This window comes from Mustelus asterias, chromosome 1 (assembly GCF_964213995.1).
Source record: "Mustelus asterias chromosome 1, sMusAst1.hap1.1, whole genome shotgun sequence".
NCBI lineage: Eukaryota > Metazoa > Chordata > Chondrichthyes > Carcharhiniformes > Triakidae > Mustelus > Mustelus asterias.
In genome coordinates this window covers 67,865,690-68,009,868 of record NC_135801.1, presented here as the reverse complement: position 1 = coordinate 68,009,868, position 144,179 = coordinate 67,865,690, and the positions used below count along the sequence as shown (strand labels likewise).

General features: G+C 43.8%; 1 protein-coding gene across 1 annotated transcript; it reads right to left on the bottom strand.

Moving 5' to 3' along the window:
* Positions 1 to 31,491: 31,491 nt before the first annotated feature.
* Positions 31,492 to 136,772, bottom strand: egf (epidermal growth factor). Its single transcript, XM_078234800.1, has 24 exons — positions 136,760 to 136,772; positions 132,942 to 133,073; positions 122,791 to 122,990; positions 117,756 to 117,937; positions 114,221 to 114,451; positions 109,163 to 109,365; positions 99,713 to 99,835; positions 95,822 to 95,944; positions 93,135 to 93,260; positions 91,086 to 91,222; positions 89,496 to 89,644; positions 85,915 to 86,019; positions 83,552 to 83,775; positions 83,277 to 83,444; positions 79,350 to 79,496; positions 71,578 to 71,739; positions 68,319 to 68,435; positions 67,197 to 67,322; positions 66,766 to 66,888; positions 62,385 to 62,568; positions 55,626 to 55,790; positions 49,760 to 49,865; positions 34,699 to 34,792; positions 31,492 to 33,349 (listed from the first exon to the last, which is right to left on the bottom strand). Exons 1-24 carry the CDS (start codon positions 136,770 to 136,772, stop codon positions 33,168 to 33,170), a joined length of 3,522 nt encoding a protein of 1,173 aa, XP_078090926.1. The 3' UTR covers positions 31,492 to 33,167.
* Positions 136,773 to 144,179: the final 7,407 nt, after the last annotated feature.

Genomic DNA, 144,179 nt, shown 5'->3' with positions numbered 1-144,179 from the left:
ATACATCTAGAGGTAGTGGGAGGGTCAGGAAGATTAAGAAACCAAAGGCACTTGGCGGGCACGGGTGAATATAGGCATTAGTGCCGATAGCTTACCATTGTATTAAATGTTTAGCAGTAAATGTCACTTTATTCACCCACAGAGCCTCCACCCTGTGTGTTCATCCACCAAGCTTGGGGAACCACAGCACTCACCCAGTACTTCATTCCTGTGGAGAGTGAGAATGGCAGTGCGATGCTCCTCTCACCCTCTGGCCAGCCCCTGCTATGGAAGGGCACTCCCTCAGTTGCGATATGGACAGGAACCTAGGAAGGAGGATGCGGGAAGCACCGCCTGCATACCAACCTTCACAACCCCTTTAAAACAAGGGACGTCCTGACTTGAAAAGAAGGTAAGGCCTGTAAGTGACCCCTTCCGATCCGTCTCCCCAAAATGGTGATTCTGGGACCCCCCCACTCCCGGCCCTGAGTTGAACCATCTGTTTCCCCGGAGAGCCCTGAACAATGTACATAATGGAGGATGCTGACTGCCTGAGCGCTCACCTCCGAATCCCCCCCTCAGAGGTGAAGGTTCCAGGTTCACGCTTCTGTAAAGCTGCTGTAAATGGTGGCAATGAGACGTCACGCCAACGCCCGCTGAATATCCGGTGAGGGTTCAATATCCGGAGAGAGGGCTTGCTAATGACATGTATTAAAATGAGCTTTCTGCAGTCCCACGGCATGTTTCACGCCATTCCACTGGCGAGGGGTTGGAAAGATCGGAACTCGGAAATTTGCCGGCGCGAATCACATCCTCCGGATTTTGAGCAAGCGCCGCCATTCCCACAGACGGAGAGTGTGGGTTCAAAATCACCCCCATTGTCTTTTCTGAATATGCTGTTCAAAGCATTTAGCAAGAAAATCAAGAGCTGAATAAATTGTCTTAATTCTACCCATCCAAAATTAAAGTTTAGTTTAAAGATGATGGGGGCGATTCTCCCGGCAGCACAGTGGGTTGGGAGACATAAGCGGAAACCGCTTCACAACCTCTGCACCTCTCCGGGCCCTGGCTTATTGGAAATCGGCACAGAGATGATTAACATATTTAAATGAGTATTTGAATCCTATTAGTGGGCCCAGGACTGAAATCTCCGGGCCTGCGAGCCTTTTCTCCCCTCCTGCCAGGAATAGTTCACTCCAGCGGGGTTTACAGTAGCTCCCCACTTGCAGGAGGCCATGGAGGCCACCAAGGAAGTCGGTGGTAAGGGAGTGCCCCCTGGACATTGCCAGCCTGGCCTCCAGGCACTGCCCAAGGGGCACCTTGGCACTGCCCACCTTGCATTGGGCAGTCTGAAGGGGGTGGAGCCAAAGGAGGCATGGCTTAAAGGGGTGGAGCCAAAGGGGGGAGATCAGTGGGGCTGGGGGACCCTGCTGCCATTCTGCTCAGTGAGAGAGGGAAGGTGGACAGCGATCAGGGCTGGCCATCGGGGTGGCGGGGCGGGAGGGGGGGGGGGGGGGAGGCCGTCCTGCAGGGGCAGTTGGCGCTGCGGGGGTGGGTTAGGGCTGATGGTGGGCGAAAGAGGAGGGCAGATTGGGAGGTCAGGACTGCTGGGGTGGGGGGGGAGGGGTGGAGATCGAGGCGGGCCAGGGTGGCGGGGTGCATTTGGGGCTGGCCCGGAGATATCGGGAGACCAGTGATCAGGGCTGGGGGGGGGCAGGGTTGGAGGGGCAGCGATGGGGGGGGGGTCGCGGGGCTCGCCAGCGATCGGGAGGCCAGCAGTGCAGGGCTACTGCACATGCGCAGATGTCGATGCTGACAGATCGTCGCATGCGCAGTGACCCGCTCAGCGCTATGCTGCCGGCCTCTCCAGTGGGAATAGGCCCGTCTCCTGAGTTTTAGAGTGATTCACATGAGGGCACTCTGTGCATCGCAGAGTGTGGGAGATTCATTTTGAAAATCCTGCTGAAAAAGCCAGCGGGATTTACTCCAGTTTTTACACAAATTCGACACTTAGTATTTTTTTGGGAGAATCCAGCCGACTTCACTGACAAAGTTATTTAAAAAAACATTTGTTACAAGATTTGTTTTACAACACAAAAACACAAAACATTAATTATTTCAGTTCTGTGTTTGCATTTCTTGTTACAATTTTTATTCTGTGGAAATGTATCATTTTTCCATGAGATTAATATTAAACTTACTTTCTGAATTTAATTTATAAAAATTGACACATAGATGCGGGGAAAGAAAAACCTGTTAAACCACACAATAATTCAGAGTTAGGTCTGGTTTGATTTTAATTTTTGCATAAATTCAGCAAATGAGTTTTACTAACATGATATGCGTCCTATGATAGAGAGAGAGACGATTTGTCCCGTATTTAGAAATGCTAAAGGTCATCTTGGGGGGTCTCCAATAGATTTTATTTTTGGTATTTGATTTTAAATGCTCTTCAGGTAAGTTGCTGACTCAGCCTGAGGTGATGATTTTACATATGTCAAAAAATTCCGACAATCACAAGGATTATTTTTTCCCTTTGTAAATGCATTGAAAAGAAATGTTCGCAGTACAAAACCTACTTACCACAGCAAGGTATGAATCACTCAGTCATAGTACCTGGGATAGAAGGTTACATCTATCTTTCCTATTTCTTTACATAATGAACTTTGCTGCGTTAATTTCTATGGCAAGGATAAGTTTTATAAATGCTCAGAGACTCGCCTGCTGTTGCCTCCTTTGAGAGATCTGTAGTGTTTGCCTAGGGAACTTTCTGGGATGTTCATTCCCCCTGTAGATAGCTACAGGTTTGTAGCATCGCTCTAAGCTGTCGCGTGTATTTTTGGGTGTAATTCAATTAGTTAGATTGAGTTTGCATATCAATCAAAACATATTCAGCGTTATTAAGTGTGCAGAACAAAGCAACGTGAATGATAATCAATGGTGGACAAGTGGGAGAATGATAATTGAAAACTGACACTGCAGATCATGACCTTAAAACCAAGTCACCGGTTTTCAATTTTAACTTGGCAACTCCTGTGTAATCAATATTTCAATTTGATTAGAATATTTTAAATGCAGATTATTTTTGAGCAATTCCTTCGTGTCCATCAGCACCAGCAGCAGTTGAAACATGCAATAGGAATATGTTCATTTTATTCATGCTGCCCCGAACTCTGCTAAACTCATTTAATATGTCGTAGATTGCAGCATACAAGCTCATCTTTGAAGCCTCAAAAACAGGGGGGAGGCGATTCACCCAGCGTTAGCAGCACAGCGGGCTGGAAGCAGAGACCCGTGTAGCAGGCTCCCCGCTGGGCGTCACGGCCTCCACGTGTCTCCAGCCGTTGGAATTCCAATGACGTCAGCTCTGTGGCAGAAATCAGCGCGGAGCTGAATAAATGATTTAAGTGAAGATTTCCATGTCATTAGCGGTCCCGGGACTGAAGTCTCCGGGCGTGCTAGTGTACCGCCAACCGCAGCCACCCCCCCACCCCCCCCCCCCCCACTCCCACCCAGCCAGGAGGATTTCATCCAGGGGGATTTACTATAGCTCGCCACTTGCGGGGAGCTGGCAGCCCAGCCCCGCTGGAGAGAAGGGAGGCCATCGAGGTCCCCAAGGAGGTCGGGGGTTTGGGAGGGTGCCCCCTGGATTGCCAGCCTGGCCTTCTGGCACTGCCCAAGGGGCACATTGGCACTGCCCACTGGACATTGGGCAGTGCCAAGGGGGCAGGGCCAAAGGACAGGGCCTATTGGTGGCAAGGCCTTGGGGGCTCGGTGGGGGTGTGGGGGGGTCTCGCTGCTACTCTGTACTTGGGATCAGTGACAGAGGGAGGGAGGATTGCGATCGGTGCTGGTTATCGTGATGTGGGGGGAGAGGGGTCAGGGCGACAGGTGGGCTGGGAGAGGGGTGGATTGGGAGGTTGGGACTGCTGGGGGGGATCGGGAATCCAGGGCGGGGGATAGGGGAGATCGTGGCGGGCTGCGGGGGGTGAGGGAGGTTAAAGCAGTCCCAGAGGAAGGCCAGTGATTGGGAGGTGGGGGAATAGGAGAAGCAGAGTTGAGGGGTCACAGGACTGGGCAACAATCGAGCTGGCCAGCTATCAGGAAGCCGGCAGTGCAGGGCTACTGCTGCGCATGCGCCGCTCACTGCAATGATGCCGGCCTCTCCAGTGGGAATAGGCCCCGCCCACTTATTTTTAATGATATTCATGCTAGCGCACTCTGCAGTGCATGGAGTGTGGGAGATTCATTTTGAAACTCCCGCTGAAAAAACCAGCATGATTTACGTCAGATTTTACATGAATTCGACACTTAGAATTTTTTTGGGAGAATCCCACCCACTGGTCGACTTGAAGATGAATTTTACCACAGTCAAAACTTTTAAAAAACTTTTAGATTAGTTGTCTTCAGCATCTGAAGCAGAGTTCACTGAATTCATTCTGCGTCACTTTGGTAACAGCATCATCTTAAGGATCCCACCCTGGATTAGACATGCGCCGGAATTCTACCACCCCGCCTGCCACAGAATCGGAGTGGGCGAGGGGCAGATAACGGAAATGTCCATTGATCTCGGGCGGGAATTTCCAGTCCCGCTCGAGCGAGGTCGTAAAATCCCGCCCATGGTGTTTTATTCATTCAGAATCATCCTTCCACAACCACTCATCTCTCTCTCCCTCCATTGAATTGGATAGTCTGCATTTTTGGAATGATGTGAAGGGTATGCTTGTTTTTGCCACCTCTAATGATGAATCACTGAAACTGGTCATTTTAGCAGCAAGGTCTTGTGGTAGTCTCTGAGTGATCTTGGTCTTCTGCCGTATCTTTTTGTTCCATAAAGTGGCCACACCAACTAGCTGTGGCTCTGAAACCTTTGCTGTCTCAGGGTTTGACTTGGCCCACTAACGTGCATTTTCACATTGCATTTCTGGTGCCGATGGAACCATTCTGATGATTCTCGAGGGCCCATTCCAAGGTCAGGCCAGCCGCTAATCCCTGTTCTCCTGGTCCATTCATATTGTCTCATCTTCAGGGCTGATTCCTTCATCTTCCATTCTCACACCAGCTTTTCACTACCACCAAATTCCCTCATTTTGAGCAGTTATTTGAGAAGTTGACAAATGTTATGACATTTAGCACAAAACCAGCCTCATATTTCATTCTTTTTGCTCGAGGATCCATTTCTATCCAGCATTCGCCATGCGCGGTGTGCTCTGTGTGCGCATGTCTTAAATTCTCACACATCTTCTTGACAACAAGGCCCATATCACTGGCTTGATCCCATGTACCAACTTATGGGGAGTAAAATTGGCATTTCTGAAGTGAGAAAGTGAGGCCAACAAATGTGAGTATGGCATTTTTTAGCAGAAAAGGGAGCTGGGTGTGTGTGTGGGGGTGGGGTGTTGACATATACGCCAATGGCAGGCCTAAACATAAATTTTGGTGCCCAAAAAAAGGGTCTTCTTAATTTATATGTTGAATCGACAGTAATTGGTTATGAGCATGCAACAAAGCATATTTCCCACACGCAGTTTCACATTTCTACCTTCAACATTAATGAAACCCCATAAATATTCTGCAATCCATAGTTGAGCTGGAATGTCCAATTATTATTCCTATATTGAAGATGAACAATATCCAAGCAGCTAATGAAGGGAGTGGATGGTTTTCTTTACCATCAGTTATGAATGATCAATGATATTTGTTTAACTGGAGTGAGACTGGGGGAGAGAGTCTTAGCAGGAGTGCTGAGAGTAAGCTAAGAAGTGATTTAAATATTCATTTATTCATTTAAGGATATTCCTAGTATATTTCGCGGGCTTTTTTCAGGGTTTTGAATTGAGGAAGTGAGGTCAGCTGAAGGGGATTCTGGGAGGTTGAGTCTTAGTATAAAAGGCAGTTACTTGGGGGGTTCGCCGGGAGCATAAAAAGCCGTCTGCACTATACAGCGGGCAGCGTCGGGAGCGGGCAGTGTAGTGAGTGGGTAGCAGAGTGTGAACTATAAGGGCTTTGGCTCACAGGGCTTGGGCTGAAAGGGCGAGGCAAGGCTAGTTATTTTTTACCCAACCCTATAAAGGATAAGGGCAGGTATGAGTGATCGGCCAGTTCAGTGCTTCCGATGTGGGATGTGGGAGTTCCTGCAAACACCTAGCTTCCCAGAGGTTCACATATGTGCCAGGTGCGTGGAACTGCAGCTCTTGAGGGACCGTGTTAGGGAACTGGAGCTGCAGATCTCTGACCTTAGCCTAGTCAGGGAAAATGGGAGAAAAATTGACAGCAGTTATAGGCAACTAGTTACACCGGGGCATCGGGAGAATGACACGTGGGTCACAGTTAGGAGGAGTAAAGGGCAGAAGGGTAAAGTACAAGGGAGGACTCCAGTGGTGGTCTCTCAAAATAGGAAGGGCTTGGTGACAGATGTGAGAGGGGAGGGGAGTGGACAGTTAGAAGAGGGGTCATCTGTGGTTGTCCCACTCCAAAACAGGTATATTGTTTTAGATAGTGTGGAGGAGTGTGCCTCTCCAGGGGTAAGACACAGTGACCAGGTCACTGGCACACAGTCAGGCTCTGTGGCCCGGAAAGGGAAGAGAGGGGTTAGGAGAGCGATAGTGGTGGGGGATACATCAGTTAGAGGCACAGACAGGCGATTCTGTGGGGGCGAACGGGACTCCAGGATGGTAGTCTGCCTACCTGGTGCTGGGGTCACGGATGTCTCCGAGCGGATAGGAGGCATATTAAAAGGGGAAGATAAAGAAACGGATGTCATTATACACATTGGTGGAAATGACGTAGATAGGAAGAGTAGGGGGGTCCTAAGAGAGCAATTCAGGGAGTTGGGAAATAGGTTAAAAAGTAGAGTCACTAGGGTGGCCATCTTTGGGCTGCTCCCAATGCCTCGTGCCAGTGAGGCTAAGAATAGGGAGTTGGTTCAAATGAATGCCTGGCTAAAGGACTGGTCCAGGAGGGAGGGCTTTATTTTCCTAGATCAATGGGAAGTTTTCAGGAGAGGATGGCAGCTGTACAAGAGGGAGGGGTCACAACTAAGTTGGAAGGGCACAAATATCCTGGCTGGGAGCTTTGCTAGTGCAGTTCGGGGGGGTTTAAACTAGTATGGCAGGGGGGTGGGGATCAAACTATTAGGTCTATAAGTGTGGTGGCTGGGGACGAGCTTGGGGCTGGGACAAGGCTGGCAAAGAAGAAGAGCACTCTGGGGGAGGACGACCTCACTGAGCCTGGGGGTCTGGAGTGCTTATACTTCAATGCAAGGAGCGTAGCAGGTAAAACAGACGAACTTGGGGCCTTAATGCGCACGAGGAATTTGGATGTGGTTGCGGTGACAGAGACTTGGTTGAAAGAGGGACAGGACTGGCAGCTGAATATTCCAGGGTACAAGTGTTTTAGGCGAGACAGAGGAGGGGCCAAAAGAGGTGGGGGAGTAGCGGTATTGGTTGGAGAGCATATTACAGCGGTGCAGAGGGAGGACAATTCGGAGGAGTCGTGTAGCGAGTCACTCTGGGTGGAGCTTAGAAACAGGAAAGGCGCAGTCACTATGTTGGGGGTGTACTACAGGCCCCCCAACAGCCCAAGGGAAGTGGAAGAATGGATATGTCAGGAGATACTGGATAGGTGCAGGAAATATAGGGTTGTTGTAGTGGGAGACTTCAATTTCCCTGGTATAGACTGGAAATCGCTGAGGGCAGGGACTCTGGATGGGGAGGAATTTGTAAAATGTGTACAGGAGGGTTCGTTGGAACAATATGTGGACAGCCCGACTAGAGAGGGGGCTATACTGGACCTGGTACTGGGGAATGAGCCCGGTCAGGTCTTCAAGGTTTTGGTTGGGGAACATGTGGCAAATAGTGACCACAATTCTGTTAGCTTTAGGATAGTGATGGAAAAGGATGAGTGGTGTCCCAAGGGTAAGGTGTTGGATTGGGGGAAGGCTAACTTTATTGGGATCAGGCAGAAATTGGCAGCTCTTGATTGGGAGAGGCTGTTTGAGGGTAAATCCACATCTGGTATGTGGCAGTCTTTTAAGGAACGGCTGTTAGGGCTACAGGACAAGCATGTGCCTGTAAAAAAGAAGGATAGGAAGGGTAGGATTAGAGAACCGTGGATAACCAGGGAAATTGAGGGACTGGTCAAAAGGAAAAGAGAGGCGTATGTTAGGTCCAAGCAGCTAAAAACGGAGGGAGCTCTGGAGGAGTACAATGAAAGTAGGAAAATACTCAAACGCGGAATTAGAAGAGCAAAAAGGGGTCACGAAATGTTCTTGGCAGACAGGATTAAGGAGAATCCCAAGGCATTTTATTCATACGTTAGGAACAAAAGGGTTGTTAGGGAAAAAATCGGACCTCTCAGGGACAAAAGTGGGGACTTATGCTTGGAGCCCAAAGAAGTAGGGGAGATTCTAAATGAATACTTTGCGTCGGTATTCACAAAGGAGAGGGATGTGTTGACTGGGAGTGTCTCGGAGGGGAGTGTTGAACCGTTGGAGAAAATCTCCATTACAAAGGAGGAAGTGTTAGGTTTGTTAGAGAATATAAAGACTGACAAATCCCCAGGGCCTGATGGAATCTATCCAAGGCTGCTCAGGGAGACGAGAGGGGAAATCGTTGGGCCTCTGACGCAAATCTTTGTCTCGTCACTGGACACAGGTGAGGTCCCAGAGGATTGGAGGATAGCCAATGTGGTCCCGTTATTTAAGAAGGGTAGGAAGGATAACCCGGGTAATTATAGGCCGGTGAGCTTGACGTCCGTGGTGGGGAAGTTGTTGGAGAAGATTCTTAGAGATAGGATGTATGCGCATTTAGAAAGGAATAAACTCATTAACGATAGTCAACATGGTTTTGTGAGAGGGAGGTCATGCCTCACTAACCTGGTGGTGTTTTTTGAAGAAGTGACCAAAATGGTTGACGAAGGAAGGGCCGTGGATGTTGTCTATATGGACTTTAGTAAAGCGTTTGACAAAGTCCCTCATGGTAGGCTAGTGAAAAAGGTTGGATCCCATGGGATAAAGGGGGAGGTGGCTAGATGGGTGGAGAACTGGCTTGGTCATAGAAGACAGAGGGTGGTAGTGGAAGGGTCTTTTTCCGGCTGGAGGCCTGTGACTAGTGGTGTACCGCAGGGCTCTGTATTGGGACCTCTGCTGTTTGTGATTTATATAAACGATCTGGAAGAAGGAGTAACTGGGGTGATCAGTAAGTTTGCGGACGACACAAAACTGGCAGGACTTGCAGATAGTGAGGAACATTGTCAGAGGCTACAGAAGGATATAGATAGGCTGGAAATTTGGGCATGGAAATGGCAGATGGAGTTCAATCCTGATAAATGCGAAGTGATGCATTTTGGTGGGAATAATGTAGGGAGGAGCTACACGATAAATGGAAGAACCATAAAGGGTATAGAGACGCAGAGGGACCTGGGTGTGCAAGTCCACAGATCTTTGAAGGTGTCGTCACAGGTGGAGAAGGTGGTGAAGAAGGCATATGGCATGCTTGCCTTTATAGGACGGGGCATAGAGTATAAGAGTTGGGGTCTGATGTTGCAGATGTATAGAACGTTGGTTCGGCCGCATTTGGAATACTGCGTCCAGTTCTGGTCGCCACACTACCAGAAGGACGTGGAGGCTTTGGAGAGAGTACAGAGGAGGTTTACCAGGATGTTGCCTGGTATGGAGGGGCTTGGTTATGAGGAGAGATTGGGGAAACTGGGGTTGTTCTCCTTGGAAAGACGGAGGATGAGGGGAGACTTAATAGAGGTGTATAAAATTATGAAAGGCATAGATAGGGTGAACGGTGGGAAGCTTTTCCCCGGGTCGGTGGTGACGTTCACGAGGGGTCATAGGTTCAAGGTGAAGGGGGGGAGGTTTAACACAGATATCAGAAGGACATATTTCACACAGAGGGTCGTGGGGGCCTGGAATGTGTTGCCGGGCAAGGTGGTGGAGGCGGACACACTGGGAACGTTTAAGACTTATCTAGACAGCTATATGAACGGAGTGGGAATGGAGGGATACAAAAGAGTGGTCTAGTTTGGACCAGGGAGCGGCGCGGGCTAATTGTTCCTTGTTTCTCGTTTCAAGGCTTCATTCTATGATCATCTTGCTGGTGCCAGTACAGAGCGAGACTGCGAATAGTTGGGAACCTGTCTCGGGGGCAGGGAATTCATATGGTGTTCGTGGAAGTGGAAATGACTAGGGTTGGGAAGCATTTTCCGATCAGGGCCATTGTGATCTCCTGGACTCGTTTCGATCGCCTCAGGGGGTCGGAGAGGAATTTCCCAGATTTTTTTTCCCCATATTGGCCCTGGGGTTTTTCACTCTGGGTTTTCGCCTCTCCCTGGAGATCACATGGTCTGGAATGGGGGGGTGGGGGTGAGTTAATAGGTTGTAATGAACAAAGCATCGTAGCTGTGAGGGACAGCTCGGTGGATAGGATATTAGGATGTAGATAGGCTGGAAAATTGGGCGGGGATCCTGGATTCAGGATTCAATCCTGGACCGGGGAGCGGCGCGGGCTTGGAGGGCCAAAGGGCCTGTTCCTGTGCTGGATTGTTCTTTGTTCTTGATATTGAAAATTGAAATTTGTTGAAGAATATTTTTGCACATGGTTATAAATTAGTTGAGGTGTTTTGATTACATCATAGACCAAGAGGGAGGCTAATGTGTTTTCTGAATGTTGACTGCGCAGGATGGGAAATTCCACCCTTTATCTTTGTTCTTAGCAGCCTCTTTCCTGTGTACATGTTGGCACAAATAATTGTGTTCCAGTCCCCAAATTTACTGAGGGAGAGATAATGGATGGGATTCGCCGGCTGTTCCCGCTAGCGAGATCTTCTGGTCCTGCCGAAGGTGATTCCCTCCCCCGACCCTTCCCCACCTCTCCCACCCCCCTCCCTGGGGCGGGTTCCCTGGCAGCGGGATGGGTGAGCCATGCAAAACTCCATAGACACCAGTGGGATTGGAAGATTGGGGAGGGGGGGAGAATCCCAGCCTTGTAAAAGATGAAGAAAAAAGTAATTTGGGATTTATATTAAATGATTGACGTTGGCATTTTTCAATTTTAAAAATGTTTGTTTTCCAGTCATAACCAACTAATAAAGCAAAATACATATTGAAATACATTTTATTTCAGCTGTTCTTTCTAATCACTTAATGGTAAAAAAGGGATCTCAACTTTCACACCAAGATCATGAGCTAGTGGACAGGTACAAAATTGTTGTAAAGTGAAAGGTGGGTAAATGTACCCTGACTACCCTTGGCCAGTTTGCAGTAACCCTTTTTAACTAGGGCGCATTACGCTGTGAGTTAGACAAAGAGGACAAGAGTCAGGTGAAGGTTCAACACAACTTTATTGAATATTCTATCAAGGAAAGAAGATATTCAGCTGCTTCACAGGATTCTTCAGTAAACAGTCTTTAATCTCTAAGTAAACAGTCTCAAATCTAAGCGAGCTATCTACTTATAACACATGCTTCTGAGGATTCTCGACACCCTATCCACACCCTGTCACTATATTTGAACTGTTTGTCTGAAAAGACTGGTAAAAATTGTCCAATCAGGCTGGGACAGGTTGTCCCTCGGTCTTTAAGCATTGGCTGATGTTTCATGGTCTGCAGTTGTCAATTTGGCCTTCCCCTCTCATCTCGGGCCGGTCCTGGTCTTCGGGTCATCTCACTGGGGTGGTCTTCGAGGTCTGGCCAGAGAGAGAGAGAGAGACAGAGTGATTTGGGGCTCCAGGTTGCCCCCCTTCACGCCCTTCTCGGAGATCCCGTGTCCTGTGTCCAATCCTCGTCACATTATACCTTTCACCTCCTACTGAGCTGGGTGCCACCAAGTCTGCGTAGCGTTCTTCCAACAAAGCAGCTTCACTGGAGCTGTAAACAGCGGTTCGTTGTGAAACATGTGGCTGTTAGCACCTGGCCAGGCAACTCCAGGAATGTCTGGTTTCGATGGGAAGTTGATTGTCTAAAGCCTGGCTGCATGAACACTGTCTGTTCCACCTCGGCAGTTTGCAAATTGCAGAGCTCGGATAGGTTTAAACTTGGCTTCCACATTTTGAGTTTTTATCTATGCTAATGAAAAAAATATCAATATTTCTGTAACAATCCTGGAGGTCATGGGTCACCTGGCAATAAAATACAATCAAAAAAGCTAATGGCATGTTGATCTTTATCTGAAGGGATCTGAAATGCAAAGGGGAGAAAGTTATGCTTCAGTTGTACAGAACTTTTGGTTTAATTGCTTCTGGATTTCTTTTCTTTTATGGAATACAAGCATCGCTGACAAGGTCAGTATTTGTCATCCACCCCTAACTGAGAGGCTTGCTGGGCCATTTCAAAGGGCATTTTGAGAGTTAATCACATTATTGTGGGTCTGGAGTCAGGTACAGGCCAGACTAGGCAAGAATGGCAGATTTCTTTCCCTAAAGGACTTAGGAGCAGGAGTAGGCCACCCCGTCCCTCAAGCCTGCTCCATCATTTAATAAGATCATGGCTGACCTAATTTTAACCTCAACTCCACATTCATGCCTATCTGTGGTTTTTTTTGCAGCAATTGATGATAGTTTCATGATTGCCGTTACTGAGATTAGCTTTTATAATTCCAGATTTATGAACTCAATTCAAATTTCACCAGCTGCAATAATGGGATTTGAACCTGTGTCCCCAGAATATCAACCAGAGTCTCTGGATATTAGTCCAGTGATGTTACACACTATGCCACTATCTCCCCATTTTTAAGGCAGGTAGGTAACTCGTCATAGTCCACAAAGGACTGTAGAGTTGGTTTTAAAGCTTGAGGGGCACCAGGCCATGACATGCATGTGGCATGGAGCCAGGTGCCATATCTACCTCAGGCAAAGCAGGAAATCGAAACAGTGCATCTTAGAAAGGACTTGAAATCAGATTTACTAAAATTATAAGGTTCAGTTATGAGGACAGGTTGCATAAACCTGTCCTGTATTCCTTTGAGTATTGAATATTGAGGTATGATCTGACTGAAATGTTTTAAACAATTGAAGGATTCGAAAGGGTAGATACATAGGCCGGGATTTTCCAGTGCTGCCTGCCGTGGAACTGGAAACTCTCACCCAGCATCAACAGACCTGTCAAATTTTCCATCCGACCAGTGAGGATTCCTGCTGTGGATAAGAGCGGAAAATCCCGACCGGAGAAATGATTTCCTTTGATGAGAGAATCCAGAATAAGGTGGCAAGTTGGAGCCGTTTAGAAGTGAAATGAAGAGGCATTTCCTCAGGCACGGGGCAGTGGAAATCTGGAACTCCTTCCATGAAAAAGATACTGGCTCAAATGACTGAACATCTGCACCCCGGCCTGGAGCAGCAGCTGCTTCATCTGGTTAGGCCTCAGTCAGCACATGGTGCACTCCTCCCCCATCCCGGAACACCAGCACTCAGTCAAGTCCCTGACCACACCCCGCGGCAAGACAGTGCCACTGCAAATTGTCCTGGAGGGGAAGGGTGAGCAGGACTCCTTGAGGGTGCCTCCCACACTGAGCTACAGCGCTGCCCTGGAGGGGAGGGCTGAGCAGGACTCCTTCATGGAACCTCACCCAGAGAGCTCTGAGAAAATAGAAGCCCCCCATCCCCCCACCCCAGATATCACTGGTCCATGGGCCAGCACCTGAAGACAGCAGGAGGAAGCCCATCAGGCATCTCCAGGGCCTGCAATATCCCACGCGCAGCACTTACCTCCTCACGCCAGTTCAAGGCTGCCACACCAGGTTGAGACTTTTATGTACCTACTCTGATTCGTCCCAAAGTGACATCATGCCAAAGATGTCGGACACCCAAACATGGGCAGAGATTGCCGTGTCGATCCTGATAATGGCATGCTCAGGTATGGAAGGTAATGCAAATCAGCGGCACGCTGGTTTTCTGTGCGGTCCCGGAAGTACTATTTTTTTCCGGTTGGGAGATGCGCGTGGATCGTAAACACTCATGGGAAACCCGTGAAATGGCCGACACGTTCATCTCCTGACCCAAAGCGCCAGAAAATTTGCGGGTCGCGATGGGAGAATCGCCCCCTTCATTGCAGTATTAATGTAAGCCTACTTGTGACACTGATTTTAAAAACTTTAATAGTAACAATGCGGCAGGAACACAGTACACTTTGTTTTAACTCAAAGGGTCGTCTTTGACAAAGGGTCGTCTGGACTCGAAACGTCAGCTCTTTTCTCTCATTACAGATGCTGCCAAACCTGCTGAGATTTTCCAGCATTTTCTCTCTTTGGGTTGTTGTAACTCGCCTTTGATGAAAATAGTACTGCTGCGAGAAAATGTTTAATTTGCCTAAACCGAGCTAACATTTTTTTCAACATCCATTCAAATCGATAGCATTTTTTCCCCCAGAATTGGTTGAATTCTGAGTAATTTATTTCATATTTCTAAGTGACTGTATTTTTTGATTACACGGTGTTCAATCAAATTTTCGACCAACTCAGTCTTTGATTCCATTGTGATCGGAGTGCATTACGCCCCTGTGTGTTTTCACCCTATTGACTAAAGTGTCCTTTGCCCTCACAATCTGAAGTGTCTGATTCAGATACCAACCTCATATAAATTGATCCAATTTTTTTTACAAGATTAAAAACCTATCAACTGTGAAGTGAAGATATTCTACAATGAACTGGACTGCTCTCTTATTAATATAAAATGCAAACTTACACCTAAGCTCCTCTTCCAATGTGTGTGGCAGCACTCAGTTAGGGAAACAGCATTTGGAAGCAGTGTGTATAATCTATCATGTTCTCATTTCTACTGATCAGTATGTGAAGTCAATCTGTCACAACTTGCATCCAGATAGACTGGAGGGGAAGGAGATTTTTAAATGTAAGGTAACGTTTAAAGAAAACAAATGCAAAATAAAAACAAAATAGTTTTGTAAGTATTGGATTTTCATTCTTGAAGGAGCTTCTTAATTGGCAAACTTCCTTCACAGCACCAACAAATAATTATTGCACAAGATGAAATGTAACTGTAAAGTTAAAAAAATAGTATTTCTCAGCAATTAGTTCTCTGTGGGAAGCATATTCCACATAGTCCCTAGCTACCAATTCCATCTCTTCTCCCCGGCAACAGTCTGAGATTAAGACAGGGGGTGGGATTTTCCAGCTGCGCTCGCCCCAAAGCCGGAAAATCTTGCCTGAGGTCAATGGACCTTTGCATGGTCTATATCCCGCCCGCTACAATTCCCGTGGCAGGTGGGACAGCAAAATTGCGCCCAATGTGTTTGCAACCTTGATGTCACATTTGATCCCGAGATGAGCTTCCAACTTCATATTTGGGTCATCACAATGATTTCCACATCTGTAACTCACTTGACTTCTTCCTTTTCTCAACTGGTCTGCTACTAAAGACCCTCACTCATGCCTTTGTCAATTCTACACTTAACCATTCCAACACACTCGGAGCTACACTCTATAAACCTTTTCTGCCTATGTCTTAATTTGCACTAGTTCCATTCCCCATTACCCACGACCTACATTGGCTTCTCATCAAGCAACATCTTAATCTTAAGATTTTCATCCTTGTTTTCAAATCCCAACATGGCCTCACTCCTCCCTATCTCTGTAATCTATTTCAGCCCCACAACCCTCCAAAATAACTGCACTCATCTAATTCTGGCCTCTTCGATATCCCCAATTTTAATGGCTCCACTGTCATTGGCCATGCCTCCCATTGCCTAGGTCTTAAGCTCTGAAATTCCTTCCTTACGCCTCTCTGCCTCTCGATCTCACTTTTCTCCTTTAAAACCCTTCTTAAAACCTATAGACCTCTGACCAAGATTTTGCTTATATTTTATGTGGCTTGGTGTTACACTTTGCTTTTCTAATGCTCATGTGAAGCACCTTAGGACAGCGTAGAGGGATTCCCAAGATGTGTTTTATTCCAGTAGGAATTCCGATTGTGAATGTCCCCATCCCCTACCAATGACGCAACAAGTATACTGACATTTTTAAAATTTATTTATTATTGTCGTAAGTAGGCTTACATTAACACTGCAATGAATTTACTTTGAAAAGCCCCTAGTCACCACACTCCGGCGCCTGTTCGGTTTTCACTGAGGGAGAATTTAGCATGGCCAATGCACGTCTTTCGGACTGTGGGAGAAAACCGGAGCACCCAGAGGAAATCCATGCAGACACGGGGAGAATGTGCAGACTCCACACAGACAGTGACCCAAGCCAGGAAATAAACCAGGGTCCTTGGGGCTGTGAGGCAGCAGTGCTAACCACTGTGCCATCGTGCTGAATGTGAGGATCCCAATAAAAATATGTTTAAATATTATTATCAGGCCTTTTTGCTGACATGAATCCCAACAGGTCCCCCATGATGAACAGAATCTGCCTGATAAGAACATAAGAACTAGAAGCAGGAGTAAGCCATCTAGCCCTTCGAGCCTGCTCTGCCATTCAATAAGATTATGGCTGATCTTTTCATGGACTCAGCTCCACTTACCTGCCTGCTCATCATAACCCTTAATTCCTTTACTGTTCAAAAGTGCTTTATTTGCTATCAGTTGAGGAGATTAGATGAAGACCAACAGGCCATTTGTCAATATACACAGCAGTATTACCAGCTTAGCATCTGACTGTGCTCCAAGTACTTCAATTTCAATTATCTCACTGTTAATATCACCATCAGATCAATTTGTTTAGTGTTTTTTTCAAACAGTACGTCTTCCAAAGAATTCCATCCACAATTCCATTTAGTTTCTTTTTCCCCAATTGTACCACAGTAGGTGTAAAGCATTTCATGGTTGTCTGCACAATGCAATCTGAGAAATGGTTCATTTGCACACAAATGCAGTTACTCAATTAAAAACCCCTTGAGTAAAAATTATTACTCATCCATTAACAATGCATGTTCTGTGAAATATCTGTGTATGTCAACAGCATGGGTATTAAACCATACAATCCAATCCAACACTTCTGTACGGTACTGAGATATTGCTGCTGTGTCAGAGGCACATGAGGGTGATGCAACTAATGGACTTCTCAAAAGAGTTTGATAAAGTGTCACAGAATAGACTGGCAAGCAACTTCCAATGACTGAAAACAGAGAGCAGTGGTAAATGGTTGTATTTCAGCATGTAGGAAGACATACTGTGGGGTTCTCCAGGGGTCAGTACTAGGACTACTGTCATTCTTGTGTCCAGGGCAAAATGTGGAAGTATTCATAACTGTGAGGAGGGCAGTGATAGACTTTAAGAGGACAGAGAGGCTGATGGAATGGGTGAACACGTGGCAGATGAAATTTAATGTGGGAATGTGTAAAAGTGATACATTTTGGTAGGAGGAATTAGGAAAGACAATATAAAGTAAAGAGTACAACTCAAAAAGGGTTGCAGGAACAGAGAAAAGCAAGCATGAACGTTTTTAATAAAATCATTTGTTCAACCTTAAGATTAAGAGCTAGTGGACAGATACAAAAAAGTAAGCGACATTATGGTCTTTACCTCAAGGGACCTGAAATACAAGAGGGAGAAAGTTATGCTTCAGTTGGAAGAACATTTGGTTCAATTCTTTCTGGATTTTTTTATTCTTTCGTGGGATTTGAGGCTGATTCTGGGCACCGCACTTTGGGGTGTGAAGATTAGTTGAGAAGGTGCAGAGAAGGTTTACAAGAATGGTTCCAGGGATCAGGGACTTCAGTTATCCGGATAAATTGGAGAAGCCGGGGTTGTTTGCTTGAGAGAAGAGAAGATTGAGAAGAGATTTAATAGAGACATACAAAATCAGAAGAGTAGTTACAAAGAAAATATTTCCATTAGTGGAAGGTACGATAATAAAAGATCACTGATATAAGGCGAACGACAGAGGAACTCACAACGGCATGAGGAAGAACATTATTACATAGCAAGTGGTTCAGATCTATAATGCACCGACTGATAGGGTGGCGGGAACACAATGAATCGTGCCTTTCAAATGGGAATTGAATAAGCACCTGAAAAGGAAATATCTGCAGGGCTATGGGGGAAGGGTGGAGGAGTTGACCAGTTAGTAGCTCTTACAAAGAGGTGCAAGCATGATGGGTTGAAAGGCCTCCTTCTGTGCTTTATCTATTCTATGGCTATATGCCCACCCATCTCTCTCTCTCTCTCTTTCTCTAACACAGAGAGATGTCTATGGTCCCCCGTGGACTATGGCTAATTACCTTACCTCAATTAAACATCACAATTAAATCTCCCGTTAGGCTCCTCCAATCCAAAGAAAACAAGCCCAGTCTCTCCAGTCTGGATTGTTCGAACATAGAACATAGAACAGTACAGCACAGAACAGGCCCTTCGGCCCACAATGTTGTGCCGAGCTTTATCTGAAACCAAGATCAAGCTATCCCACTCCCTATCATCCTGGTGTGCTCCATGAGCCTATCCAATAACCACTTAAATGTTCCTAAAGTGTCTGACTCCACTATCACTGCAGGCAGTCCATTCCACACCCCAACCACTCTCTGCGTAAAGAACCTACCTCTGATATCCTTCCAATATCTCCCACCATGAACCCTATAGTCATGCCCCCTTGTAATAGCTCCATCCACCCGAGGAAATAGTCTTTGAACGTTCACTCTATCTATCCCCTTCAGCATTTTATAAACCTCTATTAAGTCTCCCCTCAGCCTCCTCCGCTCCAGAGAGAACTTCCCTAGCTCCCTCAACCTTTCCTCATAAGACCTACCCTCCAAACCAGGCAGCATCCTGGTAAATCTCCTCTGCACTCTTTCCAGCGCTTCCACATCCTTCTTATAGTGAGGTGACCAGAACTGCACACAATATTCCAAATGTGGTCTCACCAAGGTCCTGTACATTTGCAGCATAACCCCACGGCTCTTAAACTCCAACCCCCTGTTAATAAAAGCTAACACACTATAGGCCTTCTTCACAGCTCTATCCACTTGAGTGGCAACCTTTAGAGATCTGTGGATATGGACCCCAAGATCTCTCTGTTCCTCCACAGTCTTCAGAACCCTACCTTTGACCCTGTAATCCACATTTAAATTAGTCCTACCAAAATGAATCCCCTCACATTTATCAGGATTAAAATCCATTTGCCATTTTTCAGCCCAGCTTTGCATCCTATCTATGTCTCTTTGCAGCCTACAACAGCCCTCCACCTCATCCACTACTCCACCAATCTTGGTGTCATCAGCAAATTTACTGATCCACCCTTCAGCCCCCTCCTCTAAGTCATTAATAAAAATCACAAAGAGCAGAGGACCAAGCACTGATCCCTGTGGCACTCCGCTAGCAACCTGCCTCCAAGCCGAAAATTTTCCATCCACCACCACCCTCTGTCTTCGATCAGATAGCCAGTTACCTATCCAATCGGCCAACTTTCCCTCTATCCCACGCCTCCTCACTTTCATCATAAGCCGACCATGGGGGACCTTATCAAACGCCTTACTAAAATCCATGTATATGACATCAACTGCTCTACCTTCATCAACACACTTAGTTACCTCCTCAAAAAATTCAATCAAATTTGTGAGGCACGACTTGCCCTTCACGAATCCGTGCTGACTATCCCGGATTAATCCGCATCTTCCTAAATGGTTGTAAATCCCATCCCTAAGGACCTTTTCCATCAATTGTTAGCACAGGTAATAAATATGAAATTGAAACAGAAAATTGTTTTCGTTCCAAAGAAGAATCATATTGGTCTCGAAACATTAATTCTGTTTCTCTCTTCACAGATGCTGTCAGACATGCTGAGTTTTTCCAGCATTTTCTGTTTTTAATTTCAGATTTACAACATCTGCAGTATTTTGCTTTTCTTTAATAGAAATATGTATGTATGACCTGACAGCTATTAAATAGACATGGTGACAAGGCTTCAATCTGAACATTGAAAATGATTTGACATTTCCAAAAGAGAGAATGATAGGAAAAAGTGGCGGGCTAGCACTCTTAATTAAAGATGATGTTAGTACAGCAGTAAGTGATGACCTTAGCTCAAAAGAACAAGATATAGAATTAGTTTGGGTAGAGATAAGAAACAGAACAGGTAAGAGATCATTTATGAGAGTAGTTTATGGGCCCCCTAACAATGGTTACTTACACTGTAGGATAGAGTATGCAGAAAGAAATAAATGGAGTTTGTAAGAAAGATCTTGCAATAATCGTGGATAAATTTAATGCACATTTGTCAAATCAGATTGGCAAATCTAGCCTGGGGAATGAGCTCATATAGCATTCAGGACAATTTCTTAGAGCAGTACATTGTCGATCCAACTAGGGAGCAGGCTATTGTGGACCTGCAGACATGCATTGGCAAATTTTTAAAATGATACAGTAAAGATTTATCCCAGTGAGAAAGACTGAGAAGGATGCATTATTTGTGGCTAAACAAGGAAGTTAAGTATAGTACCGAATTGAAGAAAACACTACAAAACTCCAAAAATTAATGGTAAGTTGTAAGATTGGTCAGTTTTCAAGAACCCACAAAGAATTGCGAAAAAAAATAGAGAGAGACAGATGAGTATGAGAGAAAGCTAGCTAATAAAATAAAAAAACAGATTGTAAGAGTTTCGACATGAAGTTACATAGAAAAAGAATAACTAAAGCTCTAGAAGTGCATCTGGGGAATTGATAATGGAAAACCAGCAAATAGCAGAGACGTTAAATGGGTCTTTTGTCTTCACTGTAAAAGATTAAGGCCATGAATTTCTCCGATATCGGCCAAAGCCCATGTTGGGCAGGCAAAGTGGTGTTGAAGTCACCGACGGCAATGGTGGCTTTCACTGTCATATAGTTCGAGACTTTTAATAAAATAGTTGAAGTCACAGGTTACACGATGTATCACTGGCGGAGCAGCCTCTGGGTTGCTCACTGCACCAGTAACTCAGGCATTTGAGCTCCATTTTCAAAGGCTGCCCAGCACCCAGCGAGCAAACCAGTCCACCCAAGTGCACTACCCTGGAATAAATATAGGGGAGGTGATGGCCTAGTGGTATCATCGCTAGACTATTAATCCAGAAACTCAGCTAATGTTCTGGGGACCTGGGTTCGAATCCCGCCACGGCAGCTGGAGGAATTTGAATTCAAGAAGAAATATCTGGAATTAAGAATCTACTGATGACCATGAAACCATTGGTGATTGTCGGAAAAACCCATCTGGTTCACTAATGTCCTTTAGGGAAGGAAATCTGCCATCCTTATCTGGTCTGGCTGATGTGTGACTCCAGAGACACAGCAAAGTGGTTGACTTTCAATTGCCCTTCTGGGGCAACTAGGGATGGGCAATAAATGCTGGCCCAGCCAGCGACACCCAAGTCCCATGAATGGATAAAAAAAAATTAAAGCTGGCAATACCCTGGCACGACCTGGGCTATGCGGGCATTATCCTGTCACTGCCCTGGCAATACCCAGACCTGGGCACTACCTGGGCATGACCCTCTCTCGCTTGAATGCTGCACTCACCTGAGCTCCCCTGCAAGTACTGCTCACCAGGTGCATGCCCTCAGAGACAAGTCATGCTTCGCGCTGTACTGACTGCATGCCGCCATGGCTGGCTTTTTAAGGTGAGTGGTTAATTCTGATGTATGGAGCTGATAATTTATTATTATGAATTCTTGATGTTGAACAGCAAGAAAGTGGCACGTCACTGAAGGGGGAAGGGGGCGATCACGTCATGCTTTCACATTTCCGTGAAATGCACCTTTGGCCTTTGTCGTGATATCTTCCACTCCGGTTACCGAAACTGCCCAATGCAAACAGGAGCGGAAAATCCCAACATTAGAAAACTTTCCAAATATACTTGAAAATCAAGAAGTGACAAAGAGGAAGGAACGTAAAACACTCACCATCACTTGTGAAAAGGTGCTGGGAAAACTATTATACCCAAAGGCTGACAAGACTCCTGGAATTTACACCCTAGGGTCTTAAAATAAGTGGTTGCAGAAATAATAGATGTGTTGGTTAAAATCTATCAAAGTTCCTATGATTCTGGAAGTGCCCAGCAGATTGGAGAATGGCAATTGTAGCACCATTATTCAAGGAATGAGGGAGATACAGAGCAGGAAACTATAGGCCAGTTAGTCCAACATCCCTCACTGGAAAATTGTTAGAATTATTACTAGGGAGGTTACAGCAGGATATTTAGAGAATTGCAGAACATGATGGAAGAGAAATTGCGTGTAATTAATTTATTAGAGATTTTGCGGAAGTACAAACATATAAAGGGATGGATAAAGAGGAAACCTTGGATGCGGTTTACCTGGATTTCTAAAATGCATTTGATAACACATTACATCAAAGGTCACTACATAAGATAAGATCTCATAATGTAAGGGGTAACATATTAGCATGGATAAAGGATTGATCAGCTAACAGCAGAGTGTAGAAATAAAGGGGTCTTTTTCAGGTAGGCAAATTGTAACCACTGGAGTGTCACAGGGGTCACTGTTGGCCTTCAATGTTTTACAATCCATATCAATGACTTGGATGAAAGGATCAAATGTATAGTAGCTAAATTTGCCAATTACACAAAGATAAGGAGGAAAGTTTGTTGTTAAGAGTGGGCAACATGGTGGCACAGTGGTTAGCACTGCTGCCCCACAGCACCAGGGACCCAGGTTCAATTCCAGCCATGGGTGACTGTGTGGAGTCTACACATTCTCCCCTGTCTGCTTGTGTTCCCTCCAGTTGCTTCAGTTTCCTCCCACAGTCCAAAGATGTGTACGCTAGATGGATTAGCCATGGTAAATGTGCTGGGTTATAGGGTTAGGGCGGAGGGGAGGGACTGGGTGGGATGCTCTTTTGGAGAGTTGGTGCAGACTCGATGGGCTGAATGGCCTTCCCCTGCACTGGAAGGATTCTATGGTTCTAAAAGGAGGTCATGAGTCTGGGCAAAAATTTGGCAATGTGGGACAATGTGAACTTGTCCACTTTGACAAGAAGAATAGGAAAGCAGCATATTATTTAAATTGTGAGAGATTGCAGAGGGGTCTGGATGTTCTGGTATGTAAATCACAAAAAGATAGTATGCAGGTACAGCAAGTGATTCAGAAGGCGAAATGAATGTTGGCACTTATTGAAAGGGGAATGAAATATTAAAGTAGAGACGTTTTACTGCAGCTGTACAGGGCCTTGGTGAGACCGCATCCGGAGTACTGTGTATAGTTTTGGTCTCCTTATTTAAAAAGGATGTAATTACATTCAAAGCGGTTCAGAGAAGATTCACTCAATCATTCCAGGAACAAAGGGCTTACCTTATGAAGAAATGTTGAAGAGATTGGGCCTTTACCCACAGGAGTTTAGAAGAATAAGAGGTGATTTTTATTGACCTGATGGAGTGAATACTGGAAAGATGTTTCCTCTTGGGGGGGAGACTGGAACTAGGCGGCACAGTTTAAGGATAAGAGGCCTCCCATTTATGAAGGGGATAAGGAGATTTTTTATTTCTTCCAGAGGTTTGTTAATATGTGGAACTCTATTCTCCAAGGAGCAGTGGAAGTTGGCTTATTGAATTTATTCAAGGTAAAGTTAGATAGGTTTTTGATAGACAAGGAAGTCAAAAGTTATGAGGAAGACAGCAGGTGGAATTGGAGACTACAACCAAATCAGTCATGATCTTATTCAATGGTTGAACAGGCTCGAAGGACCGAATAGTCTAATCCTGCTCCTAGGTCCAATGATCCTATGTTACAATCTCTCCTCATAGCTAAAATTCCCCATCCTTGACAACATCTTCATAAGTCTCCTCCAAACCCTCTCTAGCGAGGTCACATCCTTCCTTTAATGTGGTAACCAGAACTGTTTGCTGTACTGAACTGTGACCAAATCACTGTTTGATGTAATTCTAGCATAACCTCCCTGCTCTTATACTCAAGGCTTTGGCTAAGTAAGGAATGCATCCCATGTAGAGACCAAAAGAGAAAATGCTGGAAAATCTCAGCAGGTCTGGCAGCATCTGTAAGGAGAGAAAAGAGCTTGACGTTTTGAGTCCAGATGACCTTTTGTCAAAGCTAAAAGGCATAGAAAGTGGGAGATGTTTATAATATAGGGTGAGGGAATGAAAGATGAGTCATAGCCACAAAAACAAGGGGAATGGCTGCTAATGGCAGTCCATAGAGAGAATAAAGGGTGTGAATGGCCAAACGGCAGAGAAGCTGAAATCAGAGGGTAAGCTGTGTCATATGAAGATGTGGGGGGAGGGGGGAGATGGGTGGGAGAGAGATAAAATTGAGAAAAAGGAGGAAAGGGCAAGCAAAGGGGGAGAAAAGGTAAGTAAAGGGGGGATAAAATAGGGGGAAAGAAAAATAAAGAAAAACAATAAAGAAATAAAAGGTAGAGAACAGTTAAAAATAAATAAAATGAAAACAAAGGAGTTGAGCTGGGTTGGAGTTAATCATCTGAAGTTGTTGAATTTGATGTTGAGACTGGAAGGTTGTAAAGTGCCTCGCCGGAAGATGAGATGCTGTTCCTCCAGTTTGCGTTGAGCTTCACTGGAACATTGCAGCAGGCCAAGGACAGACATGTGGGCATGGGAGCAGGATTGTGTGTTAAAATAGCAACCGGAAGGTCAGAGTCCTGATTGTGCACAGACCGAAGGTGCTCAGCAAAGCGATCACCCAGTCTACACTTGGTCTCTCCGATATAGAGGAGACCACATTGGGAGCAGCGAATGAAGTAGACCAAATTGAAAGAGGTGCAAGTGAAACGCTGCTTAACCTGGACTGAGTGTTTTGGGCCTTGGATGGTGAGCATGGAAGAGGTAAAGGGGCAGGTGTTACACCTTCTGCGATTGCATGGGAAGGTGCCATGAGTGAGGGGAGAGGTGTTGTGTTCTGTGGAGGAGTGGACTAGGTTATGCTGGAGGGAACAGTCTCTGCGGAATGCTGACAAAGGGGGGAAGATGTATTTGCTTTCGCCATGTATCCCGTGCACCTTCCTGACCACCTTGCTGACCTACCCTGCTATCTTCAGAGACACATACTCCATGGTCCTTCTGTCCCTTGACATTTTTCAGTATCCTGTCAATTATTGTGTGTTCCCTTACCTGATTTGTCTCCCTAATCGATTACCTCACACTTCACCCAATTGTATTCCATTTGCCATTTTCTCTCCACTTGACTGGTCTATTGATATCTTCCTGCAGTCGACAGCTTTCCTCCTCACTATCAACTCAAACTTCTTAATCTTGCCTCCAACATGTAAGTCTAAACCATTGACATTCACCATGAAAAGCATGGGATCCAGTACTGATCCCTGCCAAACCCTACAGCTGTCCGGTAACAAAAAAAAAACAATTGAACATTCTCTTTTGCTTCCTGCCAATGAGTCACTCTTGGATCCAGCTTGCCACTTTCCCTTGGATCCCCATGAGATTTTAAACTGCTGATCAGTCTGCCATCTGGGACTTTGTCAAAGCCTTTCTGAAATCCATGTGGATCACATCAAATGCATTGCCCTCAACAAACCTCCTTGCTACCTCCTCAAAATATTCAATCCAGTTACTGTAGTCAACATAATCTTCCTAAATCCAAGTTCACTGTTCTTGATTAAGGTGTGTGCCTCTCTAAATGATGATTTATGCTGCCTTTCAGAATTTTATCTATTAATTTGCCCACTACTGAGGTTAGATTGACTGACCTTTAATTTGTTGGTCTACCCTTACCTCCCGTTGTAAACAGTGGTGCAACATTAGCAGTCCTCCAGGATTCTCGCACTGCACCATGCCTGGATCCAGAGAGGATTGGGGCATGATGAACAGACTCTCTGCTATTTCTTTCCTTGCTTCCCTTATCTGTCTGGAATATATTTCATTCAGACCTGGTGACTTATTGGGGTTGGGGGGGAGGGGAGGGGTGGGGGACGGGGGGGGGCGGGGGGGGGGAGAGTTTTCCAGCCCGACCATTGCTGCACGAGAGGATGGACAATTTGGCGCTCAGCCAAATCTCCATTTATTGCCACTGGGTCAGAGAATCCTGCTGGCGTGACGGCTGGAAAACTCCCCCCATCGACACTCAAGGATGCTAAACACTTTTAATATTTCCTCCTGCACTGTTTATCCTGTCCAATATTTTATATTCCTCCTCCTTAACTACAATGTCTGCATTGTCGTCTCTTTTGTGAAGACAGATGTAAAGTATTCATTAAGAACTGAGTGCCCAGATATTCCACCTCCATGCACAAGTTGTCCTTTTGTTCTGTAACTGGCCTGACTCTTTCCTGAGTTACCTTCCTTCTCTTTATCTATTTATCAAACGTTGTTGGCTTTCCTTGATTTTTCTTGCCAATGTTTTTTTTCACGTCCTCTCTTTGCCTTCCTAATTTGCTCTTTAATTTCACCCCTGCACATTCTAAAGTCTACCCGCAGCCCCACTGCTGCAACAGTCACATCATTGCAAAATTCTGCCCCAGGTCTCCCATTTTCTTCAGCTCCACTGACCTGAACATCCACAGAACTGTCGAACGTGTTGAGTAAACGTGACCGCGGGTGCTCTGAATCTATGAACATCATCATTTGTCCTGCAATATTTATAGACTCCACACAGTTTGAACTGCCCTTGAATCTTGTGGGACAGGTTTGTGGACACAATGAGGTGCAGAATTCCAAAGCCCACTATCTACACCTAGTGGCAGGAACCTGAGAGTACAACTTAAAGAGCTCAAGAAACAATTTTGATGGAGGTTGGTCCCATCCTATATTATTTTACTGGGGTTGAGGAAAGGTTAATCTACCATCACACTGGGTCAGCACCAAACATTTGATATGAGCTTGGCTCGGCCTTGCACACTTTTTAATTTGAAGAAAGAAAGTTGAATTATTTGAAATATTTGGTCAGCAGCTCAGAAACATACATAAAATCCTTTGGCCCTGCCTTTATAATGCTAGTAATCATATTTACCAATATACAAAGTAAACTTTAGATTTGGATTTAGTTATTTTTGGGAGCACTTATTTCATTTTTGGTGCTTAATGAACATTGCTCTGGTGGCTTGACCTGAAGTTGATTTTTTCAATCTCTGTTTGACCAGGCTTGACGTCTGCTGAACTCCCAGCAGGATTGAAACCCTGGGCACTCCCACAGTGTGAGAGTTGAGACCACAGCCGTGGGTTTTCTTTTTATTATTTTCTTGATCAGAAGGCCCATTCGCAGGGGAAGAGGTCAGCTGTGTGATTGCCAACTTAACCTTCCTGCTGAACAGTAATTCAGCGAAAGTCTGAAACCCATCTGCACCATAAACGGTACAATATTAGTTTAAAATGTTGTTTTAACCGGCCATTGATTTTTGCGGGCAAATTGGAAAAGTATGATTAGAAATAAAGCAGTATCAGCACCTCAGTATAAAAATTTTACAGGGTCATTGTAATTTTTATGGCATTCATCTCAGCAATTCTTATTTGTATCAGGCATACTTCCATGAATATCTCCACGGAATAAATAATACAAATCGACTTTTATAACCTAAACTGATTTCCATAGGATCTCATTTTGCTGTGAGAGAGGAGTGATTCCTATGCCTGGAAATGGGAAACCACCTAATGCATTAAAATCAAACTTCACCGCTACCTCTTTTCCGAGTGGTAAGTCTTGATGTTGGACAAAGGGACTAATTGTTCATTGCTCGATTTTGCCAATCGGAATATTGTCAACCTAAATCTAAGGAGCTGGTTACGAAGTACATTAGCCCCTTCAACTGAACCAATGACCTCCCCGCTTGAAATTCACCTTTGAACCCAGCACTCCCCAAAGTTGAACAGGGACTTGCCTCGCAAAGGTTACTGATCAGAAATAGATTAGTTTTGCAGGTTTCAATTGAGTTAATGCGGAAAAGCATCTGCAATGCAGAACACCCTTACACTTGCTTGCAATGATTTTTTGCCAGCGTGCAAAAAATCAATGTATGGATAATTAGTCTAATGGATAACTTTTTTTAAAAATCTGCTCGTCAATCACATTGCAACAATGAAGGAAGGGATAATAGAATCATTTTAACTAATCTTTTCAAAATTCAACCTGAAAGCCACCCAGTAGATAGCCTGGAGCTGGAATTGCTCAGATGTTGAAACAATAACGCAAACATGTCTTTTTTTGGCAAATAGAATACTGTAGCTTCAATGTTTAGGATAGAGAGGAGGGTTACTAGCATATGTGGAAATGCCTTCAGGACACATTTACTTCCTTCTATTTTATCCAAATCTGGTTCATCAAAAAGAACGTACTGAAAGGTTGGTGCCAAGGAGATCAGATCGTGACCTCGAGGATCAAAACAAAGCCTTTGAGTGGGCAGCTAATGGCCTGTTTAGTACATCATCTGTGAAGACTGAGGAGAGTCAAAAAGAAAGCCATCACTTAGGGCCAACTACTACTGTTTGAGAAATCAGTAATCATGTGGGCTTTTGCAACAAGCCAAGCCATCCCATGGCCTATTCTCTTTAGGTGGATTAACCTTTATCCCTTGCTTTAAGACTGAACAGCTGAACCAAAGCCATGATAAAGCCACACTTACAGGAAAGAGCACTATAATAATCTACATTTACTATTCAACAGACCATAAATAAGAGCCTAATTTGATTTAATGTCTCTAATGCTGAACAAGCAAATAGCTCATCTCAAAACTCTCAATATTCCACAAAACCACTCTCCCAAATGTTCATATCAGGCTAGCTCTCTTTTTTGCTTCTACAAATAATGGTTTTGTTTTGTTTTTGTTACCTGCTATCTACAGTATATTGGGAATAAAGAATTCATTTTCTAGTAAGGTATAAAAGCTTTAATTATAAATGTGGATGGAGGCAAAAAAAATTATTATAAGGAGATGATCAAAATGACACTGCAATATATTTATTTAAATGTGCACTTTTATTGTTTTGTTTTTTACAGAAACCCAACATTAAGTGTTATATTATGTTCTCTATTTCCCATTTGTCCCTCTCACATCTCTGAAAAGGGACACTGACAGATTCCTGTGAAAAGCGTCATATTTTTACAAGAACATTTTGAGATGCAATACATGAGCAATTTGAGACTTGACATGTGAGATTCTCCAGCCTCCCAGCCGCGTTTTTCCTGCCGGTGGGAGATGGCACGTTGTTCGCTGGCGGCGGGATTCTCTGATCCTGCTGCTGTTAATGGGAATTCCCATTGACATCACCCCCACGCTGATGGGAGACCCACGGGTGGGAATGCGCTGCCGGCGGGACTGGAGAATCCCGCCGGCATGAATGGCCGGATAATTCCAGCCGACATATTGAGTATAACATGCTCGGGAGGAACCATGATTTAATTGAATGGCACAGCAGGCTCAAGAGGCTGAATGGCCTACCTACTCCTCTTGCGATTTCTTGTGTCTTCACAAAGCTCCCTGTCACTGGAATTTTCTTTGCATCATGTCTGGGTCCTTTGTAGGTTAAATTGTAGAAATTGCTTGCAATGATTTACAACTACTCCAATATTGTTATATTGTGCGATTACCATGCTGATAAAAGGCAAACTGTTCTTTTCCCATCCAAGAATTCCTGTGTTTATGTACTTTATTTCAGCTAGGAAATAGAAAACTTAGAGGACACAAAAAGAATCCGTCTCAGAAAAGGAAAACGCAAGAATAATGGCATTTAAGGACAAAAAAGTTCAGTCCCATCTAGTTTATACAAAGAAAGCTTCAAACATAATTCTTTAATGAGTTTTTCCCAAAACATGGAAAGGAACAAAGCAATAAAGTGACACTAAAAGAATTAAGAAGGAAAGAACATGCTATAGTATTTGGACTCTTTATACAATAGATTTTATGGGTTTAGCTTCCAAACTGAACACTCGGGGGGGAATTCTCCTGTCCCACCTGCCACGGGAATTGTAGCAGGCAGGGGGGGGCAGACCACACAAACATCCATTGACTTTAGGCGGGATTCTCCAGTTCTGGGGCGAGAGCGGCTGGAGAATGCCACTCCCGGTGAGGAATCTTGCCTGTCAACTACGCATATGGTGTAATCATGGTTATGTTCCTGATTATTTCACATTATGTGAGACTGGCAGATGAGGCTCCTCCCAACAATATGAGAAGCAAGTCATCTCCGAAGTACAGAATCTTATTATGTGCAAAGTTTAGTAGCTGTGCAGTCTATCTTATTTCATCTTGTCCTTTTTTTGGCAGAAATATTTCTGAACGGAAACATATGGGCCAGAATTCTCCAGGCTTGCACGCCCCGCTGCCAGCGAGAACGGAGAATTTGGCGCTCAGCGAAATCTCCATTCACAGCGGCGGGACCGGAGAATCCCAGCCACGGGCGAGGACGGGGAATTCCAGCCACAGTTTCTTCTTTTAACAGCAGATTGCTGAAATTGAAAACTATAAGGTGCCAGCAAACATTCCATTTTGCGTTTCCATCAGCTCATTGGAAACACAGCTACACAATACATAGGGGCTGGAGGTCACCGTAACAACCAGTTACCAGGGCAGATTTTCAATGTTGCTGCCCCTATATTAAACCGGTGTTCCGGATCAGCCATCTTTCTCTTGCACCTGGGTGACAAGTTGAAAATCTACCCCATAATTAGAATAAAAGCAGTATTGATCAGTGTTATTAATAATACACTTGTGGCAGGACAAGTAACTGATTCTGACTTCAACCCTGAAATGTCATGCCTACTGCTAGTGATGTTAGAAATAATTTCTCCCAGTAAACTATTCATATAAATCTGCTATGTACATAATTCATAAATGGTACCACGGGTCTGAATTTCCATGTGACCTCACTCTAGCAGTGGAAATGTGGCAGCAAAGGATTTTGGCCCATTGTTTGCATCCCTTGTTGATTGTATATAAATTGTATTGAATTGTATGTCAATGGGTGGGCATTAACTGGGGACCCACCTGTGCTCCTACAAGTACAGACTGAAATCATAATGGCTGGTTTAGGAAGTGTAAACCTGTAATGTGTAACTCTGTAAATAAAAGCTTATAGAAGTGGGCTCCAGTTCCATCCTTTACCCACTGATGCTGTGGAATATGACATTCCTGACTCCTGTCCCTACCCAAACCATCCCCCCCCCCCCCAAGCAAATACACTTCCAGGGGCAGGGGATGTTTCAATATTTTCATAGAATAGAATCCTTACAGTGCAGAAGGAGGCCATTTGGCCCATCGAGTCTGCACCGACCACAATCCCACCAGGCCCTATCCCTGTAACCCCACTTATTTACCCTGCTAATCCCCCTGACACTAAGAGACAATTTAGCATGGCCAATAAATCTAACCCGCACATCTTTGGACTGGAGGGAAGAAACCGGAATACCTGGAAGAAACCCACGCAGACACAGGGAGAATGTACAAACTCTACACAGACAGTGGCCCAAGGCTGGAATTGAACCGGGTCCCTGGCGCTGTGAGGCAGCAGTGCTAACCACTGTACCACCGTGCTGCCCCATTTTAGGTGAGAACCAGTTCCAGTGTGAATTTGGTCTCAAATTCTACCCCCACTCAACCATCTGTTTTCTCTCCTAGAGTTTCAGGATCCACATGATAAAAAGATGATTTCCAAATCCCTTTCGTAGAAATCCCAAGTTCACTTTGTTTATTTTGTAACAAGTGGACGTTTGTAACAATGTGGTACCATTGATATATCAATTACTGCAATACTAGACAGCTTTTAATAGTCAACTATAATACACATTTTGGACTGTCTGGGACCATTTAAACTTCGATTCCTCCCAATTCTATCTCCTCTTTTCCCGGAGATTTTGGCTTTTGTTGCAACATGGCTACCAGGAACCCTACATTATTTTACTCACGCAGCTACTCTTCATGCGACTGCGGTGAATGTGGCGCACCATTTGATTGTGGAGGACATCGGGACTGAACCCCGTGCTGTTCTCATTGGAGGTCCATAATGTACACGTTGCAGTGGTGACCACTGAACAGAGATTGAGACTGGATTGCTCTATTCAGGAATAGGAATCCAGGTTCACTTTTCTTTTTCCTACCCTCAGTCGGTCATGAACCCGGCTGAGATCAGCTAACTCAACACAAATCAAAAAGGTGGACCTGGGTACGCGTAGAAAAAGATTTTTTCAATGTATAATAAAAATGTGAACATTTCTGACAATTCTGGTATGTATAAAACTGGAGAAAAGAAATCTTTGCCCTTCATGCTGCAGAGAAATAGGACTGTACAAGACCGGGAATGTCCTGTATGGCCCATCGCTCATATCTCAGGACCACTTTTACCCAATAATGTCTCAAGGCCCTGAACATCATTTGACATTTATTTTTAATGTCATTGGCCTAAAGATTGAACTAGGTTTTAGACATCTTTTGCACGTAAGCATGCATTCATAGAACCCCTCTAACCTCGAGTACAGAGTGATTGAATTGGCAGTTTCAGTACAACTGGCTGTCCATGACTCTAAACAGGTGCCAATAGCAAAAGATGTGGCCTACAGTAAAGCCACGACTCAAATATTGTGCCATATATAGATCCGCAATAAAGTGTACTCTTAGCAAAATGAGCGTAACAAGTCATTGTGCAGTCACCAAAATACAAAGCTGGAGTGATCACAATGAAGCTCATGAAAGTCTATCCAGTGTATTTGTTCTGATGATTGGTCGTTAGCACATGGATGTGGATAATCTGTTGGTGAGGATCACCCATTCGGTGTAGAATCAAACCAATAATCATTCCCTTTGAATCAATGGAATGAAAACCCAATGGGTTTTACACAGACGATTGATCCATTCGGTACTGGTGAAAACTTAGCGCAATCTGCACCGAAAACCAACCAATTTCATAATATCTGAGGAAGTTTCTTTGAGGTAGCAGTCTTTGCAATAACTGTCATAAGCTGAAGTTAACCAATCTCTCTCATATCATCGCTTTGTATTGTTGCCAACAATGTATTCCACCCACTTTGTTCCCAGAAACAATCTCAGTAATAAACACAAGGAAGTTTCGGCGGAGGGATATTGAGAAAGTGCAATGTTATTGACAACCTGCAGAAATAAATACATTTTAAGCAAAAATGTTGAAAACTGATGAGAAAACCTGTTTAGCGATTGACCAGTGAATGCAGGAAAATTAACGGTACAGCAGAGAAACCGGAGCAGCCTCTAAAGGAGGTGTTCCAGGTGTTTTAATTTGACATAAATGAACACAATCAACAATCATTGTCTTCATGAAGATTTGACATCCTAACTGGTTAATCCTAAAACAGATGAATGGCCTCATCTCATTGTGTTGGTGAGATTGGAATGGCTGTGTCAAGGTAAATCAGATTAACCTCTGGTGGAAGCTGATATCTATTCGGAAGTCTCCTATGTGATGCCGCCAGTTGTCTCCCATGGTTGTGCATTTGTTCCTCCTCTAAGTGACAACTGGCTCCTTCACTGCACATTGCAGCTGTTGCACATCCTGTCGATAAAGAACAAGATTAAACATAGAGTCATACTAAATGGCATATATCAACACAATCCTTTAAATATTTTGTTATTATTATCTTAAACAGAGATTGCAGTCTGCAAATATAATTGGCTATCCCACTGTTTTATCACCTGAAACCTGACTCAAAGATGAATGCACGCACTATTATTCAGAAGTTCAAAACAAATTTTCATGAGCATAATAAGGACATGAGAAATATGAGCAGGAGTAGGCCCCAAGCCTGCTCCCGCCATTCAATAAGATTGTAGCTGATCAATGTGGCCTCAACTCCACTTTCTTGCCTGCCCTCCATAACTCGCACCTCCCTCGTCTGCCTAGCTTGGCCTTTGAATATATTCACTGACCTTACCGCCATTGCTCTCTGTGGAAGAGAATTCCAAGGACTAATGACCCTCTGAGAGAATCAGAAAATCTTGGAGTCTGCCGTTTGCCATTCTTGTGTCTTTCCCATGGCAGGTCAGAGTCAGCTGTAGAATGACTTGCAGCATCTGCTTCAGCCACAATACACCTCCCCATTAAGAATGGCTTCAGTGCAGGCTAACTTTAACTTGTACTGCCAATCACTATGTTATGGCCATGCTCAGGCATGTAGCCACTCAGCAGCGTGCTTCATGCTGACTGCATGCTTCAATTATTTAAATTTGCAGACAAACTCTGTGTGACTGTCTGCACTGGAAACAAAAAGAGCGACCCAATTACTCAGCAATCCTGTGCCCATTTATGTGGGTTATCACATTTCCGGCCTATAACTCTTTTAGTATATGCCATGTACTTCCCTAAATTGCAACATTTTCACATACGTCTGTACTGCTGTCTCACTGCCGGGGGAGGTAGTGGAAGCAGATACGATAGTGAGTTTTAAGGCGTGTCTGGACAAATACATGAATAGGATGGGAATAGAGGGATACAGTCCCCGGAAGGGTAGTTAAGCAAGTAGTTTAGTTCAGTCGGTGCAGGCTTGGAGAGCCGAAGGGCTGTTTCTGTGCTGTAATTTTCTTTGTTCTTTGTTCTTTGCTCTGTGCAGCAAATGCCTGCCTACCACTGACAGGAAATGGACATGCAGTGGCAATATTATTTACAAAGAGAATCAAATTGCTGCATCTTGTAATTTAGCAGGAAGTTTTAGATTCCAGCCCTGTAATGAAAATGTACACTTCATTTTCACATCAACTTCAAAAAAGTCCACATATGCTTATAGATTGAAAATTGTTGCTAAGATATGACAGACTAGAAATTAAGCAGAGAATCAGCGCCACTGTACAAGCCTCACACAGACCCCAAACTCACCCGACAATTTTAAAGAAAGGTGTCTGGCTAACCTGATTCTGTGGCATGGCCATGACTTTCTGTTCTTGGAACATGGACTGTACGAGCTTCCCCATTCTTCCAATTAGATTCCACCACAGTGCAAAACTGGAACAGTCAAGCAACAGATTGTAAATACTGTGAGCATTAGATCCATAAAGTTAGAACAGAGAAAAATGGAAACAATGAACGCAGAGAAGCTATATCTAATTTAATGGAAAGCTACAGTTAAATTACAAGGAAATCATTCAATATTAATAAACAAATAAATAAACTAATTGGTTCATCAGTCGTCAACTTTTTTTTGGGAAAGTTAATTTTGCTGATGCAACCGTGTAACCACAGGCATTAGTGATTGCATATGTATATTCGATGCAGCAGTAATCTGCTTACTCTCTCCCTTGAAAATGCTTTAATACATTGGTAACTTTGCTCTGGATACTTGATAATTAATTGTGTTGTACTCCCCACTGATGAAAGAAAATTAAAAACCCTAAAATACTGCTAAATACCAAAAACTGCTATGTTTCAGGATTAAAAACAGAAAATGTTGGGAAATCTCAGCAGGTCTGACAGCATCTGTGGAGAGAGAATAGAGCCAACATTGACAGCCAGAAACAAAAATACAAAATAAAAGCAAAATACTGTGGATGAAGTGACAACATTGACAACCAGATGTTGTCAGACCCGCTGAGATTTTCCAGCATTTTCTGTTTTGGTTCAGATTCCAGCATCCGCAGTATTTTGCCTTTATCTTAATATTTCAGGAATAACTTCACAGAAGGAGGCCATTCGGCCTATCGAGTCTGCACTGACAACAATCCCATTTAGGCCTTATCCCCATAACACCACATATTTACCCTGCTAATCCCTCTCATCTACACATCCCGGGATACTTAGGGGCAATTTAGCATGGCCAATGCATCTAACCCGCACATTTTCGGACTGTGGGAGGAAACTGGAGCTCTGGGAGGAAACCCACACAAACATGGGGAGAATGTGCAAACTCCACACAGACAGTGACCCAAGCCAGGAATCGAACCCAGGTCCCTGGAGCTGTGAGGCAGCAGTGCTAACCACCGTGCCATCATGCCGCCTGCTAACTTGCACTTCCATTGTTGTGTTCTAAACCTCTGTTTGCTTTTCCTTCTTTTGTTCATCTTAGCTTCTTTTGTGGCATCACCGATGAGGCCAGCATTTATTGCCCATCCCTAATTGCCTGCATTGGTGGTGAACAGCCTTCTTGAACCGCTGCAGTCCATGTAGTGTAGGTACACTCACAATGCTGTTGGGGAGGGAGTTCCAGGACTTGAGCAAACAACAGTGAAGGAATGGTGATATTGTTCCAAATTGGGCATCATAATCCAGTAATCCAGTAATTCAGGGGGTTGGACTAATGTTCCAAAGACATGAGTTCAAATCCCATCATAGCAACAATTCAATTATTTAATAAATCTGGAATAAAAAAACTCAGTAAGGTTGATAATGAAACAATTGGATTGTCATAAAATTTCATCTGGTTCAATAATGTCCTTTAGGGAAAGAAATTTACCATTCTTTCCTAGTCTGGCCTACATGTGAGTCCAGACACACAGTCATGTGTCTAACTCTGAATTGCCCTCTGAAATGGCCTGACAAGCCTCACAGCTGTATCAAACTGGTACAGAAAAGTAAAAAAAAGAATAAAACTGGGCAGCCTGCCTGATAGGTGGCAGTGCTCCCATGCATATGCTTCCCTTGTCCATCTAGGTGGTGGAGGTCATGGGTTTGGAAGGTGCTGTCAAAGGTGCACTGGCAAGTTGCATCCGTGCATCTTTTAGATGGTACACACTGCTGTCACTGTGTGCTGGTGGTGTAGGGAGTGAATGTTTAATGTGGTGGATTGAATGCCAATCAAGTGGGCTACTCTGTGCTTGAAGATGTTGGGGAGTAAAGAAGTGAGTTCTTGCCACAAAATTCCAAGTCTCTGACCTGCTCTTGTAGGCCTGGTGTTTATATGGCAAATCCTGTTAAATTTCTAGTCAATGGTGACCCTCAGGATGTTGATAGTGGGGGCAATGCCATCGAACCTCAAGGGGAGATGGTTACATTCTCTAACTGCTAATTTGGTATGTTGATGTATTCATGTAGGTTAGAATGGGTATAGAAGGATATGGCCAAATGTGGGCAATTGGGACTAGCTTAGTGGTAAAAAAAAAACAGCATGGACAAGTTGGGCTGAAGGGCCTGTTTCCATGCTCTAAACCTCTATGACTCTATGACTGTAGGTCATGTTTCTTTAAAAACAATTAAACCAACTCCTGGTTAACTCCAAGTCGATAATCCAAATGAGCGATTCAAATAGCTTTAGACTTTATGGTGAAATTTGGCCACGCATATCCAAGACTAGGTACACTGAGACAGGCCATGGGGGCCAAGGGGGAGGCAGGTCTGGAAGTTAAATCCCTTAAAACTGACGTTGGGTACAGATCTTGACAATATCCAGCCCTCCTGCGGCTAAGGCATTTAAATATTCCAAGAGATAACTAAATATTATTTAAGAAAGGATTTCAGCTTTAACAGCCAGCAGACCATTTCCCAGGCTGTGTAGAACTTACCAGGGTCACCAATGTGGCAACACAGGAAAAAATGTTTTTTCAATGAAACTGACAGGCTGGAAAGCTTTGAACTGTGAAACTGAAGAGCTGCAGCCATGGCCAGGTGAGAGGCTGCTGCTCAAGCACTCATTCTCAAAGAGAACTCTCAGTGCTTGACAGGTGACTAGCAACTTTTTGGATACTTCTTCACCTGTCTAGCATTTCACTCGCTTTCAGCCGCACTTCCTTGCTGACTGTAACACCAACAACAGCAGCAGCAAGGGGAACAGCAGCCACATTCTCCACCAAGTGCCACTCTCAGGATAGACACAAAAATGGTGGGATTTTCTGGTCCCACCTGCTGTGGGAATTGTCACGGACAGAATGGAAAATTTGATGGGCCAGTAAAACCTTTGGGCAGGAATTTCCAGTCTCACAGTGGGTAAAACCAGAGAAACCTACCCAATGATCCAGCTCCAAAAAGGCAAGACGCCTAATAAAGAGAATAATGCGTAAGCACCATTGCCTCAGGTGGCTCAGACTCACAATGCAGGATTTCTCAAACAAGACCTCCTGCTAAATGGGCCAGGTGGGCACACGTTTCCAGTGGTTATCAATGGCCTGTTACCAGAGTGTTACCTCATCAGGTCTCTGTCTTTCCCTGAAGTTGTGCTCCCTCTTCTCCCGCATGGAGAGAAAGCAGAAAATTATGAGTGTGAGAAATAGCTTGTGTGGACAGGAGGGAAGGACAAACAATTGTGATGGCTGATTGTGAGGTATGGATGTGAGAGAGCAACAGGGGGAGGCTGAGTGCTGACTGACCAAATGGGGATGTCAGGTGCCTGCAGAGAGAGAGAGAAAGATACTGGGTGTGTTATTCTGAGGAACGCTGTGCAGGAAAGTGTTGGGAAAGTCAAATGTGGGGCTTCACATTTGAAACTGTTATGCCTTTCCTGCCCTCCTGGATCCTTTTGGGACACTGATTCACAGGTTGGAGGGGCAACACATTTGCTTTTGATTTCCGTGACACTTCCATCCATGCCTGTTTGGTTAGGGAGGCCATTCTCTCCCTCCATCCTTGGGAAAGAACACTTCATTGCAGCCCCTCAGATCCCATATCAGGACCTTCAGATAAGAGGAGAGACCCAGTGAGCAGTATTCTGAGGTCTCCTCTCCATTCCTGAGGTTACTGCAGCTTCAAAAAACCATGTGGGGGTGAGTTATTCTGATGCATGCCAATTTCCCTTTAATTAGAAGAACTTCCTTTCATAAAGCCAGTGCGTCAGTCTGCCCACATCGTCTGACTGCTCAGGGAACCCAGAAGCAGGATATTAATGCTATGGCTCAGTTATAGAGATTACAACAGATTCTCAATCCAATAATAGTGCCAACTTTTGGCCAGGGGCTAATTTGAAAAAATTCCATCCACTGAATTTGTGAGGCAAGCTATTCAGTATGCCAATATGATTTCAGTTTGTACATCTACACACTAATATCACATCAGTCATTTAAGCATCTCTGTTTTCTATTCAAGCAAATAATAGGTCATTCTACTCTTGTGTATGTGTCTGCATGTGTGTGTTGTCTCCTTTTACTCTGTTTCGAGTCAAGTGTTGTTCACCTATGATACTTCCAGTCCTGACAAAGGGGGCATACCCGAAATATTCACTCATCTGTTCTCTCCAGAGATGTTGCTAACCCGTTGAATTGTATCTGGGTTTTTCTGTTTCTGTTTCCCCTCCTGCTTTGCTGCTCTATATTCTCAAACTAGGCCAGGCCTCGAACTCTTCTCCTCTCCCAGGCCCATCCTAAATACCTCAGCTTCGCCCTTCTCCTACCCAGATCAATCTTCGCTCTTTCTCTTCCTAAATACTTGAACGCAGAATTCTCGAGTTCTCTTCCGATGAACCCAGCTCAAGTTCTGCACCTTCAACTCTGTTCCCCGCTCCTGACCAGGCCCTGCCCAAAATACATCAACTCCATAGCTTTCCTCAAAGACATTTCATGAGCATCTTCCATCTTCCATTGTTTTCGGTCATTCTTCTTGTCTATATTCTGCTCCCAACCTCCATGCTTCACTCTCTGTTCTTCTTGCCCAGCCTGTGCCTCCTAACCATGTTGGCAATGCCAACTGAGATTAATGGACAGAAGGTCCGGCATGGACAGTTAACCTTTATGCCTGAATTGCTGATCTGCCTTCCTGGTGAGCGAAGTTCCATGCTGAGAAAGCAAATTTGTAAAATAGATCATTTAATGTCTAAAGGTATACCTAACTATTGGTGTCTAAATTGTATATTCTCCCGTGACTGCTAACCTGACTTTAAGGATACATTCCTACATCTTGAGATGCTCTGTCCAGTTCTAGGTCAAGAAGCTTTAGCAATGGATGTATGTGGAGAAGTTTGCTGGCAATTGCTAAAAACATCATTTCCAGTCAAAGTATTAAGCACCCACTGTGGGGTAGAGCCAGGTTGAAACCCATAAGGGGGGGATAGATTGAAGATAACCCAAATTTGGAAAGAGCAGTATCAATTAATGATGGGCAGTTGCAGCAGCCAAGTCTTACTGCTAGTGACACAGAAGGTTCTGTAAATTGGGTGACACAGTGGTTAGCACTGTTGCCTCACAGCACCAGGGACCTGGGTTCAATTCCTGGCTTGGGTTACTGTCTATGCGGAGTCTGCACGTTCTCCTTGTGTTTGCGTGGGTTTCCTCCGGGTACTCTGGTTTCCTCCCACAGTTTGAAAGACATGTCGGTTAGGTGCATTGGCCACGCTAAATTCTCCCTCAGTGTACCCGAACATGTGCCAGAGTATGGCAACTCGGGGATTTTCACAGTAACTCCATTGTGGTGTTTATATAATAAATAAACTTGAAACTTTAAACTTGTTTGTGTTGCCTGGGAAGGTTTAAAATAGAGCATATTGGAACTCAAAGAGTTAAAAGGAATTGGATTCATAGAATGGTAGAATGTTACAGCTCTAAGATGCACTCATTGGTCCATCAAGTCTTAGTTGGGTTTTCTCCACATGAGCTATCTCATCTAATATTCTCTGATAGAATCATAGAATTGCATGAGAGCTGTACTGCAGGCCAGGATTTGTTGAAGTTGTTAGTTCAGTGAAAAACATGTTAGGTTTTGGATGGAGCAAAACCACTGAGTCTGCCAGAAGCTTTAATTTCTGTTCAACTTTCCAAAATGAGAGGTTATGAATCAGGAACCTCGGGGCAAGTAACTTGAGTGAAACTTAAAAAGGAGTGGAGTAAGATTGGCACAACACCAGAGACCGCTCGCCAACAATTAGGATAATTAACCAAAAAGTGGAGTTTATACATTGCGCACAGGCAATGTTATATGACACAAATTCAGATCAAAATATTCCACAACAGTGCTCAAATGATTTTCATCTTAGATGTGAGCTGTTCAACATTATTGGCTGAGGAACGAAGAATTATCCATCTAGCAAAAATTATATGAAAAATGATGGATATCTGGAAGTGATTAGTGAAGTAATGCTATTGAGAAGGCTCAAAGATGAGAGCAAAACTCAAGCAGTTTATAACTGTCCGCAAAATGAAATTACAGACTTGTAATGGTCCCCATGTAATAAAAACACAGCGGATTCTGCAAATCGGAAATAAAACAGAACATGCTGGATAAACTCAGCAGGTCAGACGGCATGGTGGCACAGTGGTTAGCATTGCAGCCTCACGGCGTCAGGGTCCCGGGTTCGATTCCTGGCTTGGGTTACTGTCTCTGTGGAGTCTGCACTTTCTCCGCATTTCTGCGTGTGTTTCCTCCCACAGTCCGAAAGACATGCTGGTTGACCACGCTAAATTCTCCCTCAGTGTACCTGAACAGTGTGGCGACTAGGGGATTTTCACAGTAACTTCATTGTGGTGTTAATGTAAACCTACTTGTGACACTAATAAATAAACTTTAAAGTTGTCTGGCCTACAGGCAAGTCCAGAGCCACAGCAATGTAGTTGACTCTCAACTGCCCTCTGAACAAGGGCAATTGGGGATGGGCAATAAATGTTGGTCAGCCAGCAATGCTCATATCCCATGAATGAATAAAAAAAATTAGCCTGGGTCTCTGATTTAGTAGCCCAGTGACATTACCACGATACCACCATCACCCCACTTAATTCAAATGGAAGCGTAAGGGGAAATTAAGAAAATTGTACAGGTTAATTTGTTGATGCAAAATTTCCAAGTTTAACCTGAAAGGCTTGTTTCCGGGAGTTTCTGCACCAAATCATTTTGTTTTCACTCAGAGGGTATTTGCATTAATGGTAAATGGTAATGACGGCAATGGTGACATTATACAATGGGGCAAACAGCTGATGGTGAATCAGCAGCCCCCTTTAGAGCCCTCCAGATGTTTATTCCCATTGAGGTTAAAATTACCTTGCCCGTATCACGAACATTAAGCTGAACAACAAACTTGTATCCTTCACCGAGAAATGTGTGGGAAATCAACTGAGTTCTTTTTGACGTGTCGTCTGACATTGGAAAGACGAGACACGAAATCTGCTCAAATCATATTAAAGCTTCTCCCATCTGCTCATATCTGAAGAAAGTAATTGCGCCTTTTTTTTAACCAAGGTCATTCTGGATGGGTTGCAGGGCTTGGCAAAAATCAAACTCAAGTTGATTTTATATACTGGCACTTAAAAAAAAAACAGTGGCCAGGATTTTACTGCCCCTCTTGCCTGGTGGGACATTTGAGGCTGGCACGGTGGCACAGTGGTTAGCACTGCTGCCTCACAACACCAGGGACCTGGGTTCAATTCCAGCCTCAGGTCACTGTCTGTGTAGAGTTTCCACATTCTCCCTGTGTCTGTGTGGGTTTCCTCCGGGTGCTCCGCTTCCCTCCCACAGTCCAAAGATGTGCCGGTTAGGTTGCTTGGCCGTGATAAATTGACCCTAGTGTCAGGGGGGTTAGAAGGGTAAATATGAGGGTAAATCCCCTCGTCACAACACTGCGGCGACTGTTCGGGGACACTGAAGGAGAATTCAGCATGGCCAATGCACCTAAACAGCACGTCTTTCAGACGTTCAATAACTCTGGTCACACCTGTGAAGCCACTGCTGAGGAGGGGAAACCCTTCCATTGGATTGCAGGTAGCAGCAGCTGTGATGGCTGTTGTCCCAGTGGTAGGGTATTAGAACAGGAGGCCTCATGCAGGCCCACCAGGCTGCCGACTGACAAGCTGCTTTCAAGCACTTGCCATTCTTGACCCTCAGTGGGTGTGGAGGGGAGTTTGGTGCTGGGTGATCCTGGTGGCAGCCTCAGTCAGCCCAAACCGGGATAATTATGCAGATTGATGACCCACCCGCCAGCCGCTTGGTATTTTCAGAATATTGTCCTGGTCCCAACCCCAAAGCTGTGACCAGATTCAGGCCAAAAACAGCAAACCTCAGCCACTGTTACCATTAATTCAAATCTCTGCCAAGCGTAAGCTGAAACCAAAGGAGGTCACTTTTCTGTGTATGGGAGGTATTGAGAGGAAATGTTTCTGGCTACTGAGCTGTGACTTACAATGCGATATCCTAATGCGGCTGATTATCTATCATAGAATCCCTACTGTGCAGAAGGAGGCCATTCGGCCCATCGAGCTTGCACCAACTCTCTCTGACCTTGCCAAGGCCCTTTCCCCACCCTATCTCCGTAACCCACATATTTACCCCATTAATCCATTTAAGCAACAGTTCTCGGGACACTAAGGGGCCATTTAGCATGGCCAATCCGTCTAACCTGCATATCTTTGGACTGTGGGAGGAAACCGGAGCACCCGGAGGAAACCCACGCAGTCACGGGGAGAACGTGCAAACTCCACACGGACAGTGACCCAAACTGGGAATCAAACCCGGATCCCTGGCACTGTGAGGGGTTACGGGAATAGGGCCTGGTAGAATTGTGGTCAGTGCAGACTCGATGGGCTGAATGGCCTCCTTTTGCGCTGTAGGGATTTTATTCTATTCTATAACGGAGCTGCAGAAGTGAATGGAGATTTAAATGGCTCACAGCATCCAATGGGGGTGTGGGGAGGGGGAATGGACACACACCGCAGTGGGGCCATAAAATCCTGGCCACTAGCGATTGGGGAATGAATATGTGCTGCAAAAGTGCCTTCAATAAAAATGTCCCACCGAAGGATCCATCATATCATACTGTTGGTCACAGTATCGTGGAGCGATGGTGCCATAAAAAACATTTTGGCTTTATTTTACTGGATCCACATTTGACATTATAAAAATTCCATTGGCAAGTGAAAAGAGAATGAAAATACAGAAAAAGGGAAAGTGCCGATTCGCAATTCATTGGCGGATATCACTGCCTTAATTTTATATTTTTACAACACAAAATATTGTCAAGTATCAGTATTACAAATTCATGAACATTTTTCAATGATGGGAGTGGGCATCATTTAGAGGCTGCAGCTTGTTTGTTGATGTTGATGGAGTTTCAGCTGGGGCAAGGAAAGAAGTTGGTTTGAATCAATGGTTTGTAATAACAGGGTTGGTTCAGTGAGGATTGATTGCGGTGTACCTGGTTAATTACAGTACATTCACACTGCAGAGAGAATGTGGAAAAAGGTTCAATGCTTGGCAGAGTAAACCACAGTAAACAGGTGGATAAACTGCAGCTCCTGCTGGAGATATAAGTGACTGAAATGTATGCAATCTGAGCCTAGAACAACCAATTACCTCTGTATGTGAGAATGTTGTTGATTATGGAATAACAATAAAGGGGGGGAAGGTAAGCCTATGTGCATACACAATCATCAGTTGGCACTTGTGCACAAACCTCCTCCATGTCCAATAAGAATTTTTGTTACTTGCATTTCTTACCTTTAATCATCTTCTTACAGCACTGCTCCGCAGAGCCCTGTAATTATTCACTTCAGGACTTTGTGCAGATAGCTGTGCAGAGCTAATGTCAGCAAGCAGGATCCACCTTTACACACTCGCTCCAGAGAATAATGATCTCCCTTTATTGGTTTTATAGATTACCCATGGTGAATCATATCGAGGGAACGATCTACCATTGAGCATTGAGTCCAAGCTGGCATCAGCTTCTTTGATTTGATTTGATTTTAAGTTTAAGTTTATTTATTAGTGTCACAAGTAGGCTGTGAAAATCCCCTAGTTGCCACACTCCGGAGCCTGTTCGGGTACACTGAAAGAGAATTCAGCATGGCCAATGCATGTCTTTCAGACTGTGGGAGGAAACCGGAGCACCCAGAGGAAACCCACGCAGTCATGGGGAGAACGTGCAGGCACCGCAGACAGTGACCCAAACTGGGAATCAAACTGTGAGGCAGCAATGCTAACCACTGTGCCACCGTGCTGCCCTATATTGATTTGATTTATTATTGTCACATTGTATTGATATACAGTGAAAAGTATTGTTTCTTGCGCACTATACAGACAAAGCATACCGTTCATAGAGAGGGGAAGGAGAGGGTGCAGAATGTCGTGTTACACTCATAGCTAGGGTGTAGAGAAAGATCAACTTAATGTAAGGTAGGTCCATTCAAAAGTCTGATGACAGCATGGAAGAAGCTGTTCTTGAGTTGGTTGGTACATGACCTCAGACTTTTGTATCTTTTTCCCAATGGAAGAAGGTGGAAGATTGTCTCTGGGGGTTGATCCAGATTTGATGCTAGGGTGGCTCTGCAAGATTTTGCTAGTGGTGTTCAGTTAAGATCCATGTCTGGATTCACCATCCAATTAAGGATGATGGACAGGGTTTTGAAGCTGCAGACCCAATCGGAGGTCCTGTTTGCCTTGAACCAATGGGAGCTCCACCTCCAGAGATGATTGCTGCCACTCTCAGAGGGGTCATCTCCATCTTGAGGCACTCTCTGAAGAGGTTAGATTTCAATAACTCTGGTCACACGTGTGAGGCCACTGCTGAGGAGGGGAAACCCTTCCATTGGATTGCAGGTAGCAGCAGCTGTGATGGCTGTTGTCCCAGTGGTAGGGTATTAGAACAGGAGGCCTCATGCAGGCCCACCAGGCTGCCTACTGACAAGCTGCTTTCAAGCACTTGCCATTCTTGACCCTCAGTGGGTGTGGAGGGGAGTTTGGTGCTGGGTGATCCTGGTGGCAGCCTCAGTCAGCCCAAACCGGGGTAATTATGCAGATTGATGACCCACCCGCCAGCCGCTTGGTATTTTCAGAATATTGTCCTGGTCCCAACCCCAAAGCTGTGACCAGATTCAGGCCAAAAACAGCAAACCTCAGCCACTGTTACCATTAATTCAAATCTCTGCCAAGCGTAAGCTGCAACCAAAGGAGGTCACTTTTCTGTGTATGGGAGGTATTGAAAGGAAATGTTTCTGGGTACTGAGCTGTGACTTACAATGCGATATCCTAATGCAGCTGATTATCTATCATAGAATCCCTACTGTGCAGAAGGAGGCCATTCGGCCCATCGAGCTTGCACCAACTCTCTCTGACCTTGCCAAGGCCCTTTCCCCACCCTATCTCCATAACCCACATATTTACCCCATTAGTCCATCTAAGCAACACTTCTCGGGACACTAAGGGGCCATTTAGCATGGCCAATCCGTCTAACCTGCATATCTTTGGACTGTGGGAGAAAACCAGAGGACCCGAAGGAAACCGGAGAACCTGGCGGAAACCCACACAGACGCAGGGAGAATGTGCAAACTCCACACAGGCAGTGACCCAAGGCCGGAATTGAACCCGGGTCCCTGGCGCTGTATGTCTCTGTTCTGATCATGCAGACCAAGTAACCCGTTAAAAGATGGTAAGAAAACATTGGGCCACAGAGGAGCTAGTGGGTAAACGACTGTCAATAACAGTACACAGCCAGAGGGGCCTCCTTTCAGTTTAACTGCATATTTGTACATTGTAAGCATGGAAAATTGATGCTGCATCCAAGTCATGTGTGCCTTTAGAAGCCAGCACAGTGAGGCATTGGCACCGGTATATGCAAGTCTCATCTTGTTCGTATTACAGAAATCTAAGGTCAGTTTTCCACTTACTAATGTAAGAAGATATAACATTTGTTTTCTTGGTAAAACATCAGTAGATCAAGATCCAAGCAACCAAATCAAACACTTGTGTAATCTGTGCCACACCCATAGCAACTGGTTTGGGAACAAGATTACTTGTCTTTATAGCATAATACCAATTATGAAAACTGTCAATTATGTTGTTATGTTAGTCACCCATTCCACAGATTGAATAAAGTCCAAGCTTTTAAAATAATGAAGCAACTGATATGGGGCTCCTTCGGTGACTAATACATTAAAGAACTAATCAAATGAACCAGAGATGTGATTTCAAGACAAGATAGTTTAGAAAAATAACAGATTAACAATTGATGTTAAATTAAAGCGAAGGTTGTTAAATATTGACTTGGTCGAAGCATTCAAGTAGGATGCTGATCATTTCCTGGTTCACTGAGGAGTGGTAAAATGGTCTTTGATATAATACTAAAAGGGAAACGAAAAACGCACTTTCCCTAAATACAGCAAGCTACACACTATGGCCTAATGCAATCCTTACTGTATTCTTACGGAATTCCATTAACTAACCGAACCCATAAGGCAGTGGAAAATAAATGTGAATCCTGGATTTCTCCAGACAGGAAGCTCTTAATCTCAACCATAATGTGAAGCGAGATAGTGAGAAGGCAATTGCTTCTGTTTAGCAGCAATGTGAGCTGAAGAGAAAATGGAATTAAAAAGGCAATTTGTTTCATCTGGCCCGTTCCGTCTGAAGACAATATACACTTTGTCCTGTTGCAGATTGGAAATTTCCTCAGAGCTGCGCCCTCTCCGACACTGTACTTTTCTGGAAGGTGCCAGAAACACAGTTTATGCACATCAACGGAGTATCCATGGCTACCGGGGAAGTTACAGCAGCGCAGCGGAAGGAGCTCCGTAGAAACTCTGCTATTAATCCACCTTTACATCCCTGCAAGGCTTCATTCATCACTCAGTTTGAGCAGCAGGCTAAATCTCTGAGCAGAACTCACTGAGAGTCCATGTCCTCCACCACACTAATACATGGAAAATTGCCAGCAATGCATTTGCAATTTCCAATATAGGTTGCCCATTATCGATGCTGAGCCTCAGAAAGTTCTTTCCTCCTTCTCCTTTGTAACCAACAAGCTACCTTTTGAATAGATATTATTTTAAAAGAATAACTGACACAACATTAATTAGATTGGTATCTATTGGGGCCGGGAGACTCAAGCGGAGACCATTTTGCGGGCTCCCGGCTGGGTGCCACGGCCTCCGCGAGTCAGCTCCATGCCAGAAATTGGCACAGAACTGAATAAATGATTTAAATCACAATTTGCATCCTAATAGCGGGCCCGGTTCAGAAGTCTCCAGGCCCACCAGCCTCTTGCCCCCTGTCAGGAGTATTTCATTCCAGTGGGGTTTACAATAGCTCTCCACTTGCAGGGAGCTGGTGGCCCGACTCCACTGGAGTGAAGGGAGGCCACTCAGGAGGTCGGATATAAAGAGGGGGGAGGGGGGTGCCCCCAGGCATTGACAGCTTGGCACCTGTTGTCATCACTGAAAGATATTGGTCGGAATTCTGTGGCCGTTCATGCTGGCGGGATTATCTGCATTATAAAATAGATGGAGGTGTGGCCCACAATGTCACACTGGCAAGGCGGGTTGGGAAAAAGCCAGCAATGCCAGGAACCCCCAAGATCAGGATGCCCAATCTCCGACAAAAGAAAAGCAGGAACCTACCCCTTCCATGAGCACACAGATCCCACCCCCATGGATAAGGGAATCACCACCACCCCCACCCCGCCCCCCCGACCCCCCATCCTCCGCCCCCACCCCCATCTGAGGCAGTGTTGTGGCAGTGTCAGGGTACTGCCCCAGCATGTCCCTCTCCCCAGACAGGGTACAGCCCGAGCATGTCCCTCTCCCCAGCCAGGGTACTGTCCCTGTATGTCCTCTCCCCCCAGGGATTATACTGACCTGTGCACCCCCGACAGGTTCCCTCCGCCTAGTCCCCACGTTTAAAAACCTGTTGCAAATCTCGCCAATGTGATGTGGCGCCGGTGAAGGGGGAAGAACCCAATGTAGGGGGAATATACGGCGGGGAAGTCCTTTAATATCATTATAATTTGTTTAAATGAGTTTCCTGATATTTCTGGGCGGGGATCCCATAATGTCACTGGTGTGGGGAAGTGGCGCGGGGAGAATCTGAAAGTATCTCATCGGCAAGACTCCCATTTCCTGTCTCTGGCGGGATTTTGCTCCCATGTCGCTGTTTACATGCATAGTGAATGCAGGCAGAAAATCCTGACCTACATCTTCAACTGTGTATCTGCTGTCTGTTTCCTATTATTGAAAAAATAGCATCTTGGCTGAAATTCCAGTCTTCAATAAATTGAGCAAAAATGTCCTAAATATAAGCTATAAAATGCACTTTGCATTCATGCCTTTTTTTGCTTAAATTCTTAAAGACTGATGCTTCTTCCCTATAAAGTTTTCTGTGTTATCTTTTCCATCATAATCTCTCTGTCTTAAGTGTTATGATTCAAATTGGCCATATTTCTACACAAATACCTTTGTGTTTCTGAGTTTCAATTGAACTTTTGTGTCTTCTAATTGCAAACTACAGAGCAGAACATTACCCTATTTTCATCATATTTATAAATATTCATATAAAATTATAACACTGACTATATTATATAAGTGAATCAGAATATGGTGCCCCAGTTCAAAATTGATAAGTAAAAGAGTTTATTTATTTTATTTTCAAAACGTCACAAGTCAGCTCACATCAACACCGCAGTGAAGTTACTGTGAAAATCTCCTAGTGGCCACACTCTGGTGCCTGTTCGGGTATACTGAGGGGGAATTTAGCATGGCTAATGGACCTAACCAGCACGTCTTTCAGAATGTGGGAGGAAACCGGAGCCCCCAGAGGAAACCCACACAGACACGGTGAGAAAGTGCAGACTCCGCACAGGCAGCGACCCAAGCAAACAAATTAGGAGCAGGAGAAGGCCACTCGGCCCATTGAACCTGCTTTGCCATTGAATAAAATCATGCCTGATCTGACTGTAATCTCCCGTCTGCCTCCAATAACCTTTCACTCCCTTGTTTATCAAAAATCCATCTACCTCTGCATCATGTCTCTTTTTCTGTACCCTGTAGTTAAAGCATCTGCAAGTCCCTTCATCTATAAAACATGATACCACATCTATGACGACAATTTCAGCAGAGAAACTGTAGAACATTTCATTTCATTGGACATTTTCCATACTATTGCCATATTCCTCTCCTGGAGTAACTTTTTATCAGGAGGCCTAAAATATTGAGGTGGTCTTTCCTCAATCTTAAACTTGTTAGAAATTATTTTACAAATCACATGCCTGGGGGAAGCAGAACTCAATAAAATCACTTACTGGGAATCCAGACATGCACTTTCATCAATTTTCATCCATTCATTTGAATCTTGGTGAAGTGATCAAATTACCTGCTGCTCAGTATTTGTCGATGTTTCATTTACACTGTCGATGGTGCTGCTGCTCGTTTCACTCATTTCTTCTGAATAATGGCCCTTCTTCAAATGTTTCTGATGCCTATTAAATAAAATCTATATTTATTATCGAAGCTCCAATTAAGATTCATGATAATCTGATCAAGGTGTTTAAAATGTTAAAAGGATTCTGGATGCTGAAATACTGGGCGGTATTTAACAGAGGTGATGGGAGTCTCCCCCGCTGGCTGGAGAGTCAGCGAGAGCTACACGTTGCCTCTTTTAGGGAGGAACAACCACACTTAACTGGACAGCGACGAGATTTCAAAGATGTGCGGGTTAGGTTGATTGGCCATGCTAAATTGACCCTAGTGTCAGGGGGATGAGCAGGGTAAATATGTGGGATTACGGGAATAGGGCCTGGGTGGGATTGTGATCGGTGCAGACTCGATGGGCTGAATGGCCTCCTTCTATGATTCTATGATTTCCCTGGGGTCAAGGACTTGCCAAGGGCTGCCAGTCAATCAGAGGCCAGCATCTTCACCCACCCCTCCTCCTGATGCCCACACATTAGAATCATAGAATCATAATAACACTCTGGCTGTAGGATAATGACAACAGGGACTCAGCCAGAATTTCACTGTGCTGGTGCCTGGTCTGAATGCCTGAGTTGCTCTGGCACTTATTCCTAGCATCTATAAACATCTAGCTGATGTACAGGCAACATAATTAGCCATAGGGTGGCATGGTGGCACAGTGGTTAGTACTGCTGCCTCACAGTGCCAGGGACCTGAGTTTGATTTTGGCCTTGGGTGACTGTGTGGAGTTTGCGCATTCTCCCCATGTCTGCGTGAGTTTCTTCCGGGTCCTCCAGTTTCCTCTCAGTCCAAAGATGTGCGGGTTAGGTTGATTGGCCATGCTAAAATTGCCCTTAGTGTCCTGAGATGCGTAGGCTAGAGGGATTAGTGGGTAAAATATGTAGGGGTATGGGGGTAGGGTCTGGGTGGGATTGTGGTCGATGCAGACTCGATGGACCGAATGGCCTCTTTCTGTGCTGTAGGGTTTCTATGATTCTATGATTCAAAGATGTGCGGGTTAGTTGATTTGGCCATGATAAACTGCCCCTCAGTGTCCCAAGATTTGTAGATTAGGGGGATTAGCTGGATAAAAGCGTAGGGTTATGGGAATAGGAAAAGGGGGGTGGGCCTGGGTAAGATGCTCTGTCGGAGAGTTTGTGCAGACTTGATGGGCCGAATGGCCTCCTTCTGCATTGTAGCCACTCAATGATGTGATAAGATTAGTTTACCATTGTCGTGTACCATTGCAACTAGGTGCAAAATCCTCATTCATGAGAACTTCGCATCTATCTTTACCAAGGTAGAAGATGTCGTGAAAGTAAAGGTAGCTGAGCTAAAAATGGACAAAGCTGAAGCATTAGAAAGGTTGGCTGTACTTCAAGTTGATAAGTCGTCGGGATGGGATGCATTCGAGGATGCTGAGGGAAGTAAAGCTGGGAATTGTGCAGGCGCTGGTCACTCTTTCCACTGGATGCAGTACAGGGAGGGTTCACTTGGGATGAGAGGCTGAGTAAATTCTATGCAAATTCTCTGGAATTTAGAAGAATGAGAGTTGATCTCACTGAACCACTCAGTGTTTTGAAGGGGCTTTGCAGAATAGATAATGAGGCATTTGTTTCCCTGGCTGGGGAATCTGAAACAAGGGAGAACAGTTTCAGGATAAGAAGCCATCACTTAGGACTGAGATGAGGAGAAACTGCTTCACTCAAAGGATTGTGAAACTTTGGAATTCCCTCCACGAGAGGGTTGTGGATGTGTCATTATTGAATATATTCAAGACTGAGAGAGACAGGTTTTTGGTTTCTCAGAGAACCAAGAAAATGGGGAGAGGGCAGGAAAATGGAGTTGAAGCCCAAAATCAGATATGATCATAACGAATGGCGGAGCAGACGCAATATGGGCCGTGTGGTCTAAGCCTGCTCCTATTTATGTTGCGTTCTTTAGATATAGCAGAGATGCCAGAGTACTGGAGAATTGCAAATGTTACACACTTGTTCAAAAACAGCTGCAAGAATAACCACAGGACAGCCAGGTTCACAGAATCACAGAACACTACAGCGCAGAAGAGGCCCTTCGGCCCATCAAGTCTGCACTGAGGCGTGAAATGTCCTGCCCACTTAATCCCACTTGCCAGCACTTGGCCCATAGCCTTGAATGTTATGGCATGCCAAGTATTAATCCAAGTACTTTTTAAAGGATGTGAGGCATCCCGTCTTCACCACTCTCCCAGGCAGCGCATTCCAGACTGTCACCATCCCCTGGGTAAAAAAGTTTTTCCTCAAATCCCCCCTAAACCTCCCACCCCTCACTTTTAATTTGTGTCCCCTGGTAACTGATCCTTCAACTAAGGGGAACAACTGCTCCCTATCTGCCGTGTCCAGGCCCCTCATAATCTTGAACACCTCAATCAGGTCGCCCCTCAGTCTTCTCTGCTCCAACGAAAACAACCCAAGCCTATCCAACCTCTTTTTATAACATAAATGTTCCATCCCAGGCAACATCCTGGTGAATTTCCTCCGCACCCCCTCCAGTGTGTTCATGTCCTTCCTATGATGTGACAACCAGAACTGCACACACTACTCCAGCTGTGGCCTCACCAAAGTTCTATACAACTCCATCATGACCTCTGCTTTTGTTATCTATACCCCGATTGATAAAGGCAAGTGTGCCATCTGCCTTTTTCAACACCCTATTAACCTGCCTTTCCACCTTCAGAGATCTATGGACACACACACCAAGTTCCCTTTGTTGTTCAGAGCTTCCTAGTGTCACACCTTTCATAGTATACTTCCTTGTCAAATTACTCCTTCCAAAGTGTATCACCTCACACTTTTCAGGGTTAAATTCCACCTGCCACTTATCCACCCATTTGACCATCTCGTCTATATCTTCCTGTAACCCAAGATACTCAACCTCACTGTTAACCACCCGGCCAATCTTTGTATCATCGGCAAATTTACTGATCCTACCCCCCACATAGTCATCTATGTCATTTATATAAATGACAAACAACAGAGGACCCAGCACGAATCCCTGTGGTACACCACTGTTCACTGGCCTCCAGTCACTAAAGCAGCCACCTGTCATCTCTCCCTGCCTCCCCTATCGCTAAGCCAATTATGAATCCACCTTGTTAGATCACCCTGTATCCCATGTGCATTTGCCTTCTTAATAAGTCTCCCATGTGGGACTTTGTCAAAGGCTTTGCTGAAATCCATGTAAACTACATCAACCGCACTACCCTCATCCATGGTTGGATTACATGCTCAAAAAATTCAGTCAAATTTGTTAGGCATGGCCTCCCTCTGACAAAACATGCTGACTATCCCTGATCAAACCTTGCATCTCCAAATGGAGATAGATTCTCTCCTTCAGAATTTTCTCCAATAGTTAACCTAGTGGGTGGTGGGAAAACTTCCAGAAACAATAATCCAAGACAATAAAACAGTCACCACCATTTCCTTGGATTCAAGCCTATTTTGGTAGGCAACATGGTTCACAGAACCTCAGAGGAGTCGTGAACCATGGGGGAAGCCTAATCCGCAGTCAGGAACCTTTTGACAGATGAGTGCAGAACTTCACATGTCATATAATCATGTATGATAAGCTAAGTATGTTTTTAATACGGTGATTAATGAAAGGCCTTTATTTAGAAAAGGTAAGTAACCATTACATTGACCAATATTGTGAAAATGTTCAGAAGCATTTGAGTGCTTTGCTGATGGATAAAGTACCGTTCTGCATTCAAGAGAATTGAAATTAAGATTTTAATGTGTCAATTTCCCCTGTGGTTTATTTTTTCTTTGATTGATGGTCCAGCCATCTGTTAAAACATTTTGAAAGTAATGCGACATTTGTTAACACCTTTGTGCAATAGAATCCCATAATGAATGAATGGCTGAGCTCCAAATTCCACTAATGGGTTTAGCTCATAATGGGTTGTTAATGCAGCTGTCAAGGGGATTCTGAGCTTTGTATTAATTGACAGTTTAATGAGTACTTAATGGTTTTTGAATGGCTGCTTGGTTATTTTGTCAGTTCTATGACCATCTAAGAATATTAAGATTTCTTTCAAGATGAGTTTATATGGCTGTGTTTTTGATTGACAGTTTTCTGAGATCTGAAGAGGATTAAAGATTTAAGGAGTTTGTTTTAATGGATGCCTGTAAGTTTTGACAGTTTCATGAACGTTTCAAAGGCTTCCCAATGTTACTATAATGCTCATCAGTTTTGTCCATAGCAGATAGTGGGTGAGTGGAAATTGGGGCACGGAGTGGGCATTAGAGAATGAGAGGGTATGTGGCATGAGGGGGCATGGGAGTAATGTGGGGACAGGGGTTTTTGAGGTGTGAGACAGGGTTGGTGAGAGCTAGGACATATCACACTCATGTTCAGATCAGACAGATGTCTCAGTGGATGGAGATGAGCCATCTAACCTGCCCAGCTCTGTTCCCACTGTGGCCTGTTTTAGGAGGCAGTGGCCCCACCACCTGTCTTTCCCTGCTGCCCCACCAAGAACTTTGTATGGGTGGTTAACGTCAGGTATGAAGCAAGAACGTGACATTGGGGTATGGCCCAACTCATGATTCCCGCCTTGAGAATTAAAATCAGGGCCTACGGGTTTGCTATTAACGTGCAATGAGGATTGCTCAATGATGATCCAAAACATTTGGCCATGTATGCAACATGTAAGCATAAAGCCCACTGCGCTGCAGTTATTCTGCAGAATCATTGACTTAGGATAATTTTTCCTTAAAAGTAGTTTAAAAGATGCAGGATATCCTTTATATTTATGATCTAACAGTATAATTTAAAAACAGTAACCAGTCAGTATTTATTTAATTTTCTGGTACGCAATGCCATTGGATGAATTAAGGGGTAGTATTGGAGGTCTGAGATTCAGAATGGGAGCCTGATTTTTTGATATTCGATATGCAAGATCTCTGGACTTGAGGGTCCACATTGGCTCCTCGGCAGGCAATGCCTCAATTTTCAAATTCTCCATCCTTGTTTTCAAATCTCACCCAATGACCGTAAACTCTTCCAGGCACATAACCCTCCAAGTTATCTGTCCTCATCTATACCTGGCCTCTTGAGCATCACCCGTTTAATTGCGCCACCATTAATGGCTGTGCCTTCAGCTGCCTAAACCTTCAGTTCAGCACTTCCCTTCCTGAACTTCTCTTCATCTCAATCGTCCTTTCTTTCTCCTTTTAAGTTGCTGCTACCTCTTTGACCAAACTTTTGGTCATCTGTTCTATTATCTCCATATGCAACTTGGCGTCCAACTTTGTTTCTTAACACATCTGTGAAGCAAAGCCTTATTACATCAAAAGGTGCTGTATGAAGATAAGTTGTGTTGTTTTGAGCATAGAGGGCGGAATTTTCCCATCCCACCTGCCACGGGAATCGTAGCGGGAAGGACACGGACTACGTAAAGGCCCGTTGACCTCAGGGTGGGACTTTCCAGCTTTGGGGTGAGCGCAGCTGGAAAATCCCACCCAGAATGTATCTAAGCAATGTTCCAAAAACAGCAGGGGAACAATTGCATAGGACAAGTGATACTCTTGAAAGTTCATGCCCTTAAATGTTTTTCCCTGACATTCGTTAATGTATGGTCATGTTTCCATGTTGGATTCCGTCAGAGCAAACACTCCTACAAGGCAACAGTGCTAACTACTGTGCCACCTTGCGTCAATCCCAGTTTAAACACAGTTCACTATGATACATTTCTTTTCCATAAAATAGTTGCTGTGCATTATTGTATATTATCCATTTATACTCACCTGTAACAGTATGTAATGCAAGCTCCCACTGACAGCAGGCAGATTAACACGATTATGCACACAGCTATAACCACATTACGCCTCTTCTCTTCCTCCACACGACTCAGTTCCCACCATTGTAAGTCACTGTACTCACACCGTTCTCCCATGTAGCCTTTGAGACAGCTATTAAAACGATAGAAAACTATTTATGTGAGAGAATACTGAATATCTGCACTCTATGGTAAAAAATATACTTCATATAAGGTTAATGCAATGGAAATTAGTTTTCCCCATGCGAAACCTCTGCCACAAACACAGCATTAACTGGACCAGGTTTGGGCTGTTGAATGCTCTTCCTGATCCCCTTGGAGGTACACAAAATGGCCAATTTGCCTGACTTGAAACAGGTGTCAGGTCTCTGGGCCCTAAAGTTTTAATAAGGAAACTGATGCCAAAGTGAACGAAAACTGAGCTGTTAGGTTTTTCTGGTTCTGTAGCAGCCTCACTAACATCTTAAAGGAGCCCGAAGGATAGGTCAGTTTTATTTCACGACTTGATGGTGGAAAAGCAAGAACCTGCTTACAGAATATCACACCCCAGAATTATTTTTAAAAAACACATGAAAGGACTCATGCATCAACATTTACAATACAGTTTTGTTTCTGACATCATATATTAGGATTCTGTAGTCACCCCCAGCATGCTCCCATTGTAAAGTCATCATAACTCTGATGAAATACCAGAGGGTGTGATATTCTGTAAGCAGGTTCTTGCTTGTCCACCATGTCTTTGGCAGAAAGGTTACAGAAACCTCTAAAAATTGAACACCGCACTACTGCAAGTGCCATTTTTTGGATGAGACATTAAACTTAGGCTTTCTTAGGTAGACGTAAAATATATCATGGTGCTACTTTGTAGAAGAGCAATTTTCAACTGTGTTTTAGCTTCTATTTGTCTATCACCTAACAGTAGATTATCTAGACATTGATTTCATTGTTGTTTGTGGGAATTTGCTATGCACAAATTCATTGTTATATTACAATAGGGAGGACAATTCAAAAGCACTTTATATTGGTTGTTAAAAGCTTTGGCACAAACTGAGATTGTGAAAGACACAAATACAAATGTAAGTCTTTCTTTCAAAATGGGAGAAATGACTGTTTTAGCAGTTTTCCTGGGTTTCCATGCCCTTCTACTGAAGTAATAAAGCAGCATTTATCACATTGGCTAAAAGAAAGACCAAAGTCCAATTTAAAACTGTACGCCAATGGCAGGGAGCCGGGCAGAGTGGCCAGTTAACATCACTGGTAGCTGATATCCTATATTGATCCTGTATTATCTATTATAACGTACTGTCTTGAGCAGAAAATTATAACGCACTCTCTTAAGCAGACAGCAAGGATATCTGGCCAAAGGTAGCAGGGCTCACTCTAAATATTCAGATCAGGATCCAATAACATCCCATCAGAATATGATCCGCCATATGCATTGAGCAGGGAAGCCTCTGTGACTTTCCTGCCAGTTGATGCCAATGAGAAGGGAATCTGAGCCCAGCAGAATTTCAAACAGGGAAATGATGTTAGAATTTCCTGGTAGGGTCCGGATCCGGATCCGGAGTGGGATGAATGACATTGGCCCGGATTGTGTGATGGTAATGATCGTCCTGCCCTCCTGTACACTAATGTTTCCAGCGTCACTTCCATCACTATGGACCAGTCTGTCTGCCTGGGTGTTCCATTTCCAAGAATTGCCATTGCAGCAATATTTTTGTGCAACATTCCTTTAAAAGGCAGCCTCTTTTTAACAAGAACAGCTTCCTGTACCACATGGTCTGAACAATGCAGCCAGGGTCTCCTGTTGCAGACACAAAACTCATTGATTGTGGTGCTGACTACCATTCAGATGAGGTGAGTATACAAATTTTGTGAGTTGCCCACCTTTATCTGAACAGTGATGGTACGCTGCGCGTTGAAACTCCAGTGCCTAAAAATTAAAGCAAATTCATTTCTATCCCAATATTTTTAAATAAATTGTAATATTTTAATTTATATCATAATCCAATTATCATTTATTTTGCTATTTAAAAAAATAAATCAAAACTGATTATCCTCAGTCCTTTTGAGTTCCTGGTTTGCTGTTAGTAAGAATACTTTAATTTGATTGGTTGCTTGCCCTGCTGCTGCATACCTGGAGATCCCCTTGAATTAGCACCAGATTCAAACTGCCATCAGGAAAGGGGCAACTTGTATCCGACGTATTGGTAGACCTTTGTGAGCAGCTCTCTCTGAGGTATGTGGAGAGTATGTTTCTTCGCGGCTGAGCTGAAGATCCAAACCATTACCTTGCTGCTGATGATTGTGCCTTTGGTGTTGACCAATATCATCTTGCTGTCTGAATACTGAGTCACACTCACTCGTGAACAGCTGCTGCTTCCTGCCTGCTTTGGGTGGGTCACTGAGCAGCAGGATACAGATAATCCACAGGAATTAAAATCATCGAGGCTCACGTTGCTGAGGCTGGGGGAGTAGGAGCGCTTGGCATTTGACCACTCCCCACTCCCATCTTCCTGCCTGATTCCTGTTTCTCATTCCAAATTAAAATTGTGGCTCTATATGCCTCAGCATCCATTTTTATCTCCTTACAGTTCCATGAAGCACCTTGGCATATTTTTCCATATTAAAGGAACTTTGTAAGTACAAATTGTTGCTTGTCATAAGTTCATAAATTCATAAGATATAGGAGCAGAATTAGGCCGTTTGGCCCATTGAGTCCGCTCCGCCATTTGATCATGGCTAATATGCTCCTCATCCCCATTTTCCTGCCTTATCCCCATAACCCTTCAACCCATTACCAATTAAAACTCTGTCTAACTCCTCCTTAAATTTACTGATTGTCCCAGCATCCACTGCACTTTGGGGTGGCGAATTCCACAGATTCACAACCCTTTGGGAGAAGTAGTTTCTCCTCAACTCTGTTTTAAATTTGCCAACCCTTATCCTAAAACTATGACCTCTCGTCCTAGAATGCCTCACAAGAGGAAGCATCCTCTCCATGTCTACTTTATCCATACCTTTTATCATCTTATATACCTCAATTTGATCTCCCCTCGTGCTTCTAAATTCTAGAGAGTATAGGCCTAAGCTGTTCAATCTCTCTTCATACGACATGTCGAAATATGTTGATGGTAGGGGCTACTTTGTTTGAACAGTTTAGTCTCATAGCTTAAGCACAAAGTTAAATGTTGGTATTGTTGCCTTGATAATACTTCTTTAGAGCATTGGCACAAGGTGGCACAGTGGGTAGCACTGTTGCCTCACAGCGCCAGGTACCTGGGTTCAATTCCAGCCTTGGGTCATTGTCTGTGTGGAGTTTGCACATTCTCCGTGTGTCTGTGTGGGTTTCCTCCCACAGTCCAAAGATGTGCAGATTAGGTTGATCGGCCATACTAAATTGCCCCTTAGTGTCAGGGGGACTAGCAGGGTAAATACGTGGAGTTATGGGGATAGGGCCTGGGTGGGATTGTTGTCAGCGCAGGCTTGATGAGCCAAATGGCTTCCTTCTGCACTGCAGGGATTCTATCAAAGAAAAACAGCTCAAAAGTTTCTGCATGCATCTCCTGTGAAGAGGATACACAGTGACCTGTTCCCAGGTCAGATCACAGTTCATCCTGTAGCAGGCTGACAGAGTGATTGGGAAGGGGATTGGCAGAATCCACTGCCCTGTCCCCAACAAAATCTAACTCTCCCAGAGGAATGGTATAAACAATCATTTTCAGAGGTACACTTTGCTCTCTCTCTCTCACTTTCTGACTGGTCAGGGCTGCATTTTATTGAGACCCTGTCAGGTTCACAGCCCAGTCACTTCAAACCTGACGATGCTGCCTGACTTGCTGGAATGCTCTGTTTTTATTCCCAATCACTTCAGTTTGTGTCTTTGTGCTTTATCTTGTACTAAATACTGTGATACTTGCTAAAACACATTTCATGTGGCAACACTGCCCTCTAGTGCAGTTTAGTTTTTTTTAATAAGTTTTCATCAATTTAACTGAGAAGGAGGAGAGTTTGGAATCCGTGCTCTAGATTCAACTTCAGATTCTTTTCGTAGTTCCCAATTTTTCACTGTTTTTCTTCCTCTAAAGGTGTGTGTGAACTATCAAGAAACGTACGGTAATACTGTGTGTAAACTGGCCAATAACAATTTGATAATCACTCAGCTCCATGACTAAATCTGTATTGTTTTACACTAACAATCAATGAAAATCACCCACAATCAGACTATTTCTCAAACTTTGGGCTGAGTTTTCATGTTGTGGGTGGGAAAACGGAGATGGGATTGTTCCTGGGTCCAGAACACAATGGTGGGCCCTTGGAGGTAGCCACTCACTGGAATTGTAACCTGGCCACCACCTTCGTTGTCACGGAGACAGGCCCCCATCCAATTAAGGGCAGTAGTCAGACTTGTGCAGCTGCAGGCGCAATCAAAGACCTTCCAGCTTGAAAGAGCAGCAGGCTGCAGTAAAGGGTAAGTAACTGTTGGAGCCAAAAAGTAATTTTTCAACATTGAAAAATGGTAAAAAGGGAAAATGGTAAAAAAGGGAAAAATGGTAAAAAGGCAGAATTCAATACTCATTATCTGAGTGCTTGCAACATTCATATCGAGATTTTTGAATTGATAACCACAAATTGACAATTGCAAGATGACCACAGCTCGGAACTGAATATTCAATGGTATTTCAAAAGCAAAATCCTGCAGGTGCCAAAAATCTGAAATAAAAACAGAAAATGCTGGAAATACTCAGCAGGTCAGAGGGCATCCGTGGTGGCAAAGTCTCAGGCTGTGCCAAAGTGTTGAGACAAATAGAAGTAATGTTTCAGATCAATTACCCTTCATCAGAATGCCTGACAAGCTGAACATTTACTGCTACTTTCAAGATAAGGTAGGAAGAAAGGAAAAGGAGGTGAGGTTGCTCTGTCAATAAAGCATGTGATTAGTATAGTAATGAGAAATTATCTTGGCTCAGAAGATCAAAATGTAGAACTGGTTTGGGTGGAGGTAGGACACAGCAAGAGCAATGAATCATTGGGGCAAGTAGCTTATGAGCCTTCTGACAGTACAAAGGACAAAGAACAGTACAGCACAGGAAACAGGCCCTTCGGCCCTCCAAGCCTGTGCCGCTCCTTTGTCCAACTAGACCAATCGTTTGTATCCCTCCATTCCCAGGCTGCTCATGTGACTATCCAGGTAAGTCTTAAATGCCTCCACCACCCTACTTGGCAGCGCATTCCAGGCCTCCACCACCCTCTGTGTAAAAAAACATCCCTCTAATATCTGAGTTATACTTAAAGTTATACAGTAACTACACTGTACGACAGAATATGAATCAAGAAAATTGGAGGCTTCTAAGAAAGATGCTGCAATATTTGTTGACAATTTTAATCTCCATATAGACGGCACATTTTAAATTGGCAAAGGTAGCCTTGAGGATAAGTCCATAGGATGTATTCAGGAACATTTATTTTCAGTTAGATCCTGGCGGTGGCTGAATGAGGCCCCTAAGTGGGCATTGATTGCTCACTGAAGGATCTCAATTGGCCCACTGGTGGACAGGTCACCTGATGCCACCACGTCACTGGTAAAATTGCAGCGGGGGCAGCGCCAGGTGGGCAGGCTGCCCACTGGATTTTATGTGCCTGCTCCAATCCACAAGTCGAACCCAAGCTTTCCCATGCAACGTGGAGTGCATGCGATGCTTTGCAAGGTGTTAATTGTGATTCAGCTGGTAGCACCTCTGTTTCTGAGACAGATGTTTGTGGGTTCAAGCAGCACGCCAGATAATTTGGTACAAAAGTCTATGCTGATGTTTCCGTGCAGTTGTGAGGGCAGTGCCGTTCTACAAATGAGGCATTAGGCTGAAGTTCCATCCACTTTCTCAGGTAGAGATCCAATGGCACTAATCTAAAGAAGAACCAGTGAGTTCTTCCTGTTGTTGGAGCCAAAATTTGGCACTCAACTAACATCATTAGATCCGAAATGTTAACTCTGTTTCCCTCCACAGATGCTGCCAGACCCACTACGTTTATCCAGTATTATACGTTTTTAATCAGATTTCCAGCATCCATAGTATTTTGTTTTTATTTCACGAAAGCAGTTATCAATTTATTAACACATTACTGTCAGTGGGACCTTACTGTGTAAGCTGTCTGTTGTGTTTCTCAGGTTACGACAGTGACTATTCCTCAAAAGGACTTCATTGGCTATGAGGCACTTCAACACAGCCTGAGGTTGTGAAAGATATATTTCTTTCTTTGCAATTAACTTAAATCTGTATCCAGTGAGGGTGGCTTGATTGCCGCTTCATCATTCAACTTACTTAAAGTTAAAGTTTATTTATTAATCATAAGTAGGCTTACATTCACACTGCAATGAAGTTACTGTAAAAATCCCCTAGTCGCCCCATTCTGGCACCTGTTTGGATACACTGAGGGAGAATTTACCATGGCCAATTCATCTAACCTGCACATCTTTGAACTGTGGGAGGAAACCGGAGCACCCAGAGGAAACCCACACAGACACAGGGAGAATGTGCAAACTCCACACAGACAGTGACCCAAGCCAGGAATCGAACCCAAGTCCCTGGTGCTGTGAGGCAGCAGTGCTAACCACTGTGCCACCGTGTCGCCCCAACATTTCTTGTGGCTTCTTCAGTGTGTGCCTACTTCAAAAACTAAGTTGCAGTTTATGCTTGGAAATAAAGCACAGATCACTGACTTCACTTACTTGCATGCAAACACTGTTATCTCGGGGATATGGAAACAAACCCCTCCATTCAGACAGAAACCTTTGTGCGAAAGTGGGCAATTCACAATGTGGTTACTTTTCTTTCTTGTGGTTGTTTCAAAGGTGGTGCTCCTGACAGTCGTCTCCATTGGACCATCGGTGGGCAAGGCTGAGATGATCACACCTGAAAGGATGAGAGATATTTTATATTTTGCACACTCTATACTACAGAACTAATGATTGCTGGAAACAGTGTGGGACCTTTCTCCCGTCCTGTCTGCAGTGGGGTTGGTGGCAGGCGAGTGCGATGAATCTGATGGGTGCCAAAAAGTCAAAGCCGCCGGTGTAAAATCTGGTTGCAACTTTCTCAATGGAGGGATAATAGTGGGTTGCGCTTCTCACTAGCAGATGGCGCGAATGGAATTTGCATTCATTTGCATCTCATGAATGCTCATTAAAACAGCTGCCCACTGGCGATCCTTGTGTCACACCAGTGGGAATTTGGGTTCGTGTCAGACCCAATTGCTAATGAGTGACATGCACCAGGTCATCCTCAGTAAGGAGTGAGTGCAACAACTTTCTGCCACAAAGCTGTACTGTTCCTGATGTGCTGTCCACCACTCTGCTGGGACAGACCAAATCCTGCCTCTATATCCGTGCTGAGCTGGTCTTAGACCATAAGACATAGGAGCAGAATTAGGCCATTCGGCCGATCGAGTCTGCTCCGCCATTCAATCATGGCTGATATTTTTCTCATCCCCATTCTCCTGCCTTTTCCCCATAATCTCTGATCCCCTTATCAATCAAGAACCTATCTATCTCTGTGTTAAAGACACTCAATGACCTAGACTCCACAGCCTTCTGCGACAAAGAGTTCCACAGATTCACCACTCTTTGGCTGAAGAAATTCCTCCTCATCTCTGTTTTAAAGGATCTTCCCTTCAGCCTGAGGTTGTGCGCTCTGGTTCTAGTTTTTCCGACGAGTGGAAATATCCTCTCCATGTCCACTCTATCCAGGCCTCGCAGTATCCTGTAAATTTTGTCTTCATGGATAGCACTGTGCTGCTGGATCCATGAACATTCCTGTATTAACAAGTTGGATCAGCACAGTGTCTGAGGTTGAGGAGTACAGGGATCTCCTTTCCCTCTGGTTCCACATACCAGTGTCTATCTGGACAGCACTGTGCTAAGGGACTCATGCAACCACCGCAACAAAGATCCAAAGTTCCATCAGGGGTGGAGGGCGAGGTGAGGCTGGGGGCGTGAGGGGGTGTGGCTTAATGAAGATCAGGGGAGGCAATGTGGAAGGAGCTTTGCACAGGGTAAGGGGGATTGATAGGGCTGGGACTCATGATGGAACATAGAAGAGCAAGGAGATGGATGAAGGAGGTGATCAATGGAAGGCAGAGGGAAGACCGAGGGGAGGGAGGGTGGACCTGATGAGGCTGCGCAAAATCTCACAAACAAAGGGTCAAAGAGAGAACACATTGGGCCCTATTTTACCATTTTGATTCCAAGTGCTGGGCGGACTTGAAACTGGGAGTGTTTCAGATCCAACTTTTAGACCAGTTCTCAGGCGCCCTCAAATGCACTCTCCCTGAAAAAATCTCAGCAATTCCAAATCGCACTGTAGAAGCTTGTGGGTGGGGCTTAACGTGCCCGAAATCCTGCAGCTCCGATTGGCGCATCCAACTGCGCATGCGCAGAAAAAAAATGTTAGAATGCGGCTCCCTTGCCACATCCCTCCCAGGCCGGATAATGCCTCCCCCTGGCCCCCCACAGACATTGCCCCACCCCCGCAACATTACTGACCCCCTTATCCCCCCACCCCCTCCGCCACCCAGACTAATTCCCCCCCTTCCCCCTCCCACCGATCTCAGGCAGAATGGCAGTGGACCCCCCTTCCCCCCCACTGATCTCACGCAGAGTGGCAGCAGACCCCTCCTTCCCCCTCACTGATTTCGCGCAGAGTGGCAAAGGACCCCCCCTTCCCCCACCCACTAATCTCAGGCAGAGTGGCAGCGGAACCCCCTTCATCCCCCACCCAATCTCAAGCAGAGAGCCGTCGAACTCACCCCCCCCCTCCCCCGCTCACCACTGATTTCAAGCAGAGAGCTGTCGGATGCTAGGCATTTACCTCCTCACTAACTGGAGCGCCCGAATCAGACTTTTGTGGAGCCGATTCTGGATGGGCGAACGTGGTGGTAAAAGGGGAAGTGCCGGTAAGGTTGGGCATGCAGTCCATTAAGTCAATTTAAATACATACAAATGCATTTAAATGGCCGTCGCATCCGTTTCGGGCGTGGTCCCAATTGCGGCCATTTTCGGGCCTTGGTAAAGGGGGAACTGGCATGGAGGCAGGCGTGGATCGCACTACTCGCCTCATGCCTGAAAACGGGCGCAGCTTGATGGTAAAATTGGGCCTATTATTTACTGGAAGGAGATCGATGAAAACTCCAGATGTGCTGGATATCCCAAGTGGGACATGGGCGTCTCGCAGATAATGGGTTTGGGGAAAGAGTTGCTGAATCGAAGAACAAGACAGGTGGGCTGGAGAAAATGATATGAGGGTGCTGGACTGGTATTCAAATATAGCGCTGGGGCCTTCAAAACCACCAACTGAGGGTGGGGGGGGGGATCAGTTGCCGCCTGCCAGGAGAGTCGGAGGGGAACTCGGTTGAGTATAATTAATGAGTTTCCGAGCATTGAATCTGGATCCTGCTATTCTGTCCATTGGGACAGGCATTGCTGGCCCACCCACCACTGCACTTAGTCTCAAAATGTGAGAATTCCACCCTATGTTGTTAATTAATTCCAGGAATATAGGCATCACTGGTGAGGCTGACGTGTATGGCCCATTCCTGGCTGTTCTTAAGAAGGTGAGGGTGAGCCTCTGTTTAATCCCTGCAGTGAAGGTATTCTCACAGTTCTGTTAGTTGTGGAGTTCCAGGAATTTGACCCAGTGACCCCCAAGTAACAGCAGGTGACCATGTCCAAATAACACTGGGAATGTAACTTTGGGAGATGGTATTCCCAAGCATCTACTGATGTTGGCCTATTGGCAGCGGAGGTCGCTGGCTTGTAAGATGAAGTACTCTAATCAACTTAACAGGCAATAGACTCAATAATCTTATCCTTACTGGAGCATTTAAGCATTTGAAAAAACATTGATAAGGAATGAAAAATAATCTGTTCACTTCGGTTTGGCTCCTGCTCTGTCCAAGACCGCGAGAAACTACAAAGGTCGTGAACGAAGCCCAGTCCATCATGCAAACCAGCCTCCCATCCATTGACTCTGTTTACACTTCCCACTGCCTTGGAAAAGCAGCTAGCATAATTAAGGACCCCACGCACCCTGGACATTCTCTCTTCCACCTTCTTCTGTAGGAAAAAAGATACACAAGTCTGACAACACATACAACCGACTCAAGAACAGTTCCTTCCCTACTGCCATCAGACTTTTGAGTGGATCCTACCTCATATTAAGTTGATCTTTCTCTACACCCTGGCTATGGCTGTAACATTATATCCTGCACCCTCTCCTTTCCTTCTCTATGTGCGGTATGCTTTATCTGTATAGCACACAGGAAATAATGCTTTTCATTGTATCCCAATACATAGGACAATAATAAATCAAATTTTAAAAAATCCAGGTAGTAACAAGACACTGTTAAAGTTTACAATCCCCAGGAATTCCTCAAATCACCTTGGGCTCATGGAGCAGCAGTGGGCTGCTAAATCCAGGCAGTGTAGTAGAAATCTCAGTTATGCACATTGATGGAGTTTCTGTTGGACTGCCAGCAAAGGCGCAGCAGCGCAGTGGGAGCAGCTGTAATGAAATTCCTGACCCATATGTTTTTCCATAAGTAAAGGCTCAGCCTGTGAAAATCATCAGGACTACAGTTGTTGCCTTATGCTCATCTCTACTTCTTTGTTGAAATAACTAAATGGTGGAAAATATATAACCAAATCTTCTGCCTTGCCATCTTATAACCGTTGGAACTGACATTTGTGCCTTGGGTTTTATCTGAAAGTATTTCCTTTAAGTATCATTTTTTTAAGCTATCTTAATAAATGGCAATAATTTTTTTTACTATCCCACACAATGTTTGAGCAAATGATTTGATTTATTATTGTCACATGTATTGGGATACAGGGAAGAGTATTGTTTCTTGCGCGCTATACAAACAAAGCTTGCCATTCATAGGGTACATAGGGGAGAAGGAAAGGCGAGGATGCAGAATATAGTGTTGCAGTCACAGCTAGGGAAATGTTGTGGTCATTAAATGAGATCCGCTGATAAACTCATATACACACTTGATAAGTATAAAATCTGGAACCCTTAAATGGCATAACAGACTCGTGAAAGTTGTGTACTTACTTCTACAGATATAACCTGTCCCCAAAAATCCTTTGTTGCATTTACAGGTGTAGCTGCCTTCCGTGTTTATGCATATAGCATTTTCATCACAATTATGCTTCCCAGTTTGGCATTCATCAATATCTGCAAACAACAATGGATATCACATGCTGGAATGAACCAGAAAACTGATGACTAATTTAACCTTTATATAAATCACTTATTCAGTTTATAATTTGTGTATGAAATGGATCGCTGTAATAGTGCATACAGTGTTTGCAAATCCACAAGTGACAAAATAGAGGTCAGAAAAATTCTAAAATGCAAGCAATAAAGTAGAAGATAAACCCTTCGACAAAATTGTCAAGAGGATGGGGATAGGCATCGCACATTCCAACATTACCACTGTCAAAGGAAATTAGTATAACCCAAAGGACAACAGCCCTCCTCACCGTGACAGAGGTGTCCATCACCACTATAGCCAGGGTGGCATTTGCAGACGTAACTACCCTCTGTGTTAATACAGTCTGTCACATGTCTACGACAAAGGGCATAACCAGTGGCACATTCATCAATATCTGCAAGAAATAAAGTGTGTTACTGACTGACATCACCTTTTCAAATGAATCTTGAGAGCATCGGAATTTCTGGACAAATAAAGATCAAGTTCCAGAATAAAAGCCATCGTGTTTCTGCCTCCTTAAAGTTCAGAAGATTCATGTTGGACTCAAAACATTGGCCGGAATTTTCTGACCTTGCCTGTGAAGGGGATTCTCCGGTTACGCTGCTTTGAATGGAGATTTGACTGAGTGCCAAATTCTCCATTCTTGCTGGCAATGTTAGCTGGGAATGCACATCCGGAGAATTCCAGTCGTTAATTCTGTTTCTCACTCCACAGATGCTGCCAAACCCGTTGAGTTTGTCCAGCGCTTCCTGCTTTTATTTCAAGTTCCAACCAATTTCCTGTACTCAGTACTGATTATTGCATGATCCAGGGATAACATCGTTGTCTATTTTGACATCAATCTTTATCGATGCAACAGACCCAAAAATAAATCAAAGAAAAGGTCTGCAGTGGAACTCCTTGGGAACCAAAGGTCCAAAGTCATATCTTCATCTACCTGATGATATGTGTGTGCAAAGTAAGAAGAGAATGGGTGAAACTGGTGGCAGACACAAACAGCAGATTGTCTCGGAGCCTATTAAATAATTTGAAGCTGAACTCTAATATTGGCAGAGATCTGATTATTCCATCTGTCTTCAGACATTAAAAATATAACTAACCTTGGGCGCCAGCAAACAGCTTACTCGGCACGGCTGGCCAAAACATAATGCCAAGTTGGCAATATCTATTGAGGATGCAGATTTCAACCAGCAGTGTAACTGGGGCAAGGGTTTTGCTGTTCGGAAGGCATGTGAAAACTCACTAATGGGATAAAACTAGTCCATCGATCAGCATATTGCAAAAAGTAAAATATTCAACATGATTGCATTCCCATCCCCACTTCAAAAGGAATCTGTTTCACTGAGAATTTACAACATTAAAAAAAAACAAGGAAAATTTAATTCATTACCTTCGCAAACTTTGCCAGAGTCTGTAAATCCTTCCAAACACTGGCATCGAGCAACTCCTTCTGAAGCGACACATTGAGCATTGAAGTCACATTCCAGGGTCCCGCAGTCATCTTGATCTTGAAAAAGAAAATCAAACAGTTATCAGAAATAAATAGTCAGCATTTAAAATGATTCATATTGTCTTTGCTCCCCCAGTGTCGCATTGGATTACGTAGAAAGCTTAGAAAAATGCAATGTCGAAAGGAAGAAAATGAGAGGGCATCTTAATGCACCATTCTCGACGTCAAGTGGAATAGGAAAGGTTGATCCACAGCACGATTTCAAGTTAGATCAGATCACGGCTATTGGAGAAGGACAAGTGGTAAAAGGCAAACTCAGGTCTGAGAGTCCAAAGCACCCCACGCAATGTTGAAAATTCTTCTGTAGATTGATTATGAAAAAAAGGACTTGTATTTTTATAGCACTATGTTATATCATTAGAATGTCCCAAAATTCTTAATAACCAATGGATTACTTTTGAAATGGATTGAATATTGTTCTGTAGGCACGTTTCAACCAATTAAAGAGTGCAAAACCCAGAAACAGCAAGTGAACCAAGTTTTTTTTTGGTGATGTTGATTAAGGGAAGACTAGTCTTTGAATGTTGCTGTGGATCTTTTAGGTCTACCTGACTATGCAGAAAAAACCTTGGTATAACGCTTCATCTGAAAGATGTTGGCTGGAATTCTCTGTCCGTTCACACCCTGCCGTCACTACCAGCACAAACGGAGAATTTGGTGCACAACGAATTCTCCGTTCACTGCAGTAGGACCGGAGAATCCTAGCCACGGGCAAGGTCAGAGCATCCAGCCCGCCATCTCCGACATGAGCATTCTGCAGGTAATGTACTGAGTACCATCAACTATGAATTCAGTCGATAGTGGGGCTGGATTGCATTTGTCAGAGTTTGGGACATCTGTTCAGGGTTGGAGAGGAACTTACAGTGGGAAAGGGAGGATCCATCTGTTGTGGACCATGTAGGTACCAAAGTCATAGGTATGGCTATGAAAGAGGCTCTGCCTTCTCAGTATGAGGGCCTGGATACCAAATTAAGAAGGAAAACCTCAAAGGTAATAATCTCTGGATTATTATCTGAACCGTGTTTAAATTGGCATAGGGCAAATAAGATTAGAAAAATGAATGTGTGGCTCAAACACTGTGCAGAAGAAGTGGGTTCTGGTTCATAGATTAGTGGTACCAAAACAGGGGAAAGTGGGATTTGTACTGTTGGGACAGCCTACAGTTGAACCATGCAGGGACCGATATTCTAGTGAGCCACATAACTAGGGAAGCAGAGAGGGTTTTAAACTAAACAGCACGGGCAAGGGATCAAATTTGGGAAGATGTGGTAAATCAAAGAGTAGGAACGAGGCAAGTGAGAAAGGTATGAATGTGGGAAATGATGAATGGACTGTAACAGGAAGGGATAGAGAGTACAAAGCTAAGAGTAGGAAAGTAAGCTGTGAAGAGGACATAGGGAGGCTACAAAGGGGCACAGTTGGGTTAAGTGAGTGGGCAAAGATCTGACAAATGGAGTATAATGTGGGCAAATGTGAAATTGTCTATTTCGGCAAGAAGAATAAAAAAGAAGCATATTATCTAAATGGGGAGAAATTGCATTGCTCTGAGATTCTGGAGGACCTGAGTGTTCTATACATGAATTGCAGGTACAGCAAGTAATTAGCAAAGCTAATAGAATGTTATAATTTCTTGCAAAGGAAATTGAATATAAAAGTAGAGTGGTTATGCTTCAGTTGTACAGGGCACTGGTAAGACCATATCTGAAATATTGTGTACAGTATTGGTTTCCTTATTTAAGAAAAGATGTAAATGAACTAGAAGCCATTCAGGGAAGGCTTATTAGACTAATATCGGAAATGGACGGGTTGTCTTATGAGAAAAGGCTGGACAGGTTAAGCTTATATCCACTGTAATTTAGAAGAGTAAGAGGCAACTTGTTTGAAACCTTTAAGATCCTCAGGGGTATTGATGGTTGGATGTGGAAAGGATGTTTCCTCTTGTGGGATAATCTTGAACTGGAGGTCACTGTTTAAAAAGGGGTTGCTTATTTAAGACATAGATGAGGAGAACTTATTTCTCTCAGAGGGTAGTAAGTGTTTGGAACTCTCTTCCTCAAAAGTTGGTGGAAGCAGAGTCTTTGAATATTTTTAAAGCAAAGCTAAATAGATTCTTGATAAACAAGGCAGTGAAAGAGAATCAGGAGTAGGAGAGAGGTTACAATCAGATCAGCCATGATTTTATCGAAAGGCTCAAGGGGCTGAGTGGGCTACTCCTGCTCCTAATTCGTACGGTGGTATCTTCATATTGACCCAAATGCAGAATGCCACCATCTCATACAAAATTTCTTGCATTTTCAAAAACCAGTTCTGATTTTACGGCTGGAGAGAGTGAACTTTAGCCTTCTATGGAAGGATACTGTAGATAGGACAGCACGGTGGCACAGTGGTTAGCATTGCAGCCTCACAGCACCAGGGACCTGGGTTCAATTCCAGCCTTGGATCATTGTCTGTGTGGAGCTTGCACATTCTCTCCGTGTCTGTGAGGGTTTCCTCTGACTGCTCTGGTTTCCCCCCACAGCCCAAAGATGTGCGAGTTAGGTTGATTGGCCAGGCTAAATTGACCCCAGTGTCAGGGGATTAGCAGGGTAGGTATGTAGGAATGGGGCCTGGGTGGGATTGTGGTTGGTGCAGACTCAATGGGCCGAATGGCCTCCTTCTGCACTGTGGGGATTCTACGATAGCCTGAATGATCTCTCTATTCTTCGACTTGAAATCTTCATATTTCATCATTAAGAATTTGCAATTACAAAAGTTTACTATAATTTTCTGATACACACATGGGACTCATTTAAAATGTTTATTTTGGAATGCAGTCCAGTTTTAAATAAGTTGCTTTCTAGTTTAAGTAACAAATTCAATAACATATCCGGTTAAAAAATAAGCCAATCACCTCCCACCTGAGAAAGAATAAAAAGAAAAGTCTTCATTCCAGTACATTCATGTAAATATTTCAGATCATTGCTGGTGCTCTTCACCAATTAAACAGCGGTGTTAAACAAACCAAGGCTTTTAGCAATAAATATTGAAAGGGAAATTGTTGCTTTTCCACGACTGTCTCAAATCTCTCCAAATATTGATAATCACAGCCTGCATTCTGCATTGGCTGATCTCAGCATGTGTTTGCTAAAGCAGCAGTTACCTGACACCATTATCTCTGCCACAAGTATGGATCTTGGCTGAAGTTCAGAAATAATCTTATCCTCGCTGAAACTGGTCGAGGAGAAGCTGGGTGACATATTCTTCTTTCGTGATGTTGTGCTCGTTAGCAAATTCATCTGATGGGAAGATGTAATTCTGGACCCTGTTAACAGAACAAAAGTCAGAATATCGCTTTGTTTAACATCTTTATTCAATCTGCAAACATGATCCAGACTTCCTCTTCGCTAGTTTAGAGGGTGAAATGGTGGCACAGTGGTTAGCGCTGCTGCCTCACAGCGCCAGGGACCCAGATTCAATTCCTGGCTTGGGTCACTGTCTGTGTGGAATTTCTCCCCATGTTTGCGTGGGTTTCCTCCAGATGCTCCAGTTTCCTCCCACAGTCCAAAGATGTGCAGGTTTGGTTGATTGGCCATGCTAAATTAACCCTAGTGTCAGGGGGATTAGCAGGGTAAATGTGTGGGATTGTGGTTGGTACAGAATTGATGGGCTGAATGGCCTCCTTCTGTACTGCTGGAATTCTATGATTCCCACTTCAGTTCCCAGCCTATCCTAATGTCAATGAAAACTTTAGCTTCTGGTACAACGACAACTTGCACTTATGTAGCATTTTAATACAGTAAAATATCACAAGGCATTTCACAGGGACATTATCAGAAACAATTTGACACCAAATCAAAGAAGAAGATTTAAAGCTTGATTGAAATGTAAATTTTAAGGAGTGTCTTAAAGGAAGAGAGAAAGGTAGAGAGGCAGAGAGGAGTAAGAAGAGATTTCTAGAGCTCAAGGATTAAGCCACTAATGGGACAGCCACTAATTGTGGATGGAAAGAAGTGGGGTATGTACAAGAGCACAGTAAGAAGTCTCACAACATCAGGTTAAAGTCCAACAGCTTTATTTGGTAGCACGAGCTTTCGGAGTGTCACTCCTTCTTCAGGTGAGTGAGGAGTTCTGTTTACAAACAGGGCATATATAGACACAAACTCAATTTACAAGATAATGGTTGGAATGCGAGTCTTTACAGATAATCAAGTCTTAAAGCTACAGACAACTCCTCACTCACCTGAAGGAGGAGTGACACTCTGAAAGCTTGTGCTATCAAATAAACCTGTTGGACTTTAACCTGGTGTTGTGAGACATCTTTCTGTGCTTACCCCAGTCCAACGCCGGCATCTCCACATCATATGTACAAGAGGCCAGGGATGGAGGGATTATGGTGCATAAACCAGAGTGGGGCAAGAGTGGACATGACTGGAGGCAACAACTGGTAACTCATAGAATCGCTACAGTGCAGGAGGAGGCCATTCAGCCAATCGAGTCGGCACTGACCACAATCCCACCCAGGCCTTATTCCCATAACCCCACATATTTACCCTGCTAATCTCCCTGACACTAAGGGCCCGATTTTACAATCAGGTTGCGCCCGTTTTTGGGTAAAGTCGGGCGTGAGTCGTGTAGCACGATCCGTGCCCACCTCCGCGCCGGTTCCCCCTTTATCAAGGCCCAAAAATGGCCGCGATTGGGATCGTTTTTAAATGCATTTAAATTGACTTAATGGGCTGCATGCCCAACCTTACCGGCACTTCCACATTGACCACCGTGTTCACCCATCCAGAATCTGCGTGAAACAGCCATGCTCTACGAAAGTCCGATTCAAGCGCTCAGTTAGTGAGGAGGTAAGTGCCGAGCGTCCGACAACTTTCTGCTTGAGATCGATGCGGGGGGGAGGGGGGGGTCTGCTGCCACCATGCCTCTGATCGGTGAGTGGGAAGGGGGGTCCACTGCCACTCTGCCTGTGATCAGTGGGGGGGAAGGGGGGTCCACTGCCACTCTGCCTGTGATCAGTGGGGGGGAAGGGGGGTCCACTGCCACTCTGCCTGAGGCTGGTGGGGGGGGAAGGGGGGTCCGCTGCCACTCTGCCTGTGATCAGTGGGGGGGAAGGGGGGGTCCGCTGCCACTCTGCCTGAGGTCGGTGGGGGGGATAGGGGAAGGGGGGAGGGGCCCACGATTGGTCTGGGCGGCGGAGAGGGTGGGGGATAAGGGGGGCAGCAATGTTGGCGGGGTGGGGCAATGTCTGTGGAGGCCGGGGGAGGCATTATCCGGCCTGGGAGCGATGTGGCAGGGGAGCCGCATTCTATCTTTTCTTTCTGCGCATGTGCAGTTGGAGGCACCGATCGGAGCTGCAGGATTTTGGGCACGTTAAGCCCCACCCACTGGCTTCTGCAGCGCGATTCAGAATTGCTGATATCTTTTCAGGTAGAGTGCGTGTGGGGGCGCCTGAAAACGGATCTAAAAGTCGGATCTGAAACACTCCCAGTTTCAAGTCTGCCCAGCACTTAGAATCAAAATGGTAAAATAGGGCCCACAGGGTCAATTAACATGGTCAATCAACCTGTCCCCCATATCTTTAAACAGTGGGAGGAAGCCGAAGCACCCAGAGGAAACCCACGCAGACACAGGGAGGATGTGCAAACTCCACACAGCATGTGACCCGAGGCCAGAATTGAGCCCAGGTCCCTGGCGCTGTGAGACAGCAGAGATAATCACTGTGCCACCATGCCACTGATAAACAGAGCAAGGGAAAGGCAAACCTTCCACAGAATTTCATTTAAAAAAAAGCAAGGAGAGATGTTATAGGATGGCAAGTAAGTGATTGATTCTTCAATTTTAAGGTTTTTTTTAGGTTTTCTCTCTAAACTAGGGCAGTGTTTTAAACTAGGACAGGAAAACTATATAGAGTGCTGTACTAAATTTACAGCTTAATTAATAAAAATTAAATAGGGAACTGTTACAATAAGTGAATGAAAATGAGTATCGACACAGAGCAGGTCTAGAGGCACTAACTAAAATTAATAGTTTAAACAAGGTGCTAACTATATTTTCGAAGTCAATAGAGATTTTGTTTTGGATCACGGATGGACAGCTAAGATCTTTTGCTTGCAATTCTTGGGAATTACAAGACACCTAATGCATTTTGGGGATCACACGTGTAGGAAGTGTGAAGAAAGATACTTGAGTTCAGGTTCAGGGTTTCTGAGTTTGAGGGATAACTGGACAAAATGTTGAGCAGGATGAGAGTTTCCTGAATCCAATATTCCAGGAAGTGTGCAATCCATAAGCAATGGGAGTTCAGGAGTCGTACATGGATGGCCACATCGAAGAAGAGGAAGAGGCTGGAGCTGTAACAATCTTCAGGGTGTGCGTCAATCTCAAACCAGAATTCAGCATTGGGGATTTCTGGGAATGATGATGTGTTGAGGGAGTGCAGTCCGGATTATGGCACCAATGGGAAAGGGATCATAAAGGAAGCATCAGTAAAGAGTAGAAATACAATTGTTACATGGTTATAGTTAAGGGGACAGAAAGTCATTTCTGTAACCATCATGATGTGTCCTGCATGATGAGTTGCCTCCCTGGTGCCAGGGAAAAGGACATTAAGGAGAGGATCATAGAATCCCTACAGTGCTGAAGGAGGCCATTCGGCCATCAAACCTTCACCGACAACTATCCCACGCAGGCCCTATCCCTGTGACCCCTGGTATTTACCCTGACACGAAGGGTCACTTTAGCATGACCAATCAAAATAACCCACGCATCTTTGAACTGTGGGAGGAAACTGGAGCACCCGGAGGAAACCCACACAGACACGAGGAGAACGTACAAAGACAGTGACCCAAAGCCGGAATTAACCCGGATCCCTGGTGCTGTGAGGCAGCAGTGGTAACCACTGTGCCACCGTGCTGAATATTTTGCTGAGGCAAGGGAGTAAGTAGAATTTGTGGTACAAGAGAGATTAAATGGAAAAAGGAATGATGGTGCAAGGCAAAAATTAGGGGAGCGATTCTCCCAGCCTGCTGAGCTGCTAGAGCAGTGCAACGGGCCGGGGGGCATAAGTGGAGTCTGTTTAGTGGGCTTCCCGCTGGGCACCATGGCCTCTGTGCACCTCTGGGCCCCGGATTTCCAACGGCGCCAGTTTCGCACTGGAAATCGTCACGGAGCTGATTAAAATATTTAAATAAGTATTTGAATCTGATTAGCGGGCCCGGGACTGAAGTCACCAGACGCGCCAGCCTCTCCCCCACTGCCAGGAGTGTTTCACTCCAGTGGGATTTACAACAGCTCTCCACTAACGGTGAGCTGGCAGCCCGACCCCGCTGGAGTGAAGGGAGGCCATGGAGGCCCCCCAGGAGGTCAGGTTTAAGGAGGAATGCCCCCTGGGCATTGCCAGCTTGGCAGTGCCAGCCTGGCCCCCAGGGGCAAAGTGGCAATGCCTAGGGTGCACCTCAGCACTGCCCACTGGGCATTGGGCAGTGCCAAGGGGGCAGGGCAAAAGGTGTGGGACCTCTTGGGGGTGGGGCCTTGGAGGGGGGGGGGGTCGTGGGGGGACCCCACTACCACTCTAAACTTGGAATCAGTGACAGGGGGAGGGAGGACAGCAATCGGGGCTGGTTATCGGGGTGAGGGGGGCTGTGGGTGTCAGGGCTGCCAGTGTGGGGGAAGGGGTGGATTGAGAGATCAGGACTGCCATGGGGACGGGGATGGAGATTGAGGTAGGCCAGGGGCTCGGGGCTGGCCTAAGATGCGAGGCTGCTGCGCATGTGCAGATCTCCGCTCTGACAGATTGGCGCATACGCAATGGCCCACTCAGCACTATACTGCTGGCCTCTCAGGCAGGAATAGGCCCCACACGTTGGTTGTTATCTTGATTCACGCTAGGGCACCCTGCAGTGCACAGAGTGTGGGAGATTCATTTTGAAAATCCCGCTGAAAAAACCAGCTGGATTTACTCCAATTTTTACATAAATTCAGCACTTAGATTTTTTGGGAGAATCCCGGCCTAGATGTTAAGGGGATAAGAAATTAGAAGAAGTTAAATGGAAAAAGTAGAATCAAATTAGGCTCTAGAAGAAGTTAAATGGAAAAAGTAGAATCAACAGCTGGCATCTAAAACTGAACAAAGCACCAAAGAAGGAAAAAACTGGAGGCAGTGGGAATGACCATGTTGAACTCAGTTTTGAATTTGTAAAGCGCCTAATCAAAAGATAAGGTGCTGTTCCTTCAGCCTACATAAAGCTTCATTGGAACATTTTAGGAGGCTGAGGAGTAGGATGGAGTAATAAAATGATAGCAATCAAAAGCTTGCGGTCTGGTTTGCCGACTGAAAGGTTTTAAAAATAGTTTACTTATTAGTGTCATGAGTAGGCTTACATTAACACTGCAATGAAGTTACTGTGAAAATCCCCTGGTCACCAAACCCCAGCACCTGTACGGGTACACTGAGGGAGAATTTAGCATGGCCAATGCATCTAACCAACACATCTTTCAGATTGTGGGAGGAAACCGGAGCACCCGGAGGAAACCCACGCAGACACGGGGAGAACAAGCAGACTCCACACAGACAGTGACCCAAGCTGGGAATCGAACCCAGGTCCCTGGCACTGCGAGACAGCAGTGCTAACCACCATGCCACTGTGTCACCCCAGGGGGGGGAAGATGTGTTTGGTGGTGGCGTCTGAACTCTGTTGTTCTCTCTCCACAGATGCTGCCTGACCTGCTGAGTGTTTCCTGCATTTTGTTTTTGTTCTTACTTCAGGTGACTGCAGTATTTTACATTTTTTAAGCATCTGACTTCTGGATAGGTGGAGTTACATTATGCTTGGTTATATTAGTTGTGGCAGATGTATTCTAGTCACTTATTTATAGCTTCAGTTCACATGGAGTGAAATTAGTTTGCTGCTTTCTCAATGTGATCTGCATTTGAAACTTGTTACATTGCCATAAAAGACATCTAGTGGCATTTATAGGGCATTGCAAGAACACTGCAAAATCGTTGAATGAAGGTATTGGTTGATTTTCAGTCATATATCATGTTGTAGGAGGACAGGAAGTGGTCTTTAAGTTCCACTTGATACAGTTGTTTCAATATATACCTTTTCTTTTGATCTTAATAACTGAGGCAAATGACCCTCACTCCGGCCAGTAAATGTTATTCTTGAGGGTTGTGTGTGTGTGTGTGCAATTTGATTTATTTTGTGGATTATATTTCTATGCTACGATTTGCTGGGCTAATGTTTTCACAACTCCTGATCTCTAAACAGTATCTTGTAATGGTTGCTTGAGAACTAGAAATTATCATGCAGGAAATCTGAGGTGAGAATTGTTTTTAAAAAATTCATTCAAGGGATGTGGGCTTTGCTGAATAGGCCAACATAGGCACGGTGGCACAGTGGTTAACACTGCTGCCTCACAGCATCGGCCTCAATTCCGGCCTCGAGTGTCTGTCTGTGTGGAGTTTGCACATTCTCCCTGTGTCTGCGTGGGTTTCCTCCAGGTGCTCCTGTTTCCTTCCACAGTCCAAAATGTGTGGGTTAAGTTGATTGGATGTGCTAATTTGCCCTTATTGATAGGGAGACTAACAGAGTAAACTTGTGGGGTTACGGGAAGAGGGCCTGGGCAGGATTGTTGTCAGTGCAGACTCGATGGGCCGAATGGCCTCCTTCTGCACTGTCGTGATTCTATTTATTGTCCATCCCTAATTGCCCTTGAGAAGGTGGTGAGCTGCCTTCTTAAATCGCTGCGGTCCATGAGGTGTAGGTACACCCCACAGTGCCATTAGGGAGGGAATTCCAGGATTTTGACCCAGCGGCAGTGAAGGACAGTGATATATTTCCAAGTCAGAATGGTGAGGAACTTGGAGGAAACCTCTAGGTGGTGCTGCTTCCATATATCTGCTGCCTTTGGCCTTCTAGAAAGTAGTGGCTGTGAGTTTGGAACGTGCTGTCAAAGTGAGTTGATGAGTTCCATCAGTGCATCTTGTAGATGTTACACACGGCTGCCACTATGGAGGGAATGAATGTTTGTGGAAGGGATGCCAATCAAGCGGGCTGCTTTGTCCTGGATAGTGTCAAGATTCTTGAATGTTATTGGAGTTGCACTTATCCAGGCAAGTGGAGAGTATCCAACATACTTCTAATTTGTGCCTGGTAGGTGGACAGGCTTTGGGGAGTCAGAAAGTGAGTTACACACCACAGGATTCCTAGTATCTGACCTGGTCTTGTATCCACAGTCGTCCAGTTCAGTTTCTGGTCAATGGTAATCCTCAGGATGTTGATAGAAGGGGATTCAGTGATGCTAATACCATTGAATGTCAAGGAGCGTTGGTTGGATTCTCTCTTGTTGGAGATGGTCATTGCCTGGCATCACCACTTATGTGGTGTGAATGTTACTTGCCACTTGTCACCCCAAACCTGGATATTGTCCAGGTCTTGTTGCATTTTGACATAGGCTGCTTCAGTGTCCGAGGAGTCACGAACAGTGCTGAACATTGCGCAATCATCAGTGAACATACCCACATCTGACCTTAGGGAATGTCATTAATGAAGCAGCTGAAGATGGTTGGGCCTAGGACACTACCCTGAGGAACTCCTGCAGAGATCTTCTGGAGATGAGATGACTGACCTCCACCCACCGCAACCATCTTCCTTTGTGTGGGAATGCCACACTGGGTCAAATGCTGCCTTGATTTCAAGGACAGTTACTCTCACCTCACCTCTGGCATCCAGCTCTTTTGTCCATGTTTGAACTAGGGCTGAAATGAGGTAAGGAGTTGAACGACCTGGTAGAATACAATCTGAGTGTCAGTGAGCAGATTATTGCTATAACCTGTTCACTGACACTATATATTATTAATTCAAATATTGATACAAATAGGGAAGTATCAGTAGGTAGTAGGACTACGATTGAAATTTTTCTTACCTGCAGTTGGTGAAAGATTCATAGCCTGACATGATTTTGCATCTGTTCCCTTCTGGAAACCCTCATGGCACGAGCAATATGGAATTCCCAACCTATTCTCACAGACTTGGTCACATCCACCATTCTTATGCAGGCAAGAATCAGCACCTGGAATATTAGCAGAAGAAATCTGTACACAGATCAACTGTAGTTGTAGCACTTCTTTTAATAGTATGTTCACTGTAAATATCGAGGCACCTTAGAGATGTTTCAGATAAACAACCTTCCTATTACTCTGTTAATTAACCAGTAATTGTTTCAAAGCCAGAAGAAAAACAGTAGAATTGCTTTGGTAATATTTACACCTGGGTCAGACCGTGGAGGTATGCAGTTGAACACAAAAATCTAGAAATTGCTAACCGAGATATGCTATTCCTCCTGCATGAAAAAGGTCACTTACAGTTTAATGAATATTGTGAATTTCCTCACTAACATTGTAGATATGGACTAAACTCGCCAGAGAAAGAAAGGCTCGTTCATTATGTTCAATGAACATTTTAACAGCAAGGAAAGTCTCAGTTACTACCACATGATCTCTCTCTAGCAGGAATTTTTAAAAAAGTTTATTTATTAGTGTCACAAGTAAGGCTTACATTAACACTGCAATGAAGTTACTGTGAATATCCCCTAGTTACTACACTCCGCCGCCTGTTCAGTTACATTGAGGGAGAATTTAGCATGGCCAATACAACTAACCAGCACATCTTTTGGACTGTGGGAGGAAATCGGAGCACCCAAAGCAAGCCCACGCAGACACAGGGAGAACGCAGACAGTGACCCAAGCCGGGAATCGAACCCAGGTCCCTGGTGCTGTGAGGCAGCAGTGCCAAATACTGTGCCACCGTGCTGCCAATTTTTTGCAAGTGTGGAGACTCATTCCTCTGGATTTTAATCAATGCTGGAGATTTATTTTAATTTATTTATTCATTTTATCCCACTCTGTTAAGCTGATCTTTCACTCTCTCTTGTGATTTTGCATTCTGCGCATGATTTGATAATGAATTCAGTATTCCGAATGACCTTTCCTTGTTTAGACTTTGTGGTGTTGATTTAACAATTTTTCAATCTGATGGTTTAAGGACAGTCACAGTCTTATTCATGCTGGCCCACAGGTGACTTGTGGAGGGCACTGTGCTGTTTGGATAGCTGGCTGACTGCAGCTTCTAATGAAAAAGCCTGGAGAAAAGCAAAATGTCGAAGTGTAACGCACAATGTGTGCTACACGTTCACTCATGGCGAATTCTGACACGTATATCTGACATTTTACAGTTTAATATCCAATACATTTGCCTCTCTCTTTAGTTATGATGAAGAGTCAGATGGACTCGAAACGTTAGGCAGGATTTTACTGCCTCGCTCGAGCGAGACCGGAAATTCCCACCCGAGGTCAATGGAGATTTCTTTTGTCGGATCCTCGTCCGCTCCGATTCTTGGGGGGGGGGGGGGGGGGGAGGTGGTAGAGTTCCAGCTGTTAACTCTGTTTCCTCTCCTTACAGATGCTGCCAGACCTGCTGAGACCTTCTCTGTTCATCTTTCTGTATGCATTTGTTCTTATTACTTGTTCTTTAACTTAGTTTGTTCTAGATTGATAATCATATTGCTGACTGTAAGTGCTATTGATAGCAATGTGTTTAACAATATATAATCATGACAGTGAGTGGCAAAGAATGCTTCAGTTCAAAAAAGGGAGTTGAGTTAAATAAGGATTCACAATGTATCTGTATGATTAACAAAATAAAAATAACACTATGCTGTTACTGGTCACCTGTTCACTCTTCAGAACAAATAGTGAAGAGAGAAAAGGCAGCTGAAAAATCCTCTCACCATCCAGAAATATCTCATCACCAACTCTGCACCACCAGTCAGCAAAAATAATCAAAATACTTTTAAAACATCTTCCTAAGTATAGTGCACATTTTCTGGATATAAAGAGGACATTAAAATAGCAGGAAAATAGGATTAGAATAAGCAGCTTGATGTGCGACAAAAGAATGAAGGAACCTTCCTATATAATGATCCAGATTTTCACTGAGTCAGGAAATGGCATCCTTTGAAATGGCGGGTGGGACCCAATTCCGCGATTCCTGCTGTCCATTTCCATTTCTGGCATGGGATAAGAGTGCAGGCAATCAGCATGCATGCAGCACTCCCAGCCTTACTAGCTACATTGCAGAGATGGTTTAAGTACATCCACAACTTGAATAGACGGCCCCTTCAGTAAATAGATGTGATTCACGGCCCCTCAGAGGAGACAAGAACATTGGAGGATTGCAAGTCCCGAGTGTTGAAGCAAAAAAGACAATTATTTTATTGAAGGCTTTGAAATACACTTGTTCTTTCAGTTTCATTGGTTAGATGATCTATTAAAGGTTAGGTCTGTTTTTAATGCGTTAATTGGAAGTTCTAGTGAAGTAACCTGAAAGGATTTAAATGCCATTTTACAAATAAATAAAAACAACCATCAGCAACTGTTAGTTAGAGCATAAAAAAGCCCTCTTACTGCTCCTAGGCATTTTTGATTGAGAGACCATCAGCTGTATCTTAAATAATCCTTAGCCACCCATTTTTGCCATTTCAATCGGCTCAATGAAATGTAAGTTGAATTGATTTATAATGATAGCTGTGGCCATTATGAATGTTAACCTGAGTTTCAAAATGTCCAGATCCACTTAGCTCAGTAGGGGGATTGTTGGAGATTTTGATTAATAGTTTTAAGAGATTATTAAAGGATTAGCCATCTTTGATGTGGTTAGTGAAATAGACATTTGTTTGGTTTACAACAGATTGACCACATGAGGGGATTTAATTTTTTGGAATGGCTGTTTTTGAAGGAAGATTTTTTAGTATAGTATGTTTGAATAGGATTAGATTGTTAGAAGTTAATTTGTTTTAATTTCCATTTCAAAGTCAACTTGAAGTCTGCCCAAAGTGACTATTGGACGAGTAGCTATGGAGGTTACATGAGGAACATGGAGGAGGAATAAGGGATATGAGATGGCGTGGGATGTATGAAAGGACATAGGGAGATGAGTGGACATGAGGGCATGGGGGATATGCAGGGGCATGGAGGAGAATGGGGTTTATGTGGGACCATATGTATTTGATGGAATGTGGAGGGGTCATGGAGGATATGTGGGACCATAGAAAGTCATGAAGGACATGGGGGGTATGGAGGATGTGTGGGGGAGTGTGCCTGGGGTGAAGGTGTGAAGACCTGACACTCATTATTATAACTGAATGGATGTCCCAATAAGTGGAGGTGGTTGGTTTAGCTTCCCAGCCTGGCTAGCCGCCAGTCTTCTTTGCTATCTCAGGTCTGCCTCTGGAGATGATGGGCCTGTCTCCATCTTTCTGCCATCTCCCTGGTACAGTGGGACAATTTTAAAGGAAATAGGTCTGCTCAGTCGGGAAGTTTTCCAACTAGACCTTCCTGTCTTCTCCACGAAAATCCAGCCTAGCAACTTTCGTACTCCAAGGAAATTCTAAATGCTTCACAAACAACAAGTTACTCTGGAAAAGTAGTCATACTGTTTTTACCAAGGCAGAAGCACAATGGGTCAAATAGCCACCTTCAGTGTTAAGGTTTCTACACAGGAACAAGCTGTCACCTAACTCAACCAATGGGAAACTACTGGATCATGTGGTATGCCAGTTTTACACTGGCATTCAATATTCCTCAGAGTAAAATTGGGCAAGGTGGAAAACCAAGGTTGCACCTGATCTCATCTGTTTCCTGTCAGGTGGGTTTGGTTAAAGTTGCCCATGACAGCAAGAATAATTTTAATTTCAAAAATTCTTCACTACTGGAACTAAAAGGATTGACTGGACTGTACTTTAAAACTAATTCTCATTTACGCCAACCAGACCGGTAATGCTGAATGAAGTTACCTGGTTTGGCTATTGGATGAACTACAGCCATGGATGAAGGTCTAAGCATACTGCCTCGGAGTCGCACTCTATTGTGACCTGTCCACTTATCCACCCTCATAAGAGAAGGCTTGCTCCAGTCTGTAAACCAAATATGATCTTCAAATACTGCCAGATCAAATGGGCGTCCTGCAGAAAGGGGAGAAAATGCAGGTAATTTCTTCAAGAGCTGTTCACTTTCTTTTGTGGATGAGAAACTACTGCATAATTTGTTTGGTTAAAAAAAAGAACCTCACCTACTTCATTCTGTGCAAGTATCCGGCGGTTGGATCCATCGAGACCTGACATCTCAATTACAGATTTTTTGGCATCACACCAGTACAGCTTGTCTCTTAGGTAGTCAATGGTTATTCCACTGGGCCACACCAGGTCAGTGCTGACAATAACCAAACGACTATCACCTTCTAGGGAAGAACTTTCTATTCTAGGTTTATCTCCCCAGTCTGTCCAGAACAGCCTCCTTCATTAAATGACATAATAGACAACAAACAGTTGAATAAGTAATTTTATTTAGTTGGAGTGTTTTAATGATGCCCATCCATCATTGACATAGATGTATTGACATTGACATGTATTCTAACTATACATCAGCCACAGAAGAACGCATCAGACAAAATAACAACTTAGTAAATTCTGTGTATCAGGAATACCCTTCTGTCAATGGTGTCTCCCCATTGCACGGTGATAAACATTTAGGGAAAAAAATTAAAAGGACCCATTGTCTGAGTAACGTAGATCTTTTAAATATTTTTATAGATTTTTTTCTGTAGTGTATTGTACTGCAGTTATAAAGCTGCAACAACTAATATACTGGCTATCCACACTCAGGTGACAGGAATGCAGCACTTCTTTCAGAGCTCTGTGGCATTTTAACAATGCACATTGGAATTAGAGAATAATTTGCGTACACAACCTACCATAAAATTGTGACACATTAAAGTACTTTATTTGAACTAGCGTAAAAATAGCAAAGATTCAAGTTATAAATCATTGGTGGGAAACAATATTGCCTCATTACTATTTTACATACTTCAATTAGGCAGCCGGTTCAAAGAAAACAGAGTAAACTAATCTTGTATGGAAGGACAGAAATGATCTGCCCATGAGCCTCCTCGCATCTCAAACTGCTTCCTGGTGAATGAATGACAGCCCTCCTGTATGGAGAGCTCTGCTTGTGCTGTTAAACTGGCTGCTGTAACTCCCATGGCAAGAGGGCGGCTCAACTGGTTTTCAATTTGACCCCCTCTCTAACATAAGTGGCATCGCATAGAATCATAGAATGATAGAATCCCTACAGTGCAGAAGGAGGCGATTCAGCCCATTGAGTCTGCACCGACCACAATCCCACCCAGGGCCTATCCCCATAACCCCACACACTTACCCTGCTAACCCCCCTGACACTAAGGGGCAATTTAGCATAGCCAATCAACCTAACCCACACATCTTTGGAGTGTGGGAGGAAACTGGAGCACCCAGAGGAAACCCACGCAGACACGGGGAGAACGTGCAGACTCCACACAGACAGTCACCCAGGGCCAGAATTGAACCCGGGTCCCTGAAGCTGTGAGGCAGCAGTGCTAACTACTGTGCCATCGTGCCGCCCACCATTGTGCCACCATGCCACCCCCTTCCCACAATCTGGTTAACATCAGCAACTCAGCATAAGAAATGTTGTGACCACAGCCAATTGAAAGAGTCCCTACCACATTTCTCTTCTGACTGCCTGACTAATGCCCCAAAATTGCATGGCAACAGGACAGAAAATCTAGTCCAATGCATGAGATTAATATTGGTTACCATAGAACTTTTCTGGAGTTGATGAAACTATCGCTCTCGCTTTGTGCGTTTTCAGATGAGAATTAATCTGGATATATGTGAGATTCATTGATCTGTGCTCAGGCTAAACTAATGAGAAGCTTTATCTGTTTATATGTACCAGTGGTTGGTTTGCTTAGTCATTTTTATCTCAGCTCCCTGCTTTTGCCTCTATTTTGTTTCCAGTTGTCGCCAAATGTTGACCAGCGTACCTCTTAAAACTCAATGGGTTTAAATTGCCCTGAATGATAGTAGCTGCACATTTGGATCAAATTTCTTTGTCCAATATTACAACATTACCCATTTATAACACATTTATTGGACTAAGAAATGTCTCAGTGTCCTATTGCAGACCTGTTCCTGGGCCTCCACCGATGCTACCGAAAGCAGGAGGATGTGTGAACATTTGAAGATTTGCTGCTCCACAATTTCTTGTCCAGTGTAATACCCAGTCAGTGTATTTCTACAAGGACAGGCCTGAGATTGGGAGCTTCACCAAGTAGAGGATCAACTTTTCATTCGTCATTGTTGTGGATGAAGCTTCATGATGCTTCAGTACACTTTACCACAGCTTGATTGGACTAACTGCTTTACAATGGAAATAATGGAGCATGGGCAAAACGTCTTCAGAAGGTGCTGTGAATAAAACTCTTTTAAGTACTTTTAGTCCTCGAAATTTGGCAAGTTTCAATCAGATTATTTAAAATTCCACAATTTTCTAAAGACCTTTGATGCATTCGAATTTTAAGCAGTGTTATTATGCAATATATTTTCACATTCTTACTTTGCCAATGGATGAACAACAATTCCTCTTGGCTTGTTGACACCTTCAGTCAGGATTACTTCTCTGTGCAATCCATTCAGTTCACTCTTCTCAATGTGTGATAACCTGCAACAAATGGGGGATATTGATTAGGCTACTGTAGTGATTCAACATTTGATTCCAGTTATAAAGTTTTAACTTTGACACTATTTCTAATAGTAAAATATCTAATAGGATGACTTTGCCAACAAAGAAAGATGCATACAGTTATGGTAGAAAGGGGCATTGATGACTGTGCAGGCAGATATCATGGGGGTGATTCTCCCATCCTGCTGTGCTGATAAAGTAGCTCAGCGGGGTGGGAGACGTCAGCGGCGGCCGATTCGCACAATTCGTGCTGGGTGTCCAGGCCTCCAGCGTCTCCCAGCCTAAGTTTTTTTCATATCGACGGATCCACGCTGAAAATCAGCGTAACAGCAATTTGCATTCATTAATATATCTTAGCATGTCATTAGCGGGTCCGTGACTAGAATCTTCATCCCTGCTTGCGTCGCCTCCCACTCAAGCGTGACATCACTCTGGTGGGGTTTACAACCGCTGTTTAACAGTCGGGACCTGGTGAAGCAGTATTGAACAGGAGTGAGGAGGTAAGTTTTATGAGTGCTGGGGATGTTGAAGGCAGGGCCAGGAAAATTTCTGCTTGCTGTGCGGAAGTTCCTGGAGAGCTTCAGGTGCTGCCCCCAGGCCCAGGAATATTACATGTAGTCTCTGTGGGATGGGGTGGTTTACTGAGTGCTGGTCAGGCTGCTGTCTGCAGCCACTGGGATGTTCCATTGCTCTGGCTGTGGTGAGGGACTGGACTGAATGCTGGGGTTTTGGGTGGGTGAGTGGGGAAAGTGCACCATGTGCTGCTTGAGGGCTCAGCAGTTCAGGCAGCTGGTGCTCCAAGCAGAGGCGCTCATGTTAACACAGACACTCAAACTGCATATACTTTGCAGTGAATGGAAACCAGTATTGTGATAATCAGGATGCTGTCCCTGCCCCGTGTCTCTGATCTGCAGTACATGCCTGGGAGGGAATGCTGTATTAGCACCCATGGCAATGGCTCAATGGAACGCAACGGCCATGCCTGTAAGCTCTTCCACCTGCCGTGTTTACAATGCCAATGACAAGCAACCTAATCAGGTGACGCATGGCACCCCAGATTGTGTTGTGTTGCCAGCATCCAACTGAGGAGGAGGAGGTGGCTCAGGAGTTGGAGGAGGTAGCTCGGCCACTCCGGTAGCAGCGAGTGGCTGGCCCTCAGGAAGTCCGGGGGGGGGAGGGGTTGCAGGGCTCAAGGCTCTCACTCAACGAGAGGGAAATGCTCGCAGGCATGGGGTGTGCATGGCAGCAAAGCACTGTATGTATGAAGGTGGGGGGGGGGGGGGGAATGGGGAGACCAGCGATGTCCGGGGCCAGTGTGGGATGGGGAAGCTGGGAGGCCAGATATGTACTTGTGGGGGAGGGAAGAGGGGGTGAGAGGCCAGTAATGTCTGTGGGGGGAATGGGAGACCAGCAATGAGGCCAGCAATATCTGGGGGGGGGGGGGGGGGGGGTTGAGGCCAGTGATTTCAATGCTGAGAGGACTTGTTTAGTGATCTCCCAGAGATGTGTGCATGCACGGTGACCCGCTCAGTGTGCTGATTTCAGCCTCTTCAGCGGGAATCGGCACCGCCCTTAGATTTTTCATGTAATCCACATTGTGTGCACTGAGTGTGGGAGATTCATTTTGAAAACCTGCTAAAAAAAAAGCGTGCTTTACTCCAGTTATGTGAAGTCGACACTTTGGTTTTTTTTGGGAGAATCACCCCCCATATATCATGTAGAATCAGAAGAGGGCCATTCGGCCCATCGAGTCTGCACCAACTCTCCAACAGAGCATCTTGCTTAGGCCCACCTCCCACCCTATCCCCATACCCCACACATTTACCCTGCTAATCCCCTTAAACTACACATCTTGGGACACTAAGGAGCAATTTATCATGGCCAATCGACCTAACCAGCACATCTTTGGAGTGTGGGAGGAAACCGGAGCACCCGGAGGAAACCCACGCAGACATGGAGAATTTGCAAACACAGTCACCCAAGGCCGGAATTGAAACCAGGTCCATGGCACTGTGAGGCAACAGTGCTAACCACTGTGCCACCATGTCTCACATTACCAGCTATTATACTGTATGTTGCAGTTTGCTATTTCTTGTCAACCTCCAGCATACAAGATAAGATCGATAATGGGGGCGATTCTCCCAGCCCGCTGTGTTGCTCTAGCAGCACAACAGGCCAGGAGACATCAGGGGAGGCCCTTTAGCAGGCTCTCCACTGGGTGCCCGGGCCTCTGTGCATCTCCGCAGCTAGGTTTGTTAGAGTCATCAGCTCCGCACAGGAATGATACACATATGTAAGATGGCAAGAAGAACTTAAAAGAGCAGATATAGATGGGAGTTCATCACTTTAAGATTTAATTCAAAAACATAGAAATCCTAATAGTGGTATTGAGACATTTTAGCTAACATCACAACTGGAATTGGTTGAATTACGTTGTAAGAAATGTGACAGAGGCCTATAGCCATCAGTCACTTATTTTCAGTGGCAATACATGAAGGAATGACACTAGTAGAAATAATATTACATACACATGAGCTACAGGGATGCACGGTGGCACAGTGGTTAGCATTGCTTCCTCCAGAGACAGGTTCGATTCCAGCCTTGGGTGACTGTCTGTGTGGAGTTTGCAAATTTTCCCTGTGTCTGTGTGGGTTTCCTCTGGGTGATCCGGTTTCCCCCCACACTCCAAAGATGTGCAGGATATGTTAATTGGTCGAGTTAAATTACCCCTTAGTGTCCAAAGATGTGTAGATTAGGTAGATTAGCCATGGTAAATGCATAGGGTTACAGGGATAAGGTGAAGGGGAGGGCCTAGGTGCAATGCTCTTTCGGAGAGTCAGTGCAGACTTGATGGGGGGAATTTTCCCATCCTGCCTGCCACGGGAATGATAGCAGATGGTGGGGGGTAGATTATGTAAAGATCCATTGACCATGGGCGGGATTTTCCGGCTTTGGGGTGATTGCAGCCGGAAGTCTCGCCTGATGAGTCGATTGGCTTCATTCTGCACTCTAAGGATTCTATGTTCTATAGAACCATGTTGAAATCTTCCATTGGTCGAGACTTTCCAGCTCTGCCCACCACCGAGACCTTCCTGACCTGTCAAACATCAGTGGTTGGCCCACTACATCCCTTGAGGGGAGGAAAATCCCAGCTATTGTTTAATTTGAGAGATCTATGCATATAAATCATCGGGAATATGATAAATTACCAATTTCCCCAAATATGTTAGGAAAATGAATACTGTTTTCCTGTCAGTCAGTGAGAATTGGAGTGCAGTCACCTCTTGTCTTTAGATTGAACTTAATTTACCCCTGAACTTTCTAAATATTTCCAAATCCTATTTGCTGATGGATGACTGAAGGAGCACTAACAGATGTTCAGCTAAACACGCGCTTACATCTGACATAACATTTAAGCTAAACATCAAGAATTATCTCTGTAACTCCGGACATACCCTCTGTCAGTCCAGTATAATTTCCGGTTAATCCAATCCACAGCTATTCCTTCAGGCAAATCCATCCCATAGCTAATAACCTCCTCACGCTCAGAACCATCCAGATTAGCTCTTTCGATCCACTTCAAGCCTGTATGAGCAAAATAAATCTACAAAACAAAACCACAAAAAATGAATTAAAAAGCTGTTAAAGAGGAACCAGATCGGTCCTTTAAGTATTAAAGAGCATAGTGCCTGGGTGAAAACACACAATAGCCTTGCAAACGCATGACCAAACCATCATCAATAGTAAACCATTCACCAGCGTGAATGGTTTCAAAAGCTCTATTTGTTTCAAGCTGTATGAAGTGGCTGGAGAACACGACATCCTTTTTTTGGAGCACACACAATGCGAGCATGAGACACTCCAAGGGTAAGTCTACCTCAGTTAACTGACAATCAGGAGAGCTGCAGTGGGCTTCCTGGCAATCAGAGTGTGGGCAGGAGGCTAATAGCTCCTCTCTCTGAGGGTCCCTTGGAAGCCTTCTGCTCCTCCTGATCCGCCATAAGCATTTACCTTGTGGAGCCAGAAACTCATTCCTCCTTTTCAATGGTACATTTCCATATGTGGAGATGCCGGCGTTGGACTGGGCTCACCTGATGAAGGGGCAGTGCTCCGAAAGCTTGTGGCTTGTGCCAAATAAACCTGTTGGACTTTAACCAGGTGTTGTGAGACTTCTAACTGTGCTTCCCACTCACCTGATGAAGGGGCAGTGTTCTGAAAGCTTGTGGCTTGTGCTACCAAATAAACCTGTTGGACTTTAACCTGACGTTGTGAGACTTCTTACTGTGCATTTCCATATCCCAAGGGATATAAACATGTTAAATAAATGCTCCATCACTCTCTGGTGGGACCCTTGAATGCCTCCCAGTGTAAGAAAAAGTGGCGGGCATGTATGCAATGTATTGCGGATACGCTCTCCATATCTAATTCTAGACTCCCTCCATCCTCGACTCTCTCTTGCTTATCAGGGCAGTGGAGGGAAGGAATTAATATCGAAGCCAATGTTTCTTGTGGGATTGAGACGTTTCAGTGGGTGGGATTTAATGAGTTTTAATTTAATTTAATCAATTGGTTGGTGAGGAAAAGCTGTCAGTTCCGTGAGGGAAGGGAGCCCAATGGAATGAAATGTCCATCAGACACTTAGGTGGCTACTGCTAGGTCTCCCCCAGTATTGAGGGCCCCTGCTGGCCACTCAGAACAAGTAGCTCACCATTGCTTATCAGCACTGCTAGGGGAGGGGGCAGCTGCCCTAATAGAAGCCTCGAGTCAATGAGGAATCCCAGACGTTAAAAGGTATATCTGGTTAATACCCAATTTTAGATGATCTAATCCCTCTGCAAAAGTAATAAACAGAGAAATGCCACCTGAATAGTGGAAGGTATTGTCATTAACTTCGCCACTAGTAATTTCCAAACTCCTGTGGTTGGAGTATCAATTAAAAATTAACGTATTAATAGAAACCTGAAAGGAAGTCTTAATTCTAAGTATATATGAATTAAGTCCTTCTTTCAGGGGTCAACAGTGCGAAGTTTTAAAATCCTACTTACCTTACTTTGCACAGGGTCATAATCAAGTGCTAAGACTCTTCCCATCTGTCTTTCTAGCACAATATGATAATCTGTTCCATCAAAGTTTATGCGCCGTATATCCTGGCTATTTGCAAATAACAAAAATGGTCTGGGACCTGTTAAATACAAATTGCATTATTTTCCATTTCAGTTCAAAATCAATGGCTGGAATTTTACCGCCCTGCCCGCCATGGGAAATAGAGCAGGCGAGGGGCGGGCAATGGGAAAGTCCGTTGACCCCGGGCAGGATTTTACAGTTAAGGACAAGCCAGGCTGTAAAATGCTGCCATTGTCATTGGCTACCAGAATATGGACTCAATTTCCAATGAATTGTTATGATTCAGGAGCCCTTTAAAAATGATAGCAGGTTCCAATTTCAGGATTCCCAATCCCATTCCAGGGTTTTCGATTATTGGGAGTGCCCTTTAAGGGTATTGGTTGCTTCAGGTTGTGAGCCTGCACCTTGCATTCCCCACCTGGCTGGCTGCATCACAGGAATAGGCACGTCCCAGTCCTCCTCAAATTTCATGGATTCAGTCCAGTTTCTCAAAGTGCCAGAGTTCAATGCACCTCAGAGGCATTGTGAACCGTAGTCTGTTTATGGGAACCCTTTGAAAGAAAGGCAAGTACAAGCGGTCCTCCTCATGCCCGCCATACCAAGATAAGCTCCTCCCCAACCAAGCCCTATGGCTCCTCATGCCCCGCATGCCATGCTATTGCATGTCATACCCATTCACCCACTATACACTTGAAAGAAGCAATGAACCACATAGGGGCAGTGGTATGTGTGAAAAAAAAACTTTAAAAAAATTAATTCATTGATAACTTCCCTCTTTAAAAACTCCATTTTTTCTACAGTCACAAAAAGTTTACTTTGTAAGTTTGATTCTAGAGTAGGAGGGAACCTTGAATGGAGGGATTGTGGAAAAGATAGATAGGAATTTGGAGAGGGTAATAGCACTTTTAAGGATTTTGCTGAAGAAACAGAGATTCAAGATTCAGTGGTAGTTTACAAAGGAAGAAGAGTTGAAAGTCGACTTATTTGAGGAGGGGTGAAGATGGAACTTTGAAGGAGGGGCAGAGAGCACCCAAAGAGAATGAACAATTTATAATTGTAGATAGCATGAAGGATGTAGGTGTGGGACGGGGGATGTGGTGGGAAGGTGGGTGGGTGCGGAGGGGGATGTTGAAGGTGGTGGGGAATGACAAGGGAATTCCGTCGGAGTGGAGCCAAGGAAGCAGGAGTCAGGTCACATTAACATAATGAGCTCAGAGAAGACATGGGAGAGAGACAAGAGAAAGGGCAGGGCGAGCCTTGGGGGAGGTTTAGCTTAGGTAGACAGAGGGATGATGGAGGAAGGATTAAAGGAAACTGAATAGATAATCTCAACCTAAGTGTTAGGCCATGAACTCCTCACACTTACTATTAGAGACAAAGTTACGGTGGAGAAAGATGTAAGGAGACAGTTTCTCAAAAAGAAATTGGGGAAAGGAAATTAGACTTTTCAAAAATAAGCATAAAAGTCATTTTTACAAATCTATTCATCACTTGGAGTTTTTGTCTGTTGGCAGAACATATTGAACTTTGAGTGTGCCCCAGTCATAATTTTATGCCACTGAAATCCACTCTTGGGTTTCCGCCGGGTGCTCCAGTTTCCTCCCACAGTCCAAAAGATGTGCTAGTTAGGTGGATTGGCCATGCTAAATTCTCCCTCAGTGTATCCGAGGCACCGGAGTGTGGTGACTAGGGGATTTTCACAGTAGCTTCATTGCAGTGTTAATATAAGCCGACTTGTGGCTAATAAATAAAACTTTAAACTGATGTGTGCTCCCAATGGGCAAAGCTCCATGTTCTGATTGCAAATTTGAAAACTTACTCCATTTCTAAAAACTGATTTTATTACAGAGTTATTGGGAGAGTGCTTCAAATTGAATGAACTTCCCCAAAGTCTTTACTTCCCCATTAATGTTTATGGCGCTTTGTCCAAAATCAAGAAGACATGGTTTATTAAAATTGTCAACATTGACCTGAGGCACTGCAATGTTGTCCATCAAGTTGTAGTTGATATCCAGGAAGACACTCGCATTCCCATGATGCCGGATTATGTGATACACAGATCTGGCTACAGCCACCATTATCTGGTGCAGAACAACCTGAAAAATAAAACCAAATTGGTCATGGGATCAGTCATAACTTATAAGCACAAACACTATTCATAGAAATCATAGAAACCCTACAGTGCAGAAGGAGGCCATTCGGCCCATCGAGTCTGCACCGACCACAATCCCACCCAGGCCCTACCCCCACATATTTTACCCACTAATCCCTCTAACCTACACATCCCAGAACTCTAAGGGGCAATTTTTTTTAACCTGGCCAATCAACCTAACCTGCACATCTTTGGACTGTGGGAGGAAACCGGAGCACCCGGAGGAAACCCACGCAGACACGAGGAGAATGTGCAAACTCCACACAGACAGTGACCCGAGCCGGGAATCGAACCCGGGACCCTGGAGCTGTGAAGCAGCAGTGCTAACCACTGTGCTACCGTGAAAGTATTCATACTTTGCCTGGCTTTTTTGTCAAGAGGATGCCCTCGAGAAAAGGTATTCTGGTCTAATATTGTTTAGTAGAGATTAATATACTTAAAATAGCTGCAGCCTGAAATAACGGCCGCGATTCTCCCAAAAGTGCTGAATTGGCAGGAAAATTGTTCTAAATCCCAACTGTTTTCTCAGTTCAGCTTCTCACCTGGATCCCCGCACTCTGTGCACTGCAGAGGTCCCAATCGTGAATCCCATTAAAAACCCAGGGGGGCGGGGCCTATTCACGCCAGAGTCTGACAGTTCTGGAACTCTGCGCATGCGCAATGGCCCCGATCTGTCAAACTCCCTGTTTGTTGGCTAGCTCGATCGCTGGCCAGCCCGGGACCCCCGCAGTGACGCCCCTCCAGCCACCCTCCCCTATGGCCCGATCGCGGCCCCCACAACAATTCCCAGGCCAGCCCTGACACCCCCCCTCACCCTGGAGCACCCCAATGTCCAGCCCATCCCCCCCCCCCCAGCAGTGGCGATCCCCTCATGCCCCTCACCCTGGCAGACCCCCTCCTGCTGAACCCCGTGGGGTCAGACCTCCCCCCCCCCCCCCCCGGGAGGCAGGCCCCATCCAGCAGACCACCCCCCGAGCCCACCCCAATCGCTGCCCTCCCTCCATCTCAGACCGATCCCAATGCAGAGTGGTGGTGGGACCCCCATCCCCAACGATTGCCCCAAGGCCCTGCCCACAAGAGGCCCCACCCCTTGGCAGTGCCCGATGCTTGGTGGGCAGTGCCAAGATGGGCACTTTGCCCCTTGGGCAGTGCCAGGGGACACAGGCTGACACTGCCAAGGTGCCCCTGTCCAGGGAGCACCCCCCACCACTGCCCAAGCCCCTCGGGGGCCCTGATTGCCGGCGGGGTCTCCCACTAGTTCCCTGAGCATGGGGAGCTACTCTAAACCCCGCCGGAATGAAGCACTCCTGGCGGGGTGAGAGGTTCAATCAGGACCGGTAAGTTCCTGATAATTAGATTTAAAAGATATTTTAAAAAGATTTAAATGACTTACCTGCCTTCCCGCCGGTTTCCAGCGTGGTCTGACCTGCGACTGTTCACTAGCTCTGGGAGACGCGCATGCATTCCCGGCGCATGCGCAAATCCCAGAACAAGGCCGGTGATGCGCATCTCCCACCCCGACCCGCCAGAAAAGTTGCGGGTCAGGAAGGGAGAACCGTGGCCAACATTTCATTTTGCAAGGAAGTAGAAGGGGCATCTCACGAAGCAGCAGAAACGCAACATTTCAATCTGACAAATAGATTTTTGTTACACCAGAAACTAACTTGGTGGAAGTCTTGGGCAGAGCAGGAGCCATACCAAGATTGTATCACAGCTTGGTATGGCTCCGGCTCTGCCCAAGACCGCAAGGAACTACAAAAGGTTGTGAATGTAGCCCAATCCATCACGCAAACCAGCCTCCCATCCATTGACTCTGTCTACACTACCCGCTGCCTCGGCAAAGCAGCCAGCATAATTAAGGACCCCACGCACCCCAGACATTCTCTCTTCCACCTTCTTCCGTCGGAAAAAAGATACAAAAGTCTGAGATCACATTCCAACCGACTCAAGGACAGCTTCTTCCCTGCTGCCGTCAGACTTTTGAATGGACTTACTTGCATTAAGTTGATCGTTCTCTACACCCTAGCTATGACTGTAACAGTACATTCTGCACTCTCTCGTTTCCTTCTCTATGAACAGTATGCTTTGTCTGTATAGCACACAAGAAACAATACTTTTCACTGTATGCTAATACCTGTGACAATAATAAATTAAATCAAATCAAATTAAAAATCTTGTGGCACAGTGGGTAGTGCCCCTGCCTCTCAGCCAGAAGCTCTGGGGTTTTGATGTTTTGAGAGCACCAGTGCATGTTATTCTGGTTAGCAGAGCAACTCTTCGTGCATTGCAAATGATCCAGACTCTGCAAATCACCAGCAATCTCTATTAAACTTTGCAGCAACTACTAGAAAAAATTTCACATCAATCTAGAGTGCTTTTCACTTTTGTAGAGTCTGGGTCTAAATGGTGTCATTATTGATTGATAGTCAAAAACATAAAGATATTTTTTCCATTTCATTTCACAGGGCAGTTGTTTTAAATACATTTTGCATTTTCAATTTATACCTGAACATGATTTTCCATCAGACTGTAAAATAGATCCTGATGGGCAGACACAGACTGGCCCTTCTGATGTCTGGATGCAGTCATGGCTGCATTCAGTGTAATTTTCCAAGCAAGGAATGGGATCTGGTGAATTAAAAAAGAATAGAGCAACAATGAGATTAGCATTATCAAAGCATTGTTAGCTTTGTCCTCATAAAATATAATGGCTGAATTTTGCACATTATTCCTGCTGCATTTTGAGTTGTACTTGGGTGAAAATCAGCCTGGGAACAACTTCCCCTGCCGGTCAGTGCCAGTTCCAGGATTTTCCAATGGAAGCACCAGTGGACATTGAATATTCTTGGGCATCTTCAAAGGCGACCATTATGAAAGAGCGACAGCTCTGGAAAGTTTTTGCTCCATTTTTATTTTCTACGATTGCTTCAAGAATAAGATTGATATTTTCTGTTTGGAAAGGATATTAATGGAGATGGAGCAAAGGGAATGGCTGAGCAAACTCATGAGGCTGCATGCTCCATTGCATGCCAATGGCACTCAAGATATTGAAACCATTAAAATTGAACAACAGGCTATTAATTCATAAGGTCAATTTGGCTAAAGAATTTTCTTCAGTTTTGCATGTAAATACATTTCTATTGAAGCAGAATGGAGTTTTTGGATGGTCCTTTTGTTGTAGTTGATCCAGGTCAAACTAAGGGAGCAAAGGTTGGCTGATGCCAGCTGTACAAAATGGACTCATAGTGAACTTGCGACCTGTTTCATAAGGACAAAGGAAGGTGGATGCAGTGTAAAATGGGTACCCATTCACTGCGAGTACACTTTACACTTCGGCTACAGTCCAATTCATGTCCAGAGACTTAAAAGGGTAACTGTGGTACAAGTATCATGATTTGGAACTCATGATATGTTTACCCAACATAATACATCAATTATTTAAATGGCTTGTGGAATATACCAATACATATAAGCATCAATTAATAGGACTTTTGAAGTTACATGTGAGGGTGTGGAACTTCATAATACATCCTGGCTGCAGCTTTAAATGATTGCATCTGACTGAATCCTAACACTGCTGCTTCCCCACTATGTCATCTTCTCTATGCCACTATTTTATAGCATTTTTTAAATCTATCATAGGATGTGGGCATCACTTGAAAGGCCATCACTTGTTGCCCATCCCACTGAATAGCTTGTCAGACCATTTTGGAGGACAATTCTAAGAGTCAATCACATTACTGTGGGTCTGGAGTCACGTGTAGGCCAGACCAGGTAAGGATGGCAGATTTCCTTTCCCAAAAGACATTAGTGAACCAATGGGTTTTTACAACAATCAACAACAGTTCCATGGTCACAAGCTTTTAATTCTAGATTTTAATTTAGATTCCATCAGCTACTATGGTGGAATTTGAACCCATGTCCCCAGAGCATTAGTCTGGATTTCTAATCCACTGACCATGCAACTGCACCACTATATCCCCCATTTGCATTTATTTATTACATGTGGAATCCTGTGTACACCACTTAATATTGCTGGGGTGATGGAGATCATTAATCCTATTGAGAGTGGCGAGTATGTGGAACTTGCTACAACATTGAGGTGAATAGCATAGACTCATTTCAGGGGAAGCAAGGTAAGAATATGAGGGATAAAGACATAGAGGATATGATAATATAGTGAGATGAAGTAAAGTGGGAGGAGTCTGATAGGAACAGACGTTGATCCGTTCCGTAAAATTCTATTTAATAATTGGTTTGTGTAGGAATTATGCTATATAATGAAAAACATTGTGGCATTAGAACCATCGAGAGTGACTTTCTGTGAGCCTTTGATAAAATTAATTTGATCACAAATTTATCATCATCCAGTCCATCAACTTACATTTGAAATTTTGATCAATAATAATGGTATAAAAAACTGTTCTGAGTACCTTTTTGGGAGCATGGATATTTTCCCAGCCATCAATTGTACGCTTTAATCTCACCATTTTGTTTAGCATTCTGTAATAAAGCCGCTTCTAATTTTGGATTCTCCGGTGTGCTGAGGAAGTTTGTGTTTTATCAGTCCTTGCCAGTAAATAATTCTATGTTTATGGAGTCAGAAAAGTTCAAAATCCATAGCAAATTCTCCAGTAATGTTTACTGTCATTCTTCAATATTTGCGTTAATTAGAAAACCATGTATTGCACTTAAGCAATTAGAATATAATTCCACTGAAGGATCACCACATTGAAAATAATGGGCGGGATTTTCCAGTCATGCTTGCCCCAAGACTGGAAAATCCCAACCGAGGTCAACTGATCTTTGGCTGGTCCTGTCCCACCCGCTATGATTCCCGCTACAATTCCTGTGGCGGGCGGGATGGGAAAATTCTGCGCAACATATCTGGTCCAGTATCTAGATTGTCAATAGGAATAGGAAGAAACAGCTAATTAAAACAATTACAGTATTTGCTCTTACTGTGATATTTTGCTTTGGGGTGTTTTCCTACGTCAAAGGTGTTATAGAAATGAAAGTTGCTATTGTCTATTCAGAGTAATATATTGACATATGGATACATCAGCATTACACTGTAACTTGCCCTTCACTTCAATAAAGGTTAATCATTACTGGATAGTTTGCATTAAGGTCTTCGAGAGAGAAAGATCACACAATAGGCCATGTTTGGGTCTGTGGAATGTACAATTTTTTAAAAATTCATTTGTGGGACATGGGCGTTGCTGGCTGGCCAGCATTTATTGCCCATCCCTAGTTGGCCTTGTTCAGAGGGTAGTTGCTGTGGCTCTGGAGTCACATGTAGGCCAGACCAGGTAAGAACGGCAAATTTCCTTCCCTATAGGACATTAGTGAACAGATGGGTTTTTAAGACAATCAACAATGGTTTTTAATGATTCTTAATCTTAATTTTTTATTGAATTGAAATTCCACCATCTGCCGTGGTGGGATTCGAACCCGGCTCCCCAGGACATTCGCTGAGTTTCTAGATTAATAGTCTATTAATAATACCACTCGACCATTGCCTTCCCACATGATGAAGATGAAGGGCTGGGAAAAGTTATGAATTAAGGATGTATGAGACTGTAGAGGGATTTGAAGAGGAGAGCCAATGCACAGGGTGATGGGTCAGCCAACGGAGCTCAGCAAAGTTTGGTAGATAATGGAATCTAGCCTGGAATAGGAAGCAGCAAGGGGAACTCTGGGGAGTTGGAATTGGTGAAGGAGGGCAGCCAGAAGAGGATCAGAAATGTGAATTAGGAGGTTGCACAGGCAAGGATGGTCATTTTGGCTGCATGGGGAGGAAGATAAACTTTGCCGCAGGATTGGAAAATGGACTTGAAGTTCAGTTCTGGGCTGAACAGGATATTGAGGTTGTGCACAATCAGACTAAATTTTAACTGGCTGTCAGGTCAGGTCGAGCTTGCAGAAATGAGAAAACTCCTGGCCTGAGACTCCATTCCATTGTCCCCATGGACTTCGTTCTCTAAAACAAACTCCATGGAAATATGTGATGTCGCAACTCAATTCCACTGTCCTCTGCTGTACTCCCGCCTAACTTACACTGTGATTGCAACTAAAAATCTGGAGAAATTTAAGGCTGAAATCCTGACATTAAATCAAACTATTCTGAAATTTTACATCACTTTAAAAAGGCAATTTTATGAAATGTTATAGAGATCTACAGTACAGACATAGGTTATTCAATCTCAGTACTTAATATCAGCCTTTTACATTGGAAATTCTGGACTCTCAAGGTGTTGCAAAGACTGCTTTAAAGAAAAGAAAGTTTGGGGAAATGCTTCAAAGTTTACTGGAAGAATAAGAATCGATGGGTGGAATGTCCCTCCCCCTGACTTTCTTACAGTTTCATGAAAAAGTACTTTCACAGAATCTTACCATGGCAGGTTTTCATATCAGGCAGCAGTACAAAGCCTTCCGGACAATAGCAGTGATAAGAGCCAGGGAAGTTCTCACAGCCTAGAGTGCACCCATGGTTCCAAAAGGCACATTCGTTTACATCTGTGTAATAAAGCGATACATATATTAGAGAAAAGAAAAGTTGCATGATGTTTTTATTTGAAGCTAGGAAATATCCACAGTGGTGCTGTGCAGCAGACAGAGCTATGGGGAAGGAATGGATGGAATTGACAACTCTCTGAAAGAGCTAGCACAGAGATGGTAGGCCAAATGGCATCATTTTGTGCTATATGATTCCAGGTCGTGCAATGAGATGGCAGGAGGCCTCACCTCGTACGTTCTTCCTCATTCTCCACTCATAACTCATTCAGTTTCAAGTAGGATCACTGCAGAGACATCATCTTGAACTGCCACTGAAAACTTGCTGGATGAATTGATCATGAACCATTTAAAAACCAAGGGAAAATAAATGAATTTACATTTTAAACATCTAACTGGGAGCTGTCTGTGTTCGCTTTTGGTGTTCCTATTGGCAGTCCTGCTGCTTCTTATTGTACAAAAGACTTTTCCACAGACATATTCCAATTCCAACCAACACCACAAGAAAAAAAACTAGTTCGTAGAATCCCTACAGTGCAGAAGGAGGCCATTCGGCCCATCAAGCCAACACCAACAACAATCCCACCCAGACCCAACCTTACAACCCCATATATTTACACTGTTAGTCCCTCTGACACTAAGGGCAAGTTAGCATGGCCAATCAACCTAACCTGCACATCTTTGGACTGTGGGAGGAAACCAGAGCACCCGGAGGAAACCCACACAGACACAGGGAGAATGTGCAAACTCCACACAGACAGTGACTCAAGGTCAAAATTGAACCCGGGTCCCTGGTGCTGTGAGGCAGCAGTGCTAACCACTGTGCTGCCCAAAATTTTAGATCTTACAATCTCCATACAATTGAATGCCCATAAATGTTAGAAATTTATACATAAAGAAGTGTTCTGCTTACACAGGTAGATAAATGAGGAACTATAATGGGAGATTTTCTGCTTTCATGCTCCTGGCACATGCTATTAGCCTTTATTAGCAAATTGCATAGCCCAGCTTGTAAATTCCCTTTTAATAAAATTAATGGAATCTGGATGGACAAAATTTGCAGATCTATTCAGCCAACATCTGGAGTACTGATACTGAGTCCTTCTGTTATATATGCACAGGACACAAAAATGTTCAATTTGTGTGTGCATTCCAATGTAGTCATGGAAATTACATTTGTGCCAGTGATGGATTTAAGCTGGAGCCGTTTACTCAAATCCCATTCACACAACATACCACATGCAACATCTATCCACATATCATTCACATATCATCCACATATGATATGCATACATGATTGGTCAGTCAGGGAGAGTGCTGATTGGTCAGTAAGGGAGAGTGCTGATTGGTCAGTAAGGGAGAGTGTTGATTGGTCAGTAAGGGAGAGTGCTGATTGGCCAGTAAGGGAGAGTGTTGATTGGTCAGTAAGGGAGAGTGCTGATTGCTCAGTAAGGGAGAGTGCTGATTGGCCAGTAAGGGAGAGTGTTGATTGGTCAGTAAGGGAGAGTGCTGATTGGTCAGTAAGGGAGAGTGCTGATTGGTCAGTAAGGGAGAGTGTTGATTGGTCAGTAAGGCAGTGTGCTGATTGGTCAGTAAGGGAGAGTGCTGATTGGTCAGTAAGGGAGAGTGCTGATTGGTCAGTAAGGGAGAATGTTGATTGGTCAGTAAGGGAGAGTGCTGATTGGTCAGTAAGGGAGAGTGCTGATTGGTCAGTAAGGGAGAGTGCTGATTGGTCAGTAAGTGCTACTCTTGATTCTCTGAAACTGAGTGAGTTCGGACTGAAAAGACTTTAAAGTGACATCACAGAAGGGCTGTGATTTGATTGGGAGCTGTACTAAATTTGAAAATCCATTTAAATCACTGTTTAGAAATTGCATTGAAACTGAGGTAATAAGGAGATATATAATTTAAAAAGTTTAAATTAAAAAAATTAAACCCAATTCAAAATTAATTAAATGAAATAGAGATGGAGGATCAGGCGATGTGTTGTTCATGCGTGATGTGGGAGCTGTTGGACCCCATTGTGGTTCCCAGTGAGCATGTCTGTAGTAAGTATTTGTTGCTTGAGGAACACGGCTCAGAGTGGATGAGCTGGATTCTGAGCTTCAGATGCTGCGACACGTCAGGGAGGGAGAGAGATACCTGGACAGTGTGTTCCAGGAGGCAATCACACCCCTTAGAGTAAATACCTTGAATTCGACCAGTGGTCAGGGAAAGGAGAGTGTGGCTGCGAATGAGGCTGGTAGAGGGATCCAGGAGGTAGGGTTGCAGGAGCCTCAGTCCCGGAACTTTTCCAACAGGTTCAAGATTCTTGTTCCCTGTGTGGATGGGAATGGGTACTGCCGGGAGGATGGGCAAACTGACCACGGCACCGTGGTACAGGGAGCTGTTGAAGTGGGGGGGAGGGGGGGAGAAAAATGAAATGTAGTCGTAATTGGGTATAATATAGTTAGGGGCATCAACACTGTCCTCTGTGACCAGGATCGAGAATCACGAAGGTTGTGTTGCCTGCCTGGTGCTCGGGTTTGGGGTATCAGGTGTGTTGATGAAGGTAGGGCGGTTGATGTCATATACATGGATTTTAGTAAGGCGTTTGATAAGGTCCCCCATGGTCGGCTTATGATGAAAGTAAGGAGGTGTGGGATAGAGGGAAAGTTGGCCGATTGGATAGCTAACTGGCTATCTGATCGAAGACAGAGGGTGGTGGTGGATGGAAAATTTTCGGACTGGAGGCAGGTTGCTAGCGGAGTGCCGCAGGGATCGGTGCTTGGTCCTCTGCTCTTTGTGATTTTTATTAATGACTTAGAGGAGGGGGCTGAAGGGTGGATCAGTAAATTTGCTGATGACACCAAGATTGGTGGAGTAGTGGATGAGGTGGAGGGGTGTTGTAGGCTGCAAAGAGACATAGATAGGATGCAAAGCTGGGCTGAAAAATGGCAAATGGAGTTTAACCCTGATAAATGTGAGGTGATTCATTTTGGTAGGACAAATTTAAATGTGGGTTACAGGGTCAAAGGTAGGGTTCTGAAGACTGTGGAGGAACAGAGAGATCTTGGGGTCCATATCCACAGATCTCTAAAGGTTGCCACTCAAGTGGATAGAGCTGTGAAGAAGGCATATAGTGTGTTGGCTTTTATTAACAGGGGGTTGGAGTTTAAGAGCCGTGGGGTTATGCTGCAACTGTACAGGACCTTGGTGAGACCACATTTGGAATATTGCGTGCAGTTCTGGTCACCTCACTATAAGAAGGATGTGGAAGCGCTGGAGAGAGTGCAGAGGAGATTTACCAGGATGCTGCCTGGTTTGGAGTGTCGGTCTTATGAGGAAAGGTTGAGGGAGCTGGGGCTGTTCTCTCTGGAGCGGAGGAGATTGAGGGGAGACTTAATAGAAGTTTATAAAATGATGAAGGGGATAGATCGAGTGAACGTTCAAAGACTATTTCCTCGGGTGGATGGAGCTATTACAAGGGGGCATAACTATAGGGTTCATGGTGGGAGATATAGGAAGGATATCAGAGGTAGGTTCTTCACGCAGAGAATGGTTGGGGTGTGGAATGGACTGCCTGCAGTGATAGTGGAGTCAGACACTTTAGGAACATTTAAGCGGTTATTGGATAGGCACATGGAGCACACCAGGATGGTAGGGAGTGGGATAGCTTGATCTTGGTTTCAGATGAAGGTCGGCACAACATCGTGGGCCGAAGGGCCTGTTCTGTGCTGTACTGTTCTATGTTCTATGTTCTATGTTCTATCTCATCTGGGCTGCAGAGGAACTTGTAGTGGGAGGGTAAAGATCTAATTGTCGTGGTCCACAGAGGTGCCAATGACATAGGTGGAACAGGAACGAAGGTTCTGCTAAGGGAGTATGAACAGCTAGGAGCTAAATTAAAAAGCAGAACCAAAAAGGTAATAATCTCTGGATTACTACCTGAGCCATGAGCTAATTGGCACAGGGTCAATAAGATTAAGGGGGTAAACGCGTGACTCAAAGATTGGTGTGGGAGGAATGGGTTTGAATTCATGGGACATTGGCACCAGTTTTGGGAAAGAGGGAACCTGTTCCGGAGGGATGGTCTTCATCTGAATTATGCTGGGACCAAGTCCTGGTGAATCATATAACTTGGGCTGCAGATAGGGCTTTAAACTAAATAGTGGGGGGGAGGGTTCAGTTGTATGGAGAATTAGAAAATCAAATTTAAAGGAGAGGGTAGAAGTGCAGGTTAATGATATGGACTTTCAACTAGTTAAAGGAGCCGAGGGCTCAGGAGCGGTTAGTAAAGTTTCCAGACCACGTAATAGAACAGAAAATATAGAAGGTGGCAGGTATCTAACCTCAGGCAGAGCAAACAAGATGACAAGTATGAGAAGGGAGGTGATCAATGCAGGACTGAGGGTGTTGTTCCTAAATGCGCGCAGTATACAGAACAAGGTAAGTGAACTTGTTGTGCACATTGAAATTGGCCAGTACGCTGTTGTGGGCATCACAGAGGTGAGGCTGCAAGGGGATCAGAGCTGGGATCTAAATATCCAAGGATATATGTCCTATCGAAAGAACAGGCAGATGGGCAAAGGGGGCAGAGTTGCATTGTTAGTTAGGAATGAAGTTAAATCAATAGCAAGAAGCAATATAGGATCAGAAGGCATAGAATCTCTGTGGGCAGAGTTGAGGAATCACAAAGGTGAAAAGACCCTGATGGAAGTTATGTACAGGCCCCCTAGCAGTAGTCAGGATGTGGGGCAGAAAATAAATCAGGAGATAGAAAAGGCATTTAAAAAAGGCAATATTACAATAACCATGGGGGACTTCAATATGCAGGTGGACTGGGAAAATCAGGTAGGTAGTGGATCCCAAGAAAAGGAATTTGTGGAATGTCTAGGAGGTGGTTTTTTGGAGCAGCTTGTGACAGAGCCTACTAGGGACCAGGCAATTCAGGATTTGGTGATGTGTAATGAGCCAGACTTGATTATAGAACTTAACGTGAAGGAACCCTTAGGGAGCAGTGACCACAATATGATAGAATTTACTCTGTTGTTTGAGAGGGAGAGGCTGGAATCAGATGTAACAGTATTATAATTAAATAAAGGTATCTACAAAGACATGAGGGAGAAGCTGGCCAGAGTTGATTAGAAAGGGAGCCTAGCAGGGAAGATAGTGAAACAGCAATGGCAGGAGTTTTGGGGGGGTTTTCGGGAGGCACAACAGAAATTCATCCCAAGGAGGAGAAACCATGCTAAGGGGAGGACGAGGCATCCCTGGCTGCTGAGGGAAGTCAAGGACAGTATAAAAGCAAAAGAAAAAGCATTCACATTAGTGGGCAGCCAGAGGATTGGGAAGCCTTTAAAAGTGAGCAGAGGACAACCAAAAAAGCAATAAGGGGGGAGAAGATGAAATATGAGTGTAAGCTAGCTAGTAATATAAAAGAAGATAGGAAGAGTTTTTTCAATATATAATAGGTAAGAGAGAGGCAAAAATAGCCATTGGACCATTGGAAAATGAGGCTGGAGAAGTAATAATAGGAAACAAAGAAATGGCAGAGGAACTGAATAGTTACTTTGCATCAGTCTTCATGGTGGAAGACACCAGAGCTCCATGAGAATCAGGGGGCACAGGTCAGTGTAGTGGCCATCACTAAGGAGAAGGCTTTTAAGGAAACTGAAAGGTCTGAAGGTGGATAAATCATCGGGACCAGATGGACTACACCCCAGGGTTCTAAAACAGATAGTTGAGGAAATTGTGGAGGCATTGGTGGTGATCTTTCAGGAATCACTGGAGGCAGAGAGGGTCCCAGAGGACTGGAAAGTAGCTAATGTAACACCGCTGTTTAAGAAGGGAGGGAGGCAGCTGACAGGAAATTATAGACTGGTTAGCTTGACTTTGGTCATTGGCAAGATTTTAGAGTCCATTATTAAAGATGAGATCGTGGAGTACTTGGAAGTGCATGATAAAATAGGACTGAGTCAGCACGGCTTCGTCAAGGGGAGGTCATGTCTGAAAAATCTGTTGGAGTTCTTTGAGGAGGTAACAAAGAAGATAGATAACGAGAACGTGATTTATTTAGATTCCCAGAAGGTCTTTGACAAGGTCACAGAAGGATTTGAAAGCAAGGATGAAGGTATTAACATTGAGATATTGCCGGATGGGAAACCAATGGAGGCCAACAACCAAAGGGAAAATGGATAAATGAGACTTGGGCTGAGTTATGATGTAGGTAGCAGAGATTGGATTACCACAAATTCATGAAAGATGGAAGATGGGAGACCAGCCAGCAGTGCATTGGAATAGTCAAATCTAAAGGTAACAAAACCATGGATGATCATTTCAGCAACATATGAGCTGAGGCAAGGTCAGAGTTGGAAGTGGTTATGAAGGTGGAAGTAGGAAGTCGCATTGATAAATGGACAGATGCTCATCTTAGGATCAATCACAACACCAAGGTTGCAAACAGTTAGGACCAACTTTAGAAAGTTGTGAGTTTATAGTGTGAATTTTACCTTCACAGGATTTCTCATCATCACTGAGAAAGTAGCCATCTTTACACTCACAATGGTTTTCTCCTAAGATTTTCTTGCAAATGCTTCCACTGTCCTTTTCTGCAGAAATATGTAATAGAAGCAAGAAAACAGAAAGTTAAAGATACATGAATAACGACAGTGAAACTGCCTATAGTATTCTATCTCTCCTTTGAATAAAACCCTAGTAATGGGAGTTCAGATATTAGGGATAAATTTCCAAATGTGTGCTCTTTGCACAGCGCCTTGCCCACTGGGATTGCAGAACAAGAAACTGACAACTTGATCCCTACAATTTCCATCCATTATAATGAAGCAGTAGGAAATGGTAAGACTCACGTCACATGAAGACATCTGATCATTCAAAACTGGATCCTTGCCTCCTCAAAGGGCATTACTGTTTGCAAATCCAAGGGTGGTGGAATAGAGTTTTGTTTTCAAGGTAATAACTATTCACTTAGAATCTGCTTGCAGATTTAGGGAATGTGACAAATCTGTAACTTTCAGACAATACTACAGACATTCTTAAATCCATGTGTGGCACTAGTTGGTCAGATACTTTGCTTTATTTTCCAGTTGATGTTCCCAGTGAGTAGTAGTATTCTCAAGAAGCACTGGTTGGGAAAGTGTGGGACAGGACTGTTCAATGTTTCTGTCCATTTAACTAAATGGATGGAAAGCCAAGCCCTTTGATCCAGCGATTTCTATTCATGATCACGGTGGCACAGTGGTTAGCACTGCGGCCTCACGGTGCCAGGGACCTGGGTTCAATTCCTAGCTTGGGTCACTGTCTGTGTGGAGTCTGCACGTTGTCTGCGTGGGTTTCCTCCAGGTGTTCCAGTTTCCTCCCACAATCCAAAAGACGTGCTGGTCGGGTGAATTGGCCATGCTAAATTCTCTCTCAGTGTACCCGAACAGGCGCCAGAGTGTGGCGACTAGAGGATTTTCACAGTAATTTCAGTGCAGTGTTAATGTAAGCCTACTTGTGACACTAATCAATAAATTTAAACTTAATCAGGTTCAGGTGAACATTTGAGATGCACTGACTCAATCTCTTCCAGTTTGCACGGGTCTCCATTGTACCATTGTGGACAATTAATCAATATTTTTGTCATTGTCACAACTTTTCTTTTTCTGATAATTTACTGTAAGAGCTGGTCTCATTGCCATATTTGGCAGTCTGCAGTCTTGTGTGCTGCAAATCAAAATCTCTTTGCCTGTCGACTTGCAAAATGAGAGGTTTGGTCTTATATTACAAAGCAACTTGGGTTGGCCTGATATGGACATCAGTGCTTCTGCACTTTGGACCAGAGCAACCCTACTTTTCCTGCATCCGCTAGCCTCTATATAAATCATGATCCACAAGGCCCTTTCATACACTCACATGCCTCTCTCATGTTTTACTGAACCTAATTTTCATCTTTCAAAGTTTGAACCAAATTATCTGGCTCAGTGGGCAGAATTTGATGCCCTCCCACAAGATGAGTTTGGTGGTGACGGGGCTTAAGTGTGTGAAAACGCTGCATTCCTTCCCACCCCAACTCCGACCCCAATTAAGAACAAGGTGGGAAATACCCTACCAATAACTGAGGCTCTTAAGTGGGAGATTAATACTAGCCATTATCAATATTAACCCAATGGCAGACAGGGGCTCACCGTGTGGTGAACATTACAAGCAAGCCTGGCATGTAATTCACGCACAATGACACCCAAAACCCTCTGAATGTCAACATTTACTCACTCCTCACTTTAAAAAAAAAAGCTTCCTATTCTTCCACTCTTTCAAAAAATAGACCATTTCATAAATTGCCTACCCCTCCAGTGATAGGCAGCTTATGGGCATTAGGAACACCCACCTGCACCAGTGCAAAAGAGTTCTTGGTCCAGGAGACCACAGATGTCAGCAATGGGGAGGCGATGACCTAGTGGCATGATCGCTAGACTATTAATCCAGAAACTCAGCTAATGTTCTGGGGACTTGGGTTCGAATCCCGCCACGGCAGACAGTGGAATTTGAATTCAATAACAATATATCTGAAATTAAGAATCTACTAATAACCATGAAACCATTGTCGATTTTCGGAAAAACCCATCTGGTTCACTAATGTCCTTTAAGGGAAGGAAATCTGCCATCCTTACCTGGTCTGGCCTACAAGTGACTCCAGAGCCACAGCAATGTGGTTGACTCTTAACTGCCCTCGGGCAACTAAGGATGGGCAATAAATTAAAAGCAAAATACTGTGGATGCTGAATCTGAAACAAAAACAGAAAATGCTGGAAAATCTCAGCGGCACACAAGGCTGCAGACTGAGCTCTGACAAAGGGTTATGTGGACTCAAAACGTTGATTCTATTCTCTCCCCACAAATGCTGTCAGACCTGCTGAGATTTTCCAGTATTTTGTGTGTCGGGTAATAAATGCTGGCCAGCCAACGATGCCCATGTCCCATGAATGAATAAAAAAAAGGGGCTGCCATGGAAACGTAAGCCTGCTGAGGCACATGTGCTCATGCACATATCGTGAGGGCTGATCATCTGCCTGTTGGTGGAGATCTCCCTTGGAGCTAGTTCTCTGTGTCCATCCCCTCTAGCCTGTAAAGCAGCATGTGGCTGAAGAGAAGACAGCTGGAACCCCTGCCTCTTGCAGTAGCCTCTTTCAGTCACATATATAAAATACAGATCTGTGTGTTCCTGTGCCAATCTGCACATGGCTCAAGTAGTAATTCAGAAATTATTAGCAGAGAATTGCAAGGCTACAGAACATTCTAAATAGATGAAAGCTTCACTGAAACACAGTAAAGTTGTTAGTCAAAAGTCTGTACCTGATGAATGGAAGGCTGATTCTGTTGCTGGTTGGCGGAATGGATGCACTATTTTGACATCAGCCGGAGGCAAAAAGGATGGTGCGGGTCTGATGGTAACAATGTCTTTCCCAGTGTACTTGTCTGCTCGATGAATGGTGCCAGTTTTCCAATCTGAGTAATAGATGTTCTCCGCAAAGACAGACACTCCAAATGGACGGTGACTGTTCAGATAGAAGGAGACATGGCAAATCATGCAGATGATGTTTCGGGTTTTCTTCCTGAGTGTCACAAAGTGCCAATTCCTTCTCCTAAATTAGATCAAATGACGCCTCCTCCCTCATGAAATGTATTTTAGCACAGAAAACAAGACTCTGTGCTTAAAAATAACTAACCGCTGTGACTCCTAAATTTAAAATGGAGGTAGAATAAGTTTAGGGAATTATAGACAAACTAGCTTAATGCCAGTAGTAGGAATGGTGATGGGATCTTTACTCGAATGGTTTTAGAAAAACAACTAAAAACATTATAAAGCACAGATTCCCAAAGGGAAAATCTGTGGGGAGAGGAGCAGAGTTAACTGATCGGTGACCTTTCATTAGTCTGATCTGAAATGTTAATTGAGCTTTACTCTCTGTGGATGCTGACAGTTCTGCTGAGTATTTCCTATTTTTAGCACACATTTTCAGCATATTTCATTTTTGATTCTGAAACAGAAGGTCTTGCTTGACCAGTCTTATAGAATTCTTGACAGAAATGGTAGAAATGGCAGATTAACAGTAATGTAATCTATGAGCTGGGTTTTGCCACGGGCTTTGGCACTCTGATGACCAGACTAAACGAGTTCACACTTAATGGCAGCAAGACCAGCAAATTAATCTTCTGGGAGCCCGCCTTCTAAATTGGCCGCCTCTGTATTTGTTTCCAATTGAGGAGAGTGGATGGGCTCCCACTGCTCTCGGCCCAATCAGAAGGCTTTGCATCTCTGGAACCTCGGCAGCTGTACTGGGAGAAGTGGGCACTACTGAGGCAGGACAGGGACTACAAGAGTGCTTCAACATGGTGGCACAGTGGTTAGCACTGCTGCCTCACAGCGCCAAGAACCCGGGTTCAATTCCCGGCTTGGGTCACTGTCTGTGCGGAGTCTGCACGTTCTCCCCGTGTCTGCATGGGTTTCCTCCAGTGTTCTAGTTTTCTCCCAGAAAGACGGACTGGTTAGGTGCATTGGCCATGCTAAATTCTCCCTCAGTGTACCCGAACAGGTGCCGGAGAGTGGCGGCCAGGGGATTTTCACAGTAACTTCATTGCAGTGTTAATGTCAGCCTACGTGTGACACTAATAAATAAACTTTAAAAATAGCATGGGTACAGATCGTAGTGGCTTTACCTTGCTGTTGCTGAAGAAACGCAAGCAGACACTTGTCGACAGCAATGCTAACATGAGTTACATTTTGGTCAATTTGTTTGATCAAAACAAGATTGATAAGTTGGGCTGGGCTGCAAGGCCATGGAAACATCTCTACTGGACCGGGTTCACCCAGGAAAGTTCCCTGGTGGAGGGAATGCATTGGGGAGCCATCCAAACACGGCTCCCACAGTTAGAAGATTTCAGCCAATACGTTTAGATTTTCAATAAGGTACAATGCAGAAGGCTCATGATGAAGGCCAGAGAACATGTGGTGCCAGAGGATAAATAGCAGAACAGGTAGCAACTTGATGACTAAACAGGAAACAGAGTAGGAGTTAAAGGCAAATTCAGATTGGCAAATGATGCAAATTGATGTTCCTGAAGGTTCAATTCCGGAACAACCGTTGACGTAAATGATTGTGACTCGGGAATTAGAACTGTGATTTCAAAATTTCTGGAGAACACCCAAATTGGGGATATGGTTAATACAAGGGAGGACTGCGACTGAATGCAGGAAAATAAATGTACAGTATCAGTGTGCAATTGACAAATGAATTTCAGTATAGATGTTGATGCGACAAAGGGACATACTCCCTGGAGAATAATTATATAAATGGAGTCGCGGAACAGAGGGTTCTGGGGATACAGGAATACAAATCACTAACAGTAACGATGCTGGTAAAAGGCTATTAAAAAAACCAACAAAGTAATGGAGTTCATTTCTAAAGGGGTGGAATTGAAAAGTAGAGAATTTATATAGTTTATTCAGTACAAATTGGTATCAAATTAGAACCGATCTGTGGTAGGAGCCCATGTCTCACAGTAACTGGACTGAGACTACACATCTCACTTCCTCTTTCCATCAGAACCAACTATTCTTTTCAAATATAGAATCCCTGCAGTGTAGAAGGAGGCCATTCGGCCCATCAAGCCTGCACCAACACCAATCCCACCCAGGCCCTATCCCAGTGGCCCACACATTTACCCTCGCTAATCCCCCTGACACTAAGGGGCAATTGAGCATGGCCAATCCACCTAACCCACACATCTTTGGACTGTGGAAGGAAACCGGAGCATCTGGAGGAAACCCACACAGACACGGGGAGAATGTGCAAACTCCACACAGACAGATACCCGAGGCCGGAATCAAACCCAGGTCCCTGGCGCTGTGAGGCAGCAGTGCTGACCACCGTGCCATCGTGCCAAAAGAAAAGATGTTCACCCCATCTCTTCAGTCTGGATTTAAACTCTGATCCCATAGGTGGAAGGGTAGTGCCAAGATTCAAATTTAAATCCCAGAGATAGAAAGCCTCTAGATATTAACTTATCCCAAACATTTTTACATTTTGCACACAAAGGCAGTGATACATACAAAAATAATCCTCTGACTGTCTTCCTCTTTATAATTTGAACAACAAAAATAACTGGAATTTATATATTTCACAGTAGTAGAGGGATACAATGTTTTAGGAATGGAATTCCAGGCCTTAGTGCCTAGGGGAGTGAAGGCACAACCTCCGATGGAGGGACGGAATGAGTGGGCTGTGTATGATAGGCCAGAGTTGATGTAAGACAGAACTCCTGATAGGTTTTAGATCTCGGAGAAATTATACAAATAGGAAGGGGTGGGGTCATATAGAGATTTGAGCATGAGAATTGTAAATTTGAGGCAATGGTGGACCAGGAGACAATGTAGGTCATTAAACTCATGGGTGGGCATGATTTGGTATAGGTTAGAATACATATAGAGAGCACTGGATGAGATTAAGAATATGGAGGGTGAAAGATGGGATTCTTGCTGGGAGAGTTTCCCTTCACTTCCTTCATGGCCATGTCAGCTGTGGCTCAATTGGTAACACTCTTGCCAATGGAAAGTTGTGGGTTCAAGTCACACTCCAAGGGCTTGAATGCAAAATCTAGGTTGACCCTGTCACTGCAGTACCTAGGGAGTGCTGTGCTGAAAGAGGTGCTGTTTACACAAAGGAGATGTTATATCTAGGCTCCATTTTCCCTCTATGGGATCAGAGTTTAAATCCAGACTGAAGCGATGGGATGAACAAAATATCCAATAGAATCCCTGAAAGAAGGTTGAGCCATTCTCCTTGGTGTCCTGGTCTATATTTATCCCGCAACAAACATTACGAAAACACATTATTTATTATTACCACGTATCTGTTTGTGGAACCTTGCAGTGTGCAAATTGACTAACCCGGTTTCTGTCTAATCCAAAGAAGGATGCTTCGCAATGCAGCATTCCCTCAGCACTGCATCAAAGTGCAATGTTTTGGAGCAGAAGTTGAGCACACAGTGGGCAGAATCTTCCGGCCTCGCTCACCCCGAAACTGGAAAATCCCACCCGAAGTCAACGGACCTTTCAATGGTCCTCCCGTCGCCCACTTCGATTCCCGTGGTGGGCGGGACGGTAAAAGTCGCTCCAGTATGTCAACTGAACCAAACTGATACTTATATGCTTATGATGTAATGGATTTTACTTTTAGGGAAGTGTATTGTGGAATAGAGAGGAACTATCATAACATCCGCATATTGGGGGATTTTGTTTCTTGGACTATGATGTGTAAAATTTATTTACTGGTGAAATGTGTTGGGGAAAATTGGAATTTAAGACAAAAGCTTACGTAAAGCAACTGGGCAATAATGAAAATAACCAATCGAAGAGAAGATGATGAAGAAAAAATTTGACAAGCACACATAGTGTGTGGTGAACCATTGTTGGTTCCCACCAGGTAGTGCTGAGCCATGGTCTGGCCAGTACTATGAGTCTGTAGATATGTTACTGTTGGGGTTAGGGTTGGGCTGTTCTACCTGTTAATATAGTCCTATGGTACACCCCAATCGGCTCCGCCTCCTGGGAGAGGTATAAAGGTCACTGCTCTGTCTGGTGACCCTTTAGTCTGGGATCGTATACTGTATATAGTAGCTCTGTTATTGTTGGCAATAAAAGCCTTTATTTCCCGAGTACATCTAGCCTCTCGTGTGTTATATCGCGCATCATTGTGATTATAATGTAAATGGCAGATGTGATGCACACAATAGACACATGAGGTTATTTTATAGCGAGTGTATGGATTCAAAGCCAAGAGTTTAGGAATTTAAATTGTACATGCACAATCATCTTGATCCATCTAAAATAAAGCAGATATGTTAAAAAAATCAGAACTAATTGTCACAATTGTTGGTAAAATATAACAGTACTATCAGTGTCTCCATGCATCTTTTGACAAAACGGTAGAAACCGGTATCAGCACAGCAGTCTTTCCTTGGAATTTGCTGCACCTTACATTACTTAGTGTATGAAAATTAAGTCCTGCAGAAACTGTGCACACGAGGAAGTAATTTAAATGTCCGTAGCCTGGAAAGTGTTAGTCTGATATTACTGAAGAGATAATACATTGGTTTCTAGCCTAGTATACACATTAATCATTTCAAATTAATAGGTTAATGTGTCCACTGAAACAGCAGGCAATATATTTTCGCATCAATGGTCATATTTAATGATTAACATCTGGGCTAATATGTTTCAGTGAAGTACATTGTACACAGGGTAAGAAGTGGTGTTGCAATGGAGTGAAGGTGTTTAATTATGTATATGCAATATACCAAATTGAAGAGCAATAACGAAGTCACAAGGTGCAAAGAAAACATGCCACTTACTGCACTGATTGTCTTAAGATGTGAGCTGAATCTCCATTGTAATCACATGACCTGAAGCTGTTTGAGATATTCTCAGCATCGCTTTGAACCCAGAAGAGTCGCTTGTCAATAAGGTCCAGTGTTAAAGTCTTCACTTTATTCATGGTCTTGAAAATGGTGACAACTTCAGTGGCTTTTAGTGTCGCACGATGGATACTTGGAACAGAGTCTTCTGAAGCCCAAAACATGTACCTTTGAATAAGATTATGTAGTTGGATTAATTATCACAGTAATTTTGCTTTCTCTGAGACTTGATGATGTGCAGAGTTGGCTGTAGGATGGTGTGTAACATAATATAAAAGAATGAAGCATGTGACACAATAAGAAATAGAAAGAAATGTAAAATGTTAATGAATTGACACGGCAAAGAGCATCACGGGTTACTTGGTACCTGAAGCTACAATGACTAATACAATAATGAGGTTGGCTGAGATTCCTGGCCAATAGATGCATTAGCTCAGGAGGTGATTCTGTTTTGACAACTGAAGTGAATTGTTGACTTCACTTGATTGACATCTTTAAGTGGTTATAAGAAACAAACTAGCTATGTAAACAGACATGAGCATATGCTTTGTCCACCTCATGTATCACTAGATGTGGGAAAGAAACAAGAAAAAAGCTGTGAAGTGTTTGAAGGCTCTTATTTTGATACATTAATGGTCTGTCTGATTAACAATTTTATACGTTTGTAGGATTAGCAGATTTTTCCAAAAGAGGATTTGAGAATGGGTATTTTCTTTCTTGTTTTCTGACAGTTGCACACATGCCATTGTTATTTATGGTTCATTGGTTACATGCATCGTCCATACTAGGTGAATGGGTGTGGAAGGGACATGAACTGACATTGAGTTGGCATGGACAGTATAGGGGAGTGTCTGGGGATGTGATTTGCCATCGAGTTGGCGTGAATAGCACAAGAGTTCATGGGGCGGGTGGGGGCATGAGTTGGAAAGGAAAGGGGAATGGGGATATGGTTTTGAATACAGCTTTCAGAAGCATCCTGAATCCAGACTGTAGTTGACAACTCCTCTGAGAGGTAATGAACCTTGAGTTATGGATAAGCTGCCCTGGCTCCACAAAAATTGCAGGGGGTCAGGAGATATCCAGGTAGGGTTGGAGGCTGCAGGCTCACTATTTGCACCCTTATCCTGAGCCAGCAAAAATTGGAGGTACCGGGAATTGGGTCAGGAATCCTGGAAATGGGTCCTGTCCACCATTTTTAAAACACTGGCCTAAGTCATCCTCAGTGACAGGATCAGTAATCATGGATATTCTGATTAAATTGCTGAATAGCATGTATAGACACATGCGCAATCTTTATTATCAGTTGATGGTTTTACCAACATATTTCCCCCCATGTAAAGATTTTATACCAGTTCTGAACCTGTGATTCCTCACACAGCGAGTTCCCTGTTTTGTCCATCCTGAACGGAAAAGTTATCGAATCAATGGGAAATAAATCACCAACATAAAAGAATGAAGCGTGTGACACAATAAGAAATATAAACAAATGTAAAATGTTAAGAAATAGAATAATATCAACAAAAGAGAGGGCATTAACATTGTAAAATACTGGAATTGCTTGCATTTATATGGCGCCTTTTGGATTCTTAAGACTTTAAAATTGCTTCACAGCCAAGGTGTTCTTTCATAGACAAACAGGACAGGCACAATTTGCACACAGCAAGGCCTACAAACAAAAGTATTATACATGATCAGTTAATCCATTTTTAATGGTATTGGTTGAAGGATAAATTTTGGGTCCAGAGAATTTCCTGATCTTCTTTGAATAATGGAGAGGATGATTTAGTCTACCTGAGAGCATCACAAATCAGAAAATAATAGTATAACCTGAATGAGATCATTTACCACAATAAGCAGAAACAGAGACTATCAGCTACAAATAATACAAAAGGAATAGGGCCTGGGTGGGATTGTGGTTGGTGCAGACTCGATGGGCCAAATGGCCTCCTTCTGCACTGTAGGGATTCTATGATTCTATGATTCTAGGGTAAGTTGTGTTTATTGTGATAAATTGCATCTCTGTCACAGGCAAAGAAGAGAAACGGTCAAAATTCAGACCAGCTGAGAAGAAGCTAAACACAAAAACACTTGTGTCAGCTCCTCAGTGTGGAATCCCAATAACTCCGCAGCTGGAATGTGATCTCCGTGTAGCTTAACAGCAGCATTCCTTCACAAATCAGTTCCCAGACGCGGAAATCATTACAGGAGGGAGCATTCCTCTGAATGCTCTTTTCATCATAACTGCTATTTAAAGTATCTGAGGAAAAGTTCTACTGGTCTGAATTTCCTTGGGATTCTCCTGATTTCCCGCTATTCCTTTGTTGGGAGGCCAGGTAAACAGCCTTTTAACACAATTTGTATGCGAATCATTTTGAATCTTTCTTCTCCTTCCATTTATTACCTTTTAGTGGGAATGCAGTGCTGTCAAGGTGCAGTGGGGTCGTTTTTCAATTTGGTGTCCGAGGATAAAACATTAGGCATCAGCCAGCCATTCTCTGAAGCACTCGAGTGAGTTTGCAGTCAAAAATCAATGCTATTGTTAAGCCTGGATGGCAAATTAAAATTCTACCCCAGTATCGCAGAGTTGGGAATCGGACACTATTTCTCTTCAGGCATCTCAGTGTCAGCATCAAACAATAAATCAGGCCAGCTATAGTATCAGATAAAAGGAGGATAATGCTTCCTCTTCATTGTCCAAGCAAAGCACACATTGCTGGATAACATTTCCTTTTCTAACAGTAACTATCCTGTGGTCATGTTGAATTGGATTGTCAATCACTGACAAATTGTGCAGTGTGTTGCGTTCTCCAACAGTGCCCACCTGAAACTGCTCACATTCATTTCTTTTAGGGTCCTTCTGGCCAGAAAAGAGAAACTACTCACACACCATCATTCTAGGTTTCAAATTCAAATCCCGGGGATATCCAACTCTCACACAGACTCCAAAGAGTATAAATAACCTCTGCTCCTGATTCACTGCTTCACATTCACTCTAAGAGTGGTTCGCAGAACGTAGAATCCCTACAGTGTAGAAGGAGGCCATTCAGCCCATCACGTCTGCACCAACTCTCTCTGACAGTGTGCCTTTCCAATTCCTTTCCCTCACCCTATCCCTATAACCCCATACATTTGCCATGGCCAATCCACCTAACCCGCACATCTTTGGACTGTGGGAGGAAACCGGAGCACCCCCATGCAAACACGGGGAGAACGTGCAAACTCCTCACAGACAGTAACCCAAGGCCAGAATTGAACCCAGGTCCCTGGCATGTGTGGCAGCAGTGCTAACCACTGTGCCACCAGGCCCATGTGTTCTCTCATCTGCTGACTTTGGCTCAAAACCTTAATGGAAACACTTTTAACACAGCCAATTTTCCGAAGACCGACTGACACCAATTTCACCTGATTTTCCGCACATTTGGAAAAATTGCCTTTAAATCTGGATAACAGAAAAGATTAACCAAAGTCCTACCCTTGTTCTGGATCGACCACGATGACAGTGGGAAAAGTCAGTTCTTTCAACAGGATCTTAGAATTCTTCCCATTCAAGTCTGCCGTTTCAATCGTTCCTTTCTTTTGATTGGTCCAAATGATGGTGTTGTGTAACCAATCCACAGCAAACCCTGACAGACCTTTCCCTACAGCACGTATATTCTGTGATGCAAAGAGGACAGGTTAATTACCCTTTGATGTTTTCCTCAAAAATATCATAAAACAGATGAAATAATAATAATGAGAATTCAGTCCAGGTGATAAAGCATTAATCAATTGTTCTTTGCAGTGCTACACCTCCTTCTTTAGAGAATTGGCATTAATTCAGCACAGGTATCAATCCTTAAGTTACAAAACATTATGGCAAATTTATTCAGCAAAATAATTGTTGCATGCAAGGTTGCAATTGACCGTATGCCTGTCAGTGCAGCTAGGATAGTACTTCCAGAACCATTTCTGAATCATTGTTCAATTTTCTTAATTGCATTAGGAGCAGAACAGAGTGAGTGGGAATAAATTAATCTCCAGGAAAGCACAAAACAGGTCATTGGGAATTGCATTTTACTCCACATATTCTGCCCTTTTATCATCCATTTCATGCTTTCATCAAAGAAATATTTCACACCCAGTGTCTTCTTAAAATGGATTTTTCAAGTGTCTAAGAAAGTCTATGCTCCCAGTGTTGGAGCCTCACCTACTCAGAGCATATATCAAAAATTCAAGTATGTGCCTCTCAGGAAATTCAGGTCTTTTATTTTATCAAATGATCAAAAACACATATACTAACATCTTGATCTGTAGTGTCAACTGCTAAAATTAACCTTACATAGGATGAATGGTGATAGCCTAGTGGTATTATCATTAGTCCATGAAACTCAGCTAATGTTCTGTGGGACCTCGGTTCAAATCCCACCACAGCAGATGGTGCAATTTAAATTCAATTTTTAAAAATATCTGGAATTAAGCATCTACTAATGACCATGAACCATTGTTGATTGTTGGAAAAACCCATCTGGTTCACTAATGTCCTTTAGGGGAAAAACATCTGCTGTCCTTACCTAGTCTGGCCTACATGTGACTCCAGATGCACAGCAATGTGGTTGACTCTCAATTGCACCTCTGAAATGGCCCAGGGAAGGGCAATAAATGCTGGCCAGCCAGCGATGCCCATGTCCCACGAATGGATAAAAGAATGTCTGAATATTGCTGATGAAGTTTCATTAGAAATGATATGCAATGCAATTTATGTTTGATTTCTCTTACAAATTTCTTGTGGTCTTTTATTTCTTTCTTCCAGTTCCATTAGTTCAATTCATTTCAATTTATTTTACAATTTCCACCATTATTCCTTTCTTGGCTCCTCCTGACTTTGTACACAAGCAGATCCTGAGCTTGTGAGATCACATAATTTAACTGACAAGGTATGCTTCATGTCTACATAAGGCCCACATTCAGGGAGTATGCTGATAAAGGGAACGGGTTGCAAGGTTTAATCCGGTATCTTCTCAGACTGCTGGGAACATTTGAAGGGATTTGCTACTTAATTTTTAAAACAACTAAAATACTTTAAATTTTTAAAATACTTGTCAGCCTCAGAATCAGGCGTGGGCGGGTACAGAAATAGTGAGGATTTGGAAATGGCTATCCAAAACAAGCAAGGCTAGTGGGAGTGACCAAATGAAGTATTGGACAAATGAAGGAGCAATCTTGACCACATGTTTGATAACTGATAAAGATGTGTTCAAAGGAAGCTGCCAATCAAGACTATCTCACAGTACAATATATAACAGATTGATAGCCCAAGACTGCTTGCCTGTTGCTCTGTTTCACACTTACTACTTGCCTATGCCACAGTGTTGATGTTTAAATATAACTGTACTCCAGTAGAGCACACATTCAAGCTGCAATGTGCTGATTAGGTGCCTTGGCCTTGCTAAATTCTCCCCCAGTGTACCTGAACAGGCGCCGGAGTGTGGTGACTCGGACATTCTCACAGTAACTTCATTACAGTGTTAATGTAAGTCTACTTGTGACTTACATTACATTACTTGTGACTTACAATTACATTACGAAGGAGCCAGAAAATCCATACCAAAGTTACATTAAAGGAGTGAGAAAGACAAGCCCTCAAAAATCATTCTCACAAATAATAACCTTTTCAGAAATATGAAAAATCGTCAAATAATACCTGTTCAAAATAACCCAAGCTAACCTTGCACTAGAGTTACTTCACACATGAACCTTCCCAAGCTTATATTCTAAATGGATGCACTAAAAATAAACAAACAAAACGGGGCAAACCCTGCAGGATTGTGTGAACTGCTCAATGAAATGCTTTTAACACCGAATCTGGAGTTTTGAGTATGACAGAGCTTAAGCCCTCCAACATGCAAATGAAACACAAGAAAGAGTAACCCAGCTGAACATGGGTACAGAACCTGCTCTCCTGTCTCTGCAATCTCCCTCCATGCCTGCTCTTCTCTGAAAAGCTAAGTAGAAGGAACTTACATCAAAAAGTACATTCAACTTTCAAAACTATACCAAATGTTACCCCATTGCTCTGAGAAATTAATTTCTCTCAGTACCTACTTTATACAGTGCAGACCTTCTTGAAGATAGATTTAATTATTCATATCACTCATGAGTATAACACACACATCTTTTTTCAATTCTGTAACATTTGAAATCAGCCATTTTATAGTTTATTTCTGACAGGTCCGATAAACATTAATCCAAATCTATTGGCCGGAATTCTCTGACCTCTCCTGTGGCTGGGATTATCCAGCCCCACTGCTGTGAACAGAGATTTGGTTGAACGCCAAGTTCTCCGTTCTCATTGGCAGGTGACCAAGACTGGAGAATTCCCACCATATACTTTAATTGTTTTTAAATTCATTCGTGGGACATGGGCGTCGCCGGCTGGCTAGCATTTATTGCCCATTCCTAGTGGCCCGAGGGCAGTTGAGAGTCAACCATATTGCTGTGGCTCTGAAGTCACATGTAGGCCAGACCAGGTAAGGACGGCAGATTTCCTTCCATAACGGACATTGGTGAATCAGATGGGTTTTTCCGACAATCGACAATGGTTTCATGGTAGATTCAGTAGATTCTTAATTCCAGATTTTTTTTTAATTGAATTCAAATTCTACCATCTGCCGTGGCAGGATTTGAACCTGGGTCCGCAGAACGTGCCTAAAATTAATGACAAGAAGGCTGTGGCAGGTGAGGACCGAGAAACTATCATTATCACGAAAGAGGTAGTGCTGGGCAAGCTAATGGGGTTAAAGGTAGACAAGTCTCCTGGCCCTGATGAAATGCACCCCAGGCTACTAAAAGAGATGGTGGGGAAAATAGCAAATGCACTAGTGATAATTTACCAAACTTCACTGGACTCTGGGGTGGTTCCTGCAGATTGGAAAACAGCAAATGTGATGCCACTGTTTAAAAAAGGAGGTCGACAAAAGGCGGATAACTACAGGCCGGTTAGCTTAACTTCTGTAACAGAGAAAATGCTTGAATCTATCATCAAAGAAGAAATAGCGAGACATCTGGATATAAATTGTCCCATTGGAAAGACGCAGCATGGGTTCATGAAGGGCAGATCATGTTTGACTAATTTGGTGGAATTCTTTGGGAACATTACGTGGACAATGGGGAACCAGTGGATGTGGTGTATCTGGATTTCCAGAAGGCATTTGACAAGGTGCCACGCCAAAGGCTGTTACATAAGATAAAGGTACACGGTGTTACGGATAATGTATTAGCATGGATAGAGGATTGGTTAACTAACAGAAAGCAAAGAGTGGGGGTAAATGGGTGTTTTTCTGGTTGGCGATCAGTGACTAATGGTGTGCCTTGGGGATCAGTATGGGACCGCAATTGTTTACGATTTACATAGATGATTTGGAGTTGGGGACCAAGTGTAGTGTGTCAAGATGAGTGGCAGAGCAAAGTGTGCAGAGGATGCTGCAAGTCTGCAAAGGGATATAGACAGTTTAAGTGAGTGGGCAAGGGTCTGGCAGATGGAGTACAATGTTAGTAAATGTGAGGTCATCCATTTTGGTAGGAATAACCGCAAAATGAACTAGTATTTAAATGGTAAAAAATTACAGCATGCTGCTGTGCAGAGGGACCTGGGTATCCTTGTACATGAATCACAAAAAGTTGGTTTGCAGATGCAGCAGGTAATTAAGAAGGTAAATGGAATTTTGTTCTTCATTGCTAGAGGGACAGAGTTTAAAAACAGCGAGGTTATGTTGCAGCTGTATAAGGTGCTGGTGAGGCCACACCTAGAGTACTGTGTACAGTTTTGGTCTCCTTACTTGAGAAAGGATATACTGGCACTGGAGGGGTGCAGAGAAGATTCATTAAGTTGAATCCGGAATTGAGAGGGTTGGCTTATGAAGAAAGACTGAGTAGACTGGGGCTATACTCATTGGGATTCAAAAGAATGAGGGGAGATCTTATAGAAACATATAAGATTATGAAGGGAATAGATAAGATAGAAGCAGGGAAGTTGTTTCCATTGGCGGGTGAAACTAGAACTAGGAAGCATGGCCTCAAAATAAGGGGGAGCAGATTTAGGACTGAGTTGAGGAGGAACTTCTTCACACAAAGGGTTGTGAATCTGTGGAATTCCCTGCCCAGTGAAGCAGTTGAGGCTACCTCATTGAATGTTTTTAAGGCAAGGATAGATACATTTTTGAACAGTAAAGGAATTCAGGGCTACGGTGAGTGGGCGGGTCCATGAAAAGATCAGCCATGATTTTATTGAATGGTGGAACAGGCATGAGGGGCCAGATGGCCTACTCCTGCTCCTAGTTCTTCTGTTCTTATTAGCTGAATTTGTGGATTAATAGTCCAGCAATAATACCACTAGGCCATCGCTTCCCCATATAATTTCATTTTAGAGGAATGGCTTCAAATTTCATTTGAAGCATTTATCACAGTCTGACTATGACAAGATGTTGCAAGAATAAAGCCAGAAAATCAAAACTGCAGTGCTGTACACTCACCTCTCTTTTAGTGCCATTTATAAAGGCTCGTTGAATCAGCCCTTTCTCTGGAACTGCCCAGTAAATTCTTCCATTCCTATAGTGGAAGTCCAAGAGGACTGATATCCCAGAATTGGTCACGAGCCTCTGGTGGTTAGTTCCCTCTATGTCAATCCTGAATATTGCATTGCCGTGGCTGAAGATGAGGTATGGTGGTGGAGCTTAAAGAAATTAAGGACATATAAATGAATGAATAGAATCTGATAAGAGACACATCAGAGGCTAGAAATTACTATTAATGCTATCAGCAATGGCTCCAATATTTTGGGTTATTAAGCTGAAATACTTAGAATATGGACTGGTACAAATTTCGTAATCATTTATCTCATTGTCTGAAATTGCTGTTTGCATTTCCTTAAATTGAACTAGGCTACTACTGCCATAACAGGCATTTGAAGTAAATGAGTATCATGTTGTTAAGCTAATCCATTACAGATGTGAAACTCATATCATTAATGTACAGGAGCCTAATTCTTATAGCTAGTTCAAGGTCTAGAACTTACTTGGCTGGAAAAGGGAAAAGGATGTAAGAATCACTTTGGACTGGTTCCTGGAGAATGAAGTGCCTACTTAAGGGAAAGATTAAATATAACTATAGATGAAGATTTTTGGTCATTTTTAATGTTAAATGGGGGATCTTTTCTGTTGTATAGAATGTAAATTGCCTGAAAGAGTGTTTAATCAGTGTTGGTTTTAGTTTGTGTGTTACAGTAACAGACTTAAAATTGAAAATATTGTTGTGCACTTCTGTTAATTTGGCCACTTGGAATTCAAATTTCTATTTAAAAGTGGTCAATTATCTGGGGATCACAACAGGAGGCAAGGCCAGAGTTGTGAGTTTTCTTTCAGGAAGACCTCCTGACAAGATGTAGCATCTGCATTGTGCAGCTTTGACTCCTCCCAGGCTAGCACTGGCACGTTTGGAGTGCCTTAGCTAACTCATTTTTGAAATATTTTGTTTGCGTGTACCAGAAACGTTTCCAGTTAACATCGTCAGCTACATTTGTCACCTTACTCAGGGTCATCGATGCTATCTGTTGCCTATATCACAAATTTACATAAAACATCAGCATTAACACTAGAAGGGATTAGAAAAGCATTGAGGAGGGAGGGAGGAATAGGCAAGTCAGGTATATAAGTCATGGAAAGCTAGTTTCATCACAAGAGCATTAGGATATGTAAACATGGAAGCTTGCTGTAGTTGTGCAGACTATTAAATCTTCTTCCACCATCCTTTCAGGTATTGCATTCCAGATCATAACAGCTAGCTGTCTAAAAGAAGTCTCTGGGTGGGATTTTCCAGCCTGCACTCGCCCCAAGACCGGAAATTCCTGCCTGAGGTCAACAGACCTTTACAATGGTCTGCCCCCACTCGCTATGATTCCCGTGGTGGGTGGGACGGGGAAGTTCCGCCCCCTGGTTCTTTATGGGCAGCATGGTGGCACAGTGGTTAGCACTGCTGCCTCACAGTGCCAGGGACCCGGTTCAATTCCCAGCTTGGGTCATTGTCTGTGTGGAGTTTGCACATTCTCCCCGTGTCTGTGTGGGTTTCCTCCGGGTGCTCCGGTTTCCTCCCACAGTCCAAAGATGTGCGAGTTAGATGGAATAGCCATACTAAATTGCCCCTTAGTGTCAGAGGGACTAGCTAGGGTAAATACATGGGATTATGGAGATAGGGCCAGGTGGGATTGTGGTCGGTTCAGATTCAATGGGCCAAATGGCCTCCTTCTGCACTGTAGGATTCTATGATGCTATGCCTCTGTCACTTATGTTGCTGAACTCCAATTGCAATTCTTGTTACAGTGAAGTGAAAATTATTTTGCAGCAATTTCAGGTTGCAGTATAAACACAATTTAAAATGTAATCAAATCTCAAGCCTTTTAAATTCTCTCAAAGGTCCGTGAAAATGTGTTTTTACGTGTGTCGTGTTTATTTAATGACCTGCATAGATTTTTCACTAAATGTACCTGCAACCGTTGTAGCTGGGAATAGTATGCAATGTTAAATCAAGCTGCAGATATCATCTGGTATACACCATGCTGCTGTATGTCTTAAATACCAGTTTAGTCCAACCAAAATCTGTTGTTTGGAAGTCAGTATATTGCTGTAAGTATCTGACATGTAACAAAGCTCCATAATGTAGGTTTGCATATGTGATTCCACAGTACCGTGAGTTCTTAATTATGGTTACAGATAGCAGGGTACCTAGTGGAGAGAAATCTGTTCTCTGAGGATAATATTCAGGCAAGTTTTTCTTGGCCACTGTAGGGTCCATTCATTCCTTTGAATAGACGAGGACAGCACTGGTATGAATTTTAAAATAAATTTATTTTATTGAACAGAAATTAAAATTGACCGCATTCCTGAAAAGTACACAGCAAGCAAAACTGGTTTTGCAGCTGTTGTTATCAAAACTTGTTTTGCTTGCTGTGTACTTTTCAGGAATGCGGTCAATTCTCAGCTAACACAACATGCCTTCTGAGTTTTAAAATGGAGTCAAGTGTTAGTTAACCCCTACAGTCAAGCATTTAAATGTGATTGCATAGGCAGAAATATCTTAAAATGAAGTCTTTGCATGGACTGAAGCAAACAGGGCTAAGCATACATAGGATCGCTCAGCCACTCTTACACATTGGTTACTGAATGGAGTTAGCAGTTGCTGGAGAATAATGGAACAGAATCGAGGGAATCTAACAAAAGAAGAATATGATTTTAAAATGTAAATGGATACTAATACTTTAAAAAAGCAAAAAGCCAACAGTAGGAGATGGAATCTATGAAATTCTATGTATTAATTAGTATACCTATTAACGATGTTGATAGGTTTGTCTTACTTTGCTTGTGAAACTTTCCTTGCAATTAATCATTTTTCCAAGAGATCTGGTTGTCATTAGTTTTCAAAATTGTTCAAACCCCTCTCAAGTAAGTTTAGGTTTATTGATTAGCATTACAAGTAGGCTTACACTAACACTGTAATGAAGTTACTGTGAAAATTCACTAGTCGCCACACTCCAGTGCCCATTCAGGTACAGAGGGAGAATTTAACATGGCCAATGCACCGAACCACCACATGTTTTGGGCTGTGGGAGGAAACTCATGATGTGGAGATGGCGGCGTTGGACTGGGGTAAACACAGTAAGAGTTTTAACAACACCAGGTTAAAGTCCAACAGGTTTATTTGGTAGCAAATGCCATTAGCTTTCGGAGCGCTGCTCCTTCGCCAGATGGAGTGGATATCGGCTCACAAACAAGGCACACAGAGACACAAAATCAAGTTACAGAATACTGATTAGAATGCAAATCTTTACAGCTGATCAAGTCTTAAAGATACAGACAATGTGAGTGGAGGGAGCATTAGGCACAGGTTAAAGAAAATGTGTATTGTCTCCAGACAGGACAGCCAGTGAGATTCTGCAAGTCCAGGAGGCAAGCTGTGGGGGTTACCGATAGTGTGACATGAACCCAAGATCCCGGTTGAGGCCGTCCTCATGTGTGCGGAACTTGGCTATCAGTTTCTGCTCAGCGACTCTGCGCTGCCGTGTGTCGTGAAGGCCGCCTTGGAGAACGCTTACCCGAAGATCAGAGGCCGAATGCCCATGACCGCTGAAGTGCTCCCCCACAGGAAGAGAACAGTCTTGCCTGGTGATTGTCGAGCGGTGTTCATTCATCCATTGTTGTAGCATCTGCATGGTTTCCCCAATGTACCATGCCTTGGGACATCCTTTCCTGCAACGTATCAGGTAGACAACGTTGGCCGAGTTGCAAGAGTAGGTACCATGTTTTCTCACCATCTACCAGGTACACGGTACCTACTCTTGCAACTCGGCCAACGTTGTCTACCTGATACGTTGCAGGAAAGGATGTCCCAAGGCATGGTACATTGGGGAAACCATGCAGATGCTACAACAATGGATGAATGAACACCGCTCGACAATCACCAGGCAAGACTGTTCTCTTCCTGTGGGGGAGCACTTTCCCACAGCTTGCCTGGACCTGACTGGCTGTCCTGTCTGGAGACAATACACATTTCTTTAACCTGTGCCTAATGCTCTCTCCACTCACATTGTCTGTATCTTTAAGACTTGATCAGCTGTAACGATTCGTATTCTAATCAGTATTCTGTAACTTGAGTTTGTGTCTCTGTATGCCTTGATTGTGAGCCGATATCCACTCCATCTGACGAAGGAGCAGCGCTCCGAAAGCTAATGGCATTTGCTACCAAATAAACCTGTTGGACTTTAACCTGGTGTTGTTAAAACTCTTACGGAGGAAACCCACGCAGACACAGTGAGAATGTGCAAACTCCACACAGACACTGACCCAAGGCTGAATCGAACCCAGGTCCCTGGCGCTGTGAGGCAGCAGTGCTAACCTCTGTGACAGCATGCCGTCCAGACAGCTACAGATTGATTATTTCTTGAGAAACATTAACTGAAAGAGGTTCCACTCCTCCAGTGCACAGGTTGTTAGTGATCGGCAATGCAAGACCATCCAGAGCATTTTATGTATGCGGTGTATCCTAACAATCTCTGCAAGTTACTGGATTCTTTGTCAACACACAGCAGATGAATATTAGCATCTTTAGAATATGTAGACGTCATCTACGTAAATGACATGAGAATGCTGAACTGGACTGGGTTAGTTTTTTTCCCAGGAATTTGACAGCTGGCCTAGATTTTTGCCAACAACTTTCTTCCAGCTCAGTTTACAACCTTTAGCTTCTTTGCCGACAGCAGTGGAATCTGTTCTCACAATGCTAGACCAACATTTTTGTTCAACTTTCAGTGAGAAACATTAATTGGTTATTCCATCCGGGGGGTGCACCTACTTAAGGGCCTGATATTTTTTTCGGGATGGCAGTGTCTCACTTCTTACCGACTCCACGTTCTCCACAGCCATTTCATGCTCAAATGAGCTTGGAGTGGTCGCAGATGGGACGTCCATCCTTTACTCAGGAGGAATTCCCACTTTAGAGACCAGTCCCCATAATGACAGCGCTGCAGTGGATAGAAGAAGAAATGCAGGTGGATGCCTGAGTCTAGGTTGGGGCACCAGAGGCCCAGGCGTGTTTGAGGGGTCCCAGGGTGGGGAGGGCAAGGAAGTCCTGGTGAGGGTGGGGGGGTGGTTGAGAAACGGGGAGGGTGCAAAAGAGGTGCTTGGGATCTCAGGGCAGAGGGTGGGAGAGAGGGAGGTCTATAAGCCACCGGACCTTAATGGAGGGACGTCCAACTTCAGAAGGGGGCTTCTGATGAAGAAGCCCCCTCCACCTCCCACCCAGGTTCCAATCCGGAGATTTTCAGTTTTCCCCCTTGCGAGTTTAATCCTCCTGGATGGCAAAAAATTGAGGCTGCCTGGGAAACAATCCTTCAGTGGTTGGCCACTTAAGGGCCTCAGATGAAATAAGGATTTCTGTGTGAGGCCTTGCGCACCTCAGCATAACATCACTATGTGGTTTGAGTGGGCAGGAACCCAGAGGGAATCCCATAACTTTAATTTGATGCTCTCCGCTCAGCCCGCCTAAAAATCCACCGGTGGGGGAGGGTAAAATTCTGGACAGGGAGTGCCACTCCCCAGAAACAATGATCAAACAATTAAGAACAAAGAACAAAGAAAATTACAGCACAGGAACAGGCCCTTCAGCCCTCCAAGCCTGCACCAACCACGCTGCCCGACTGAACTAAAACACCCTACCCTTCCGGGGACCATATCTCTCTATTCCCATCCTATTCATGTATTTGTCAAGACGCCTCTTAAAAGTCACTATCGTTTCTGCTTCCACTATCTCCCCCGCAACGGGATCCAGGCACCCACCATCTTCTGTGTAAAAAACTTGTCTCGTACATTTCCTTTAAACCTTGCCCCTCGCACCTTAAACCTGTGCCCCCTAGTAATTGACTCTTCCACCCTGGGAAAAAACATCTGACTATCCACTCTGTCCATGCCCCTCATAATCTTGTAGACTTCTATCAGGTCACCCCTCAACCTCCATCGTTCCAGTGAGAACAAACTATGTTTCTCCAATCTCTCTTCATAGCTAATGCCCTCCATTCCAGGCAACATCCTGGTAAATCTTTTCTGTACCCTCTCCAAAGCCTTCACATCCTTCTGGTAGTGTGGCGACCAGAATTGAACACTATATTCCAAGTGCGGCCTAACTAAGGCTCTATAAACCTGCAACATGACTTGCCAATTTTTAAACTCAATGCCCCAGCCGATGAAGGTAAGCATGCCGTATGCCTTCTTGACTACCTTCTCCACCTGTGTTGCCATTTTCAATGACCTGTGTACCTGTACACCCAGATCCCTCTGCCTATCAATACTCTTAAGGGTTCTGCCATTTACTGTATATTTCCTATCTGTATTAGGCTTTCCAAAATGCATTACCTCACATTTGTCCAGATTAAACTCCATCTGTCACCTCTCCGTCCAAGTCTCCAACCGATCTATATCCTGCTGTATCCTCTGATGGTCCTCATCGCTATCCGCAAATCCACCAATCTTTGTGTCATCCACAAACTTACTAATCAAACCAGTTATATTTTCCTCCAAATCATTTATATATATTACAAACAGCAAAGTCCCAGGACTGATCCCTGAGGAACGCCGCTTGTCACAGCCCTCCATTCAGAAACGCACTCTTCCACTGCTATCCTCTGTCTTCTATGACCGACATGATGTGGAGATGCCGGTGTTCGACTGGGGTAAACACAATAAGAGTTTTAACAACACCAGGTTAAAGTCCAACAGGTTTATTTGATAGCAAATGCCATTAGCTTTCGGAGCACTGCTCCTTCGTCAGATGGAGTGGAAATCTGCTCTCAAACAGGGCATACAGAGACACAAAATCAAGTTACAGAATACTGATTAGAATGCAAATCTCTATAGCCAACCAGGTCTTAAAGATACAGACAATGTGAGTGGAGGGAGCATTAAGCACAGGTTAAAGAGATGTGTGTTGTCTCCAGACAGGACAGCCAGTGAGATTCTGCAAGTCCAGGAGGCAAGCTGTGGGGTTATTGATAGTGTGTCATAAACCCAAGATCCTGGTTGAGGCCGTCCTCATGTGTGCGGAACTTGGCTATCAGTTTCTGCTCAGCGACTCTGCGCTGTCGTGTGTCGTGAAGGCCGCTTTGGAGAATGCTTACCCGAAGATCAGAGGCTGAATGCCCGTGACCGCTGAAGTGCTCCCCCACAGGAAGAGAACAGTCTTGCCTGGTGATTGTCGAGCGGTGAATACAAGTTCCGCACACATGAGGACAGCCTAAACTGGGATCTTGGGTTTATGTCACACTATCAGTAACCCCCACAGCTTGCCTCCTGGACTTGCAGAATCTCACTGGCTGTCCTGTCTGGAGACAATACACATCTCTTTAACCTGTGCTTAATGCTCCCTCCACTCACATTGTCTGTATCTTTAAGACCTGGTTGGCTGTAGAGATTCGCATTCTAATCAGTATTCTGTAATTTGATTTTGTGTCTCTGTGCCCTGTTTGAGAGCAGATATCCACTCCATCTGACGAAGGAGCTGCACTCCGAAAGCTAATGGCATTTGCTACCAAATAAACCTGTTGGACTTTAACCTGGTGTTGTTAAAACTCTTTCGATGACCGAGCCAGTTCTGTATCCACCTTGCCAGCTCGCCTCTGATCCCATGCGACTTCACCTTCTGCACCAGTCTGCCATGAGGGCCCTTGTTAAAGACCTTACTGAAATCCATGTAGACAACATCCACTGCCCTACCCTCATCAAACATCTTCGTCACTTCCTCGAAAAACTTGATCAAGTTCGTGAGACACGGCCGCCCCTTCACAAAACCATGTTGCCTCTCGCTAATACGTCCACTTATTTCCAAGTGGGAGTAAATCCTGTCTCAAAGAATCCTCTCCAATAATTTCCCTACCACCGACGTAAGGCTCACCGGCCTGTAATTACCTGGATTATTCTTGCTACCCTTCTTAAACAAAGGAACAACATTGGCTATTCTCCAATCCTCTGGGACCTCCCTTGTAGCCAGTGAGGATACAAAGATTTCTCTCAAGGCCCCAGCAATTTCGCCGCTTTACTCTCTCAGTATTATGGGGATATCCCATCAGGCCCTGGAGGCTTGTCTATCTTAATGTTTCTCAAGAACGCCAATGCCTCCTCCTTTTTGATCTCAACATGACTCAAACTATCTACACACTCTTTCCCAGAGTCATCATCCACCAAGTCCTTCTTTTTGGGGAATACTGATGCAAAGTACTCATTTAATACCTCGCCCATTTCCTCTGGCTCCACGCATAGATTCCCTCCCTTGTCCTTGAGTGGGCCAACCCTCTCCCTGGCTACCCTCTTGCTCTTTATATATGTATAAAAAGCCTTGGGATTTTCCTTAATCCTGCTGGCCAATGATTTTTCGTGACCCTTTTAGCCCTCCTTACTCCTTGCTTAAGTTTCTTTTTACTTTCCTTGTATTCCACACTTGTTTCGTGTGTTCCCAGCCTCCTAGCTTTGACAAATGCTTCCTTTTTCTCTTTGACAAGGCTCACAATATCTCTCGTTATCCAAGGTTCCCAAAACCTGCCATACTTATCCTTCATCCTTACAGGAATGTGCCGGTCCTGGATCCCTACCAACTTACACTTGAAAGCCTCCCACATGCCAGACGTTGATTTGCCCTCAAACGTTTGCCCCCAATCTACACTCTTCAGTTCCTGCCTAATATTGTTGTAATTAGTCTTCCCCCAATTTAGCATCTTAACTTGAAGACTATACTTATCTTTATCCGTCAGTAACTTAAAGCTTACTGAATTGTGGTCACTGTTCCCAAACTGCTCCCCTACTGAAACGTCGACCACCTGGCTGGTCTGTGGATCTGCAGACCCTGACTTATAATCCATTAATTGAAATATGTGGAAATTCATAGTCTGGAGCTCATGATTTCCCAACCCACCTTCCATCAGTACCATACTTTGCTGGAAGTATTTGAGTGCAGGAACAGCGCCACATATTGTAGAAGGATGGCAGTTAGCTTTTTATTCCACATTTCTCCAATACACATTGGGGGTAATTTTTGACTTTGTGATAATGGAGAATATTGATTCAGCCACTTGTTAGGCATCTCTCCTCATTTTCATATCATTTGAAATTAATTAGGTGCATTAATTAGGTTAGGTTCATTGCCTGAAAAGACGCCAGAGTGTGGTGACTAGGGGAATTTCACAATAACTTCACTGTAAGCATTACTTCTGACTAATAACTAAACTTACTTATTAACTTATTAATGTCTGCTTTTCCAAAGGATAATTTGGCTGGCTGTGGGGAAATTGAAGAGTTCATCGCCATGTTGCAGGCAAATGCTGGCTAAGAATCATGGAATCCCTACAATGCAGAAGGAAGCCATTCGGACAATTGAGCCAGCACCAGCAACAATTCCACCCAGGCCCTATTCCTGTAATCCCACCTTTTACCCTGCTAATCCCCGTGACATTAAGGGACAATTTAGCATGGCCAATCAACCTAATCCTCACACCTTTGGACTACGGGAGTACACGGAGGAAACCCATGCAGACACGGGGAGAACATGCAAGCTCCACACAGACAGTCACCCGAGGCTGAAACTGAACCCGGGTCCCTGGCGCTGTGAGGCAGCAGTGCCACCATGCTGCCCAAGACATCAAGACCGATGATAAGGAGAAGACCAGTTTCTAACTGATTTTAACATTCATAACAATGGGAACAGCATATAAAAATGAGAATTTCAATGTCAATTCCTATTATGGCTCACTTGGTCTCTATTATACAGTGCACCGTTCCTTTAAATCATAGCCAAGGATCTTTCTCACTAGACAGAAAGAAGATAAATCCAAAACCCAGTGAGAGGCAGATTATACCATTGTCTCATGGTTAGAAACTGGAGCTGTCACAGAAATACCTAACCTTCATGAAATACTTCATGAAAGTCTTCATGAAATAGAGTATTAATTTGATATGTGACTTAGAACTAAAGGAAGGAAGCATAAATGTTAATCATATACCAAAAAAAGCACTGAAGTATTAGGTTACATTTTCCTGTGTAGTTTTTCTTTTAGCTTCTTAAAAGAGAAATGAAAATCATTTCATCAATGACTTACAATCCGTATGACAAGACCATTTATTATCCTCTAGCGTGTAACCTGGCAGGCAGGAGCAGGTGTATGACCCTGGCGTGTTGGTACAGGTCTGACCACAAGTTCCCAGTCCATTTTCGAAACATTCATCAACGTCTGAAAGATAACATTGACAACACTGTGACATACCAATCTGCTGTGACTCTGAGCCACCAGTGAAATAATTATCCATTTGAATCACATAAACAGCAGAAATAGCTTAGCCATTGGTAAATGAGATTGTTTTGTCTGAGATGCAGCACAATGTTGACATAGTTTATTGGTGAATCATACTTTACAATATTATGTAATTGTTAGAAACCTTATTGTGATCATCAATTGGCCAGAGATCTTAAGACATTTTTATTCACAGTAATTTAAACTGGGAAAGATTTTGGACAGTAGCTCTGAAGGCCATTGTGTTTCTTTTTAACTCTTCACTACCTCCCTGATGTTATTTGTTGCTGTGGGTGTAGAAGCGCTGGGTTCATGTTGATTGCTTTATGGATATCTCTGCAGGACTGTTTAAGGAAAGAGGCTGAGGGATGTAAGGAAGCTGGAGCAGAAATTGATCTCTGCCATCAGTGCAAAATCTGCTATAAGTAGATAGGCAGCTGACCTATCACTGTTCCAGCTGTCATTTTCCACCGACTTAGAAAATGTTGCCAAGATTTTTCATTTCAAGCCAAATAAAAATGATGGTAAGACTAGGAAATGAGTCTCCTGAAAGCATTTGAACTTTCATTCTCTGAGAATCAGGTTTGATCAGGTGTGGTGAAATATCATTTGCCAATTCGCTATGAGCCTGTTCTGTGTTGTTGCTGCAGACCAATTTCACCCCCACAAAGTGGACTTACTTCAGGAATGCTAAGGACCTTCTTTAAAATGGAAGATCAATGGGAAGACAATGAAGTCCATGGATAATTATATAGCGATTCTGGGTTCATGGTGTAGACTTACGTGGACATTTAGGGACGAATTTTCCCTCTCCGTCTGCCACAGGAATCCTAGCGGGCAAGGGGCGGATCATGGAAAGGTCTATTGATCTCAGGTGGGATTTTCTGGTTTCAGGGCAAATGTGGCTGGAAATTCCCACCCATAGTCTTTAGTGACTCCAAATATTTTAATATTGTTATGAATACATTTACATATTACTATGTATTCCACAAATCCATAGATGGGCGGCACGGTGGCACAATGGTTAGCACTGCTGCCTCACAGTGCCAAGGACCTAGGTTTGATTCCGGCTTGGGTGACTGTGTGGAGTTTGTACATTCTCCCTGTGTCTGCTTGGGTTTCCTCCGGGTGCTCCGGTTTCCTCCCACACTGTAAAGGTGTGCAAGTGAGTGGATTGGCCATTCTAAATTGCCCTTTAGTGTCCAATAGGAGATAGGGCAAGCGGTATAGACTGGCCTGGGTAAGATGCTCTGTCAGAAAGTCGGTGCAGCGTTGACAAGCTGAATGGCCTCCTTCTGCACTGTAAGGATTCTATGACAGTCATGTTCTTTTCTCATCTGCCTTTTAGCTTTTTCTGTCTGACACAAGTCTTCCCTTCCTTATATTGCTTCTCCATTTATTGTTCAGCACAATTTGGTTTCCTGACATAGAATCCCAACAATGCAAAAGAGGCCATTTGGCCCATCAAGTCTGCACTGACTCTCTGTCAGAGTATCTTACTCAGGCCCTCTCCCCTGCCCTATCCCTGTAAACGCACACATTTACCATGGCTAATCCATCGAACCTAGACATTTTGGGACACTTAGGGACAATTTAGCATGGCCAATATACCTAACCTGCACACCTTTGGACTTTGGACATATCAAATTTGAACTGCGTACTGACCGAAATATTTTCAAATGCCATTGATCTAATGGACTGAAATTTTAGATGGCATGAATATCAACATGCAAATACGAAATTCCTTCATTCACTACTTTAACAGAGGCATTAGACATGCTTTGTCTTGCCTGCAAACAACATTCACAGTCCTTCAGCGTGACTCTTTATACAAAGCATGTGGAGACATTACGCGAAGATGTGACAGTGCACCATCTAAACACAAGACTTTAGTTAATTGTGTGAAACACATTCTTCAAGTTTCAGCAAAAAACATCTATTTAAGCCAGCATTCGATTTTTTAAAAATAATTTCTCTTATTTTTAGTAATTGGCGGATGAGGGGAAAAGGAAACAAGCGATCTCTACATTTTCAGTTACTTTCTCTCATTCATATTGAGATTTTTTTTTACAATTTATATTTCTGGGGTTTGTGCAGGAAACAATTTTAGGAATGTATACAAAACTTAATGGGGTTGGTTTGAAGAACCCTTGCCCTTGGGGACCATATCCATTCTTTGGAGTCATTGGGAGGGTTCCGATGGGTACGTGGGTGATTGCTAAGGTCTATTTACGCCTCAGAGGTCAGCTGCAAATTGGACAGTACACCACAGATGATTGAATTTTGGACGAGCTTTTTTTTAATTCATTTGTGGGAAATGGGTGTTGCTGGCTGGCCAGCATTTATTGTCCATCCCTAGTTGGCCTTAGAAGGCATTGGAGAGTCAACCACATTGCTGACGGCAGATTTCCTTCCCTAAAGGACATTAGTGAACCAGATGCGTTTTTCTGACAATCGACAATAGTTTCATGGTCATCAGTAGATTCTTGATCTTAATTTTTTATTGAATTCAAATTCCACCATCTGCTGTATTGGGATTCAAACCCAGATCCCCAGAACATTAACTGAGTTTCTGGATTAATAGTCCAACGATACTGCCACTAGGCTATCGCCTCCCCTTTATGGTTTTATCTCTGTGTACAAATCTCTCCATGGCGTCACTCTTCCATATCTTTGTATTCCAGCCATACACTGTTCAAGAGTTCTGTATTCTTTCAACACTAGTCCCTTGTGTATCCTTCATCCCAGCTTTGGCTTCCACTATTGTGACATCAAATTCTGGAATTATCTCCCTAAATCCCCCTGAATGCCTCTCCACCTCCCTCTCCTTCTTTCAGATGCCCCTTAAGTGTCATCACCTGTCCTAATATCTCCTTCTTTGGATCTGTATGAATTTCTGTCTAATTAGGCTCATGTGAAATGCCTTGAGCCATTTTCCTACAATGAAAGAAATATGAATGCTGGTTCTTGCTGTTGCACAGGAACGTCTCTTTGGTGAGGGAGAAACCAATAAGAATAATGAAATGAGGAAGTTCTATCCAACACAGGAATGATGGTTGATTTTACAAATGCATGCCCCCAAGGTGAGGCTTCTTACTGAGATGTGCATTTGCAAAATTAGCCCAATAATGCACATCTGTAGTAATGCAGGTGCAGCTACGACTGGTAAGGGCTACTAAACACTCCACCTTAACATGGTGAAGGGCTGATTAGTAAATTGTTACAGCGACAGAAGATTGGTACAGTGTGCTGTAATTGTAACACATTGGTAATGTGTTAAAGCAGATTGTACAGCAGCTAAGTTGTCTTTGTTCAACTTCATAAGCAGCATAGCCTATAAATGACTATTCACAATGTTTGCAGATGGAAACTCAAATGGATCGAGACCTTTGAGGTGTTAGCAGCCGAACGAAAGTCGTACAAATGTGTGAAGCATTGATTCACTGATAATGTCAGCAGTAATTCTATTTTCTGATTTCACAAGAGCTTTACCCCACCAGACACCAGGTGTGGTATGTGCCAGCAGCTCTACTTTGACTTGGCTTCTCCACAGGAGGTAAACATCATTATAAACCTTCATTTCTCAACCTTTGTCTGAGTCACCGATTTCAGGCTTAGCCTCTCACCTTGATGACGCATTGTTATCTGATTTCAGTAGCAGAAATACAACACATACCAGGACAGATCAAGTTATAATTATAAACTAGAAAGCTGCAAAGACAAATACATTAACTCATTGTCAAGCCTGAAACAGGTTCTGTCTACATCTATAGGTAGTTATTAGCACTGCCCACATTACGGCTGACTCATTTTACTGTCACTGTGCACATTCTGTGGCTTACTGTTGCTTATTGTTGATACAGCAAAAAAAATGAGTGGAAGGAAAAAAAATTGCTTGTCTATTTCTCATTTGTTAAATAGCTTTACAGCTGTGACTCAGAAGTAGTTATCTCTTTTAAACAGAACAGATAATAACACCCTCATATTTGCTTTATACTTACATTTGCCATAATTCAAAAAATCTATTATTTTTGGTGCAATTGGAAAATTGCACTGGAAATGTGCTTGAAATTGCTCTGGCTCAAGTTTAAGTTTTCACTGAAATTCATAGGAACATAGGAATTAGGAGCAGAAGTAGACAAATTCAGCCTCTCGAGCCTATTCCGCCATTCAAACAGATAATGACTGATCTCTCCCTGATCTCAAATCCACCTCCCTACCTGATCCCCATATCCCTCTTTCCCTTTTTTTTAATCAGAAATATACCTCTTGAAACTGTGGACACTGCATATTGGTAAAACAAAAGTCTTCCAGGAACCAGAGTAATCAGGCAGAATGATAGAAGGTAATAGTTCTGTTTTTTTCTCCTAATTAGAAAATATTCCTTCATGTATTTAAGAGTTGTAACCTGGCAGAAGTTGGGTTTATCAGCAAAAATGAGCATTTTCTTAAGGGCATCCAGTTCTTCACTTGTGAATAAACTGATTTAAAATCACCCAAATTTAAAAGAACTATATTGAACGATTTAACTATTGCATTGGTTTACATTAGAGGGTTTCTTAGTGAATTTAATTCTTTCAATATAAAAATACTTTTAATATGTGCCTACTAGTGTCTGTGTGTCTAAGCAAAAACACTATTTTAACAGTCTTTCAGAACAAGCACAATAGTGCAATCTTGCAATGTCGATTTGGGAAGTTGTCAGTTTTGTGGTCCGTCCTGATTTGGACAAACAGAATCTTAAACCAGCGAACAAAATATGAATATAATGGTTCTGAGCGTAATTCACCTTTTCACTTCCCTGCTTTTAGTTGTTGATTCAACCAATTATTTTGGAATCTGGGTGCAAAACTAACAAAACAAGTCAAAACTCAACCCCTATATATTAAACTCTTTTTCATTTACTTATACATTTAGCCAATGATGTATAATGAGTTTTGTATCTACCAGTTGTTTTATCAGATCAACAAGTGTGCCAACACATTCACTGCTGCTTCAAACCCCCAGTATATGGACATCTTTAATTACGTCCATTAGTTCTTATTAAAAGAGCATTTCTTGTTAAGTCTCTATAACTACCATATTTTGAGTATTACTTCAAAAGATAGCCAGCTATATTTTAGCGTTAGAGAGATCAAAAGGAAAAATTTTAAATGTTAACATTCTAATGGTCAACTTAATGCTAGAATTGTTTATTTCATTAACATCTATATATACAATATACTTTACATCACAATTGAGGCTGATCAGTGAAAAAAGGCAATTGTTTGATCAATTCTATTCTCCTAAGTGCCCCCACTATACCTGACAAAGCAACAGAGAGCTTGTCTACCACTGAAACATTCACAGAAGTGTTGTTTTTATAGATGTTTCTCTACAATTAAAACAATGTCAGAAATGAGGGGGGGAAACTGATATTCAGCCAAAAGTCAAAACTATGTAGGTGTACACAGAGGTTGCTCTTGTTTAAGTATCTCCAGATCTGAAATTGCTTTCAATTGAAGCTATTAGAAATCCGGGCCTGAGTCCAGCCTTGGAAACAATGCAGAAACACAAACATTAACTGATAAATAATTGTAAATGTTCTTTTTTAACATGCTGCTTCTTATTTTGAAATTTTGAATAAATTTCAAAGAATACTTGATTGCATTTTCTAAGGAATAGCGAAGGATAATGCCACTTTAAGGCTTAGTCTCCAACATTCTTAACAAAACAAACAATACTGAAAATTCCAGACTGCCAGTCTCTATGAATATACTTAGATATTTTCAGTACACATTAAGGCAGTCACACTATCGATAACAATTTCACCATGGCCTAGTTTTCGTCTGGTGTAATTGAGAATAAAGTACAAGATAGTGTTGAAAACCAGAAGGATACCTGTTTTGCTTGTAAGAAACATGTTATATGAAGAGGTCATTCATCTTTCTTCAGGTACCACGCCCTAAGAGGGCATTGACAATCATGCACTTCCATTGGATTGGTCCATCGTTATGCTTGGCAATGTACTGCAGTGACATCTTCCTCATTATGGCTGACCAGGAAACTCTCTGCTCTTTGTCACTTGTCATCAGGCATGTTGGAAATATTTTCAGGCTGATGTTCAACCTGTTTGGCCATGATACAAGACACCTTCTATGGCCATTAAGTTATGAAATGAGACTTGAACCAAGAGCTTCTGACTTAGAAATAGAGATGCTACACTGCACCACAAGAGTTCCTTATCCAAAAGATCATTGCAGAGTGTGAAAGAACATTCCTCTAGGTCTAAATGGAATTTTACATCGGATGATAGATATGTCTTACTAGATAATCTGGCACTCACTCAACAAGTTCAAATATTCACTGCAAGGAAAAATCAGCCAATTTTCTTTTTTGATTTGATATATTATTCATTTCCCATTTCTGGTGTCCATCTCTTTCTCTAAGAAGATCTTTTCAACCCTCACTGGCCTGGATTGCTAGTATATTTATATTTAAGTTCTTGCATTGATGAAAAATTATCAGGTTTCTTCCTTTATTTTCCTGCAACACCAAGGGAAGTTCATGTCAATTCCATTGATTTCCATTAATTTCTGGGGAGGCTGTGTGCAGGGGAATATATCAACCGACTCAAGAGCAGCTTCTTCCCTGCTACCATCAGGCTTTTGAATGGACCTACCTTACATTAAGTTGATCTTTCTCTACACCCTAGCTATGATTGTAACACTACATTCTGCACTCTCTCCTTTCCTTCTCTATGAATGGTATGCTTTGTCTGTATAGTGCGCAAGAAACAATACTTTTCACTGCATGGCATCACATGTGACAATAATAAATCAAATCAAATCGATTCAGGAATTTGTAGTAGGAATGATAGCGAAACTGTCAGTGTTCCCCATCGTTACTCCACTGAAACAGACAGCAACATCAGGAGTCTGCGTGTGGGCAGGATAACCCAGAAATCCAGAAGTTGCTGCCAGAGATTCTACATTTCACCCCCAGACAGTAATACTGGAAACCAATGGGACTGACAAGAACTTCCATTCAGATGCTGTTAGTGCCACTGCAAACACCCTTGAAAGAGTAACACCTTATTGAATGAGATTGATTTTAAATGGACACCTTACTTCATCACTCAATGCTAAACAGTCTCACTGGCCTTGTAAATCTAATGTTATACTTGTGAAATATCAAATTTCTCAATAATGATAAAATGTTCCACATGAAAAGTTAAATGATCTTTTATTACAGTTTGTTTATTAGCTTCTATCTGAATCTAATTGTAGTTTACTGTACTATCTGAAAATTTAAAGTGAAGGATAATCGGTGCTTTTAAGCCCCAGGTTTGTTGTGTGTGAATATTTCAATCTGAGACTGCCTCTCCTTCGTGTTGCTGTCACTGCTGCTGCATACCAAGAGGTCCCCTTGACTTGGCCACCGGATTTAAACTGCTGTCAGGAAAGGGGGAAAACAGCTCACAGAGATCATGAGATCTTTATTGAAAGAGTTAATAACCACACAAATTTTAAAATCATATAAGTTGCAAGTTGTTTCTCAGTCACACAGGGAAAGCTATTTGAAAACCACAGGTCTCGATTAAAGTAGACCCAGGTAAGAGTCAAGGACCAGTCAATTGAATGATGGGCAGCTGCAGTTTTGCCTGATAGAATAAGTAACAATGGAAAGGGAGGTTGGTATATAATTGGCCAGGGATATAACTATATAGCTTGTTGATATAGCATGCACAAATTATAATTGGACAACTATACCCTTATGTATACATGATATAACCTTAAGCAATAACTGTGAGTGGATAGATAACTCCTATGCTTTGATTGATATATGCTAAATACTTGTAATCAAATTTTAAACTATAATTGCTGGTGTATTTCTGAATTTGACACAGTGGCTGGTCTTACAGAATTGGTCAGGATCCTGTAGCTGCAGTAATAAATCATCTTACCCCATTCCATGGCTTTGTCTGGCTACTTGAGGGGAACAATAGTTTTAACTACAACAAGAAAAATATCATGACAGCCCCATAGCATTTATGGATAGCTCTAAACAAGGTAATCAGTGAGTGCACTTGCTTCTCTGCTGACTGCCACATCAGGCCGTCTAGTCAGTTCACACTGAGTGGAATAAAACTATTAACAGTTAAGTATAGTTGGTGGAATATTGCTTGGTGTCATTGACTAGCGTCGCTGTTTTTAAACATCCCGGATCAAATAATAGATGTTGATACTTACAAAACACACCACATGAAATTATAACGTTGCCTGGTATGGAGGGTATTAGCTATGAGGAGAGATTGAATAAACTGGGATTGTTCTCCCTGGAAAGACGGAGGCTGAGGGGTGGCCTGATAGAAGTTTATAAAATTATGAGGAGTATAGATAGGATGAACAGTTGGAAGCTTTTTCCCAGGGCAGAAATGACAATTACAAGGGGGCACAAGTTCAAGAGAAGGGGGAAAGGTTCAATGGAGATGTGCGGGGGAAGTTTTTTACACAGAGGGTGGTGGGGGCCTGGAATGCACTGCCACGTGAGTGGTTGAGGCAGATATGTTAGCGATTTTTAAGACTTATCTGGATAGACACATGAACAGACGGGAAATAGAGGGACACAGGCGGTTGGCCTAGATAGGACAATGTGATCAGCACAGGCTTGGTGGGCCGAAGGACCTGTTCCTGTGCTGTACTGTTCTTTGTTATAACTTAAACTGCTGGTATGGTGGCAGTTTTGACACAAGTGATATGCAAAGTGGTTCAGTTTTTGGACAGTCAGTGTGAAGAAAGAAACAAGGTGCAAAAGTGAAGGAAAAATGAACAGATAGGAAACCCAATGTGGATAACTGAAACAAGGGTCAAGATTTTTCAGACAGTAAGCATGGGGGGGGAGGGGGGGGGGGGAATCCTGAAAGCACAGATGTAGTGACTTCACATCAGCAGGTAGCAGAAACCAGGTAATAGTTTCCTAATGGTATCCAATTAGGTGGCTGTTTTCAGGGCTGTTAAGGACAAAGGCCTTCACCCGAAAGCTGCTGGCCCAGTTATATGACTGGCTGGTCAACAGCCTCAAGAGCACCACTGCTAGCAGTGGCCTCTGCTGCGGCTGCACCTGGAGGAAGAAGACACATGGATGGACAGCAATCTTAAAGTAAGTTAAGTGGGATTTGTGGGGTGCTAGGACTATTCAGGCAGGCTCTGATGAGTTGGGGTGTGTGTGTTGCTGAGAGCATGCAGTACCAATGCCACGAGGGGTACCCACTGTTGCTAAGAGGCCTCTTTATTGGCCAAAAGAGAGCCCCCCACCCCTCTCCCCCCCCCCCCCCCCCCCAGCCCTCCATCTGTCAGGAGTTCACCGAGGTTTAAGTTTCCCCAGCTGGTGGAGGGTCTCCTCCACCACCAGTAAAATGTCAACCAAGGTGAGAAAAGGTCCTTAATCAATCATTAGGTGGCTCAATTCAGCTCAGACCCTCTTTCCCACCACTGGCAAAATGCCATGGTGACAGTCAGGTGTTGAGTGGCATGCTTGACCTCTTCCTCGCCCATATCCAAAGGTTCTGTAAAATTCCATCCAAGGTTTTCAGACAAGTTACAAAGCATACTATTTCATTTAAAGGCTGATGCTACACATGCTAATTGCAAGTAGCATGGCCCTGTTTCTATTCCAAGGATTCATTCCATTGGATTAGCATTGTAATATGTCTGGACAAAATGGATGCAGGTTTGAGAATTCAGATAATCTACTGCTGTTTCAGGTTAGGTAAGTAACCCTGCAGCAAACAACTTAACTCTGTATCTGGCTCTCTGCTAACTTGAGTTATTGACAGATAGGTGTGCCAGGCATGGCATTGTGGCGGCATCTCAGTCAACTGCAGCACAATCAGACTATGTACGGCCTTGATGTTTTCGGCTTGCCCTTTTCCAAGTAGTAGCACATTGGGGATGATGATTTATGATTGGGGTATTTCTGGACAGACATTCATTATGTAGTTTAGTCAAGTTTTCATATATCATATTTGAGTCATTGGGCCTGCCATCACAATGGAGCATTGGCATTCCATGTGTATTAATTCTCTGGTCAAGTATGTTATTCACACCCCTCTGAGAGTGGGTGTGCACAAATCACCCCTCTGGCAAGCTGACCTGTCAGACATCCTTCAATTACTCCCCACTCCACCTCTCTTTCCTCAGAAACATTCAGCTATAGAGAGTGTCCATTAGGGAATTAATAGTGTTAGCAATGCCGTAATCAAAAACCTAAGCAGCAACAGAACAACTCAGGTGCTAATAGGGATAGACAATAAAAATTGGCCGAGCCAGCGATACCCACATCCCATGAATGAATAAAAAGCAACAACTGTCCCAAAGTTCCTGAAACCTGTCTGGCATCAGAAGATAACAAAAATCACAAATAAATGCTGTAGGAATGCTCTGATAATTTATTACTGAATCTAACTGACTGCTTTCCAATTTCCTCCTGTGCATAGTTAATTCCATAGCAAATTATTCTATACGGTTTAAAGTTTATTAACATTGCAATTAAGTTACTATGAAAACCCCCTGGATGTCAGCAGATCAAGATCACTCCATATGCGTCCTGTTGGAATGTCAGGAAATTGGGTGCCCAGTGAAATGACATCATCCTAACTTCATTTAAGGCTGTTTCTAGCCTGGAGGGTGATATACAGTGGCGGTTCCCAAGGTTCAGTACCAGGACCCTGTGATTTTGATGTACAATAATGACCAGGACTTGGGGTAACAGAGAGAATGGACAAGGGCAGTGCTGTTGATGCTGTGTATATGGACTTCCTCCTCCTCCTTCAGGTACCATGTCCTAATGGGGACAATGGACTTCCATTGGATTGGCAAAGTTCTGCAGTGTTTTGCTATTGTCTTGTGCAATATGGTTGACCAGGAACCTCTCCCACCCTTACCGCTTGCCATCCTGAGTATTGGAAGGATAATAAGGATAATTGGAAGGCTGATAAACAACCTGCTTGGCCACATTGTGAATGCACTTTCCATGGCCATCAAGTCTTGAAGTGGGACTTGAACC

Coding starts and splice junctions, on each gene's coding strand:
- egf (XM_078234800.1), bottom strand. Junction 66,889..67,196: donor TGATGGACACCTCTGTCACG/GTGAGGAGGGCT, acceptor TGTTGTTTGCAG/ATATTGATGAATGCCAAACT. Junction 33,350..34,698: donor TGGCCATGCCACAGAATCAG/GTTAGCCAGACA, acceptor CTTTATCGACAG/GATGTGCAACAGCTGCAATG.